We start from the raw sequence: 144,179 nt of genomic DNA, 5'->3' as shown, positions 1-144,179 counted from the left end.
CAGGGTAATGGATGAGCAAAGAACAGTCGAAGTTAAATGTCCTTCTTTCACACCGGATCTGCGTAGATTTGCGTAGCGTTGCGTACCGACTACGCCGAAGTTAGGCTGCGTATTCATGAAAAAAATTATGCTTTGGCGTAGTCACTGCGTAGGTAATACGTAGGCTGGCGTACGGTGGCGTATAGTTACGTACCCTGTGTATAGGCACCGCGTACCTACGGCGTATGCAATTGGCGTAGGGTTACCTACACTGATGTAGGCCTGGCGTAGGGTTGCTTACCGTTGCGTAGGCCTGGTGAGGATTGCTTACCACTGCGTACGGTTGCTTACTTTGTGAGAAAGCGCCGTGTAAAAATGCGATAGACGCTCGTAGGAGCCGCTAGTGTCGCCATTGGCGCTTTATAAACTTGTGTTCTGCCCCTCAATCCACTGCTGTCCAGAATACATCACTGCTGTTGAAATTACAGTTGGTTGGGCCCTCGGCCCTCATTTCAATCAAACAAAATTATTACAAACATAAAATCAGGACCACAAACGTACACACAAGCAAATAAACCCACACAAATACACACAGATTTTCACAAAACATAATAACATTTCGCATGAGGCATCAGTTTGAGAACTTTATCTCTTTTATTTCAATAGGCTGAGATGTCAAAATCACAAATTGAATAAACCATAACAAAACAAAACATGTCAGTCAGAAATACCTTGTAATATTAAGAATACAACATAAAGTCAAAGAAACACCTTTTCTTCATGAAAAGAATAAATGTGAGAACGCACACATGTAAACTAAAATATAATTTTCCTTCAAAATAATTATAAATACCTGCCAAGTTTACATCCAAGGATATAAAAGAATATACTGTAATGCCCTCTACATTTCTATCAATTTTTTCAGAGTTAAACATTCAAGTATTACAAAACATTGATGATTTCAAAACCAAAATACTAAAAGAGCGAAATTATTTGTAAAAAAAGAAGAAATGTCGATCAAAGAAAATTTCACCTAGATGTGGAATAAATTAACATGACTGGTATTCTTGTTAATACTACAACTTTAATGCACTAATGTATAGTTTTGTATAACAAGAAATGTATCTAGCACACTTCTGCTGACACTCTGGATTTACAAATACTTTTGCATATTGTTACACATCTATAATTTTATCTTGAGGTAATGAATACTTTAATAAAATCAGTTTGAAAATTGTGAAATTTAAAAGATGTTTACATGTTATTAGACATAAACATAACTACCGTATAACTTTATCATGAAGTTATAATTTCAGTAATAATGACTGTCAAAAAAAAACTAGACATTTAAACTCCTGCTAACACTGAAATTTAAGCCGTGAAGTTCGAATGAAAATAACTAGCACAAATTACATTACAATAAACTCCTGCTGACACTCTGAAAATGAAAGTGTGTAATTTAACAAGACTTTGACATGTTATTACACATGGACATAATCACAAGATACATGTTATCATGAATTAAAAATCACCGCAACAATAACAGCCTTTCATCACCCTGAAACACTGATTAAAAAGTTCTTATGATTCACAGTTCATATAAATATTCACCATCAGCAGCGTCTTATGTGCTGTGGTCGGACTGGCGTAGGGCAGCGTACTAGTGCGTAGGCATGGCGTACAGTAGCGTAGTGTTGCGTAGACTTGCGTACTTTCTGCGTATAGTGTCTAGGCTGAAGGTACGCGACAAAATTTAACATGTTTATTTTTTTGCGTCCATCTCGCGTACCCATTTGCGTCCCTCAGCGTACAGTTACGTAGGCCGGCATAGGGTTGCGTACGCAACACTACGCAACTCTACACAAGGCCCTATGTGAAAGCCCCTGAAGCATCATTTTTTTCATGAATACGCAATCTAACTTAGGCCTAGTCGGTACGCAACACTACGCAACTCTACGTAGATCCGGTGTGAAAGGGGCTTTAAGTTTCAATTCATTTTGTCATCATTTTCGTATAGTAATCTCTGGATATTTAATGCATTTGAAATCTACACCTGAAGTTCAAGGATAGTTGAGATTATTCTGAAGTAAATAGCAAAGATTTCGAAAAAATATCTATTGTCCTTTAGGTGCCAAAACATGGGTTGGTCGGTCGGAAATCTTTTTATTTTTAAGTCTTTTTTTTTTTTAAATCTTCCTCTTTGGGCTGATATTTTTCAGTTTTGAATGTTTTGAATACATTTTTTTAAGCCGACCGTAGATTTCAAGATTTTGGGGTCGGTCGCAAAGGGCATTACAACATTTTTTTTGTAGGCCTAATCCCAGTTTGAATACAATAAGCTAGGCTAAAGAGTATCGAAATTGGCATTGAGGAGATTTCTTGAAAATATGTGCGATCTTGTTCAAATGTTATATGAAATTAAATATATGAAAATCATTAATATAGATGTGTCACAAATCAAGAGAGGTGAAGAAATACGAGCAGGAAGTAATATTAGATGATAATTTTTGTGGAACAAACCCTTCTAAATAATTCGATTACAATTACTCGAGTCCATCAAAATGTATTTAGATTTTCACCATACCTTTATTACATACGAGTAAAAATTGCAGACAGACACTCCAATGACGTTTCAACATTTGAACAACGTTGTACCTAAAAAGAGAGGATGCTGTTCCCCCTCCCTCTTCCCCTTCCCCCCCTATATATATATATATATATATATATATATATATATATATCCTCTCTCTCTCTCTCTCTCTCTCTATATATATATATATATATATATATATATATGATCGGTGATTCTTTTAACTGACTGGTATGAAAGCATATAACTGTAAGAAATATATATATATTTATCTCTTTTTTTTTCTCTCTCTCTCTCTAGCTATTTATCTACCACTCTATATTCTCTCTCTCTCTCTCTCTCTCTCTCGTTTTCTCTCTCTCTCTCTCTCTCTCTCTCTCTCTCTGTTTCTCTATCTCTCACACTCTATTTGTGCATTTGAAATGTAATTTTACTGATGCATGAGGATTGGTCATTGCCGCGTAAGTAAAATGGAGCAAGCACGATATGCCGCCCGCCCCTGCCGAGAGAAAAAATAAAAAGGACGAATTATGGGCACTATTTAGATTGATCATTTTGTTTTCAACGCATCAGGGATGAATTAGATTCTTTTAGAGCACTCTTCAAAGGAAACCGAATTTCGTCTAGAAATCGAAATCTGGGTGAGAGAAAGAAGGCAAACACGCGCCGCCGTTCCAGTTTCATGCTTATCGGCCATAGCGCCTTTAAACATACGTCATGTGAATACAAATGCTCATGGTGGAAGAAAACTAGGCTATGTATGGCGATCAAATATTCTGACAACAATTTTGATTCATAATGATGTGTAGGAATGAATTTCTGGAGATGATAATATAGAAATTCTGTGCATGTTTTCAAATGATCTCGGAGGAAGTATATCCAGTAAAAATCCATTATTCACGGTAAACGTATTGCTAAAATTTAACGTTCATTGAACAGGAACATTCCTTTTTCTCAATGATAGAGACTTTAAATTCTTTATGCGCAATAAGCCAGTTCGTAAATAGCTTCGGAAATCATGACCCAAAAATATCCACAGATCTTTTACACGATGGATACGTCCCACTTGGCAATTAAGAATAATCAATGTCGAAGTAATGGAGGTTCTTCGAAAATACCTTTTGTTTGCCTCTTGAGAAGAATACTTCCACCTGTGTATCAGATAAATGAACTGTAAGTGCATAAATGAATACTGATTACATTATTTTCATGAGCACGATACCAGTATTCGTCTCGATGGTTTTTACAATTTAGGAACAAATGACCTTTATCTGCCCATGCGCAGATAGTATTTACGAACTGGCTTAAATCGCATGCCTCTGCATTATGTATACATATCAAATTCTACAAAACTACGTTTTTTGTCAATTTTCAGTGAAGTATGTTCGACGAGGAATTCATTGTACAGCTGCGTCAGATCATGAATAGACAGTTTCATGTTACATTTTTTAGTTCGAGACCGTCGTTGAAATTATTTCAAATTGAGAGGAACGGAATTCTCCGAGGGCAAAACACTTTCAAGTGTATTCTTGGTAAACATCCTTTGTGCACTCAAAATATAGGGTGCAGGGTGAATTACTGACTGCATTTAATGTCATTCTAAAGAAGCTTTCGCACCGAGCCTTGCGTAGAGTTGCGTAGTGTTGCGTACCGACTACGCCAAGCGTACGCTACCCTTCCGCCGGCCTACGTAACTGTACGCTGAGGGACGCGAATAGGTACGCGAGATGGACGCAAAATTTTTTAAATGTTTAATTTTTTCGCGTACCTTAGGCGTAGACACTATATGCCGTAGCAACATTTTGTTCATGAATACGCATCCCAAATTCGGCATAGTCTGTACGCCACACTACGCAACTCTACGCAGATCCGGTGTGAAAGGGGCTTTAGAAAGTGTTTATTTTTTATCTCACAAAAACGTAGACGGAGAACTAACTAATAATAGTGCAGGGAGTCCAGATTCATAGAAAGTCGGAGTTCTGTGGGTATACAGAAATTGTGTATGATTTGAGGAAATAGCCTTCGAGGTATACCTTTGCTTTTGTAACTCGTCATGTGTACATTCAAATATTTACACGAGGTTTATGGAATACCCTATTGAAAAACAAATCTTGAAAGAGGTGAAAATATTTTCTACTACTGTTATTTTCTGGTGTATAGATCATGATACAATAAAAGGAGAGAAAAAAAAAGACACGTTATCAAGAAATAGAGCAGTCATGTAACGTTCAAGGACTTCAACCCTCAATTCTGAAAAGTGCGTCACAAAACTTTTTTCTGTTCAACGTCAGTTTTATTCTTTTTGCATGAACGTTAAAAGTGCACACAAAACGTATTTTACTTGATTCTATTTCTACGCTTATTAAAAACGCATATTTTTAGAAAGAAATTATTCTTACATTGTTTGGTCGTCTCCGTTGACCTTGCTTCCTATAACAGTTTGGACTCATTTCTGTCAAAGCCCTTTGAAGCGTTTACAAACCCTCCCCAATATCAAGTGACCCCAGCCCTCTTGATGTCGAGGGCTAACCTCTAATTATCTACCTTCGACAAAATGATAACAAAAGCATGTTCATGACGCATATTTAATTAATTCATTGCTATAGATACTATGAGAATATGTAAAGATTAAAGTATAATAAATAATAAATAAATCATAATCCAATAAAGTAAACCCGTTTAGTGTACAGATAGGCAGGAATTAACTTTAATACTACATTTCTATATTACTTTTCTCTCATTCTATCAGAAATGTAATACAGAAAATGTTGTTAGGAATAGTAACGTCTAGATGGTTTACATCAGAGTAGATTACAAGTACGTGTGCTCGATCTAACGACCCGACGTAAGAAGTCGTCATACATCGACCTCATCTGTAGAGCACTGAAACTCTTATCTTCATGGGCGGTAATTGACCGAATAGATCATGGATATTCAGGAATAGACCCGTCCTTTTTGGGGCTTTGTTAGAAGATTCATTTATGAAAGGACGTTAACCACCACCTCCATGCCGTCTCGTGGAGAAGTTCAGTCGTCTACCGTTACCTTGTTACCTCTCCTATTTGAGTTTCTTCACTTAATCGATGAGATGTTCAAAGCGTCGCTTCTCAGGCTGAAATTGAGACTTTCTCCGGAATTATGCTCAAGAAGCTGTAATGTATATTTCCATCGAACCTGCATGACTTTGCCGTAGTCTTCTCCATAGGCGAATGGACACATTTTACACAAGGGGGTGACCCCTCTTTGTTGTATATCCACTTACCGGTTTCTAAAGGTAAAACAAAAAACCTATTTCATCATCAAAATAAACAAGATATACAATATATATATATACGGAAATGCGAATTCGAGAATATTGCCAGAATATGAGGATATTTGTACTTGACACTGACTGAATATGAGGGGGCTGCTTCAGAATTATCATCTTTAGAATTCTAACAGGAGCTGAAGGTCTCTTTTTCTCGATCTCCAGTAACCTTTATCAACGTCTGAGAGGGACACTTTTCCCTCTAAATACTTGTTCATAACCCTCCTTGTGTGAATACTGCCCTAACCGGGGAGGGGGTAGCTACTTTTCTAGGGGGAGTGGGGTCTCAAAGGTTTAAAAAATTAATGATTGTAGATTTGCCACTTATTCTCTCTCTCTCTCTCTCTCTCTCACTATATATGCTCTAGCATTTTCATGGCACTTTTTTCTTCTTCATTTGTGAACTGTGAGTGAAAAACATCGTCTAATCCATGATGGCTCCGCCGAATGAATTATATTTTTTTCTTCCTTACAACGCACTTGACAGACCGTATATCTATTTTTCTGCTTATTTTGCTCAAACAGAGATTAGATTATAATCTTATAAATGTCACATTTACATGCTTTAAGTCTTCTTTCCGGAATATATCCTACTTTAGACAACACAGCCTGTGATTATTTTTCATGAATACTTAAAGCCTCGGTCATAAATACCGTTACGGGCTGCTACGAACGTCATACGAACGATTTTCAGACCGTTTCGTAAGATCTTCTTAAGAAGGCCGTACGAAACCAGCGTTCTTAGACCGTTTGTAGACCATTCGTTAGTTCGAAGATTGGTTGATGGTCTTGTCCAAGATTTTTTTTCAACCTCGTACGAAACCCTCTCTTCGTATGGCGGCCGTACGAACGTTCGTAAGGTCTACGTACACATGTTATGCAATTTATGCTGCGCTTTTTTGTAACCAAACAAAATATTTATAAAATCGTAAAATCTTCTTACGAATGACTTGAGAATGCCGTCAGTTACACGTACGGCCATCTTGCAAGAACAGAAACTCGTAAGATGGCCGCAAGTCTGACGTAAGAAGAACTCAAGGCATTCTTACGAGAAAAAACGAAAAATTAAACGGCGTTCGTACGAAGTCCGTTAGAAGGACGTAAGAAACTATGCCCCATCTACGAATCTCTACGAACTCTGGAATTCCTACGAACAGGGAGATCCGTACGAACGCATCGTTTGTACGAACCTTTGTGACCGTAGTTAGCTTCGTCGAAATATGCAACGAACATCGATTGTAGGAAAATCTAATAAAGAGATAAATATCATCATCTAGCGAATACAGACCTTGGTTAATTATGACCAGGAATATCTCTGTTAAGTCCTTTATATGGAGCAGCATGTCTCTGTATGGAGTATGAGGATTAAACCAAGATATCTCGGGATGGGATTTAACTATATAACTGCCGATATGATGTATCAGGCGATGGGGTCTGCTAGACATCACTCGTAAAAGAAATAACCGAATATGTCGTGGCGTCGTTATTCATTTACAATTCAAATAACGAATCCCTTCCTAAGATCTCTATAACCTGAATACGAAGATCATAAAAACAATACTGTCAAAAGATTTTTTTCTTCAGTTCTGTGTTCTTAACTCGCTATCTCTGTCATCTCGCTAAGTCTTATTTGTTCATTTTCCGGTGAAAATGTCAATTTGATCCAGCAAATGCTGTATTGGGTTCAGTGGGCCATGTGACTTAGATTTGACCAGGAATGCCTGAAGCGTTGCGGACGGTACATTAGACATAGAAGGGCATTCACTTTGAGCCTGATAATAACTCTTTAACTCGTAAGCGATGAGTTAGGTGCCATCAACAACGGCCAATGGCGGTGATCAATTCGCAGAAGGTTACGTATTTACAGAACGGATGGGCAAAATGGAACTCGTGACATTTCCATCGCAAGTTTGAAACCTTTTCCCCTTAGTTTGAAACCCTATCTTAAAGAGAAAGTTGAGTTCTGGGGAGAGGTGAACAATAAGTTGTGAGCGTTTTCATTTTCATTATGTAAGTTTAGAGAATAATCAATATTAGTTTTTAGGCGCAAATATTCCAATTTGAATGATAAGCGCCTTTAAACCTAAACGAACAACAACATCAACAATTAGCAATAGCATATTTTTGCTTGTGCCATAACTTTCCATTTCATCTTCATTTTCTTCCTTCTTATCCTTCATTCTATTATCTTTTCCTTCGTCGTCCACCTCTCCCCCCTTGCCCTCTCTCTCTCTCTCTCTCTCTCTCTCACACACACACACACACACACACACACACATACTCTCTTTTTCCCTCTCTCCATTTCACCATCTGTAAATCTATCTCTCTCTCGTGATTTTTTCGTTTTAGTGTAACAAGGTTTCTGGCCAATAACAAGGAAAATTCATTGCTTCCATTTTAAAATTTTGAGAAAAAAGCAAAACATATTGTTCATTTGTTAAGTGATCATGCCTCAACGATCAATCTACCCGAACGATAATGTTAAGGTGAAGGGCGCTTCAATTCGACCATGTAAATCAAAAAAAGGTCGAACCGCGAGGAAAATTATGATTTTTTTCTTTTTTTGTGGCAAAATATCGACATATTGATTTTTAACATTCTTGCTTTCAGAGAATTTGATTTGATTGACAGTTAGAACGTGAAAGCTGGCAATTTTCTCAGGTTATTTTTAGTATAAAAGGATTTCCTGAAAATGTCACGTTCCCCAATTCTGTCACATGGTCCAGAACGCAAACAGTTTCTGTCTTCTTCTCGTTCTTGATGTTGTTGTTGTTCTTCTTCTTGTCATTTCTTCTCATTTCGTCACCCCGTATGATTCATATAAGGTTAATCAAAGCAACTTATTATGTTTATCTGCTAGTACTTCCTAACATTTTCTTTTTGTGTGTCGAGGGGTTAATTACTTCTGTACCACAACACCACGTTTGCAACTAAATCTAAAAATAATCTGCAGATAAGACGAGTTATATCTCATCAAAAGAAATTTAAAGATAGTTCAGGTCTCCTGGGGAAATAGGCTACTGGGACGCAAAGATTGAGCAAAGATGTCGTTACTCCGGCAACGGTCTGATGGGTGAGTTACCCTCTTTATAAAGTAAGAGAATAGCTTAAGGTATTACATTCATCTATACTTGCAGACAATTTGATAGATGCTTAAAGAAAATTTAGAATGTGGATAGTTGTGCACAGTGGCGTACGCAGGATTTTTTCAAGGGGGGGGGGGGTTTAAAATCGGGCCCAAAATTTTGCAACGACTCAGCTTTATTATTTTGCTCCCGAAATGTTGAAAATCGCGCCGGCCGAAAAGTCGCTCATTGGGGGGGGGGGGGTTTCACAAAAAAACATACACAAAACATACACAACAAAAAACTCAAGGGGGTGGTTAACCCCCCCCCCCCCCCCCCCCCGCGTATGCACCTGGTTATGCACCCTCAAATGCAAATTTAGAATGATATATTTGAAGGTAGCTGGTATATCTTATAAGGAATAAAAAAAAAAAAAAAACACTGTGACGGTGACGTTTTAATTACGACAGTTTTGCTTGTTTCTGAGCTTTTTGTCCTTGTTTATTTTTCTCTACATCCATCTGGTAAGAAACTGGAAACACTTTTGGCCAATCAACATGGTCAAGTTTAAACGAAATAATGGTAAATTGTTAAGGTAAAAATTAATACCGAGATGTCGCCGATCGTTTATCAAATCTCCACAGAGTCCATTATAGCTCATTGTTTAAACTGCAACTCCACTCTTTAGCTTTCCATCCGTTGAATGTACAATCGTATGCAAAATATTGGGTTAATAGATATCTAACTTAGATATTTCTTCATTAACTTTGTGCTATATAGTTACGGTATGTCAGGGCAAGTCCATGACTACTCTTTTCACGTCTATTACGCCACCTTTCCTCACACGCGGCTCCAGATCTTAAAGGTTAACACAAACAATGCATACACTTGAGAATTCCGCTATCTCCTTAACTCGCTTGAGTTTTCATTACTCGGATTACTTCTTCTACACTTCTTTTCTGTTGGGTATTGAAAGAGTCACGTTTTCTCAGATTCCGTGATTTATAGCTGAGAATTCGGATGAAGTATTCATGCAAGTTCCGCAAAGTCCTTGCGCTCTTGTTTTCAGGATTTTCATTTGAAATCTACACCTGAAGTTCAAGGATAGTTGAGATTATTCTGAAGTAAACGCACTAGGGATCGTCTCCAAGCTCGCGACAAATCAATAATCCAAAGATCGATTCATATTATTTTCGTTGGTCAAAATATTCAAACCTGACAAAATAAAAAGCGGCTTGTAGTGCTCTTGCATTATTCATAGGAAGAATAGTGATTATTCTAAAGCTTAGTGGAAAAGGGAATTTTCTGAATGAGAAACGGCAGAAGAACCCATAAAATTCGATCAATACAAATATAATTGCAAACGTATATGATCTTTTTTGATAACATAAATAATATTTTGTATTTAGATAAAGTGATATTGCTTAGAATTTATTTAATTTTCCTACTATTTCTATTTTCTAATACATGTTAAACTTTAACAAGCACTGAATCCAATAACCGGGATAATAGTATATTTGAAAAGCGCTTAGAGACATTTGTATTAAGCGCTATATAAAAATGTAATATTATTATTATTATTATTAAAAAATTGTTTGACAAATAAGCCTGATTGACGAAAGTGCAGCTTCATCATGTCCATCGTAAATTTGATTTGCATTTGTGCAGTTTATTTTTTCCAGAAATCAAGATTGTCCTTATCCAAACGTCTCTTTTCATAGCCAAATTAGTCCAACAGAGATAACGAAACATTTAAAAGTAAACATTTCTTTTATTTCTAATGCATTAATAAATTAGCGCAGCTTGTGAATGCATATAATGACGTAAAAATATGGACTAATTCCGCAAAGTTAATCGAATTGCCAAACATAAAAAACTAAAGCAATATCATAAATTTTAAAATTGACCCCTCGGGCGGATCCAGGATCGTAAGAAAATTCCTGACAATCTGAAGAAGTTTGTTATCTCAGTAGTGAAAGCGTTATCTGGAGATTGTTTGTCATGCTAGAAACAATGGAAAATGTCCTGGAATCGTCTACAATAAAAAGTTTCTAATTCAGAATTGCTAACAAGAATATTTTCGCTTCAGATACGTTTTTTAAATCTCAGAATGAAATTGAATTTAGACCATTGAAATTTGATCTATATATTTCCCAAAGTAGAGAAAAAAAATCATAACTTTTAGTAAATGAGACAAAATGCTATTTCTGAAAGCACACACATCCAGGGTTTCACTATAGGTCGACATTAAATAAGATATTGCTCCCGGTAGTGCATTATGGGTAAACAAAAATGAAAAACCGGGATTTCACTAAAACATTCATTTTCCTTCTAGTCACAGCCTTGAATTATGTGAACTTTCGTCAAGGAAACAGGCATTTCTTATATAATTCGTGTTATATCAAGTATCTATGAGGATCTTCAAGTTACTTTTGCCTCCTAGCCCCTCGTTTTCACTTCAACGTTGAAGGGCACTTATTATGAACATGCCTTCGGGCACCCGTATGACTTGTCTTCGATTTCGTCTATGGGTTCGTCTGGAGCACTTATCACTTCAGACCAGATAGAATTCTAGCCCGCTACTCTATCCCTAGCTAAATTGGAAGTACATTTTGGGTAATATCATGTATGATGTCACCACAATACAGGACTCAAGAAAACCGAGACTGTAAGTTTAGTCCAATTATATAAGTCTCCAGTAGCAATCGTATTTTCAATTCAATAAAACCAAACTCTTGTAGTGGTACTTGAGGTCGGGAATGTTGGTCATGTGTTTGAAACTATTACATTTGGAAATTAGAAAATGAGAACTGACGTGCACGGAGCAGTTGTAAGACTCAATATTCGTTAAGTTTGTTGTAGACTATTGATGTGGACAAAATCAGGGCATCATGGCAATAACATTTTTAAAAGCCATTAATATATACCGAGATGCTGAATTTCCCTCCTGAATTCTTTAAAGTTGAAGAGTACAACAGGTAACTATCTAGGGACGTAAAACGTGACATTATAAAAGGACATAGAGGGAAAACCCCAATAACCAGGGTTCATTATAATGAAGTAGGCTTATGTCTTACTCCCGACTTCTTTACCCGAAAGCTGTTTGAATTCAGACCAAGAGAAATATGCTTTAAAATGCAGATCATATCTTCGCAGCTGATATAACCCGTTCATTGCCCGACTGTCGTTCTTGCTGTCATCCGTAGAGATTACAGGAACGCCCGGATAAAAAGGGGGAAAAGATGAGCAGATAAAAAGATAATCAAAGAAATATTTGGAGAAGAATCCTCTTTTTATCTCAATTCGTACAGATTCTATTTCAGATTTTCATATGAATTGACAGGCGGATTCCCTGCGGAGCGTCTTGGAGTGACCACTTAACTCAGCGGCGGTGAAAGGCAAATTTTTAGAACACATACTCATCTGAATAAAATTCTTCAGGAAAGATAATGGAATTAGGAATATGCTCTCAGTCCAGCGCATGATAACAGCAAGAAGAATAATGACTGAACATCTGACCATTCGTTTGTTGTTGGTGGTGGTGGTTTTTATGGCGTTTTCCATCGTCGTTGGATGATTATTCGCCATTAAAAATATGGTTATAATCTATAGTGGTCAGAGAAAATGTGTGTAGTTTCAATTATCTTCTGCAGATCTCCGAATTCTGATCAGAACCACCCCGATAAACTCTTGAAATTATGCAAACGAACTCATTCATCCTAAACTATTATGCACGTGTATTAGACAAACGTGTGTAAAAAAAACGGGCTGACATTTTGTTTAATTGACTAACTTACAGAATCATAATGCTGATAATATAACATCGGCTAATCTTCACTATTTTGAACGACCAAATTCTTATTCTCGCCCTCTCGATATGGTTCCTAGAGGGCGGTGTCTCTGGAGTGGTCCTAATCCATTCATGAATACATTCACGAATGGATCCATGAACGTATCATGCAGAATACGCATCCATGAACTTATCCAAGATCGCATCCATGAACTTATCCATGAATAAATCTATGGACACATTCAGGAATAAACCCGAGAATGCTTTCATTAATGCACTCATGAACGCATTCACGAACGCATCCTTGAAAACAGACTTATAATCCCATGCTTTGCTTGATAGATAATCAAAAGTTTACATCTTTTCTTCTTCTACTTCTTCTTCATTTCATTTCGTTTTAACACGGATCACTTGCTTCAGGCAATGGCTGTTCTTTTCCAAGTCCGTGCTTCTTCTCCTTCTTCTTCTTATTTATCAACCTTTTGTAATCCATCTATGAAGTAGGATAGGTAACTGCCATTTTGTACAATAATGTAGAATCAAAGGATTCGAATTGACTGCGCATCGTCAGTTTAAAAAGAAGTGGCGTGTCCCCTTCCGGATCTTTGGATGGGCATTTCCATTCTAGCGTCTTGTTGAGTGTTCGTATGAGGGTGGCAATTGATATCTGATGTTGCTAGCAAAGGTCATATAACACTACCGATCGATTCAGGTCGATTTTCGTACTCTATTAACCGATATCTTGGCGCACCCACTCGTAATCAGAGGGTTTCATTTCCCAAATGACACAATTTTGCTTTCAGTTGGCGATTGCTGAGGCACTGCAATTCTTTTCTTAATACATGTTTTGGACATGTACACTAGATTACGATGGTTATTCTCATTTGTTTGGCGTCAGCCCCTTGCCCCCCCCCTCTCTCTCTCTCCCTCTCTCTCTATTTCTCGCACCAGAGTCACTATACTGTATAATTTGCTACAAAAGAGATAACGCCGTTTAGTAAGATAGCGTCCCCTTTTTTTTATATCTAGAAAGGGGGCTTTAAGGCAGGGAAATTTATGAAGATGAATTGTTCAAAATATGAATTCATGTAGCATTTTTTGTTGTTATAGTAAAATAAAAATGAAGGGAGTCATGATTTAAAAAATGAACTGGGTCGGCCATTATAAGATATATTAAGCCGGGTTTATAAATCATTCATGCTAGGCAGGCGTCTGCATGCATGGAAAGTGCTTCGGCCTAATGCAGTATCGAGTGGTTTAACACCGCGAGCAAGCATTACTAACTTACCTTCTCAAAAGCGAACATTAATAATAAAAAAATGTAATACCCCAGGGACTATAAACAACAAAGTAACGCGTGACTGTAATCTTTTTGCGACCTGGAATTATACACAAAAAAGTCTTAGGGTAAACCTGTGAGATATTGATATCTAATAGGATCCGACTCGTTTTAACCTCAAACTTTGTGGCGTGTCCAGAATTGTTTGTATAGAGGGTGGCAGCCTATCCATAGAATGTGTTGTAGTACCACTGCGAGTGTTATCGATGTGGGGCCTTCAAATGGGGGCGGGCGGAGGACCGGGGTTAAGGGTTGGGCCATCAATATGCTCGAAACGCCGCTAAACCCACACACGCCGACTTCTTTCTCTCTCTCTCTTTTTTCTCTTTCTCTCTCTCTCTCTCTTTGTCTCGCATGGCAGCGGCACCCGATCAATCTTGCGGTAGAAGAGTTCAGCTTGCGAAATTTGGAAGTCCACACAGTCACCCAGTCTGGTAAATGCAATAATTAGCCTGCTTCCATGTTTTTGCTAAAAATCAAAAATCGATAGATATACTATATTTGTATACAGCTTATTAATATCCATGAGCATGTAACAAACTTGTTACCATAATGATCATTATTGAGTACTCCGGCTCGCATAATCCCGATATCTAAATCATATTCACCACTCACGTTATTTGTTTCACAAGTTCACCCGTCCTTAAATTCTCCCTTTTTGGATTTTTTTCTTCTGCGGAGATATGTTTCCATATAGGCGCATTTGAGAATAATATAATTAGACCAGCGTTTTACAGCCACGATGCCGCAGCAACCTTGGGTGCCGCAGGACATCTCTAGGGGTGCCGCGAGAAAAATAAATTACAGATTTTTCTTTAACTCCATTATAAAATTAACGTCAATTTCGTGAAAACAAAATATTATAAACCACCATGTATTTTCATGAAGAAATAACATATTACAAACTATTCAGTTTGTTTTTTTCGTCGCTAAGAAACAGTATGATTACAGGCAGTGAAGTACCTGTACCTGAATAACATGGTATTCCAAAAAAAAAAACGCTTTGACATAAAGCGCAATATAGAAGGCTCTGTAGAGTGTCGTAATAATTTTCACTGCAGGTAGATCCTATTCAAGGTTGTTCAGGTATGATTACTTTTTAACTGATTTTTCTCCGTCTGTTTTTGTCCTCATGTGATCCTTATTTGCTTGAAACGTGAGTATTTTTACACTATCGGGACTACAATGGGCGCGTTTATTGGGTCTTGCCACTAGATATGTACATATCGTACCCCACTATCATACCCCACTATCGAACCCCACTATACGAAAGTGATTTACGGGATGTCGCGTTTATCGTCCCTTCACGATTCAAAATAAAGGCCTTGTGTCTGCGCAGCTGTTTTGACCCGGGAAGCAGACAGTTTCAGACAGTCAACTACACACACATGCTTGTACACAACACCTGGGTGGTCCGATTTGTATGTGGGGTTCAAAACAGCTTTGCGTTTATCATCCCTCAGAAACGTGATTCTGGCTGTATGTCACATACAAAACACACCTTTTTGCGTCTTTAGATATGCCAATATAATTATAAAGACCTTTAAAAAAGGCTTGCGTTTATCACCTTCTAAATTTGCCTGAAAGACGTTTGAGAAACCTGATTCTCAGTAGCAAAAAATTTGGTCAATAAACGCAACCAGAGATTACAATTCATACGTACTGCCAAAATGATTGGCGGATCCAGGAAGAGAAGGGGCACGCCCCCCCCCCCCCTCCCTCCTCAGCGTCCAATTTGGCATACCGTAAATAAACGCTGAGTATGGAATATTGTAGAAGAATATGGCCCCTAGCATTGTGCCCCCCTCCCCCTTTCCAAAATGGCATCTGAAAATTGTGAAACTGTAAAGACTTGGAGTAACTTATAGTTATAAACAGTTAATTCCTCATGCTCTCTAATATTATTTCCTCATTACAAGAACTGAATACAATTCATTCTTCTCATTTTTATTGTCGAACAAGTGTTGTTGATTCCATCTTTTTATCACCTGTACATACGAGTGAATTAATTAATGTCAGTAAATACCTTAAAAGTAATGCAAGTTGTGGAATCGATAATGTAAGCTGTAAAGTTGTTAAGCGGGTTATCCATGCCATTGTATTACCGTTAGTTCATGTATTTAATCTTTACATTGTATCTGGTAAAGTACCATTAAAACTCAAAGAATCTAAAGTAATCCCTGTTTTTAAGAAAGACGATCCCGGCAAATTTGTAAACTATAGACCCATATCCCTCTTACCATGTTTTTCTAAATTACTTGAACGACTAATCTATAATCGGTTATATAAATTTTTAAATATCAACGATATTTTAAGTGACACTCAATATGGATTTAGACCCAGCTATTCCTGTGAACATGTTCTTTTAAAAGTCCAACAAAAAATATTAGATTCATTTCAAGCTAACGAACATATAATAGGGATTTTCTTAGACTTATCTAAGGCTTTTGATTCTATGGATCACTCGATACTTTTATTTAAACTACAACAATGTGGAATACGAGGGATTGCATTAGACTGGTTTAGGGACTATCTTTCAAACAGAGTTCAACATACTTTTGTCCACGGTGTTTTGTCTTCTTCGTTAAATGTCTTTATTGGGGTACCTCAGGGATCAATACTGGGTCCCCTGCTATTTCTTTTATACATAAATGATCTTTGTAAATCATCTAACTTATTAACCTTCTATCAATTTGCTGATGACACTAGTATATTTTTTTCATCTAAAGATTTGAATAATACTGTCCGCGTTCTAAATAATGAGCTTAAGAATATATCTGACTGGTTAAAAGCAAATAAATTGTCCCTGAATGTTGTCAAAACTAAATGTGTTTATTTTCGAAAAACTAAATATAATATAGGATCTAAAATTTCCAAAATTTCCGATATAGCTAGCAATAACGGTCCTTTAATTAATAACGATAATATTCCCATTTATATTAATAATAAACTTATTCAATTAAGTAATTCCGTTAACTTCTTGGGTGTCGTATTAGATAATTGCTTGGGATTTAAGGACCATAACACAAATGTTTTACATAAGATCAGCAGAAATGCTGGCTTGATAAATAAGCTAAAATATAGTTTGTTACCCGAAAATTTGATAACTTTATATCATTCCATTATTTTTCCTTATTTGAAATATTGTAATATTGTATGGGCCACTAATGCAACACAAACTGAATTAGACTCACTATTTAAAGTTCAAAAGAAATGTTTAAGAATAGCTACCAATTCTCATTATCTAGCACCTTCCGCATCTTTGTTTAAGAAGCTATCATTATTAAATATATATGATATAAATAAGCAAGAAATCGCAACATTCATGTACAAATATAAAAACAAGTTGTTACCTGCCCCCTTCTCAGACCTCTTTCAATATAATAGTCAAATTCATAATTATAATACACGGCTTTCCAACAAATTTCATTTATGGTCTGTTAAGTCTAGTTATGAAGCTAAATCAATGAGTTATCTAGGTCCTAAACAGTGGAATATGATTCCCCAAGTAATAACGAAATCACAATTCATATCTTCCTTTAGAAAACAATATAAAATCTTACTACTAAATAATTATTAATCAGCACAGTTGTTGATTTTTTTTTTCTTTTCTTTTTTTCTAATTTTATATCTGAACCCTCTTTCATTGTTATCTTGTTTTCCTTCTCTCTATTTTACTTTCTCTTGTCTTATAAGTAGTTGAAGTGTTTGTACTTTGTTTATTTTACTTAATTTATTGTTGTGTGCTTATAATATGTTATATTTCTTTTTGTATTGTTTTTCATTCCTTAATGGGCGATCCAACTTCACAGGTTTTTGCAACCTTCATGGAAAGCCCCGCATATAACCTTTGTAAACATAGTTAAAATTTACTGTTACTTTGTATATTTTGATTTTTATATTGCGAAATAAAATTGAATTGAATTGAATTGAATTGAATTGAATACCACTAGTACACACTAGATTGCGAGTATCAAAAAGGAAATTTTACAAAGAAACCTCTTATATGGAATGGAAGGTTTAAATCCGATATGTACTCCATAGTAACATGACACTGAAGTTGGAAAGGGATGTAGAGTGAAATTCCATATATCGGTCGATAGCTTCAGCTTAAGAACTCAAAAGATGGGTCGAGGTACATCGTTGTCTAACTTATGTCGACATATATCATCTTTCTCAACCTTCTCGGTTCGAGGGAGTCCCTGTCTGTCTCTCCGGAGGAATTTTTACATCTTGAGGGGGAATACAGGCTCGGATTAGCCTTCTCGATCGATTGTCCATCAAGGGATTACATCAGGTATTGATTTAAGGATGAAAATACGACAAATTATGTTTACTAGACATATCAGAGTCGCACCAGGTAAGCTTATAATAGTAAGTTCATTCTAGGTTAAAGCCCCTTTTGATAGCTGATCATAAATATTCAATTTTTTAGTAGACATTCAGCAGTGCTTATGTAAGGATTGGTTTTGGTGAGTGAAACTTTGCATCAGTCATCCTCCTGAATCAGTCATAATAATGAAAATAATAGAAGCCCAAGCCCGATCAAGCTATTTTGGCCTGGTTGGGCTCGGTCGGCAAGGGCGATCGGGGTCGGTCTACCTTGATCGGTATCGATCTGGCTTCCTACACGACAATTTTTGACATGTTAAAAAATATCGTGTAGGGGTCGAGAAGGCAGGCGATCGTACAGCGATCGTGTATTGGTCGAGTAGAGGTCGAGCTGATCGGGAATCGATCGTATAGAGGTCTAGTTTGGTCGGGTGGATTTTTTTCCGCCGATCACTACCCGATCATCTCGATTTATACACAACTTCTACACGATTGGTTCCCGATCAACTCGATCAACAACTCAACCGCTTCACAATCGGAAGATGTCTGCCCTAAACAGTTACTCGACCGAACTCGCTCACTTCTCGACTGCTTCTTGTTCACATCCCGAGCATTTCTCGACCGCACTCGATCTTTCCGATCGCAATTCAACCAAGGACACAATTACGTGCCGATCTAATCACAATTTCTTCGTACCGGTATATTGATACTAAAAGTTAATCGCTTCTAGAATTGGTAATAACATGTAACAGCGACACGCACGCGCGGATCCAGGATTTCTTAGAGGGAAGGGGCCCAAATTTGAAGTTATGCGAGCCAAATATTAGTACGTAATTGTGACACCGACAGTGGCAAAAACTTTTTTTTTTTTGGGGGGGGGGGGGGGTGGGGTAGACAAAAAAAAAATCCCCATCACCCTACTCTTACATGCAGGCCCCGCTGAACGTTTCTCGGCGGGGTTCAAGGGGTGGAGCCACCAGAAGCTCAGGGGGAATAGGCATTTAATTACTGTCAGATGAGCATAGTTTGATACCTTATTTGTAACACTGGCAGGACACAACTTGGTGTGGGGTCCAGGGGCGGAGCCCCCAGAAGCTCAGGGGTTTTATAGATTAATTTATCGTCAGATGAGCATATTTTTATACCATATTTTGTGACACCGGAAGTCACGAATTGGGGTGGGGTCCAGGGGTGGAGCCCCCGGAAGTTCAGGGGTTTTGGGGCCATAAATTACGGTCAGATGAGCTTATTTTGATACATATTTGTGACACTTGCAGGACATAAATTGGTGTTTGGTCCAGGGGCGAAGCCCCCACAAGCTCATAGGTTTTATACATTAAATTATCGTCAGATGAGCATATTTTCATACCTTATTTGTGATACTGGCAGGTCACGAATTGGCGTGGATTCCAGGGGGCGGAGCCCCCAGAAACTCAGGGGTTTTAGCCATTTAATTACGGTCAGATGAACATATTTTGATACCTTATTATTTTGTGACACTGACAGGCCACTAATTGGCGTCAGGGGTTTTAAGCATTAAATTACCGTCAGATGAGCATCCAGGTGCCTGACTTTAGGCCCTAGGTGAAATCCAGGGGCAGAGTCCCCGGAAGCTTAGGGGTTTTAAGGCATTTAATCACGGTCAGATGAGCCTTTTTTTTTGGGGGGGGGACGGAAATTGGAACATTACGTCGTCAGATATTTCATTCAGTGGCTTGGGGAGGGGGGAAGACTTTTGTTGTTGCTTTCTTTAGCACACATTCTTTGTTTTTGTTGCCAGGGGGGCCGGTTCCCCGGGCCCACCCCCCCCCCCCTGGATCCGCCAATGCCCACAACTGTAACTGTTCAATTTACATCTCTTGAGTGTCTGAGATGAACTGAACGCTGATCAAAAATGAGTACTGTACCATCAGCTGACGATAATATTTTGTGCAACCACTCAATTCACGAGTCATCTTGGATCCCTGTTCGAACAGGTCGATCGGTTCGGGTCGAGGTTGGGTAGAGATCGTGTGTACGTCTAGTTGGTCTAGTAGGGATCGCGTTGGGGTTGTATTTAGATCGGAATGATCGAGAAGAGATCGAAGTTGTGGTCGACTATACGTCGCGCAGGAGTCGTGAATGGTCGAATGTGGGTCATCAATGGTCGAATAGCGGTCGGGAAGAGCTTGTGTTTAGGCATGGGGTCGGGATTGGTCGGGGAAAAATCGGTGATCGGGCTTGATTTGGCTTGGTCGGGTTGGTTTGATCGGCGGTGGGAACCTACCATATTAAAGCTCTCTGCCATTCAAGGAACTTCTTCCTTATTGACTAATGTCTTGTCAAAGGACTATAGTGCCGCGTTTGGACTCGAACCACAGAACAAAAAGATCCACAGTCCAACGACATATGCACATGACCACGAGCATTTAAGTAGAACTTGAGAAGAAATAACATTATCACAGTTCAAATTCTTATTTTGTCTTAGAAAGGTTAGGCTAGTGACAGTGTTTCAAATTGAAGTCAGGAGGTTCAACTTCTTAATGTTCTTTCTATAGTTGTTGTTTTTTTCTCTCAGGATATGGATAACTATAACGCTGAAAGGTAAATTGAAGTGAATTGGAAAAGTCTTTATTCCCCCAAAAAACAAAAAAACAAAAAAATATCGCAGCTCAATTGCTGAATTACATACAGTTTAACTTCAAAGAAACTAGACTCCTACTTTCTTCTAAGTAAAATGTGATTTAAATTCGGTGCCTTAAAGGCACCATCTACAATAGGTTTTTTGTACTTCATATGCTCACCTTTTCTATTTCTCTCCATTACTATCTATTTGGTCTATCACAAATACACCTACATACCCAAACCATCCCACTCATACACGTGCACACGCACACACACATAAACACATACGCGCACACCGTTACACATACACATACTAGAGTCCCTCTCTCTCGGTCTCTCTCTCTCTCTCTCTCTCTCTCTCTTTATCTCTCTCTCTCGCTTTCTTTCTCTCTCTCATATCTCTCTCATCTCTTTTTCCCCTCTCCTCCTGTCTCCCTCCTGAAGAATTTTCACATCTTTAGGGGAAATCAAGGCTCGAATGATCAATAAATTGTCCAACAAGGGATTACATCCAGCATTACATCCAGAATATTATTAAGGATAACAGATTATTTCTAGACATATCAGAGTCGAACCAGGTAAGTCTTAGGCACCAGATTAAATTGATAATTTTAAACTGAACGAAAGTAATTTCAGCGTTATAGTGTTGCATATTCGGTATCACAGAAGGGGGAAAATAATCAGAGAAAAAACATTAAGAAATTGAATCACTAAAGATATTAATTTTGAACTATCGTGACTATTTATGGCAAGACAAACCAACCAGGGAAAGACTTTGAATTGCGATGAATGTAATTTGTCCTTACTTTGTACTCGCATGACCATGCGGATAACCCATTCAGGAGGATGGCCGATGCAAGACTCCGCTCTTAGTCCAGGAATCCAGGAGAAATATATACCACCAAAACAAAACCTTAAATAGGCACTGTTCAACATCTACGAAAGATATGAATATCGTTGAGCAGCTATTTAAAAGAGCTTTGACCTGGCATACAGACACCATTGTAATTTACATTCGTTCTTTTTAAATAAATTTTCTCGCCCTCTCTCTCTTTCTCCCCATGACTCTCCATTTGATATATCACAAACCCACCCGACACATCCACACACACACATACATGTAAACGCCTTCAATCGGGGAGGTAGGCAAAACACCATGAAACTGTGGAGGTAATAAATATAGGCTTTATAAGCAATATTTTATCAAATTTGAGGAAAGAAAATCACAATAAGCCCATTCCAATGTCAAAAGATACTAAACAACGTTTACTTCTTCTTACACATGATTCGTCTGAATTTGAGCTATGAAAGTGCGGTGTCTGCATCTAGTCATTGTCAATCGGGGAAGTAGGCATAAGACCTAGCAAACGTGGAGTTTGTCGATTTTTATCTTTTCCTTGTAAACTTCGAACTAACTCATGCAAAAAAGGATATTATTATGTTTGCTTGTATTTAAAACAATGAAGGCAATGCTGTCTTTCAAATCTTAATTTCCACAATATAATATCAATCTTAGAAACAAGAGTTATGGTCAACAGTTGACCGTTGTGTATCATGTAAAAAGTCTTGATAAATATGATCTTGATTTACTGTATGGAAGCCAGTGGCGGATCCAGCCGGCGGGAAGAGGGGGGGGGGGCCCAATCCGTGAGAAAATATTAGTTGCGACTCAGCCGTCGGTGAATAAGCGGGGGGGGGGGGGGGGTAGGAAGCATTTTTTTAGGTCGCAATTTTTCAGGAAATATTTTGCGCCGACTTAGTCAGCCGGTGAATAAGCGGGGGGGGGGGGGGATGAGACCACTATTTTTTTTGTGTGACCTAATTCGTGAGATTTTGTTGTTGTTGACCCGTCACCCCCCCCCCCGTGGATCCACGCCTGCAGAGGATCCAGCCGGCGTCAATGGGGGGGGGGGGGGGTAGCCAAATCTTAATACAAAATTTAGTGCCGTCTCAGCCGGCCGGCGAATAAGCGGGGGGGGGGGGGATGGGCGCTTTTGTTTTTTGTTTTATAAAGGTTAACTTTACGTTATTATCCTATTTTTTTTTTATCGTTTTGGGGGGCTGGGGGGGGGGGGGGCCGGGCCGGAAAAATCGCTACGTGGATCCGCCCCTGATGAAAGCCATTACAAATGTAATCCTAGGAATCCCAACATCAGTTCCACTTACTCAGGTTCAATAAAAATGTTGGCTTAGCTTTTATCAGTGTCAAGAGATCAAGGTAATTTAAAGGGATTGCCCATGAACTGTCACACTATATTGTGTGGCTCAGAAAGAAAGAAAACCGGATATTTCCAATTACAATGACATAATGACTCAAAGTTGATGATCTTGACATCATTTTTTATCATTTCGAAAAAGAATGATCTTCTTAATGAAGTAAGAATTAGGTCAATGATGAAGTTGTAATTGTAGATCCCAGGTGTTCCGTTCTTTCTAGCCCCCCCCCCCCCCCATGTATATAAAAACCATTATTCTATCATAGGGATATTTATATTTCTTTATTTTTGTTTTCGGGGGGAGGGGGAAGATTTCGGCAATTCAAGGAAAGAATACAATTCATATTTGTAAATGTTTTTAATTTAATCGTTATCACTAGTGGTATAGAGTTTGGATTAATATCATTGCTTCTTTGTATGAGATTCCTTTTGTTCTCTTACTATCATCAAAATATGTTTGTAACATTTATTCTTTTCTTATACATGTTTGCATTTTGACGTATCGACTTGTGAAAATGTTATGTTTTGTGAATAACGTTTATGTCTTTTGAAGAAAGAAGACACATATACAAAATAAAGATTGAGCTTGTTTGTACTATATTGCGTACTGATATGTCTTCATTATTTTAACTGTAAGGAATCACTATATCGCAAATGATGTTACAGTGCTTGCACACGTTGAAATTATTAATAGATAAGCTGGGAAAGATATAATGAAGGAAATTAACTTTAATAATTCCACTGTACGTACCAACGGAACTTAATGACACCACCACACAAAAAGTTTGCAAAACTTTCTCCTGTGCTCCTCTCTTTCTCTCTCTCTAACTATATCTTCATCCAATTTAAGGACGAAACTGTCATCTTTTTCAACATGTTTTAACAATTCCTCGATCAATGTGGTATCAAACCACTTTCCCTGAATATTTTCTTTCCTTTCATCCTCGAATTCTATTAAATTCTTTAACACACCTCCTGCAAACATATACATACTTGCCACTATAAAATTGGATATAATTACAGTTTTAAAACTATGCAGTATTATCTGGCAAATCATTTTCTTTCTTAATTTTAAAATATGACTTATGTTAAAGAGGGAAAACAAAAATCACAGAATTATCATGTTATTTCTATAAATATCTCATACACCAGCAGGTGTATTGTACTACAGAGGAAAAAGACGAGATAGAATCAAATAAATGCCAATTGTAATAAACAATAGTTTATCTTCTTTGAATTTCTGTAAAATATACTTTATTTCGATACAATTATTTGACAGTCTTCAAAGGCACATGCAAATCATGAAATTTACAAGAGACAAGTTAAACACGTCCAGCGATGATATGCAATTAGGAGTTAAGTCCGAACGTGTACATAAAAAGGGCATTAGTACCAATCAATACAATTGAACCACAGGCATTGCACCACATTTGCAAAAATCTACAGATTAAACATGCATGTAGTAGAAAAATGTCTTATAATTGTGATTACGAATAAAGAATTATTTCTAACATCACCTGGGTAAAAGAATGGTGCAATATTGTGAAGTTGACATTGCCACAGAAAATGAGGTAAGAATACAAACGAAGGCAAAATAGATTATATTGATATCATTTACTTGGAGAATTGATCAACTCAGCCTACGCATATTTCATGATTTCTTTGAGGTCTTGTTAAAATAACAGATCATATTACTGTTCATTCTTGGCCGGCCATCCTTAATTTATAAACATGTATAGTATATTTGTGTGTTTGGAATGATATGAAAGGTTGAGGCATAAAATGAATTCTGCCACTTAAATAAATGGGGTTTACTACCGCAAAATCCCCAGGGATTCTAAAAAAAAATCTAGAATCCTAAAACCTAAAAACAAAACCCACCTCAAACCATAACAAGAAATTAAGCAACCAATTAATGAAAACAAAAGATAACATCTGTAACAACTTTGAACAACATAACTCATAACTAGAAATGAAGAAAAAAGAGCCCACTGCTGTAAACACACAGCAAGAAAGCCAAAATCCCTCTCTTGGATCCAGGCAAACAAAGTCTCCTTGAATATTAAACAAAAAAAATAATTAAATGTTATTTAGCAATACTCCCATCAGCCATAATTGAACGCTTTACAAAAAATGATGCTTTACACACATACCAAACACGACATGCAACACGTACAAACTATCATCCTCCCTAACCAGGGCAGTTTTCGCCATAAAAACTATTTCATACACAGGACCAAACTACTGAAGCACCATTGATCCGAATCTCAAATAGCTTAAGAACTGTTGCAGCTTTAAAAAACATATCAAATTGTTAGTATTAAATTTGTACATGTAATGCACAGGTATACTATTTTTTTCTGGACTGTGACTCCCGACCTTGAATATTCTATTCTAAAAACTTCCTTTTCTCTCTCCTCATTCTTCTCCTGACCCCCATGCTTTACCTTCCCTTCCTAGTTCTCTTCTTTCTTACATCCATCATCCATATCATTTCATTGTTTTATCTGTATACTCTGATTTTGTATCATCATACTTCTACCTTATAATGAATGACACTGTGTCAACATTATTTTGAGGAACTTAAATTCTACAAGCTATATGCTTTTGATTAAGTTCCTTTTTTCACATGTAATTTCGAAATTATTTAGTGTGAAATAAATGAAACTAAACTGAAACTGAAGGTCAAGAGTCACTACTGCTCTCTAAGAAAATAGCAGCCCCTAGGTAGAGTACTAGCACACCACACAGTTTGCTAGAAAGTCCTGATTTATATACCATTTTATTTTCTTTTGTTGTAAAATCATGTGATACATATAAATATGAATGCGTTAGTATTTGAGGGATAATTCCCTTTTCAGTCTGACAAAATTAATAATATCCATTTTTCCAAGTTTCTCAAATATTATATATGAATATTTGTCAGTGGTAACAATATTACATTCCAAAGATACCATTAAACATGATGGAGTTTGATTTGGGGGCAAAATGGATGTAAAAGATTCCAGATATTAGTTTGATGAACATAATTACGTAGAGTTTAACAGTACCTAAGGTTAAAAAAGCTACACAGCATATCTGTTTTTTACATTCCTATCATAGCATCATCATTAGTTGTGTGCTATACATTTAACACAAATCTGACGCATACAAATTTGTTGGAGAAGCCAACTTTTGAACAATGATGAAGAATGAAGGAGAACTCACTGACATCACAAATCCCCCCCCCAAAAAAAGGGACCAGGGATGAAATTGAATCAGCAAGAAGTAAGGTGAATCATATTAATATTGTAGGTTTATATGATTATACTGGAACCAACCCTTTATTATAGCCCTTTTTATTTGTTTTGTTGCAAAGGTATTACAAAAAAAAAAGGTTTTGGGTCCCCGACCCCCATCACAACTAATTATTCACATTACAACCATCATCTATAGTCTAGTGCTTAAACACTAAATTGACATATTTTATGTATGTGGGAAATATGAGAATAATATTCAGATCTGTTCTTATTAATTCACAACAAACATACATTCGGTTTACTTTTTAAAGGGGGCACTGATCATTGACTCCCCCTCTATTTTTTGCCACAATTATACTAAATCTGCAGAAACTACTGCATTGCTAATTAAACAAAAGTGTACAAATTCTATCTCTACACTATCCCATATTAATGGCTTGTACTAAACACTCAGGTCGCGGCTCGTTTGGCCATTTAAACAAAATGGTGTCTTCAAATCGGTTTTTAAGGGGGAAAATATTATTTCAAATTAGTGACTGTTTTTACACTCAGGTCGCGGCTCGCTGGGCCATTTATTCAATGATGTCTTCAAAGGGGATGCGTGGGGAAATTTTCTTTAAAAAGAAGTTGGAAGTTGTGATTATTATTTTTTTAATGATAGACAAATAAGAAGATTAGAATTAAGGCTGGCATTGGGAAAGACAAAATACTAGGTGATTAAAGTGGATTTTAGAGAAAGTGTAATACTACAAGGGAAATGAACTGTATATTTGATAGAAACAAGGAATAATGGATAGAGTGAGAAGATGAATTGTGGGAAATTAAGAACTAACAAGAGAGGATTACATAAACAAAGAATGAAAGAAAACAAATATTTAATAAAAAGGGAATTGAAAGAATTCATTGGCCAGATTTAACAGTGATAAAGATATAAAGAAAAGAGTGGAGGAAATAAAGATTTACATGATAGAAAAAAGATGAGAAATAAAGGGGTAGAATAAAATTTAGAAAGAATATTTTTTAAAGACTGACAAATATGAAAATAAAGCGAGGAATAAAACTTGATAGGATATTACAAGGAATGATGGAAATATTCATTTCATTCTTTCATTCTTTGTTTTTGTATTCCTCTCTTGGTAGTTCTTAATTTCCCACAATTCATCTTCTCACTGTATCCATTCTTCCTTGTTTCTATCATATTAATAGATCATATACCTATGTACTATTACACTTTATCTAAAATCCACTTTACCCACCTAGTATATTTGTCTTTCCCGATGTCAGCCTTAATTATAATCTTCTTATTTGTCTATCATTGAACAAAAAACAATCACAACTTACAACTTCGTTTTTAAAGTAAATTTCCCCACGCATCCCCTTTGAAGACATCATTGAAAAAATGGCCCAGCGAGCCGCGACCCGAGTGTAAAAACAGTCGCTAATTTGAAATAAGATTTCCCCCTTATATTAAAAAGCCGATTTGAAGACACTTAAAAAAAGATGGCCAAACGAGCCGTGACCCGAGTGTTTTTCAGCGCGCCGCGACCCGAGTGTTTAGTACAACCCCATAATAATATCAGAAACAACACAAGTTCTGTCCAAAATGAAAAGGGGCACCCTTTACACATAATAAGGGCACTCTCCCTTGATGATGATATTAATACACTATACTGAACGTGTTCTCATAATAAATGTTGTTTAAGTTTTAATTGTGTCACAAATGTACAAGCATTACACTAGTCAATTCCCCTACTGCCTTCTTATGCTGCCATTATGGTATGTAAATACAAATACTTGACTGTTTGATTACAACTTCCACTGATTTATTTCGTTAAAAAATCTATGGGTTTTTTTCTTGTTGAAATAGGATATTTCCAACTCATGCTGCAAAATTCTCATTGTAATCAGTACATGTTGCCTAAACGATATGCTCCCTGTCATTGATATCTGGGAGTGGCCAAGCATAGGTCCACTAAGACCCTAACACAATTACAAATTGCCGGATGCCTACAAAAATGATAATAAAACCTCAAAATAACAAATCCTTTGCCAGTAGAGTGGGTAAACATTTTATGAATACATGGAGAAACCAAATATAAAAGAATACACATTTTAGACTGTAATAACAAGAACATGCCTTGTAATTTATGAGCATTTTCAGCAGTTTGGTGACTCAAAACAAAAGCATGTGTGTATTCAATATAAAAATGGTGATTTGATATTAAAGGGAATGTTTTTACCAAGGCTGTGTTTTTCTGCTTTTGGTAACCTTCGAGTTTCTTACGTAGTCTTTGATGTTGACCCACGTTCTGTGTTTCAGCACAGCTTCAGCTTTCAAGCATTCGTCTATCGCTCTCTTGCCAGGTAGCTTAGAATGAACAGTCATAAAGGCTCCTAAACGTCTCTGGACAGCCGACTTTTCCGCATCGCTCCATGCTGTCTTTCGTTTCTTCCTTATTGGCTGTTCATCAACCTCTTCCAGTACATGTTGCGTTTTCCTTTGCCTTTTGGTACCTAATGAAAGACAATAACAAAAGAATGTTGCAATTATACTATGCAGAATAATAAATGCAGTATCACATACTGTTTCTCTGAGTCTCTGACCCATGAACTTGAAGAGTGCATTACTGTTATGAGGATGGAAGGAGAGGAAGAATATTTAAATCCTCTTTTGCAGTGATGCAGAATAGAGTGTGATCCTGGGAGGAATACACTTAAACGATTTTTTTTTGCGGGAAGAAAGCCATCATATAATTTTGTAAAGCTCATATTTCGTGAAATTATGGGCATCTACCGTTTAGGGGAGTCGGGCACAAACAAGTCTTTAAATTATCTGACAGTGTCATGACAGATGGGGTTATGTTTCACATATTCTACCCGGTTTCTATTGGTCATTTATTTTGCTAATCTAGCTCAGTTTTGGGTTTATTTGGGAGGGGCTCCTGGCTGCCTCCATTTTCATCCATTTCCTAGTATATTGTAGTGATTGCTGTGTGCATGAAAAAAAGTACATTTTGTATTACCTTGACAACCCCTGACTCCCAGTCTAGAACAAAAGGGCCACGATCACATAATACTTTCTGAGTCTATATTATTGTATGTACACAATTTTTTTTTTAGTTTAGAGAAGTTTAGATATAGAGACCAATTAAATTCACTAATAGATTTTCTCCGTCATTGGCAACAGCCTTTTTGTGAGGCTACATTACAATTATAATTGTGCTATAATTTTTAACAATTCAAAATGCACAAATATTGGTACGTGGTGATTTCAACAGGAAAAAGTTTGGTTTCACTTTGGCTTTTGAGGATGATTGAGAGTGCGGTACAATAGGCAAAATTAACATTTAGGTTTGCAAAAAGAAATTTGTTAGATGCTCTCATTGGACTTAAAGTCATACCTTTTTGGGAGCATCCAGGTAGCTGACGTTCGACATCATGATCACCAGAATCAACATCGCTGTCACAATTGTCATCACATGATTCAGGTCCCTGTTCTCCAGTGTCGATCTCTGTACATAAAATAATAATCAATAATATTCACCAAAAAGAAAATCTGGGTCAACTGCAAAGAAAACATACTTGTAATTTAAAACAAAAGAATATAATCAATTATTTCTAAATACAACATGGTAGAATTGGCACCAGGTATATGCCACATGTGTGGATCGAGTCAAACAAATGCCTTAATTACCCCTAATCTAAATAAATTGAAACAAACAAGTGAACAATATAGTGAGGAATATTTAACTGCATGGTTCATTTGAAAACAACACTTTTCATTAATTCAATAATGTTGCAGCATGTTTATCAATTTACATATTTTGTATTTGATAATTGTCAAGTTGAGTGGAAATCAGAAATACTTGATTCTTAAAATGAGTACATGCTACATGGTTTGTTATTCATCCCACTCATCCCTCGCCATGATGTTTCTCATCTCATTAGGGTTTGGATTGAGATCCCCACTGTATAATTCTACCCTCATCACAAATTTACCTTCATCTAACTTGATTTGAAGCTCATCCAGACTTTTTGCAGTGCCAATCAGCTGGACCGGGTTCCCAGCTTTTCCCTCCATGGCGAACAGGATCTTTGATATTTTGGCCACCTGCATAGCAGCATCTGGCAGTCTATAATACTCCCTATGTATCCTAATATCGTGGCCCATGAAGTTTGCTAAGGCGTCCATCTCATGGTCCCTCAAGCTCATTAGTTGTGACATGGTAGCTACATGCTTCCGTAATTTTGTGGATCGAAGTGTTGAAGGATTTTGTGCTCCACATGCTTCTGACAGCTCACGGAGAGCATCTGACCCTCGAACATGAGATGTAGTGTCACTATTGGCTACAGCGAACAGGTATTTGTTGCTTGGGTTTACACCTGCTTCCTCCCTGTGGGATACAAGGGTGTCTACACATGATTTCATGGAGTCTGTCACAAGGATCGGCACTGTCCTGCCACGTTTTCCTACTACCTCAACTCTCCAGAGAAACTTTACAAGATTTTTTTCCCAGTCTTTCAGCATCTCTAGTTGTCCTTCCACCATATGAGATTCACCTTTCTTGATTTTATTGTAGTCATCAAGAGTCATCTTGCTGATTTCTCCTTGTCTCCTCCTATTAAACACAATGAGATGAGCCAGCATGGTCTTGTTGAGTTCTCTCCATGTGCTATGGTTTTCGATTGCGGTCCCAGATGACAGTTTGTCTACACAAAGTTCAGCCTGTACCTCTAGGTGTCTTGACAAAGCCACAACATCACTCGTTAGGGGTAGGAGTTTGGGCTGGTTTCGTTTCCTCTGGTACAAAGTTCGTAGAGCATGAGTAGAGATTTCAGATCCCCAACAAGTGTCCAGCAGCTTGATGAACTTTTCTACAAGTTTCTGCATGTCATCCCCATCTCTGTCCATCAAAGCCTTACTCAGGAGCACAAAGGCAGCCTTTCTTAAGGTATGTCCCAGCTTAAGTGCTAGACTTGGTGTATTGAACAAGTGGTTCTCCTCATCAAAGCCTGCCACTTTCTTGACAGCACTCAAGACAGTCATAAAACCATTTGGTGATATCAGGGAAGTCAGACTTGCCTTGCCATTGCAGCTGCAACGTCTAAACTGAAGTACAAGTCTTCCTAGTTCTCGTAACTTGCATCTGATGTGGTTGTGCTGTTCTTCGTCATGGCCCAATTTCTTAGAGTACACCTTGGCCAATTCTAGAATCAACTGATCATTTAGAATGCAGGCCTTGATTTCATCATCGCTGAGACCACTCAGTACTTTGTGTGTTATAGAATCTCTTGATGTGCAGGGCACTGGTGGAAGCAAGAGTCGACCTTGTGCTAATAGTCTTCTTCGTTTTTTCTTTTGCTCCTTAGCCGGCTCTTCTTGCTTCAAAATGCAGCGGTGTTTCCACAATTCGGCTTTCGCAAACCATCCCAAACAATCTTTGCAAGGCTGATAATCACGGGGCTTTGCTTCACAAGAAGGTCTATATACGACCACAAGCTCTCCATGACCCTTTTCGAAGACCCTGTAGTTGTGCATGTGATTTCCTTTATTTCTTATCAATGTCAATAGCTTATCCTTTTCTTTTCGATTCGTTGCTGCCATGTATTGAGCCACCTTTATTTCATTGGAATGTTGTGACCGCAGGTGATCAGGAAGTTTTTTGTGGGGCTTCTCACACATCATGCAATAAGCTACCTTGTCATATTTTCGCCCTCCTTGATTGTTGGTCTTCATCACAGTTATCCCCTCATGGTCAGCATCAATGCCTCCATATCTTGATGATGCCTCCAATGACTGATCTGATGACAGAGATTTCAGTGATCGAGTGATGCCATTTATTGATGTACATTTAGCCTTAGGCAATGATGCTTGAGAATTATTTAATGAAGTCTTCCCTGAAGAGTCAGAATCTCCTTGAGAATCACAGACATAGTCTGGATCATCATCACTATCATCATTATGGTCAGATAATGTGTCCTCATTATCACTTGAAAAAATATTTTGTGAAAGGGTTCCATCTGGTACCATCAATGCTTGTGTGGCAGGCTCAGGGAATGGTTCCCAGTGCTCTCGGTTATTAGGGGGGTTTCTGCATAGATCATCAGATGTGTCATCATTATCAGCAAGAAAATTGGACAGTGAAAGGTTTCTATCTGGTTCCATTAAAGGTTGTGTGGCAAGCTCAGTAAATGGTTCCCAATGCACTTGGTTATTAGGGGGGTTTATGCATGGATCATCACATGTGTCATCATTATCAGCTGAAACATTAAACTGTGAAATCTTTCCATCTGATTCCATTAAAGCTTGTGTGGCAGGCTCAGGGGATGGTTCCCAATTTGTTTCGTTATTAGGGGGGTTTCTGCATAGATCATCAGATGTTTCAGCATCATCAGTTAGAACATTGGAGAGTGGAAGGTTTCCATCTGGTTCTATTAAAGGTTGTGTGGCAAGCTCAGTAAATGATTCCCAATGCACTTGGTTATTATGGGGGTTTATGCATGGATCATCACATGTGTCATCATTATCAACTGGAACATCAAACTGGGAGAGCTTTCCATCTGATTCCATTAACGCTTGTGTGGCAGGCTCAGGGGATGGTTCCCAATGTTCTTGGTTATTAGAGGGGTTCCGGCATGGATCATCACATGTGTCATCATTATCAGCTGAAACACTGAACTGTGAAATCTTACCATCTGATTCCATTAAAGCTTGTGTGGCAGGCTTAGGGGATGGTTCCCAATTTGTTTCGTTATTAGGGGGGTTTCTGCATCGATCTTCAGATGTTTCATCATCATCAGCTCGAACATTGGACTGTGAAAAGTTTCCATCTGGTTCCACTAGTTCTTGTGTGGCAGGCTCGGAGAATGGTGAACAAACTTTTTCTGGGTCTGGTGGGAGGTTTGCAGAATTTTGCAGAATTTCAGGTTTTTCATCTTGGACTCCACTGTGTAATTGAGTAGGACTTGGGAATACAAAATTATCTCCCACCCCATAATCATATAACACTTCTTCACCTTCTTTGATTTTCTTCAATGAGAAGAGAACCAGTTCTGGTTCATTGTGAGGGTTCTCTCTAATCTTCATTCTGCTGTTGACTTCACCCCTCCAACCATGGTTGACGAGTCGTCCCTGTTGTTGTTTAGTTGGTTCGACTGATGCATCCCTACTGGAAATGAAATTGAAAAAAATGAAAACATTAGATTCATCAATGTTTAAAATTACAATGAATCACTGAAACATACAAGTATATGTGGGTTACAATTTGTGATTTCACTTTAGGTTTTCTCTGTTGTCAGATATTATTTGATTAACTGCTACTTTTCAAGTAGGGTATCACTCAAAGAAGAATCGTTACAGTCATGATTTTTGTTAACGCATGGTTAATTTTAGGAGGAAATTTGAAATACAAGTAACATAGGAAACAAATAGGTAACATTACATGTAGGCATTGGAAATCATAACCAATATCATGAACATTAAACATGCATATGTTTACTTTTCATAAAACAAGATTTGCCTTAAAATTGTAATGCTACAAAATGTCACCGTGCATCAGACAAGAGTACCGAGGCGAAAAAAGACGACGAACTAACCGTGGAAGATTTTTTCAATATAAATACAAATAACAAAAAAAAAAAAAAAAAACACAAAGGTCGAATAACGACACGCCCTACAAGCCACGGGCAACAGCATTGCGAACAAAATATATCCTCTCAAGACCCTCTGAAATACGAGAGCCAAAGACATTACATGGTATAACAAAAATAACAAAAAAGAGAGAGAAGCGACCAAATTGGGGAAAGGGCAAGGAGAGGCAACAGACTAAAGGGAAAATGTACAATTTCGGACATATCTATCCACAAGATGTTTACGCCGGGTGGGAGAGATGGAAGAAGGCTTCGGCAGGGGAGAAGGAACATGCGGAGAAGAAAGATGAGTCCAAGGAGAAGAAGGGAGGGAGAGATGAGGAAAGATTAAAAAATAGCATGGGAAAAAGGAAAAAAAGCATTATGATAAACAAGAACAGACGTGTAGAATGAGGGGGGAAAGAAGAAAATAATCTATCTAATCTTTAAAAGTGGAACGTAGCTCCAAAAAGCAAATAAAGAATACAATATAAAAAGTGGCTACTAGCACAAACCTGAATTCATATCAAACGGACCAAACATGTATGCAGTGTTATATTATTCTAAAATGAGCAAAGAAAGTAGGAAATCCAATGCAGGGTTTGAATTGTGCATTGAAAACTACATCCTCAATGAAGATTATGTTTACCAACTGTATGATTTTTGTTCTCAAGTTTTCAAATGATTTTTCAATAAATCTTACCATTTGACATATGTTGGCCCATATCTCAGATCATCTTCCCAGATTATAAAGAAGAGGAAATTTGGGAAATTATAAAATGAATGATGAACATTTAACAAAGAAGGATAACAGAAATTAAAAGCAGAAGATGTATAAAGACAACAAGCAGGAGTAGCGAAATGAGAAATCCAGCTACAATGCGAGGATGACGCTGGACAACAGACATTGAAAGAAATGAATTAGGAGGATGGGAAGGGAGAGGAGGAGACAAAGCAGATGAAGAAGTTGAATGAGGAGTTGATGAGCGAGGGGTTAGGAGAGGGGTTGAGGGAGGGGTTGGGAGAGGGGTTGGGAGAGGGGTTAGGAGAGGGGTTGAGGGAGGGGTTGTGTGAGGGGTTGATTGGGGGGTGCGGGGAGGTGTTAGGGGAAGTAATGAATGAACAGATGAAGTAATATCAGACTGAAGTGAAGATGAGGTGTAGAAGAAAGGGGGAGTAGAAAAAGAGTCTTCCGATGACATATTGCAGGGAACTGATGAACCAGCATCATTTAAAACTTCACTGGAGGGAGAGGGAGGTGGTGCAAGCTGCGTAGAAATTTCCGAATCTGTTTCATCATTTAAAACTTCACTGGAGGGAGAGGGAGGTGGTGCAAGTTGCATAGACATTTCCGAATCTGTTTCATCTGTAAGATGAAATGTGGAGTGTACAAAAAAAAAACATGGACTTTTCAGTGTAATGCACCTTTCTTTTATATCCAATATTTGTACCAAATATTGTTTTATATTCTCATTTTATGCTCTCCAAAATGGAATATGATCTGTTGGACTGACAAGGTTGAATAATTGTCATTGGTAAGATTGTTTTTTTTTTGTATGATAGCTAAAACAGGTTTGAATAGATAGAGAAGAATATAAGTTGCATATTTGTTCTATGCTGTCCTTGCCGTATTGATACTTTCTGCATAAAAATGTATGTGTACTGTATGTGGTCAGTCCACGGGTTTATTCAAAAGCACGGAATAGAATTTGACAGATATGACTAGCTTTCGATCTTTCTCTAGGGAAAAAACAAAAACCACTGGTAGAAAATATGTTGCCCTGCCAACCCACATGTTTACGACTACGTCATAAGCATATACCCTTAGGTTTGTTTTCAACACCTATCATTACAAAATATACTTTTCAATAAATCAAGTCGTCATAGTATGTAGACTTACCACCATTTCGTCCCTTTCCATGTGAAAAAGTATCTGAAGCAAGTTTCACAGTCTGCATCTCTTTGTTCCCCCACATCTCTGGTTACCAGATCTCCTCTGTACCACAAAAGGAATTCTCCCTCTTCAAACGTTTTGGTGGTAAAGACTGCTCTACCTGTGATTGAAGAAATACATAATCTTCATGAGATCAATCATGCGAGTTTGAACATTGAGAATATGATGTTACAAGTATATTTGTCTGTCATTTAAGATAATGCTCAGGTGTGATAAGTAACTCGGACTCGTACTTGTAAGAAGGCACTTATTTTCAAAATTGGTTGAGTTTTAAATAACATTTGTGTGTCTTTTTGGTCACATTGCCGTCAAGCAGACTTGTAAGCAACACATTGTATTTAATATTAGTATGCTGCAGATATTAAATTACAATGTCATGCATGTCATGATGAACATGACGTTTTCTCTAGATTTTCTAAAAACTTTTTGACATTCAACCCCATGAGGATGATAAGTAACTCGGACTCGTACTTGTAAGAAGGCACTTATTTTCAAAATTGGTTGAGTTTTAAATAACATTTGTGTGTCTTTTTGGTCACATTGCCGTCAAGCAGACTTGTAAGCAACACATTGTATTTAATATTAGTATGCTGCAGATATTAAATTACAATGTCATGCATGTCATGATGAACATGACGTTTTCTCTAGATTTTCTAAAAACTTTTTGACATTCAACCCCATGAGGAGGCATTAAAATTCATTTCAAGGTCTAACCTTTAAACACTTAACCAAATCAAGTTTAATACCTCCTGCTTTACAAAAGAGCCCTGTACATACAAGTATTTACAAAAAAATAGAATACATTGTAGAAAACATTTTAAAAAAAGCTTTAAAAAAATAAAAACTAGATCAAAATGAACAGAAGGCCTTAAATATTAAACATTTAAGATATTATTGATACAAAGAAAAATGACCAAAAAAATATTTTAAAAAATACACATGCCGTAAAAATAGACTACACAACTGCAAACAGACAAACAAACAAAACTAACTTATGGTAAAAGTCATGATATAACATTAGGTACCAGTGCATGCATTAAAGTGATAGAGGGAGTGACTTAATTTGGTTTTTTAACATTTGGAGTGAAGTTGCCGTGCGAATATGAGTCGGTAGATTGTTATAGATGCTTGGAGCAGTGAAAGAAAAAGAACGTTTTTTAAATTCAGTCTTTGGTTTCAGGATAAATAAGGGATTTAAGGTAGAATGACAAGTAACAAAGTAAACTGGACGATTATGACCAAAAGATTCTAAATAAGGGGCTAGATTATTGAGTATTTTGTAGACGAAAATGCAATAGTGGTAATTGATTCTATTTTCAACACTTTGCCATTGAAGACTGCTTCACGCAATTAAGTGTTGAATTAAGATTATAAAAACAGAAAAATATGAGGGAAAGCATATCAAATATTCTACTGCATGAAATTAATAAAATATACAGAAAGGGTATAGATTTTACTAAAGAAGTTGACCTGTTTAACTGCGAAGGGTATCAAAGTTACTCTGAAAAGAGCTGGTGATTTTCAGACAATAGGCGATGAGGTGTGATCAAAGAACCATACCAGGCGTTCCTTGCATAGTCTAGCTCTGAATCAATATTTTATTGAGCATATTAATGTTAGATATCTATGCTACAGTGAATTTTCACTATTAATACAATCTACATGTACATGTATGTAACCTCACTCACCTTTGTCAGGCAGCTGTTTCACTGTAAATCCTTCAGGATCAACTTCACTAAAAATATCTGGAACTGTCTGTCTGGTTTGACTTCTGAGAATCCGATTCTGAAACAGGTCAAGTAAATATTAGTAATATTATGCAGAAACACATTTGACTCATTTGCAATAGATATAGATTGCTCCACATTTCCTATGCACACATTTATACATATCTAGCCCATATGCAATAATAAATGTGGCTTCACATTTCCCATGCACACATTTATACATATCTGGCTGATGTGTAATATATATAGATATGGCTCCACATTTCCCATGCACACATTTATACATCTTCAATCCACCTTAAAAAGTTGAGATAAACATGGCTCCACATTTCCCATGCACCCATTTATACACATCTGGCCTATATGTAATATATAAATGGCTCCACATTTCCCATGCACAAATGTATAGACATCTGGCCCATGTGTAATATATATATATATATATATATGGCTCCACATTTCCCATGCATAAATTTATACATATCTGGGTCATGTGTAATATATATATAGATATGGCTCCACATTTCCCATGCACACATTTATACACATCTGGCCCATATGTAATATATATATATGGCTCCACATTTTCCATGCACACATTTATACACATCTGGCCCATGTATAATATATATAGATATGGCTCCACATTTCCCATGCACACATTTATACAAATCTGGCCCATGTATAATATATATATATATACATATATGGCTCCACATTTCCCATGCACACATTTATACACATCTGGTCTATGTGTAATATATATATATATATGGCTCCACATTTCCCATGCACACATTTATACACATCTGGCCCATGTGTAATATATATATGGCTCCACATTTCCCATGCACACATTTATACACATCTGGCCCATGTGTAATATATATATGTCTCCACATTTCCCATGCACACATTTATACACATCTGGCCCATGTGTAATATATATATGGCTCCACATTTCCCATGCACACATTTATACACATCTGGCCCATGTGTAATATATATATGGCTCCACATTTCCCATGCACACATTTATACAAATCTGGCCCATGTATAATATATATATATATACATATATGGCTCCACATTTCCCATGCACACATTTATACACATCTGGTCTATGTGTAATATATATATATATATGGCTCCATATTTCCCATGCACACATTTATACACATCTGGCCCATGTGTAATATATATATGGCTCCACATTTCCCATGCACACATTTATACACATCTGGCCCATGTGTAATATATATATGGCTCCACATTTCCCATGCACACATTTATACATCTGGTCCATGTGTAATATATATATGGCTCCACATTTCCCATGCACACATTTATACACATCTGGCCCATGTGTAATATATATATGGCTCCACATTTCCCATGCACACATTTATACACATCTGGCCCATTTGTAATATATATATATATGGCTCCACATTTTCCATGCACACATTTATACACATCTGGCCCATGTATAATATATATAGATATGGCTCCACATTTCCCATGCACACATTTATACAAATCTGGCCCATGTATAATATATATACATATGGCTCCACATTTCCCATGCACACATTTATACACATCTGGCCCATGTGTAATATATATATAGATATGGCTCCACATTTCCCATGCACACATTTATACACATCTGGCCCATTTGTAATATATATATATGGCTCCACATTTTCCATGCACACATTTATACACATCTGGCCCATGTATAATATATATAGATATGGCTCCACATTTCCCATGCACACATTTATACAAATCTGGCCCATGTATAATATATATATATATATATATGGCTCCACATTTCCCATGCACACATTTATACACATCTGGTCTATGTGTAATATATATATATATATGGCTCCACATTTCCCATGCACACATTTATACACATCTGGCCCATGTGTAATATATATATGGCTCCACATTTCCCATGCACACATTTATACACATCTGGCCCATGTGTAATATATATATGGCTCCACATTTCCCATGCACACATTTATACATCTGGTCCATGTGTAATATATATATGGCTCCACATTTCCCATGCACACATTTATACACATCTGGCCCATGTGTAATATATATATGGCTCCACATTTCCCATGCACACATTTATACACATCTGGCCCATTTGTAATATATATATATATGGCTCCACATTTTCCATGCACACATTTATACACATCTGGCCCATGTATAATATATATAGATATGGCTCCACATTTCCCATGCACACATTTATACAAATCTGGCCCATGTATAATATATATACATATGGCTCCACATTTCCCATGCACACATTTATACACATCTGGCCCATGTGTAATATATATATATATATGGCTCCACATTTCCCATGCACACATTTATACACATCTGGCCCATGTGTAATATATATATGGCTCCACATTTCCCATGCACACATTTATACACATCTGGCCCATGTGTAATATATATATGTGGCTCCACATTTCCCATGCACACATTTATACATCTGGCCCATGTGTAATATATATATGGCTCCACATTTCCCATGCACACATTTATACACATCTGGCCCATGTGTAATATATATATATATGGCTCCACATTTCCCATGCACACATTTATACATCTTCAATCCACCTTAAATAGTTCAGATAAACATGGTTCCACATTTTCCATGCACACATTTATACATATCTGGGTCATGTGTAATATATATATAGATATGGCTCCACATTTCCCATGCACACATTTATACACGTCTGGCCCATTATATATATATATATATATGGCTCCACATTTCCCATGCACACAGTTATACAAATCTGGCCCATGTATAATGGCTCCACAGTTCCCATGCACACATTTATAAGTCTTCAATCCACCTTAAACAGTTCAGTTAAACATGGCTCCACATTTTCCATGCACACATTTATACATATCTGGGTCATATGTAATATATATATATATATATATATAGATATGGCTCCACATTTCCCATGCACACATTTATACACGTCTGTCCCATTATATATATATATATATATATATATATGGCTCCACATTTCCCATGCACACATTTATACACATCTGGCCCATGTGTAATACATATATATATATGGCTCCACATTTCCCATGCACACATTTATACACATCTGGCCCATGTGTAATATATATATATATGGCTCCACATTTCCCATGCACACATTTAAACACATATTGCCCATGTAGATCTATATATATATGGCTCCACATTTCCCATGCACACATTTATACACATCTGGCCTATGTATAAAATATATAGATATGGCTCCACATTTCCAATGCACACATTTATACAAATCTGGCCCATGTATAATGGCTCCACAGTTCCCATGCACACATTTATAAATCTTCAATCCACCTTAAATAGTTCAGTTAAACATGGCTCCACATTTTCCATGCACACATTTATACATATCTGGGTCATGTGTAATATATATATATGTATATAGAGATATGGCTCCACATTTCCCATGCACACATTTATACACGTCTGGCCCATTATATATATATATATATATATATGGCTCCACATTTCCCATGCACACATTTATACACATCTGGCCTATGTATAAAATATATAGATATGGCTCCACATTTCCAATGCACACATTTATACAAATCTGGCCCATGTATAATAGCTCCACAGTTCCCATGCACACATTTATAAATCTTCAATCCACCTTAAATAGTTGAGATAAACATGGGACCACATTTCCCATGCACACAATTATACACATCTGGCCCATGTGTAATATATATATATATATATATGGCTCCACATTTCCCATGCACACATTTATACACATCTGGCCCATGTGTAATATATATATATATATATATCAATTATATGGCTCCACATTTCCCATGCACACATTTAAACACATATTGCCCATGTAGATCTATATCTAGTTATGGCTCCACATTTCCCGTGCACACATTTATACACATCTGACCCAGATTATTATGGCTCCACATTTCCCATGCACACATTTATACACATCTGGCCCATGTGAGTTATATACAGATAGGCCTAGACCTATGGCTCCACATTTCCCATGCACACACTTAGGCTAAATCTGGCTGATGTGAAATAGACCTTCGAATCTAACGTTACTAGATATTCCTTTAGTTTAACTCTAAAGTTAGGCCTAAGAAGAACTTATACTAGACCTAGATCTACTACTACTAGTAGCCTAGACTAGTAGTACTAGTCTAGGTTCTAGGCCTAACGTTAGGCCTAGATCTACATCTTACTTAGATCTAGATTAGATCTAGGCCTATGTATGAGTTTTTTGTACCCAATATCATGAATAGAACTAGATCTATAGGCCTAAGGAATTCTTTAAAAAGTTGATAGAATATTAATGGGCCTAGACTGGATTAAAAATGAAAGTAAACTTTCTAGATCTAGACTAGTTCTACTTACTTTTGCCAGTTGTGGCTGTACTAATCCCGCCATGACATGTCCATATACGTTAACAGGCACGTCGCAAGGTGCACTGCACCAGCACTGCGCATGCGCTGCATCTAATAAGATACAGACTGTGCAGTGTGTATCCTCATGCTGGCGCTCTTCACTTGATATTATTCTTGAGATCGGAAAATAATACACATATTCAGGCTGCAAGCTATGACTCCAAAGTGGGAAACCGGGGATGGAGTTAAATCGCAGCCGAACGTTGATGGGGTACTACTGAGATGTCCCAAAGCTGATTTAAATCTCGTTTTAATGATTCTGCAACTGTGGAGCTCCACGGTTTGCTGTGTCTCCACAGTTGGAAGTTGTGTATTCATATGAACCTCCCCGATTGACGGTCATTACAAGTGCACACACACACGCACACACACACACACACAGTTCGCGCGCCCTCTTGTATCTTCATTTAAATTCACCCCCATTCTCTCTTTCTTTCTCTCTCTCTCTCTCTCTCTCTCTCTATTTCACCACCCTCTCTTTCTCACCCTTTCGAATATTTATTAAGTTAGCACTTGACTCGTATTCCTTGTAAACACCCATGAGAAATCATGAATATGGAGATCAAAACAAAAAGAATAAAGACCTACAAAATACGACTGTTTTTCTAACAGCAGGTGTAAATGGCGGTGTCTTGTTGGGCGCTCATATTCTTCATCTCAATGTACGTGGAGGTCAGTGGCAAGGAATTGAGCCGAGAAGGAGAAGAGATCGAGAGAGAATAGGGGGAGGAAAATAGCAAAGCGATACTGGTAAAGAGACGGAGAGAAAGGGACGAAAAGGCACGTGCATAAACTATGAGGTGGAGAAATGATATACTTGTGTATGGAAAAAATCAAGGGAAATATGGCACAGCGGCGCCAAAACAAATTAGAAGATAAAAATTAAAAGGTGATATATTGAGAGAGAGAGAGAGAGAGAGAGAGAGAGAGAGAGAGAGAGAGAGAGAGAGAGACGGATTAAAATGTGCCAGAGCAACACAACAAACAGGTAGATAGCAAAAAGGAAGAGAAATTTGTTATGATAACGACAAGTACAAAAACAGGAAGGAAATATGACGGAAGCCGGAGGGAAAGAAAAAGATAATAATTTGATATACGGAGAAGTGATATATACAGAGAGAGAGAAAAAGAATAGGAAGAGGAGAGAAATAGATGGACACCAAAATGATATGAAGAATACGCGATACATTGAGAAAAAGAGAAAATGGGGAGAACATTATTTTGACAGAGCAACACAAACAAACTTTTGAAGAGAGAGAGGGGGAAGAACATTTTATTTGAGAAGTAAAGAGAGACGAAAGAGAGGAAAGATGGGCAAATGGCAACGTTAAAGAAACAGGGAAAGATAAAGAGAGATGATAGATAGAAAGAGAGAGCACGAAAAAGAGAGACAGATATATATATATATATAGAGAGAGAGAGAGAGAGAGAGAGGGAGAGAAAGAGGTGCGTGGAGTTGAGGATGGTGGATTCCCATCAGGAATAATTCTGCGAACTATTAGGCCGATATCCGTAGGGTTTGATGCAACAACACAGAGCTCCGATTTCGGTTGACAAATCAGAGCAGAATTAGCATTAACACCAGTCATTCTTTCTCTGTTCGTTTAATCCTTTGGCAATTCGCTCCTCAAAAAAAACAAACCCAGCGAGTTTGATAGTTTAAAATTTTAGTTCCCATTTCCCCGTCTCTAATATGTTCTCTTCTTTAGGCCAAAATGAAAACTATTGTGTTTATTTCATTTGTATAGATTTGAGGTTTGAATATGCAGTCTCCATTTGGGTAGGACTAAGCATGCAGGATTTACTTATCTCACCCTCTCTTTCTCTTTCTCTCTCTCTCTCTCTCTCTCTCTCTCTCTTTCTCTTTCTCTTTCTCTTTCTCATTCTCTCCCTTCTCTACTCCCCTTCTCTCCCCACTCCCTTTCCCTCAACATTCCTTTCACTTTCTCCTTATTTTCCTGCTCGACTTTCTTCCTCTACTTCTCTCTTCCTTTTCTGAGTTTAACTATGATTTTTTCGTCGAATTATTGTTAAATAACGAATTGTAAATACGATTTTTATTAAATTTTGTATCAAATATCTGTAAATCATGCATGCAATTCAGTCATTGGCTGCGATATGTTGATGAATAAATACCTTACCTTACATATTCCTGACCATCACATATGGATATGGTTACCAGTCCTTTCACTTAATAAAGGTATCCATCAAGTGTATACTAAGACTTGTAATGAAGTGTATACCTAAAATGGGCTTCTTTTGATTCGCGATTTCACAATATAGAATACGGATAAAACTCGTTAATAAGTTTGGGTTAAATGCTGATGCCGAAATTAATAGTGGAATTTACATGGATTCTTATCCGTTTACTTACTTTGTATCTTCGGTATAACTTAAGTGGATAACATAATCATGTAGACTCTATAGATTGTTCCCTAAATGCATAGCTAGAAATACGTTATTATAATTATATTTCGTGTGTGATACATACTTATATTCCTATCAACTTCTTTACAAAAAAAAATGCATCAATCATCCTATTGACGGCATCAAACTTTGCAATCGCACTATGTAATAGATCCTTACCTGAAAGTAAAATGCGAAGTAACATTAATTTGTCAAAGTTAAGATCGACGCTTAACGTGATTTGGGCTTTGGGGTAACACTAAGAAGGGTCGACATATTTTGTTATCCGCTCGAGTACTGTACTACCAAACACAGATTCTTTCCGAGTGAATTCTATCCACCCTGTTGTTGACAGACCTAGCAATTAATCATACATAAGCTTTGCCTACATGCATGTCATGGATACTTCTAAGATATATTCTGTTTAGTAGCAACCCACATTGGTTGAGACCTTTCGCGACATTCTCTCTCTCTCTCTCTCTCTCTCTCTGTCTCCCTCTCTCTCAAGAATGGCCTGCTCAAGCAAATTCCCACAGATTACTTTTCCAGTATTATTCATTAGGACTAAAAAAAAAACTAATTCAGCGTTCGATTGTAAATATTGGCTTGAAGTCTAGCTTCTAAACAAATCCATGCGCGTGTACTTACTCCCCCAGTCGCAAGCTAGGCCGGTGGAGAGCGGGAAATAGACAGTCCCTTTGGTGCACGCATCTTATTTGGTTACATCCCCAAAAGCCCGGATGAAATATGGAGAGCGTGTCACCTGCCTGCTAATCTACCACCAATTGGAACTCTGCGGCAAGACGGGTGAAATCACGGCGTGTTCGCACGGCCACGTTTGTAACTTAATCAGTTCCCACCGTATTACATTCATCACTTAACATTTCTCTTTGTAGAATGATTCTCAGTCAGTTTGCATGAGCCTGGTTTTGGGTGAGTCGCGAAATGGCGCGGTTAAGTCTGAAGAGGGTTGATTTTTTTGTTTGATATTGGCGCACGATTGCTAGATATAAGCCCATGACCAGAAGTAATATTTGTAAGTTTTTAGTGAATGATATGTAAATCCATGGGATATCAATCTCTCCCTTCAACCGGTTTTGCAAATCACTTTGAATACCACCACATGATTTATTTGTTATTTGCAGAATACGAGAGCGAAAAGGGCGAAACAAGAATAAAAAACAAAACAAGTAAGACGTAGGCCTGCTCTGATGTCGAGAGAGCTAAGTACCGGACAAAATATTATACATATATTTTTTTTTAAGCGAATAAGTATTAAATCATTGATGGCCATTGTTGTTGCCAGCAGATTATTTAATCATCAATGGGGACTTTTAGTCACGTGGGAGTTGCCTGGATGCCTTGAGTTCATCAGTAATCGGCCAATTCATAGGACCAAAGGTGGTAGCAGACGATTTCTATCTATCCCTTCGCGTCGAGGATGTATTGATTAAAAGAAGTTTGGAATACAGGAAGGTGGATAGATGAAGAAAAATCGATGGTGAAATAAAATTGACACGGGACCTTAATCGAAGTCATTACAGTTAGCTTGTACATTTATCTTCAATTAACAAGTCCATTACTATCAGAAAGGCTTTTAAGACTTATATCCTCATGTTATTTACATACGAACTGTATTTGCTTTCAAAGAGGTCATCAAATTTTAAAAAAGACAAGCAGTCATCCACATCGTGAAATATGCGATTGTCACAGAAGTTATGAATCATTTAGTTACCTCTTTTTCCTCTTCTTCTTCTCGCCCTTCCTCCCCTTCTATCTCTCTTTTCCTTTCTCCTCATTATTATCCACTATTCTCTTATCTTCGTTTATCTCTTCTCTTTTTTCCCCTCCCCCTTCCCTTTCCCTTTCTACTTTCCTTCATCTTCTCGTAATTGTATTGCACAATAACCGAGGAAAAGTTTCCACCGAATCTCTTGGGAAATTACAATATTGTCCAGAGTGCAAAACAGAATATATTAAATGGAGTGCCACGAAGGATATCCTGACCCTAGGGGAAGCAAAACTTGACCATTAGAAAAGAGAACAAATTCATGTGCATTGTTTTTTGTTACTTCACATTTGTAAATCTTGTATTTTTTTTTGTTAATTAATTTCTCCTGGGGATGGGGGGGGGGGGGGGGGGGGAGGTTGATGTTTGAACTGTGTATTAAAGTCACTCTGAAAGAAGAGTTATCTATACGGGTGTCTATATTTGATTGTTGAACTAGAAAAGGTGGATTGTTTCAGCAGTCCAAATATTTATTTAAAACAAAAAAAATAATAATAAATCTAAAATGTATTTCCTGTGCCTTTTTGGAAACCCCAATAATGATTTTATATCTCACCTAGATCATAACTGACTAATTTATGTTTATTTTGTCACTTAGAAGAAGAAAAATGTTTTTATTGCAAGCTCATTTTTTTCGTTCCGTTTTGTACATATGAGGTTTCAGATTACAATTCTATTCATTTTATTTTGAAAGTTAGACATTATTGTTAATCAGTTTATGTTATTACACAAATTTGTCAAAATGTTTCTAATTTAGGCACCATTTTATTGATTTGAAAGTTTTTAGTTTTAGTTTGATGTGATGAATGTAAAGCCATTGTAATTACAAAATAATGTAATGAAAGTAATGATGAATATAATGGTAATAGTTCAAATTATTATAATCTTATCCTGATATATGTTTATTATCTCATATTATGAATTTTTATTCTGTTCTTTACTCTTTATTTTGTAGGATGCAGCCTGTTGGGGGTGACATGCTTTCGAGTAATAAATAGCAATTTCAATTGCTTTTGTCACTCCTGACCAGCAGATTGTATCATTCTCTCTCTTCTCTCCACTTTCCTAAAACTGTTTGCATGTACTATGCAATCTCTATATATTTTCTGATCGTTATACTCGCTGTATGTTTTCTGATTGGTCAAATAAATAATAAAAAATTTAAAAAAAAATAATAATATTATGGTACATACCTGTACATCATATGTGTAAGTTTTGACGAAACACAAGAACCCTCTCTCAAATGCAACAAATGAGATAGTCAAACGAGGATACAGGGATAAGGGTGAAACACTTATTTATTATTCAACAATTCAACACAGCAGGTTGGACGGATAGTTAGATCGAAGAATAAAATGAATAAATACATAGAAGCACTCTATCAATCATTTGACAATCACCTTATCTTATTACAATCTTTAAAAATACATACATATTCATAAACATTTTATAAATATATTATGCATAATGTCATTCTATGTGAATAGCCAATAAAAATCATCATTATATATTTACAAAATCAGATTTTTAACAGATTACTACATTTTGTGTGATAAAGTCGTATAGGGCAATTATTGTTGACAGGTTTGTTTGTTTATCTAACACTAAATATGTACATGTTGAGGAAGAGTGATAGGATAAATGAAAAACCTAGTACCATAAAGAAAGTGTCAGTTGTCCCATATAGTATAAGCAGAATTGATTAACATGTTCTTACTCTTTGAAAACCCATTACTGCTAGAAGCCTGCATCCCGACAATGTGATGTTTCGGATCATTTCCATAATTACAAATGAAAAAATACGCTTTTTCATGCTTCCCTCCTGACATAGACCTCATCTGAAAGGCATATCAATCACAAACAGGCACTGGAATATGAGATTCAAGAGGGAAGGGAAAAAATCTACAAATTTACCCTACTCAAGCCAGAACACATTACTCATCTTTTGTTTTATAATTGATTACTCTCTTCTGTTTGCTGCTACAAGAAAGATAATGTTTTCTGGAGGCTATGTTGGATGTAATGCATCTCCCTGCCATGTCGAATTAGCGTTCATTCACGTAGCTCCCGAATCGAGGGATTTACCCATTAATCTTGCGTGGAAGACAGGCAGTGAGGCAGGGAGAGGTAAGATAGAATGATAGAGTAGGGGGAAGAAGGGCATGGAAGGAGAGATGCAGGGGAATGATGAGGTGGGAGACAGCTATTCCTGTTGCAAGAGCGATGTGGAGAATTCAAGAGAGGGGGGGGGGGGGGGGGAGATAAGAGTGAGAAAGAGAGAGAGGGGGTCTAGGAGAAAAACAGAAACACAAAGATAGTTAGATTCAGAGGTGAGAAAATATACAAGAGATTTCAAACCCTTATTACGAAAATTTGAGACATTGCTGAAACAAATGGAAAGAACAGACACACAAAGTAAAATGGAGAGAGGGAAGAGAAAGTGAGAAAAGGGGGAAAATAGAGACTGCATGAAGACAGAACTAGAGGGGCAAAGAGAGAGAGAGAGAGAGAGAGAGAGAGAGAGAGAGAGAGAGAGAGAGAAAGACAGGCAGAGCGGAGGGGGGAGAGGGAGAGAGAGACATAGGATCAATCTAGAATGAGGATAAGAAAGTGGGATACATCCCGTGGGTGCCATTTACAAGAGGTTCAATCACTGTGGACCAAAACAAAATGCTAAAGGCGTTTGATGTGTTAATAAATGACCTCCTCAGTATATAGAGACTCACTGAAGTAGTTTAATGGGATATAGGAGTGCAGGGTTGTCTCTTTCGCTACTGTCTAAATACAAATGGATTTGCACAGAGCCTTGAGGGAAGGGGAAATTGGTAATCGAAACAGGTGGACGACTATGGGATGTAAGAATGCCTCTTCTCTCTCTCCCAGTAACATCGCAGTAATAAAATGCTAGATTCGGAGCTGGAGTCATCCTTAATTCCTCTTCAATCAAGGGGAAAATGCAAATTTAGCTAGCCTAAGGAGGCAATCTTCATCTGATTTAAATCTCATACACACACAAAATACAAATTGCCTTACTTGACTAGATATAAAGTATCTGCAATATAATTTGATGATGGTATATTTGATTATTCATAGGAAGGAGAGGTTGGGTAGTGGTTTTTGCACTAGGATTTGCGTCGTTTATTAATTAGATCTTCGTAATTTGGTACTGAAATTTATATTTTTAAACTATAACCTTTCAAATTGAATGGAGTTAATGAAGAAAGAAATCCGATCATGCATTTATTTTCCCTTGAGAAATGCATTTTTACATTTTTACAATAAATGTATCTCATTCAGGTAATCATTTATGGAAGTTCATTTTTGAGCATCAAATCAATTTTTCCCTCTCAGTTCATGACATAGACCAAGTTGAAGGCAATGTAGTTTTGTATATATTTATAGCACATGAATTCATACTTGCAATCATCAATTTGTCATCTGATATATTAGCTTGCAAACTGCACATTCTGTAATTGATCCACCCCTTTGTTCCCCCATAAGAGTGCCTCAGGAATATGTACTTTTGATAAAAGCTTGGTATTACAAAGCTCCCGGAATCATCCTCATAAAAAAATAGGAAATAAATTAGAGCCAAACCAGTTTTGTTTTTCAGCGTTCTATCGAATTGTGCGAGACATGCCAATAAATTCTACACTTGATGTCACATTCAATCCATCAGTCTTTTCAACTAAGAACAACAATTGGACTGCCCCATTGGTCAAAGATTAATTGCATGGCACACCAGCATGCTCTCGAGGGTTGGCAATTTGGGAGGATTTCAGGCTCTCTTCTTTTCTGTCCTCAAAATTGTAGGAATTATGTGTAGGATACACTGATCAATCACAATGTGATTGCAATTGAAACATGCATCCTCAGGTCATTGAATGTACTCCGCGTATCTATGATATGTATGACTCAAGACAAAGTAATACTGTAACTGAAATAATTGTATATTTATCAGTAACTACACATCACAGTGAAAGTACATGGGGTTGTATTGTGAGAAGACTTTTGTGAATAATAGCTTAAAGGTACGACATGTTTTCTTGAAATTAATGCTCTGCACAGTAAAAAATCTCTTAGGATAATCTCTTTTTGTTTGCTTGCTTTGGTGACAATAAATATGGTCTGCTCATCATACCTTTACACTGCACAAATCATTAGCAGCCATTAAGAGGGCCTTAACAATTATGTATTGTCATTGGCAGTAATAGCCTCCTTGTGGGCAGCCGACAACTATTATCAATGTTTTAAAATAATACTATAATTCTCTAATTATGGACAACAGGTAGCCCAATTGTGAACAATTTGAAGAATGACTCAAAGCCAATGAAATTATGTAGATTCACAAATAATAATAATTTTGTTTTAACCCATAGAAAGAGGACTTAATTAGCTTGAGTACAGTATGTTTTAGGGCTAATATAACATCCAATAAAACCTTGCCGTTAAAATAACACCCCAATTGTATAGATCAATCAATTATATGTCTTGCACTTTTAATAGGGTTTGCCAAGACAAATATCCCTTTTATTTTGTATAATAATTGTGTGGTCACATATTTGGAATGATATCATGCAATATCAAGTACAGTCAAACCTATCTATAGCGACCGCCAAAGGGAAACAAAAAAAAGTGGCCTTTGTAGACAGGTGGTCTTTGTAGACAGGTTCCTTTAGTACATAATTCAATGAGAAACCATCTTCAAGGGAAACAACGAATGTGGCCTTCGTAGACAGTCACTAAAGCAGGTTTGACTGAATAGGCTTTACTGTCAAAGGAGTGTATAAGCATTAATCTTCCTCTTGATTAGTTGGAGCTGGCTGTAGGAATGAGAGCATCCAGGTTAGAATCTTAGTATCACTCATACAGTCACCGTAGCTAGGATCAAACAGCTGCTCAAGACAGTGAATGCTGGCTAGTTTCACATCAAATGGGATCTAAAGGGGTTTAAAAAAGGAAAAAAAGGAAAGAAAGAAAAGAAAAAAGAAATGTCAATCATAATCCAACGATTCGTAAGACATACCAATAATCAATAGAGATCGTTACAGCAAGTAGAAATACAACTAAATAACCCATTAAACAGATTGTTAATATAAGTAGAAAGTCTGAAGGTGTAAATCAGTTATCACATAAACTCATACATCATGAGTATGCAAAAATTCCAATCAAATAAAACAAATAGCAACTACTTAGCAAATCTATGTCAAAATCTCAATTTAAGCAGTACTAAACCACGATTACCCAAATCATGTCAGATACATGGACCTTCTTTTTTAATGCAGTTGTGAGAAATAATACCTAACCTAGACCAGTGAAAGATTTGTTCAGTTCATTGTTACTTTTTTCCGTATTTTTCTCCCCCAGTAAAGGTGATGCCAACCTCACATTTGAACAAACAGCAAAAAAAATCAAAATCAAAATCAAAACCTGCTTATCTCATGTTACTTATTTTCTAGGACAACATGTACTTACATTATATCCAGGCTTTGGTTCAAAATCTTCTTTTCCTTCCAGTAGCTGCTCTACAATCAGGGCACATTGCTTCAACAAAGCCTAAACATGAGGAACAAAAAAGAGCCAGATTCAGAAAACAAATTGATCTCTTAGAGAATGAAATTAATGAGATGGAGCTAATGTTTTGTGAAGAAATGAAGCACATTATAATCTCATCAACCCCATACATGTAAGTGGTTTAAACTGATGAAACTGACAATTTATAATTGGTATATATATATTACATCTGCAAAAGATAAGTGTGTCTTTCTCCTTTAACTTCAAAGCTGATTCATGCATTATTAAGTATGAATTGAAGGTAAACATTTTGTATAAAGATCAATAGTTAAAAACAGACTTTAGCTTAAAACTTGTCAAATAACATTCTTTTTTGGATACATGTTTGAAATTTGGTGACACCTTAAGGATAAGCTTACCTCTAGGTCTTCATCTTTCTTAACCTTGGCTGAGAGTTGGGCGATGCGATGGGTGCGCTTAGACTTCCTGCTGGTGGGTTTGCTACCGGAGGAGCTACCAGCCGATGTGGGTGTGTTGGTGCCCCCATGAGAGCTTGCAGCTGGGGTGCTAGGGGGCTTGGGCTGCTCGGAGAGGGATATCTCGGCTCGTTGACGAACTACGGCTAGCTTGTCATGGAGGTCAGTCAGCTGAGAGAGGGATAGGGTTATCTTACCCAAGGTTGGTGGAGGGGAAGGACCTGTAATAGATGAACAAGAAAGTTGTAGGGAAGCATTAACTTGAAGTCAAAACTAATGGGCAAACAGGTATCTTACAAGATGGATATTGGTGGAAAAGCAGTAAGAGAAGCATAGCTCGTACAAAGAAATTTGAATTTTGATTTATATTTCAACATCTAATTCATTATTGCTCTTTCTTGAATACTTTTTAATTATGTGACGTGGTCACCTGTTTGACCTCTTAAAGTGTTTTTTAAAGGGGGGAGGGGCAACTAGACAGGATAAATTTTCATTTAAGATTACATAAATTTACACCAAAGAAAGGTTGAATGATATATTATTCAATTCAAGCTCTTTTCAATGACTTACTTTTCTTAGTCTTAGCGGATCCTTTTACAGGCAGCTGACACAGTGCATAAAGCAGATAGACTCCACGTCCCTTCTCGCCACTACCACCTCCTTCTCCCACAGTGATGTCATCATAGCTTGGCTGATACCATTGGAAACAGAGCTCCGTCTCATCACCCCCCGTCACCAGCTTCTCCAGGCTACGCCCCTGAGCTGCCTGCCCAGTGGGCTCGCAGATGAGAGGTACTGTGTAGCTGTTGGCTGGGTAGGTGACCGTGGGTATGACTAAGGGGGCATCCTCAGAGATTGGATCAGATGATGAGGGAGAGGGGAGATGGAGGATGCTGGGAGGGGTGATGGCCAGACATGAAGAGGCAAAGATGGGGAGATTGTTGGTGAGGAAGCTGACCATGGTCTGTAGGCGCAGTGAGGCGTGGCTGTTCAGGAGTGGGGTACGTATTATCTCATGGTTAACGCCTGTGTCCTGTCCGCTGTGGTCCACAAAACCAAGGTCAAAGTTGCCTCCAAGGTTGCCTCCATTAATCTGAAGAAGATAAAAACAGGCATATTCCATTATTACAGGAAACTTGACAAGCAATAACTACATGCAAGATTTTCTTCAGGACTCTATGTTTCGTTTAGTGATAGATGTGTGGTGAAGCAGTTTCCACACTTGTGTCAATGTCCTATTTGCCATCTTGACAATGCTCTTTGTTAGTTCCTTCCACATCTCCTTTGTAGAAGCCCTAAGCACTCTAAGTCAACTATGTTGTTCATGCACTGGCCTATAGTCTTCAGGTTCTCATCAAGAACTGTTGGTAGGGAGATGTGAGGGCATTTTAACCATCATTCCCATTGGAAATGAAATACTTCAAACTTGTAGATAAAATATATTTGCTCTGTACATCATGAAATGAAGCATTGTACATGGAGTTTTTAATCAATTCTCTCAAACAAAATATAATAAATATATAAACAATTACGAATTGAGATTTCTTTTTACTACCAAGTGTGAAAATCAGTCAGGTATATCAGATCTCTTTGACTTGATGTGATAACCAACGGAAATCTAGATGATGATATTAAATGTGGTAAAACATGAACAAGGGTTATATAACAAGCACCATTTAGAAATAGTGTACAACAGTAAATCACTCACTGGTGATGAAGTGCCATTGTCTCCTAGTGCCAGGGTATCCAGGTTACACATCCTCTGCAGGATGGAGGTATACGCCAGGAGATGGATCCATGTCAGGGAGACCCGCACCTCCTTGCCCATGCCCCCGGTGTTAGTGAGGACAGTGACGCTGCGTCTGTCCCTGCTTAGAGTCTCCTCCACCGGCTCCAGTGGCTGGTTGCTGGTCAGAGCTGTGGGAGGGGGAGTCAGCACTACTGTGTCACCTGGTTGAAAAATAAAAGGTGCATGGAAATTAACAATTGAAAAAAATATATAAATGATATGTTCTCCTTTTATTTGTTTTTTTACACGAATAGGAAAGATCAAGGAGTTCAGATGTCCCTTTACCAATAGCAGTAGGATCAATATCTAAGCTAAAGGAACTATTAGAAGCATTTGATATCATTTCATTAATCATTTTAGTCATAGTCGAACAACTATACTATTTCAATAGATTGGATTTTCATAGTTTTCACAATCAAAAAAGTTTTTTTTACCTGGGAGATTTTCGCCTACTCGTTGCTGCAGGCATCATTAGACTGACGTTTTATCGCCGCTAGATGGGGGTAGTATGACAGTCCAAGCGGCGATAAAACGTCAGTCTGATGATGCCTGCAGCAATGTGTACGCAAAAGTCTCACAACCTTTTTTTATTGTTAAACTATGAAAATTCAATCTATGGAATACATGTACTACCGATCAGATGGACCTCTTCAAGAACTACACTATTTATATGATATCAAGCTAAATGTAATTGTACAGTCATTTATCCAAAGTACTCTTCATGCAGAGAGCCTTCAATGTGAAATATGATATAGAACTTAGTCAAATACAGTCAGATAAAACTAATTAAGGACATAGTGTGAAAAAATCTACATCATTATTCTAAGAAAAATATATAGAATAAGTAAGTATAATAAAGAGTTGATCAATAGGAAAAATCTATAGAAAAGTTTACAGCATACCATTCATATCACCGAACAGATCCTGTTGAATAGGAGCCGATAGTTGATCTTTGACCTTCTCTGTCAGGGTGAGAGAGGTCACACTGGGGTCACCAATCAGCAGCGTCTGGGTCCGCTGAGCAAGAGCGATAGCTGTGGCACAACGCAGGGCAGTCCAGGCAGCTTGTCTCTCGTTCTGTCTATCCTTGATGAAGTTCTGTCTTTCCTCGTCTTTCTTCGTTGAAGCCTTGTTGGAGGCTGAGGTGATGTGGGCGGACTTCTTTGCTGATGGAGTCTGAAAAAGATGAGAGGAGTCATAAGTATACACATTCAGTGTTGTTGTTTTTGCTTTTTGAATCTCAGTCATTTCCTCCGTGACTCATGAATTGCAAAGCAGAAGATTATTGGTAACAATCATTATATTAATGTAAACGTAAACCTTATTCCAATACCCTAAATTTCAATGGATGTCCTTACTTTCACCCATTTACTAATGATTAAATATTCATTGTTCCAATCTCCAGAACAGTTTGAATACTCCAACAATAAACCATAGCAAATTTTGCAATTGGTCCAGTTTCAATCCACATAATGAGTGCAATTCCAATTTATGCAATTCGCGAAAGTTTCTTGCTGCAGATATGACCATCGTCAGCTACTTTGAAGTTCCCCATTTGATAGTAAACAGATTTCACACTTCTTATCAAGGCCTTTTTTTTCCTCAAAACAAGATGTCCATATTATAACCTTTTTGTATGTAATGAGATCAAATTGGTGTTCTTACTCTGACTTTCTTCTTGGTGCTGGAAGGTTTAGAGGGGATAACATTCTTCTCTGTAGCAGTGTCTGGTGGGGGCATTGGTGGCTCTGGCTGTTGACTACTGCTGAAATATACCACTGCCATCTCAAGGTATGCTTGTCGGATCAACCTATACAAGGAAGGAGTGATTGAGGAAGCATGAAAGAGATAAATGCACAATCATTGAAATTGGTGATGTACTGATCTCTGCTTCTACAATCTCTTATCTGAGTTCAAGCTCATCCAAGGCTTTCTGATATTTATGGAAAGCAAGTTTAGTTGGTTCATTACAAAATCTTAAACTATTTAAAATGATAGCACTAAATATTATGCTAAATGATTGGTCCAATCATATAACAATGTCTGATTTCAAAACATTATCACTAATCCTGAACTTCAAATCATCTGTGGCTGATATTCAGCTATGTAAATCTGCATCAATACGAAATGTACATATCATCACAGCAATACACATGGGTTACAGCGATAGAGCTAGGAGTGAACATATCTAAAAGTACATTGTCTGATAAGAAAACATCTTTACATTTTGCATAACTATTTTTGCAGTCTAATTGTTGAGTGATAAAGGATATTCATTTGATATTTGCTTCTATTAGGTTATAAAAACCTGAGGTTAGATGGCTGATTGTTCTTGTGAACTTACCCTAGGTCTTGATTGGCCCCCATGCTGGTCACGATAGCCTCCATAAGTGTGTTCCCAACCACCCTAGCCTCACAGGCCCGTGGACCACCTCTCTGGTGTAGCTGACTCTGAACCTTGCCTAGCTGTAGGTAGACTTCAGCCAGGACTGCAGCATCCTTGATCACACATACTCTGCAGAGCTCTAAGGCAGTACCCAGGACACCCGCACTGATGGCCCAGGCCTTCAGAGGATCAACCTTCTCTGCATTCCTGTCATTAACAAATAAAATGTAATATAGTTTTCTGTATGAATCAAACCTCTTTTTAAGAACTTGATTCAATCCCCTTTGCAGAATATCTGTGAAATCATACACCTGTGGACATATACATGTACAGAGACGTGTCCTACAACAAAAAACAGACTGGCCTAAAATTGAGGTAGCCTTTGCACATACATGATTGTATGAATTGGAATCAGTTTATTGATAAATACACACTGAACTTGAAGGATGCTTTGACAACTATGAAGAGGAGTTAATTTCTTTTTTCCCATGTGTCTATGGAATGGAATAAAGATCATAACATTTCTGCAGGTAAGACTAAGAGCCATGAAGATTTTTACAGGGTGTTATCTGAGACCAAATGGTTCAGAGAAGTCTCCACCGATGCATGAACTGTGGCATAAAGACATTTTATATTTTGACAATACCCTTCAAGTACCCCCCCCCCCCCCCCACCTCATACATAAATAGTTCATATGGAGCCGGCTTTGTCTCGAGCAACAAGCATACTGATTAACAAACAAGCAAGATACCTGTACCTAAATACTTTAAGAAATCAGCACAAAAAAGTCAATAAAAAAGTATCATGACTCACTTCTTTGACTTGACCTCCTGAGCTGTGGTAACTTGTCTAGCCAAGGCGTGTCCTAATCGTAGCTTGATCTTGGCCAAGTACAGCAGGTGTGGAAGGTATAAGTTCTGAAGTGGGCTGGTAGGGGCAGACAGTTCAGGGTGGATGGTGTGCCGGGATGTGGAGTCACCAAGCAACTTGATCTGTTTCATAGAAGACAGCAAATGAGAGGTACAGTTTATCCACTAAGCCATTGCTCTATAGTTTCTTAAAGCTCGTCTGTACTAGTTTGGCTATGAGGGATTAGACCACCCAGGGTGGTCACTGACAGGCGATTATCTCATGAACTCAGCTCTCAATTAACATAAGAAAAAGAGGATTGTGGAGGACCAATGGTCACTGATTACCGGTAGGCATTGTTTTCTATATAGAGGGAGCTAGTAGCTACAAGTAGTACAGAGGGGCTTTACGCCATTGCTCTAGTTTCTTCATTAAGAGAAAGGCATTTGTTTTTAGTACACGTGGACAGTAGCTTACGGGGAGGACATGTGGAACCCTATGAATACCACCATTTGTGCTGATCAGGGGTGTTCCACCTTACTTCTGCTATCACATTTTTTTCAAATATGTGCTTACCTGCTGCAGCAACATATCCTGTGTCTCTTGGTAAGCCTTGAGCAGATGCTTTGTGATGGGGCAGCCATGCTTCTGCTGGTAGGCCGTAGTGGTCAAGGCCTCTAGGTCAGCCAGCTGGACCTTAGCTAAGATGACCAACAGACTGGCAGGAGGGGACAGGGTCTGCTGACTACTCAGCAGGATGATTACTTCCTGTGGATCAAGATATTGTAGAGGAAGGAAATTGAGGATTAAACTTACAATTTTATGGTACTTGATTACAAAACACATTCATAAAAACATACCGTACCTGCTGTAATTTGAATAAAATCATCTTATAAAAGCCAGAAGGGGCATTCACTCATATCATTATTAAGAGTTAGTACCCTTCCAGCTCTTAGCCAATTATATAAACAAGCTTTACCTATGATCACATCGACTGTATGTTGACTGAAATAACTAGCAAAAAAAATTGTCTGCTGAGAGCCAGACAGACATTAGCTCACCCTTCTGATCATAACAAAATCATTGATTTAATTCCCTTCTAGCTTGGCTTTTAGAAGACAAAATATAGGATTTTCAAGGAGGTTAGGACACCTCATTGAGCAGATGACTATTCTACAGTATAAGCTAAGAGGTGAAGAAAGTATAAGGATAAGGAAGTTACATGAACTACATCACTTGAAATCACTTGATAAAATCTTGGAACAGACAAGGGGGAGCAAAACCATGTTAAATAAGACAGAAGCTTCAATAAGATATTTTTATTGATACCTTGAGGGTGTGTTGCACATCATCCAATGCTCTACCATCATGCATATCCAGCAAGGCACCCTGCATGAGGAACTCAGCTTGCATCTCCACATCCCCACAGGCTTCTGCTTCGGTCAGACCCTGCATGCAGTACTGACGACACTCACCAACTTCACCAGCACCACCAGCACCTAAACAGTCAGAAACGTAGTCAATGACATTTAAAGGTAAAGACCAGTTCTGGTCATGCAATTGCATTGTGAAAGAAATGTTGTGGAATTGATCAAAAAAGGTTGATCATCTAGCATATAAGCATTGGTGTGTACTGCAATGTTCTGGAATCATCAAAATGATAAGAAATTTGGCCCAGTCTTGGTAAAGTTACAAGCACTGTACACAGAGAGATGTATATGGGACTACCCTATATCTATCCAGTCCAGATAGATATAATAATTTACCAAATATATCAATTAGTAGGCAGTTTCCAGGCAAAATTTGTATCATCACGTATTAGATGAAACATATTCTTTCACATGATTGGAAATAAGAGCTTCCATTTCATTTTTTGAAATGGTGGTGTTTCCAAAACTGGTCTTCACCTTTAACATAGATTTAGAAGCTATCAATTGGGTCCATGAACAAATACACAAGATGCAACAGAACTGTGTTGAGTTCAAATATGCCTTCCACCATTCCCTGACCCAGGATAGAAAACAAGGGAAAATTTTCTGTCCCTAGGATGGAGAAAGGGCATTTAATGATGGTTGTCTTACAATATGCAAAAAAAATGATGCTCTATGCACAGTTAAAACCCACAGCACTTTCCATACAGATGAGGGTTTAGTTTATCGGTACAACTTCTTTGCCTCACCATTTATCTCTTCTTAGATAATAGCCATCATTCAAATCCTAGTAAATGTATAGATTTGAACTATACAACAGTGCACCAAAACACAAACAAACAAAATATTGCAGGAATGAGTGATGAATGAATATAGAAAGATCTATCTCACCTGGTAAGACACCCATGCCTCTGATCTGCATCATAAGACACTTGACCAGAGAGAGACGACAGTCAAGCCAGAGACGAGCATCCAGTCTGGAGCGACTCTGGAAGTTCTGATACTGATACTGAGGCTGATCAATGACTTCCTCACTGCTCTCTATGTTGGTATTGAACATGTTGGATGAGAGCTTTGTGCGGCTGCCTTTCATTGATGAGGGTCTGCAGTGTGGAATGAAAACAATTAAAAACCTCTCCACCCTATCATTTCTATTTGTACTTTGATCAAACAATGTACAATACATGAAAGAGACTGACGTATGCTTTCTGGGACGCTTCAAGGTAAATCCTTCAGAGATGAGATCGTGTTGAGCTATGGCAGTTTCTCACAACTTATCAAGACATTTACTCATAGAGCATCAAGAAGCAGCTTTTTGACTTAAGTGTTGTTTTCCTTTTCTTTTTTTACATATGAATACATAGAACAGAAATACTGCTTATGCAAGTACACTCAAGTACATGCAAGTATATCTCAACCTTAATTGTTTCAATCAGATATAATAATGAAAGAATAGCATAAAGAGGACTTTCTGTCTCTAACTGACACAACTCTGCATCATTTTAACTACTACACTGATGAAACAACTCTCTCTTGGCCCAATCTTTAGATTTGATTTGATTTGATTTGATTTTAGTACAGCACAAATTTCCAAAGACTCCGCCCCAAGTTATCTTGGCGATGGAGCCATTAGGTGAAATCAAAGTAGAGAGCAATCACTGACCTGCGACGAGAGATGGACTTCCTTGTTTCCCTGAAGAGATCACTGGCTTGGATGTCATGAAGAGCAGAGATAACCACTGCAGCTCCAGACTGGGATAGATGATACTCTCTCAAGATGGCTGCTTGCTCAAGTTTGGTGAGGACTACCAACTCTAGCTCAGACGCTGAGAGATTCTTCGGAGCTACATAGGATGTGAGATAAAAGTAGATTTAAGTCAGTGATGTAGTCATTACGTGCACACCAAGCAACGTCCTTACCAACACAAATTGCTTTCAATAAGTGAAATTCAAAGCTTCCCTTTTTAATTTTAATGTCCTTATAAATAGACAAAGGTATGGGTCAATGTATGCTAATGAACATTGTTATATGTACTTGACCAACTTTCTTTGTACCTCATATGTATGGTCTTACTGGTGTATAAGATGACAGCTAGGGAAGCACAGAATGAGGTTACAGAATTACTTACAGTGTTCTTGAAGTACCTCCACCATCAGTTTCAACACCTGATCAGCAGTGCTCAGAAGAGTACCCTAGAAAACAAGATACAGGATTGGTAAACAAAACATTCAATATATTGTTAACATATAACAAAACTTCCTGTTATGGAATATAGAAGACCCTGCCTCTTGGAGCTTGTAAAATTCATTAATAAATCAGCACCAGCCAGATTCATGAAATATATTGCTTGATGAAATTGGAAAACAATATTCCATGAATGATGAGATATGTGTGAAAAGTCCATTAAATAACTTAAAACCCCTCTGCACTTTGGCATGGAGGGATAAAACCTCCCTACTAGGTCACTGGCAGGTGGTTATCTCATCAAATCAGCTCTCAATTAACATAAGAGAAAGGGCATCATGGGGGATCAACAGGTACAACTTAGGCATTGTTGGCTGTATAGAGGGCGCAAGTAGCTATAAGTAGTGCAGTGGGGCTTTAAACATTGTTAAATAAGTAATTTATGCACATTTGAAGGTCCTTGTTTCATTTAAAGATAACCAAATTGATACTCGTGATGATATACTTACTTTGATCTTCTCAAGAGTGAGCAGATTGGATCCACTAGAAAACTTCTTCACTGTCACCTCACTCAGAGGAACACTGTGTAGGGAGTTATCATCTACAAACCACAAAGTAAACAATTTGAATTTATCCAGTGCATATACATATTCTTTAAATTATCTCACTGAAATACAGGTACATGTGCATTATTACAGGCACATCATAATTTGTTCCCATGTAGCAGAGAGGAGACCCCATTGCACGATTTGGCAATCATTTTTAAGAATTTTGCAGCAGATTGAATCCATGAGCAATATTAACTGAAGAAAAACATATGTTAATACAAATTCTTTTCCATACTGATTCACATTGTTATTTGAAAGAAGAAAAAAATATGATCCTTGGTATAAACCACATATAAAGCAGTAATATGGCTTCATTATCTTCTTTAACACATATTTAATTACATAAGCCAAATGATGAATAGTACAGTGTTTCATGATTATATTTAACAAATAATGCATACATACACTTCTACATCATACATAGATAGTATTAAAGAGGTTATTACCATCATCCTTGATCAATTTCTGGCCATTCTTAGAGTCTTTCTTGGAGGTCTTGCTAGGTCTATTGACTGAGCTCACTGTGACAGGAGATGCACGCTGTGGAGGACTTTGGCTTTTAAGACAAAAGAAAGATCATATAATTTTTTGAGTTTTAACACATTTCTTCCAAACAGGATTTGATCAGTAAAAGAAGCATGATTTTTCATCATTGAACTTGATAAATCATTAAATGGAGCCAAAGGCCTTCACTGACTAAACTACTGCTTATCATTTGTACAACTACTATTTACTTGCAGGTTTATTTGATATCTTACTCCTATAGTATGATGTTATATCAAATAGCAATTTTCAAAGACAACAAAATCATACTGAGCACCTGTTATTACATTCAAAGAGCAGGAAATGTGTAAGTTGTTACAATATAACTTTATTAAGAGTTCAAAAGGCTTGCACACATCCAACATAAGAGAAATGAAAACATTGTGATTGTAATTTCAATCAAAGAAAATGTGTATATTGTAACAGAAGAATATGTCACACTTACAACATGTATGATTAATCAATACCAAGATCATTTTCTTCCTTGTCACATCAACAGGAAATGGAATTCACTGTATAAATAATTTTCATCAAATACCTGACTGTTTCCTTCTCTGGAATGACGTGTATAGTCGATGCTAGCGCCACCATGAGGTGAGTCTGAGCCAGGGACAGGTGGCAAGTCATGTGTGGGCCATAGAGAATCGCCAGAGATGGAGACACACGCTTCTCCATCAAGTACTCAAGCATCTATACGATGTAAAGATAAAAGAACATTTTGTTTTAAGAATGTTACTTCACCTTTATCACCTACATGATAATCAACCTAATTTGAAGTTGAATTTGAATTTTGTTATATCAAAGCTCAAAATTCTTTTCATAAAGGAAAATAATATGATATTACTAATACATGAATAATTAAAATTTTTAAGCAAAAATGGAAGATATATATATACTCTTTATTACAATAAGAACAGACCAGATATAACAGATACATTTGGGTGTAACCCTATAACTCAGCTGTATGATCTGCATATGAATGAAGAACTCCCATGAAGCTTTGTAAGGTTTATACAGGTTTATGTTGTGCCATTGATCAATTAGCAATATAGCCACTAGTGTCAGACTTACCTTCAGATTTGCTGGCTCTGTCAGTGGTTTTCCAGTGTCAAACTTCTGTATCAGCTGTTTTCAACAAACATAGAAATAGCATATCATAATCACTGTCTGTATGATATCAAAAGGACATAGCTTACAGAAATGTACATGTAATAAACACTTATGTATATACGAGTGTTCAGTTCATAATCAGAAATATACTATTGTTTGAACAAAATAACTGTCACAGTTATTTTCAATCTTAAAGATCTGACTTTTAATTTGTGCAAATAAATTCAGTCAGGTTTCCAATGTGTTGCAATATACATGTACCATACACCTTATACAAAAACATAAACTAATAGAAAAATCGATCATGATGAAAATAATTATTGTTCTCTTGTGTTTTTATCCACCGATAGTATTTACATGATCCCAACAGTTTGTAATAACTGATTTAATATAAAAAGCAGTATGGTACATTCAAAGGGTCAAATATTGTAATAGCAGCATAAAGCTATAGTATTTTTAGACAACTAATGACATACCATCTTAGATTCCACTTGTCTGAAGTTCTTGTCAGCCGTCTGTGGGAGTCTCTCTCCATGCAGTAACCGTCCCAGGACGATGTAGGCTTCTTTGTACAGACCTAGATCTGTCAGGATCCTCGACTAAAGATACAATGGGTCAAAAAAGTATTACTGATTTCTCTGGGGTAACAAGCCTAAAGGATTTAGACTTGATGATCGTCAACTGATGGAGATGGATTGAATTAATGTCCAGACTAGACACTGTTGGGTTTGTTTGCTTGTCATCTTTTGCCAAAATCAATAAATCATATCTTCTTTTTTTTCTTAAAATCGTAAACATAGCTGTCTCCAAAATCCCTGAAATGCTCTCTTGACTACTTAAAACCACATATTTTATTACTTGCAAACAAAATATACCCTAGTAGCGTTCATGTTATATGCTGCACTGTCTGATGTGGATTGAAAGCTAGAGTGTATTGTTCCTATTTTTATGTCACATAAAGCATGTGAACTAGACATGTTCAATTTGAAATGTTTAATGAGTTTATTACTGAAAATCACCTTCAGGATTCTGCCATCCACAGCTCTCTGAAGGTCACGACATAAGAAGGTCACAATGTACTGGTAGAGGGTCAGTAGTGGAAGTACCTATTGAGAGAAAGAAAAAAAAGGGGAACAAATTTAGGATTTACAGACGTATGAACAGTCTAACTCTTGCCTTGATCTGATTATGATAATATAAACTTGCACTATCAACCAGTTATGTAAAAACTGAGGTTTTGGTTATCATTAGGATGCATGTGCATCATAGAGGTTCAATTCATGAGATATGACACAATGCACAATAATCTAGATAGTACACACCACTGAAATTTAACATCCAAGAAATGATGAATACTGTCATCATTTGCTTTTTGTCACATTCTAGAGAGTTACTCAAACAGTCATAATGGCATGATAGAAACTCTCATACTAGTACAAAGACAGTAGGAGTACATCTGATTTTACATACCATGAGATTATGTTTGGCTCTTGACAATTCTTCCGCGACCCATCGCAATGTTGCTATCAAGCTCCTGCCCTCACATCGGAACCGGTCCGAGAGGAGATCCACCCCTGGGACCAGGTACTGCACCTCACACCCTTCACCAATCTCATACAGGGCGTAGTCCCTGTCTGCGGTGGGGTGGGGCAGGGTCGTACGGAACAGAGCCTTGAAGAGGAACGCCGACAAGAAACAGGCTTCCAGTTTCATGCCAAGGTCAGAGGTTAAAACATACCTACAAGAAACAAATGCCAATGGATAAATTTGATGGTGACATGAACTTATTCTGTTAAGAAAGTTTTTGTGACATCTTTAAATATATATGTGTTGAAATAGTCCTCCTATCAATTTTTATCAGATATAAATATCAATATTTTCTTTGATTTAATATTCTGAATTAATAAAAGGGCACATAATTGCAATGGATCTTACAAAAACCTTAAACCTAGTGCCACCCATAATCCAACAAACATCTTCAATACAGTGCCAATGCCCAGATGCAAAGCATTTTACAGTTTTAAGATTTCTCACGAAAGCTTTTAATAAATATCGACTAAAAAGCTGTAGCCAACAAATGTAGAGTTTTTGACCAATAAGCTACTTACTGAGCAATCTTAGCGGCCAGCATAGCCCCTAGAAGACATCCCCACATGCCGCATCGGTCAAGCAGTTGACTGCTAACATTCTCTGCTTGTTGGTCACTCAGTAGTCTTCTCCATGTGGTCAAGGTGTCGTTGGTTCCTAAGATCAGATCTAAGGCTTCACTCCACCATTTGTATGCAGCCCTGTACACAAAAAACATGAACAATATTGATGATGATGGTGCTTTAAAAAAAATTGTACATGAGCTCTGAAAAAAATCTTTGAATTGATAATCAATTAATGAATTTTTCCAAATCCAATTCACTGCACCTGAGAAATGGAGAACTAAAACAGTAGGGATTCGATAGAAATATCTAATATCTTTTCCCATTCCCACTGGCTGTGTGTGCAATGCAACTGTGACACACACCACAAATATGGCTTGCTAAATCAATACTGTATGATCAATGGATATTTGTTTATACTATCCATCTATAATCAGTTGCTTGTACAGGGTATTCTCTTCATGATATTTTACACTTTTCAATATGAAGTTTTAAAAAATCTACTTGCAATTTCTAGGCACTACATGTCAATCACTAGTTAAAAATTAACCTAGAAATATACACTGGACAGTAGCTCTAAAATTGTTGTCTGCATTTAAAAAAAGGAAGAAAGAATACCAAATAATCAGTCATTACTCACTTGATATTGGAAGCATGGTAGTGGATGTTACCCAGTTCATGCATGGCTTGAGCTGCTAAGCCTGACTGCTTACGGGCCATCAACATTTCTGTACAGGAATATAGAAATGTACTAAGAAATGAGCACAACCATTACAGTAATCAAACTGATCAAAGTCATCACACTATTAACAAGTCTTGTTTCCAGATCAACATACATTTGACAAAATAGTACACTCTGTCAAGGAATCATGATAACATAGAGATAGACATCTTGTTTGTTCAATTAGCTATTTTCTATACCACTTTTCAAATAAATTTTAGACAAAGTAATTGGCAGCCGTACATCAAGAAATTAACAACTGCCAGATAGGCAATAGACCTGGGCCCCATATCACAAAACTAGTCATCATCGACAAATATGACTTGGACAGTTTTTGTTATAAGCTAGTGAAATACTTACTTCTGATTGATTATCAGCAGATTTGTCACTGATTTTTGTCATTTGTCATTTAAAAAAGGCTTTGTGAAACGGGTCCCAGGGGCAGACACAAGGATGGGTTTGTAACGCCCTGAGAGGATAAAAGGCAACTCCGCTCAGCTAATCAGTTCGCCTGTGCATTCTTCTTATTCATTAATGTACCAATAATACATGTATAAGAAAATATGTTACATCATCTTTGCTTATAAGAACCTTAAAAATCAATTCTATTTACCTATTGTCTTGTCATAGGAGGACACAACCACAGCAAGTTGGGAGGTAGGGAGGGCAGCAGTCTCGACCTCTGACATTGACTTGAACTCTGACCTCATGAGGTCAGGGGGCACTGGTATCTGAGGCTTGTCATCAGTCTCCGAGAAGCCCACTCTGCTTTGCTCTGCTGTTGGGCTCATGCTTGGCTGAGCTACAAATCAACACACAAAAAATGAACAATATATTAAGTCTTATTATGTCCTTTGAGATGAGAAAGTTGATGTTAAATGGTCCAAAATATTACATGGGATTGGGTACTTTTGAGAAGGAACCAAGTTAACTAAGAATACAAAGATTGCATGCCTATAATATCTTGAATAAATCTTTTCTGTTTGAAATGAAGACATTAGCTTATGATTGTGATATCTCTTGATACTCAACATCTCTTAAAACAGTCAGAATTCCAGGATTGTTATTTGTTAATTGCATGCTTTATATACAAAGTAAAACTATTTTGAAAGCCAGAATTAATATTAATCATTTAATAAAGTTTTCATATTGTCTGCTGAGAGGCAGAAGGGCATCAATCAACTCATAAAATACTATCACACAGAGTTAACATCCTTCTGGCTCTCAACATTCAATCGATATCTTTACCATTCTGTTGAGTAGCCAGGTAGAGGACCATGAGACGTCTGCTGTGCTGCAGGGCTCTGGCAGTGTAGTTAGACTTCTCCAAAGCATGGCGGAATCCTTCCAGACTGTCATCTATGTCCAAAGGAACACTGGACACCTTGAATGCATCTGATGCTCCTGTGACAGATTAATTTGAGCACATACAAGTGATGAATTTCTCAGGGATGATCAATATAATTAATACTTTAATTCATTCTTTCGATAAAAAAGGATTTATCACCTAAGAAAAGACTCACCCTTTTCCATATCTAATATGCTGATATCAATTTAGAAGTGAGAAAATAACTTTTAAAAGTTCAAATTGTTGACCATTTAAGGTCATGACTAACTATGTCCATGTTGATAGTTTTTCAGGTAATTCTACCTTGAGATGGACAGTGAACTCTTTGAGTTCATTGAGTTCATATTTGCTTTGAAAAAAATAATGCTTCATATATATATATTATTATGTCTTTAAAGTATCATGTTTTCCCCTAAAACAAACTATCATTTGTATTGTAGGAACCAATGTCCATTTACCTAGTCAAAGACTTTGCTCGTTCACATGTGAAAATACAGAGATCTAGCTGCATGCAATTGCAGTTCCACAAACCAGACCTTATCACATATAGTCAATGACTATGTGCTGACAAAGTTTCCAGGGAACATAAGGAACTCCATCTTGTATCAGGTAATGCCCTAGGTTGCCTGCCTTTCTAACCTTCACTCGTCCCTACAGCTGCAAAATTCTATATGAAAGAAAAATATTTGAAGTACCTCCATAGACATGGTGTCCCTCAGGGTCGATCCTACCACCCATGTCCAGAGGCTTCATCATGGTCTCATCAAAGGCTACCCTCAGCTGTATATCCATGTAGTTATCAGCAGTCACCTTGTCCACACCATGCTTCTCAGCAGCAGCCTTGAAGTGGGCCTGGACCGGAGACTCTCCTCCGTAGGCCAGGACCCTGGAGACTAGCTTGCGCTGGGCCTGGACTAAGAGAGGGCTGACTACCTCCGAGTAACGCTCCCTAGAAGAATATTATAAGAACATTATAAGTGATAGATGTACTGTACATAAACCTACATTGTTACTATTATTCCTCCATTTTTCTGTTTCATTTTCCAATGATAAATGTTCAATATAAAGTTTGCCAATGATCTATAAGTGTATATTCACTGTGCATACTTGATTTTAACTGTATAGAGCATGTCAAGTTCTTCAAGACATGCCAGTTTTCTGTACAATGCCAAAGGACAATTTCTTTGATCTACCAGTAATCTAATTTTAATCCTGCTATGCTTGCTCCAGGCTTTATTTCATCAAAGATGCAGTTGGGTTTGTGATTATTTTAGTTTAGGGTTATGGTCAAAAAGATATTAGGTATCCGGTGTAGTCTTTTGAGTCAGGGTTTAAATTTAAGAATTCACTGAGTGTAAGAATTCACCATGGAGCAATTGTCATTAGGGCGTGTGTCATACGCTTGTTTTACTGTCGAATACTTAAACGTTCATTTCATGTTCATATGAATTGAAAAGTGTTTGAGAGGGAAACAGTAGCTTACTGAGTCAGGACATTGAATCTCATAGCCACATCGGCCAGCCTCTCCCACTTCTGTTCATAGTAGAGCATCTCCATGACCCGTAGCACCATACGTCTGATCCAGCGGGAATCTACACTGCTCACATCATCCAGAGGGGATTCAAACTTGAGGCTGGCACCACCTTTCTCATCAGATACAGAACCAACCCAGGTGTTGAGTAGGACATCAGGCTGAGACTCCTTCTTCTGATGACATAAGGAAAGAGATAAGACTTATTTTCTCATGTTAAACAAGATTATACTGTCAAACCTGTCTGAGAGGTCACTTTTCTACAAAGGCCTCCTGTCTATAGTGGTCATACATTGTGTTTCCCTGGAGGAAGAAACATGGAATTAAAATAACTAAAGGCCGCATGTGATTATTTCCTTGACAAAACATTTTGATAAATAAAGCTTTCTTCCTGAACAGCATGTAGAAATTGGTATCTAACAACATTTATTCCATTGAATGTACGGTGTTGCTGATAAAGGCTATCCGGGCTAAACCAAGGGTAATAACTCAAAATTTGCCATTGAAAAAAGGCAAATTGAAGACAGACAGAGAAATTGCATTATGTGAGCTACCATGGGCTCTTTGCAAAAGTGATTTTGTAGTTGTTTAGGTAAGTCCAAGATGTTTGGTCATTTAGTATTCCATGTGTTAACCAAGTATTGTAGAACTCTGAATATAAGATGAAATCAAATGCGTTACTAAACTTAATTAACTTATTCGGTCTGATCTGAGATCTAGAAGGGTTTATGAACTTACTCCAATAATTGGATATACTAAAATCATCAGTGTATGGGACGCACTGACTGGATTACCTTATTCTGCTTATCCGTCTCATTCTGCAGATGGACCAGCATATCAAGCAGACAGTCTACAGCCAAGAAGAAAGGGAACCACACCACTCCTCTCAAGGCATCTACAGTCAGGAGTCCTGCAGAATGACCACCTGAGAAGCAGTAGAGGATGGCTGTGTGGGCACAGTTCCACATGCTACGGCAGGCATTCTGGAGCAAGGACCAGTGGTGACCACGATGGGCTAGTATCTGAAATGCAAAGTTATCACATAGATATGCTTTGAGGTAATATGAACATGAGGGGGAAATTACATTTTTTTCACTTTGGGTTGCAATCGGTTCAAAATCAGGCATTTAAAGGAGTTTATCTATGTATGAGAATTGCTAGTGTGCAATAGGTAAACATTGTGAGAATGTTCTAAACTTATGACCTGCATATTTAACAAGAATTTAAACCCAACACAGCTAAGCTTTTGTCCAAAACCAGCTTTAACAAATTCAACTGAATTGGAAGAATACAGACCATCGAGGGTAACATCACAACAACATTATTCCAGTCAATGCTAAAATATTTACCTAACATAGCCTATAAAACTAATTGAGAATGTAAATGAGAGAATTAGATTTTAAAAAACAGAAGTCAAAACTGAAATCTCAAGGTAATTGCAGGTTTTTTATAACACAATATGCAAATTATGTATGCGATAAACTGATGTTTTCATATACCGGTACTACCAAAATTGCATTAAAAAAGAGAAAAATCAACTTCTTGCTGACATTTCAAACTTTCTACAGATTTGCACAAACTACCAACACATTAAAATGGACAAATCATAAAGAATATTCTGATAAAGATTTCCCACTTACCACAGCTTTCCTCAGATGTTCAAATGTTTTGGTGAGACTATCGATCGTAGCCTCAAGAGTGAAACCACTAATGTCTACCGATGGCTGAATGGCATTGGGACCACTCTTGCCAGTCTCTGTAGATCGGTATGTCTTCATAGTGTCTGATTCCTTGTCATCTGGAGGGCCTGGAAGGACTGGCACAGGCTCTCCTGTAAGCAAGATTAAGCATGCATGTACATGTATGATGTTACATTTAATGATACTTGGTAAGTGATCCTCAAATATACTACTCATGGTGTTTTAACTGGAGATGGTAGTAGAGGGTGGATTTAAAGGGATCGTTTAACAATGTTAAATCTGAGATACATGGCCCTACTTGTTATCAGTGTCTGTGATATGGTGTAATATTGAAGCCCTAAAAAAAAAAATCGCTTCAAAATGATCAAGAAATGCCTCGAAAAAAGGAAAAATCTTTGAGTGATCGGTTTTACCATACTCGTTTTTCCCAATAGACTGTAGTGTTATGAAAACCGTTTGGCAAACGGTTTTCATAATTTGTAATTCCAATCATAAATATCTTGATAATTTTCCAGGGGGGTAATTATCCTAGAACCGACTCAGAGGCCTAAAGCCATACATCCTGTTAACCCTTAAGGCCTATATGAACTTGTCATTTTATTTCTATTCAAGTACTGCAGACATTTAGAATGGATATAACTACAACAAAAAAGCATGTGGAAGATGTATGTTGTACTGTGCATATTGCATGTAGTGTATACATTATAATAGGGGTTATTGTGAATATCTGTAAGTATGGATACTTTCAATCCTTATTGCTCCTAAACAAAAAATATTATATCTCTGAAACTTTTATATGTTTAAGTGAACATGTCAGAGATGACATTTCATGAAAAATGTTGTCAAGGTCACGTGATCCACAAGGTCAATTTTAAGGTCAAATCTTAGGTCAAGAGGTCAAAATACCCCAACATGTACGAATTTTCAAAATGGTGGCAGATTTGGAATCCTCATTGAATACCCTTTCCAACAATACAAATTTTGTGAAGATTGACTCATTAGGTTCCGAATTACAAGGGTTCAAAAGTAGGCCCGCCACCCCCATTTTTGAAAAAAATCTCGAAATTTGGTGGGCCGTATCTCCTAAACCCCTCACCCGATTGACCTAAAATTTGAGATTTGGTGCTGTGAGATCACACTCAACAAGTACACTAAGTTTCATCAAAATCAAAAATGGTCGGGTTAAAACCATTGGGTGAATTGACATGGAATGACCCATAGATATGATCATAATGAATAAAATTATGAAGAAGAAACATTTTCTTACCAACTGAAGCGAGAGCAGCAGCCTCAATACCCGATGGTTGGTTGGTGAGGTATGGATTCATGTCGTATGCATCTATCTGCCTTAGCTGCTGGACGATGGGGTCACTCTGAGAGACGGCATCTCCCTCGCGCGTCGCCGTCCTCGAGGCACCCCCTTCCCATCCTACCACAAGAGTGCTGGCAGTCTCAAAGGTGAACCACTCATTGTCCAGGTAGGAGGACCTACAGGGAAAGTGATATTTATTATTGTATGAATACAGAGAGCCCTAAGGGGGGACAAGACGAGTGGTCTCTATAGACAGGTGGCCTTTGCATAAAGGTTCCTACCACAAGGGTGCTGGCACTCTCAAACGTGAACCACTCATTGTCCAGGTAGGAGGACCTAAGGGGCAAATTGGTATTTTATTATTGTATGAATACACTGTGAAGCCTGTATACCGAGAGCCCTAAAGGGAGACAAGAGTGGTCTCTATAGGCAGGTGGTCTTTACATACAGGTCCCTACCACAAAGGTGCTGGCAGTCTCAGAGGTCAACTATTTATTATTCATTCTCCAATATTTCTTACGTCATAACAAGTAGTTTGAGAAGTCTGATAACTCAAAACATATTGGCTTGTCCCCCTAACAAAAATCATATTTGTCCATTCATTGTGTTTTTGTTTTACCTAATTTCAAAAGAATTCTTTGCCTTACGATTGCTGATTAATAGAGCGAAGAATATGAAAACAAACCTGTAGATATCTCCAGCTGTCGGCCCAAGAAGTTTGTTTCTCTTCTCAACCTTGCCCAGAAACTGTCCAAAATGACACAAACCTTGCAGGATATTCATCTATGGAAAGATAGAAAATAATGGAAATTACATCAACCATTAACAAAACAATAGTCACAGTGACAACAGGGATTGTTTTTACACCATTTGATGGATGTTAATGGAACCTCAGTTATTTTCTATATATGTTTACAGATGTAATTTTTTACAACATCATGGTATGTCACTTCATATGAGATGTCTACCTAACCTGACACCGTCCTATCAATTATGGTCACAGCATACTAAATATGAGACAGAATAGATTCAACGCAACTATCTTGTTCGATGTGGGTTAATAGAAAATGTATATCAAAATTATACTTTCAATCAACCAAATTTAATGGAAATATGGGAGAGTTGAATCCTACCTGTGATCTCCAAGGCATCTCATCATTAGAAATGCGCCTCAGCCTCATCTTCTTACGAGCAGTGCGGTAGAACTCTGGGTAGGTGCTTTCCAGTGTGTCAAAAGCCTTTTGAATAACAAAAATTAAATACAAACATGAATAAATAAACGTTAAGTAGATATAACTCTAGAAATGCATTGCACTGCATGATATGATATGAAAACCAGAACTAGATCCATTCATTTTCTTGAGACTGCTCAAATCACATAATATTTGCTTCTCTTAAGAACTTTAATACCACTGGCATTTTGCTTTTAATGAATACACTTTAAATCATAAGTTTTATTACTGATTGGAACTTACAATACATACAAATCTTCTAACAAAAACATGTTATTAGAACAACAAAAACGCAGGTTTAACTGCACTTTTGATCTGAAATAATTATAAACATGATTCACTTGCCTATATATTTTAGATGGTTGTATTCATGGTGAATATAAAAGGCAATGCTTTATTTAAATCTTATCAAATAAATACAAAGGACGTCGGTAGAAAGTAAGAAGGGTGAGACAGAAAGAGAGAGAGAGGGGGGAGAGAGACAGAAAAAAAGAGTCAAAGAGAGAGAGAGAGAGAGAGAGAGAGAGAGAGGGGGAGAGAGAGAGAGAGAGGGGGAGAAAAAGAGAGAGAGAGACACACACACAAACAGAAAGAAAGAGACAGCTCAGAGTCAGGCAGACAGAGACAGACAGACAGATGGGCAAAAAAAAGGAAGGAGGGAAGGAACATCAATAGCATGAGAGATAGACTATGAGGGACAGATGTGTATAACATGAATCCACAATACCATGAGTTCTTTATCTTCTTGCTGCTGCTTGGCAGAGTCAGACATACGAATGTTGGATCTCATGTGAACCAAGAGCTGGAAACCTTTCTTCCTTCGTCTTCGAGCTGGCTTCGTATCAGGCTGCTTGGCTTGAGCTTGCTTGGTACTGGCAGTCTGTAATAGTAATACATGTATATCTACATTTTAGTAAACATTATTATAAATGAAATATTTTTTCAAGGTTATCATGTTTAGTGAGGATAAAGCAACTAATATTATAAAGTAGCTGTATTGCAGAAGACTAAATAAACTTATTTGTGTTACTTAATTCAAAGTTTTTTCACCGCTTAAGTGTGATACTACTTTAACCACATTTTATGCAGGATGTGCCCCCATGTTCCATCTTCTTCAGATGTTACGTTCAAAGAAACTTTGAAATTATAAATTGAAACTGAAAAAATGTCTTACAATCTGCAATTCCATATTAAAGATTGCGTGATTGGTGCAAATGATGAGCTTTTTAATGAATATGAATACGGATGTACATTAGTTATATAATGAGGCAAAAGAAGAAAACTCTCTGTTTGATTTGAAGCCACGAACTAGTTAATGCTACAGAACATTTTAACCATGACATGTCAAAAGAAATTTATTTCTTAACCTGTTGAAAAAGTTTCATTTCAGTATCACGCACATCTCCCATAGACCCCAGCCCAGATTATCTCAGAACTCGTTATTCAATGGGTAAAACATAAAATAAAGGCAAGTCAGGCAGTACTTACCTTGGAGTATTCCAGGACAGCAGCAGCATACTTCTTAGGATCATCTCCTGATACAATAGCTCCACCTGGTCCTTTGTTGAGGGTAGCCTTCACTGCTGATAGCTGGTCATTTCGTCTAAAATATTCATATACGATGGAATGAGTTTTACAGAATACATTGTCTGCGTGATGGAAGGGTGAACCAATTTCTCCTCGCCACTGTCACTTTAGAACAATGACAATTTTACCAACTCATTTCTTATCTGCATAAAAAACTTTGGTACATGAAGCTCCTGCTTGCTAGACATGTCTCCCTTTAATAATGTACATATTAACTATCATTGAAGGTGACAATCGGCTATGAAACTTTGAAAAGGATTTTCAGAATTATCAACAAGGACAGTTGTGTCTTGATTCTAACAGAATTAACAATGGTGCATGTTAACTTGCTTATAGTCTGGTTAGATCAGACTGAACCACGATATCATAACCTAATGCAGAAGGAACCATGCTATTTATCATTGGTATCACTCAGATAAATTGCTTTTTACTATTGGCTTTATATAAAATAGGCCTTATATAAAATAGGCCCATAACTAGGATTTTAGTGGGGGGATGGAGGCGCAGACATTATATGTGATGGACCCAAGCCTGGGAGGGTCTCGAAGGAAGGGTGTATCCCTCTCCTAGGATAGGGATAATTTTGGCATTTTTCTGGCAATTTTGAACTCCAAAACGGTTTTTCTAACAACTGTGTCCTAACTGTGTTGTTTGCATTGTTGCATTGTTTTTTTATATTTTTTAGCAGGCCTCTTTGTCCCTAGAGGAGGGGGGATGCGTTCCCCCGCACCCCCTTAGTTACGGGCCTGTTAATGAAAATGAGACAGTAGACTAGACTTACCTAACAAGCCATGTGATGGTCTCTTCACACCATTCAATGGCCATATCCACCAATCCTTCACTCAGTGCCTTCTGTACAACCTGAACAAAGAACTCCAGGTAACGAGCCCGACGACGAAACTTTACCACTAGTGAGAGAAAACATAGTCAAATACAATGTTTCATAGGTCTAGGACAGAGAACATTGCATTATATTACATTGAGAAAATCCAATGCGATAATAATAAGAAGAAGAAGAAATACTTAACTTACTCAAGGCGCTATATAAAACAAAATACACAAATCTCTCTTCATAATTTAACAACATAATATCATTAGTAACCTTGAGTTTCACATGTTTCTGAAATACTCAAGTTAATTCGAAATGCACATGATTTACCCCATCTTCTCAAGCATTTAAAGTCCATTAAAACAAAAGCAATTAAGGATATGCAACAAAAAATATATATTCAAAAGAATAGAGGTCTATGTACAGGAGATATTCAGTTTGCGGTTATCAAAAAGTTGAATCATAACAAACAATTCTTACCTTCTCTGTATGCAAGTCTACTTGGTAGTATGGCTATGAAGGCATGGAGGATGTTTGGATCTTCAGAGCCTGTCAACTCATCAGCATTGTGAGCTAATGAATAAAAGAGAGAGAGAGAGAGGGGGGGGGGGCAAATAAAGAGTGATATTTGATGCAATCATGAAACAACAAATAAGTTTCAAAGATAAGACAATAATCAACCTCAAGTTCCATCTATTCATTTGTTATACAAAATAGTACAAACAGTCCATGTTCAACATAAAACGAGATTGGAAAAAAAAGGTAGCGACTCATAAATCACAGTTGTGATAGAATTGCTTTACAGAATGACGGCTTTATTCGTCATTTATGGTGGATACAGAGTTTGATTATGACAGCCTGAAAACATGCATGTAATGTACGTGGCATTGTTTAATGATACCTTGGCCCCGTCTTACAAAGAGTTGATATCAATCACAACTTTATTAGCGATTGATATCAATCGCCACTATGTACATAAGAGAAAGAGACTGCATGCATTCTGATGTAGTTTTGTCTCACCTATACGTGAGAGTCTCAGCATGTGAGCTTCCAGGGCTCTCAGCTCATCATTCTGCACACCCTCCAGAGCTACTGCTGGCTGTCCTGACCGCTTGGCCCTACGTTTCTTCTGGGGCACATTGACTCCTCCTCCTCCACCCTCACCATCCTCTATGAAGTCCATGGCACCTCCTTCAGACTTCCCACCCTTACCCTCATCCTGTGTACAAGGCAAGAACATGAGTAGACATTGTTCAATATCAATAGTGTGAAAGCTTGAATCTATGGTTATATCTAAAAGAGGCAAACAATCATTAAAGCTAGAATGATTCAAGGAAAGCATTAACAATTCCTGCACACTAATACTCAGTTTACTTCTATTAATACTTATTTTGTCCCCCTCTGATTAAGTCTCTTCAAATACAATGGTCTTGCTGAAGATCTTACACCACGTAAATATTAAGCTTTTTGTTTTGAACGATGACAACTATTGATTTTCAAACACCAAAAATATCTTTCAGTTTTATTAAATCAACTTGAGAAAGATTTTGATGTTGCTTAATCACATCAACCTTTAAAAAAGCACCAAACGACAATCTTATAGATCTTCTGCTGAGAACTAGAAAGGCAGTAATTATAACTCTAAAATTGAGTGCATGAACACAGTTATGGGCCCTTTTTCATAAAACTTGTTTTCAATAACAAGTTACAATCACTGTTATAAGCTACTGAAATCATGGCATTTGGTTGGCTGAGAGCAATTTGTCATAGAATCTTATCATTTGCTATTGATAACATGTTTTATGAAACAGGGCCCTGGTGCTCTCACCACACAACATTGTGAGAGCCGGCCATGATGATACTGTTCATACCATCTTTTGTTTGACCTTACCTTCTCCACAACCAGCATCTTCTTGCCGCTCTCAATGATATGATTGGCTAGAGATCTCTGCTTCCATGTCCTCAGCACCTTGGCCATGTAGAAGGTGATCGTAGCAACCATGTGATGCAGGCTGTCTGACACAGACTGCTGCCGACGCTGTCTCATGCTGTTGGGGATATCCTGCAGCACCGCACAGCACTGAGTCAACACCTAGAAATATGGTCACCATTCATAGGAAAAACATGGTTTGTTACTTTCAAGGCACACAAACAGCACTATACACTTCATATAACTATGGGTAAGTCATTTATACCGATGTGCTCATATAACCTACAAGGACAATGGGCATGGAATGGAGCAGTAAATTAGTCTACAAGAGACAACAGCTGCTTTTTACTGTTGCCAAGGAAACCTATTGCAAGTTCCAATTCATTAAGTTCATAAATCCAATATGAGATGCTTTATACATTAAAAAATAGTTTACATATGCCATGTTGAGTATACAATGTTGAGGAATTAACTAGTAATGCACAGCATTGGTATAGAAGTCTCTACATTTCTTTTGCAGATTCTAACAAAGGTAATGTAGACATCATCAGAGAGTAGTATATAATCAAGGAGAATTAGCAGGTAGATTAACTAACACTATATAAAATTATGTTCTAAAATGTCATATAAAGCAAAAGTTGGAGAAGCAATCACTGCAAAGTCTGGCTAAGTCACTCACCTGTACAACAGGAATAGATGGAATCTTGTAGTGAATGACAGGGGCTAGTAGTCCATAGCACTGTACAACGGCTTGGAGAGCCATGTTAGTCTCGTTCAACCAGCCAGCTAACTCAATGGCTACAAGCATCCGCTCACAGTTCTCAAGTCTCTGGGTCTGAAACAATTCAGAATAATACTTGGTTTAAAAAAAATCACTCTTTCCTGGGTTTTTTCCCCTCCTTTTACTAGGAAGGCCAGCTGTACTGAGAGTAATTTATTTTACAATTATAGTAACTATGTGCAAGCATGTATATTACTGTTTCATTTTAATGTGGATTTACACAAGTGGTCAGCTGCTAGAGAAGTTATTTAATTAGTTATAATGGATACAGATAACAAAAACTAGATTAAGGCACTCAGCACATCATATGTGTATTCTCAAGGACACTTTCTAAATCCTATAGGAAAAGTGATTTAACAATGAGCTTCCTGCCCTTAGATTCATAGAAATTTTCGACATATCAAGTTACGAGGCATTTGTAATATGGTTCATTTTTCAGTTTCAGTATGAGACAGTAAGGGATTCATCTACATCAATATATCTTTTGCATAGAGTAACAAAACATGGATTAAGGCAACTGCCCATCTACATAGAAATGTTTGAGGTATCAAGTTACAAGACATTTGTAATATGGTCCACTTCAGTTTGTAACAGTAAAGGATTATCTACATCGATATTTCTTTTGCAAGGAGTAACAAAACCTGGATTAAGGCAACTGCACATCTTTTGTGAATTCTCAAAGACACTGTCCTTACTTAAATCCTATGTCCTTTTTAAATTGTATGGGAAAAGTGATATGGCAATGTGTAATTTCCTGTCATTTATAGAGATGCTTTCGAGAGATCAAGAAAGATATTTAGGGTGTTGGCTTGCTTACCTGGCCTTTGTAGTAGGGTCCGGTGTCGCAGAGCTTGTTACAGTAGATGTTTCCATCTCTCATAGAGATGTCCACATTGATGAAGATGCTACTCAGAAACATTCTCAGCAGCAGGGGAGAGGCCACACTTGCTATCTCTGGATTCAACCTACACAGGGGTGTAAATTAATTCAAATTCATCCAATAAGCATCAAGGAAATAAGTGGTATTCCCATGCGACATATAGATCCCGTAATATGAACTCTGTATTTTGTACTGTTCACTTAAAGGTAAAAGAAAGTTTTGGTATGGGCCGGGGGTCATGAATTTTGGTTCAAATAAACATATTGGAAGCATATGCGATCCTACAATATTCAGTGATCGTTGTCACGGTTGAAATCGAGTCTAAAGCTATGAAATTGTAAATAATAAACTATTTATGTTGTATAGCTCCCTCTCAAGGTCAAGATATTAATGAAGCTATAAAACAATGTTTCTTGACTAAAATCAACCAATTAGCTATTCCCATTTGGAAATTATATATCACAACTACATATTCTGAGAATTCATGGTCGCAGCTACCATTGTAGGGTCGTAGGAGCTATTTGAAATTTATCAAAATTTACCGGGAGCACCGGTAAATTTTATATTAAATTTTTCTTGAAAGCAGAAGTGTTTCAGGTGCTAAATTTTTTAGTACTTATAATACATCCAAAGGGGCATCCAAATTTATCAAAATTGTAAAGAATCACTATCCACCCAATTTTTATAATTTCCCAAAACTTTGTATTACCTTTACTAAATTACCACTGGACGAAACTGATATCACCATAGTTATTTAAGAAGTCCATTTTTTTCAGACTTGTGACATCTGAATAATAATAATTTTTTTTTTTTTTTTTTTTTTTTGTCTTCAAAATAGGGGTGCGCCTTATACACAGAGATTTACAGTATTTATTTATTTATTTATTATTATTATTATTTTTTTTTTTTTTTGGGGGGGGGGGGTCCAAATAGATACCAGGCTTCAAACCAATGTCATGAACTATTATTTTTCTCTTTTTTTGGGGGGGGGGGGGGAGGAGGCGACTCTACTGTTGTACTGAACAGAACATTTGACTGGACTTACTTTCTGAGTGTAAGCTTGTAGTCTTCTCTTGCTGTCTCAGTTTGAATCTCAGCAGAGGGAGGAGGGATTGGAGCCACAAAGTGATCCCACAGAACTCTACTGGCTCTCAGTCCAATCTCATAACATCCAACCTGGTATGCAGCCTGATTAATGTATAACAAATATATAAATTCACTGTAACTGAGATTAAGCAAATCTACATCTGGTATTGGTATGATAAAGGTAAGCTGCTGCAACTCATGATCAACATGGATCTTTTCATAACTAAAAAGGCCTTGTGGAAATGAAGAAAAGTGAATAGAAAGCCAAAACAACGCAACATATATGTATGTCTGACACATACCATAACTGAAGTTTTATATATGACAAGTCTGGTGATCAAACAGTTTCAGAGGTGAACTACTATTTTGCAGCATGTTTTCATATTTGCTTTCCTTGTTGAATAACATGAACAATACAATTTTCTTTAACTGAAGGATTGGGTATACTACCACTATCACCAATAAGTCCTCTATAACTAAATGATATGAAAAATCCCTTTGGAAAATTCAACAATTTAATGGTTGGAAGTCTTAATCACATCCTAAGTAGCAAGTTGAGTTCTTTCTCCTTTCTCCAAAAAAAACATAGAACAAATACAACATAAGAATATCAGAGCAGCATGCTGACCTGTCCAAGGAATGCCCATGTCATGAGAACAGGGAGAGGATGCGATGCTAGGATAGGCCTACTGGTATCTCCTATAGCATTCCCTATCAGCTGACCATCATCAGTGTATGCTGCCACAGCAAACACATAACGCTCATTGACCTTTAACCCTGTCACACGCAGCTCACAGTCATAGGCAGGAACCTGTCAAAAGAGGGTGATAATTAAAAATGCTAACATTACATGGTTTATTTAAAGCAGGATTGCACTACTTGTAGCTACTTGTGTCCTCTATATAGCAAACAATGCCTAAGCGGTACCAGTTGGTCCCCCATGGTCCCCTTTTTCTTATGTAAATTGAGAGCTGATTTGATGAGATAATTCCCTCTGTCAGTGACCACACAGGGAGGTCTAATCCTCCTGGCTAAACTAGTGCAGATAGGATTTAAGAAGGAGATGACAATGGAAATGATAATGCCAAATGACAGTGCAACTTTTTTTTTACAGATAACATCTATTTACATGAACTAACAAAAGTTTAAGATGAAATATATTTTCATATTCAATACCTACAGTACAATGTGAAAAAATAGCACAAAGTGGGTAAAAAGATGAGATAGAGAAAGAAAGGGGAAGGCAACTAGAGGGAGTGAGAGGAAGGAATACAAGAGTGAAGTTAAAAATATACTTGTAGAAAGAAGAATATGATGAAAAAAATGCACAAGAGGTGATGGGGATCATTCAGAGAAAATGAAAAAATACAAGAAAAGGGCAAGAGGGAAGATGAGATATAGAAAAAAGTGCAAATTATAAATTTATGAATAAATTTAGTATGGCTTACCTCTTCACCAGTACCAGGAAGAATGTAGTCATTCAACCTGACTTTAACATTGCTACCACTTGACTTTCGAGCAAATAGACGGTACCATGCAACCTGGAAGGGAACAAAAATAGAATTTTGAGCAAGAAATATATATCAAATGTTAGCTAAATTCCTTTAAATGTTCAAGGAAATATACTGTACAACACTGGAATAATCATGTAAGATTAGCGTATATTTTTCGGCTTCGTAGAGGGGGCCGCGGCGGTTTCGCCCGGTGAAGTTTCGGCTTTAGCCGTGCTCAGCATTCCGCTGGTTTTTTGCAGCTTGGTGCTGCCGTTGCTGCTTGACGGAGACGCCATCGTGTACGTGGAATTCGGAGCAAAACTTTGATTGTTGATATAAAAACAGCACAGATTCTCAAAAGTCTTCCAAAAACATGAAAAAGGAGAGTTTCTCTCCCTATTGTAGTATTTTTTCTCATGTAATGACGAACAGAGAAATACGATATAAAATCACTTTTGCTATTCGTAATTGTTTCCTTCCATAGAAATGGCTGTTTGTTTGAAATTCTGGAAAGTTTCTTGTTTAGCAATGTCTTGAAAATCCTTTAAAAAAACTCACCTTCTGAGGAGGGTTGAATGGAGCAGGTTTAAACACCATGCTGTTATCAGTTCGACATACAAGCAATGGTGCTGGTGGAACGCCACAATCCCGTACACTGCCTTCTTCTTTCTCCTTCGCATTGTTGTTGAAGAGTTTCAGCTCCTGGTCTTGGGCTTTGGTGATGTAGTTCATGGCATCCTGAGAAATATTTCATAAATCTTTAATTATCTACTTCTTTGTAATACATTCTAAAAGTTGTTAATTTATTCTTCAATGAGATGATTACTTCCAGGTACTAAAGAGATGTTTTGTGCTGGTCTCACCAGTTATATTCAAAATAATATTTTGCGTACCGTAGTAGGTATCTTTATGAAAATGTTATTCAATAAAAAAAATACAAGATTTAGGATCAAGCAGAATCAGCGGGTACATCTGCTGTGATCTGATTTTCACATAAATTTACTACATTCATGTTTTTACTGCAGATTTTATCACAATACACTATAACATTTCCCTTTGGGGTTTAGAATTCAAACTAATAAGGCAGACTTAATTAATCTTGGTAGTAGTGCTGTCATAGACGTTTAAAAAAATGGGGACTGTGAAAAGTCATGCTAGTGGTGAGATGCACATATTCTTATAGTCTGTGTTTTCTTCTTATATCGTCGATCTAAATATATCCTCAAACCCATTAAGTATAATTACAAGGCTATCAGCTAAAGTTGTGTAATAGACCTATCATAACTTTAAAATTTTTAACTCTTGCTTGAGATCTAACCTGTAGAAGCTGCTTCTGCTGTTGACTTGGTCCAGCACCCTTATCAGCTTGAAGCGCCTGCTGCATGGCAAAGAGTGCCTTAGAAATAAGGTTCTTATCACAGAAATCCAGCAGCTCCTCTACGGTATCTATAGCCATGCTGTCCAGTTCATTCTGTAGGCGTAAATAAAGCATAAATCCATTACGACTAAAGTGAAAGGAACATATTTATAAATCACTTTAATACACTGTTCAACTGTATTAGCTGATATTCATCTTTTAAATTGTACTAACACTGTATATTCATGTAGGCATTCTCGCAGCATACGTTTAATAATGCATGATGCCTTAAAAACTCAACGGAGACAGGATAAGTGGTCTTTAAAGGCAGGTGTGCTTTAAGGACAGGTTCCTTTAGTACAGGTTTCAATGAGAAACAATTATTCAAGAGAAATTAAAAATATGGTCATTATAGACAGGTGTTCTTTCTATACAGGTGATCACTACAGCAGGTTTGACTGTCAACAAAGCCAAAAATTTTCCTCTATTTCTTACCCCTCTGGTAATTCTGGTGCTACCAATCCTGCTGGGCACTGCAGTACTCTTGGCCGAGCCTTTGGTTGACCCTTTGACAGATGCTTTGGCCGACCCCTTAGATGCTTTCTTCCATGACCCCTGGATCTGGGCCAGCTTCAGACAGACTCTGTGGTACATGTAGAGCAGCTCCAGGTGGAGATCCATGATGGTGTTGAAGACTCCATCAGCGCCCTCCTCATCCTCCTGGGTGTTTGGAGCTGGAGCTGGAGCGGTCGGGGGTGGCCGGGTCTCATCAGTGTGAGAAGCAGGTTGTTCATCAGGGGGTGGAGCAGTCGTGTTCAAGTCCTGTTTTATTGTCAAGTAAAGAAATGAAATATTGGGTTTCTTACAAAGCACTTCACACTTCAAATAATAAAGAGCTTTAAAAATTAATATCAGGCAAGTTACAAGTAAGACTACAACAAAAAACTGAATGGCTTTATTGTGCTCTTTACTATAAACTGGAGTATCTCCTGTAAAAGTTCCGCGAGTAATACCACCAAATAATATTGTAAAAAATCATAAACTATGTGCAAAAGAAATTGTAATCAAGAACATAAATACAGAATGTAATTTGGTAATACTAAGCTTATTGTTGATATATTATCTTCAGGTACAAATTATCTTCATCAATTTAATGAAAAGGCCACTAAATGAGAACTACACTCAAGCAAGGAGTGTCATGTTTGACAGACATGAGCGCTATACAAGAACCCATTATTATTATTATTAAATATACCTTGCTAGATTTTTTTCTTCACATCTACAGGAAAATAGTATATATAACCTTTGAATCCTTTATTCCAATAATTCTAATGCTCCCTCCAAACCCCTAGAACACATCTTCAGTTTTGTTGACGTACCTTGACCCAGGTCACATCAGCAATGGACTTGCCATCAGTCAGAGCCACAGCTGACCTGACAAAGGACACACCCTGTAAGGCCCTCTCCAGGATCTCTCTAGAGTCTGAACCTCCCTCCAAACCCCTTGAACACATCGTCCGTTTTGGTAATTAACCTACCTTGACCCAGGTCACATCAGCAATGGACTTGCCATCAGTCAGAGCCACAGCTGACCTGACAAAGGACACACCCTGTAAGGCCCTCTCCAGGATCTCTCTAGAGTCTGAACCTCCCTCCAAACCCCTTGAACACATCGTCCGTTTTGGTAATTAACCTACCTTGACCCAGGTCACATCAGCAATGGACTTGCCATCAGTCAGAGCCACAGCTGACCTGACAAAGGACACACCCAGCAAGGCTCTCTCCAGAATCCCTCTAGAGTCTGATCCTCCCTCCAAACCCCTTGAACACATCTTCCGTTTTGTTGACCTACCTTGACCCAGGTCACATCAGCAATGAACTTGCCATCAGTCAGAGCCACAGCTGACCTGACAAAGGACACACCCTACAAGGCCCTCTCCAGAATCTCTCTAGAGTCTGATCCTCCCTCCAAACCCCTTGAACACATCTTCCGTTTTGTTGACCTACCTTGACCCAGGTCACATCAGCAATGGACTTGCCATCAGTCAGAGCCACAGCTGACCTGACAAAGGACACACCCTGCAAGGCCCTCTCCAGAATCTCTCTAGAGTCTGATCCTCCCTCCAAACCCCTTGAACACATCTTCCGTTTTGTTGACCTACCTTGACCCAGGTCACATCAGCAATGGACTTGCCATCGGTCAGAACCACAGCTGACCTGGCAAAGGACACACCCTGCAAGGCCCTCTCCAGAATCTCTCTAGAGTCTGATCCTCCCTCCAAACCCCTTGAACACATCTTCCGTTTTGTTGACCTACCTTGACCCAGGGCACATCAGCAATGGACTTGCCATCAGTCAGAGCCACAGCTGACCTGACAAAGGACACACCCTGCAAGGCCCTCTCCAGAATCTCTCTAGAGTCTGATCCTCCCTCCAAACCCCTTGAACACATCTTCCGTTTTGTTGACCTACCTTGACCCAGGTCACATCAGCAATGGACTTGCCATCGGTCAGAACCACAGCTGACCTGGCAAAGGACACACCCTGCAAGGCCCTCTCCAGAATCTCTCTAGAGTCTGATCCTCCCTCCAAACCCCTTGAACACATCTTCCGTTTTGTTGACCTACCTTGACCCAGGTCACATCAGCAATGGACTTGCCATCAGTCAGAGCCACAGCTGACCTGGCAAAGGACACACCCTGTAAGGCCCTCTCCAGGATCTCTCTAGCCAGGAGGAGCTGCTCCTGTGGACCTTGCTGAAGGATAGAGGCAGCATACATGGTGATACCGCTGGCTCTTCCTAACCCCGTGGTACGACCTTCACTCCTGAATGGCGATTCTGAACATGAAGGCAGATGTTTGATCTCTTGTTAGAATTGTACAACTGTGATAGTGCAGTGTTTTTAAAAGTAAAAGAATGCAGAAATTAGATTTTGAATTTTTTGACATCATTTGTGATATATATCTAGGTTTTAGTCCTGATACTATTGAAGATGTACTGTATGTTCTTCCAAAAAAATTATGAATTCTAGGTATCACTAGTAACAGCAATGGAACAGCTGGAGCAATACAAACATATAGTTTCTTTTGGCAAAAGTTTGTTTAAACTTCATCACTTCTTCTCAAAAGAGGCAAACCATTATGGTTTTACATTTCAAATTACTCTGGCAGAGTAATGATCTGAAACATACCTTTGTAAAATGGAGATGGAGATGGCTCTTCTTCTACACTCTGGTGATCATCCATAGATCGAGCTTTGGCTGAACAAAATAAAGGCAAATAAAAGATAATGAATGCACCTTCACTTTCATAAATATGCTGTCCCATATATGTATTTTGTTTCTATCTTGCATAAATAGTTCTCAATAGAACTCAATAGAAGTGGTAGTATATGTACATCCAGCATGGTGATGTAGCTACATAATCTAATCGAATCGAATCTAATCCACTCTTCAGAGTACTTAATATAGTGCCTTTTCCTTGCAGTTACAAAGCGCTTCAATTTGCACCAAAACTTATTACATTCAAACCTGTCTATAGCGACCGCCCATGGGAAACACAAACAGTGGCCTTCGTAGGCAGGTGGTCTTTGTAGACAGGTTCCTTTAGTACATGTTTCAATGAGAAACTGTTTCAAGGAAAACAAAAACTGTGGTCTTTATAGACAGGTGGTCACTAAAGCAGGTTTGACTGTATAAAGATCGTTTAAACAACGATTGCAACATTTGAAAATTAACTTGAACTAATACAAACATACAACACTCAATGTTCTCTCACACAATAAGTAGTCCTTCAAAGGCTTTTGCAATGGCCCATATAAGTATTCTTCAGGTTGATGGTTAGCTTGTTTTAAATAATAAAGTATTTCTTGCTCACTTTACTTTTACTTCTTCTAATGCACAAATTCATTCTTATTTTATCTTCCAAGCAAGATGCAACATAAGAAAAGACCTACCGGTTTCTTTCATCTCTGTAGTAGCCTGGCTCTCAAGGACTAGAGCTAGTCTGATGCCAACTTCAGCTGTTAGTCCTGGATCCACATTAGCAATACCACACCAATACACCACCTCATGGAGCACACTCAAAATATGCACCCACTGAAATTATAAATTATAAATAAAAGATGTCAACATTTTTTTTCTTTAGTAAAATATGGTTTGAACAATTAAATATTAAGTACAAAGAGTACAAAGAAAACTCACAGGTTTTTAATTCAATTCTAAAACTAAACTAAGTCATATTCCTGCTACCCTCTACAAAATGTTCCATACAAAGGAACAGTATTTATGAATTCTGAAATTCTTGACTAACGAATTGAGTCCTGAAATTGAGACATTACAAATTGGCAAGATATAACCAGGCTAGCCAGTTTTTCTATCAAGGCAGTTTTTAAAAATCCCCAAATAAATATTTTAGGGTGAAACCTCATGATTAAGGTCTGGAGGAAGAAAAAAAAGCAATCTAAGGGAAATGTTCACTTTTCATATGGAAGATTCTCTTCAAATTCCGCCTTTCAGACTCATACCGAATGTGATTTGTGAGATCCAATACTTCAGTCTTTCTCTCTTACCTTATTAGGATTGTCCATTCTCTGCAGGTACTTGCCACTGTCGGACGCTCCAGTCTGCACTCGCTGGAAGACAGTCTTCACTCTACCCCACAGGAAAAGGGTAGCATCGACAACCATATCCAAGTCAACGGAATCCTAGGTAAGACATAACAGAGATACAAGGTGCATTCTAGAAGTTTTGAGACTTTTTAGGGTACAGCTGTTTGGTCTCCTGAGAGGTTGATCTTCCTTAAAATCATTATCTTCTGCAAAAAAACTATAATTTCCATGCAAATAGATACAAATATCAATCACAGAACACTTGCAAAATACAAATAAAAGTTCATAGGTATCAGTAAATTTAGTTAGCTTATTGTAGCAGCTATCATGGAAAACTCAAGCAACTTGATGACAAAGACTTACAGCTGAGAGGTCCTTGGCACAAGCCTGAAGGACTTCTGCTAGATACACCCAGTGATCCTGAGAGGATATGGAACCTGCAACAATAGAAATGGAATAGGGATTACAAACCATGATATCTGTTAGCTCTTATCTATTAATGTAGAAACTAAACCAAAACATTACTACAGATTAACTACAGCTATTTAGAGGGCAAACCACAAGTGGTTATTTTTATAATATATTTGAATTAAAAAAAATTATTTTGCTGAATTAAAATGCTTTTATATACCTGTAATTAAATATCAAATATAGTGGGAAAAGAGATAAAGGTATCTTTTCCTATACAAATATAATTGGTATTCAAGTACCAAAGTATTGGCATAATATCTTGGAAGTTTCATAACAATCACATAACCAGTGTAATGTTTGTCTGTTATAATGAAAATCAATTTAGCCAAGCCATCATGAAAATCAAATGAAATAGATTGATATAAAATACAAAGTTTGAATATAAAATTATTAATATATTTCATTCTGACATCATACCTGGTGGCGCCAAAGGTAGAGGTAGAGAAGCAGTTTCAATGTTAATCTCCTCAACCTGGGTATGAGACTTCTTAGATTTTCTGTTTGGATTGAGAGGTTCCATTGCTTGCATGATCTCCACAGAGAGAAGTTCATGGGTATACCGATTGTCTGGTTGATTCTGAAATAAAAAGCACACAAAATTGTACACAAACATGGAATTCATGAATATAAATAGATACAAACATGATATTCATAATTAATTCACTTTTCAAAAAGAACAGAAAAAGTTCACTATACAAAAATCTTATTTGATTATCTTCTTTCCTATTCATTTAGGTATCACCTTTCCATCTTACATATTTTTGTTACATCATTTTTACTTCCTTCTTTATGAAAAGGCATTCACTATATATTTCAATCGAAATTTTCAGGCTTGCACTTACAATCAACTTTCAATATGGATCTTAAAGAAATTAAAGAAAATGAACACCACCAATTACCTTGAGAAACTCAATGGTAGGATGGACCAGATTCTCATACACCTCCCATTGTTCATAGTTGTAGGCTGACTTAATGAATTTGACAACAGCCGAGATAGGGATACCATCTTCCGCTGCCGAGGACATTTCTATGAGGGATTTGTCCAGGACTACACCACACAGGTTGATGTCATTGACTGTCTGAGGATTGCGAGGCTGGTTCCCTCCTCCGCCTGAAATTGTAAAGAACAAAATCCTCACTAAAATGTGCTTTCCTATTTTATCAAACACTTTTGTATTCATATTGCTTTACATTCTCTAAAAAATGAGATTGAAAACCTTGAAAACAATCATTGTACAACATACAATCACTGCAATATGTACGATAAGTTTAGTTGTCCTAAATAAGAATGAATAGAAAATCGATATCCTTAATGAGACTATATCAATATTAGAATATATAGAATATGATACACTTTTAGAAATGACTATAAATCACTACATCTTGGAAAAGAAGAAATTAATAGAAAGATTGAAAGGATAACAAACGAAACAACTACCGGTATTTAAAAAAAGTCAAAGAAACAATGATGTGACAGTGATGGTGTCATGAATACTATACAGTGTTGATCCTATCAACTTTGTATATCTTCTTCTAGGAGCCAGAAGGGCATTGCACATAACTTATATACTCTTAAATACATTTAAACACCCTTCTGGCTCTAAATATGATATTACACAAATTATTAAAAAAACATAACCTCACCTGAGATGATCTCCATGCCAGCAAAGAACAGCTCTGAGAAAGTATCCAAGATATAATCCTCAGTATCCGGTGCAGCTGGACTGGTCAGCAGTGTCCTGCGAGTACTATCGGTCAGCGTCTCTAGGATGGCCAGGAACTGAGCAGCACTACCTTCAAACATGTCTGATAGTAACTTCTCTACAGGAGTACGAGGCCACGTGATCTAACAAAGATAGCAAAAAAGACGTCTTAAATGTGTGTAAACTATCTTTATATATATTTATTTGAGTATATATATATCTTTAATTTCTTTTTAATGAATCGTCCTCACGAAAGTATGTAAAATAAGCAAAAATATTGCTAAAGGAAAAACAATGTAGGAAATTCTTTCTTTATCTCAACACATCTGTTTTAAATGTCTGAAAATATGATTAAAAACCATTATCAACAAATATATGAGTAAGTAAAGAGTATTAATGATGAAATGAAAAGTATGGACAGCTATTATCCTGCACACAACAGCTGATGAAGAGAAAAAAGATAGAAAATAAAGAAACAGAAACATGTAGATCCTGTTTCTTTAACAAACAGATAACTTGTCTGTTTTGAGCCAAATAGATGTTAACTTATATCACTTTACTCAGAGTTGTTGCTCTTCTGGCTTCAATCAAACAGATGAATTACCACATTATCATAAACTGCTTATACATGTAGTGAATGTTTGTCAGTTGCTGTTAAAAAAAGATGCTTTGTTTCAGAGATATAAAATCAAAATCATATTACACAAGCTGCTTGAGATTGAGATTGGAATAATGATAAAACTATTACAAATATATATGTAACAGGATGTATGTCCTTGACTTTTTAAATGCTATCAATCATATCATAAAACATGTAGTTTTGCTTGATTGTCTTTTAATGAATAAGTGTAACAGATTTTCAAAATGATAGACATCAAATGAAGACATTATACACTATACAACTTATACAAGAAAATACAGATGAATCATTTTAGCAAAGTTTTTATCTTTTACCACTCATCAAATATCTATAAAATGACAGACATAAAACAAAAACACCATATGGAATTAAAATTGCATGCTGACAAATATTCAATTGAAAAAGATGATTGGTTACTGAGTAGAGTTTTGCATGTCACTAGATCAATGTATACTTATTACAATGCTATCAAACTGGTTTTAGAATAAAGGTAAATTTTCAAGACCTCAGTGAAATAAATTATAGGCTCAGCTTTAACCATGACCTAAAAACATATTTTTTTCCAAACTACTTGATTCTGAACTTTACTTCCATTTCAGCATTCGGTCATTCACAGCATATTAGATTCTCAGTCTCAGGTTAGTTACATGTTAAGGCATTACATTTTTATCAAGATTGTTACACACACTTGAATACATAATATGAGTTACAGTGCATTGCTGGTAGTACCCTAAATCTCTACATACATGTATATACAACTTGAAAATAAGATATGGAGGGTGAATTATCTTCTAATATACATTTTCATTTGTTTTCTTCTTTATCTTTTGTTAGTGCTTGATTTATGGTAAATGGGGTGAGGTGGAGCAAAGTAGAATTTACTCCTTTCAAAAATATTTCTAAGATCATAATTCTCATTCATGTATTTTAGCCTTACACTTCATATTCAACCACTGCATTATGATCAATTGAACCATGCTACATGAGACAAATATGTACATGTACACTGAAATGAAATGGAATAACTGAAATTTAAGAAATTATTAGTCTGTTGATGTTTCACTACCTTAGCTCATATTTTCTTTAATAAACATCTTAATTACCACTGCATCATGGAACAAATGGAATGCAATAAACAAATCAACAACAACAAATGTTTTGAATGAAATTCACTAGAACAACACATAATATAAAATCAACCTTCTATATGTTTATAAAGTTAATTGTCAACAGCATTTCAAAATGCACAACTATTTAAAAACATCGCTTGCAATGACAATTGCTCTGCAGTCATTTTCAATAATGCTAACTTCATACCTATAACCATCACAATCTTAACTTAAAACCTAATTGCAACCCTAACTCTCTATCTATGAAAAAATGAAGCCGGCAGCAAATGATGCCAGAACATGGTCCTACCACTATGACATGTATGCCGATAAAGAAAGCTTTCAGTGTTAATTGCATACATTAATTTCCTTCTGCTACACATGCCTTAAAAGTAATTGTTTGCATTTAGAATAACCCAGCTTTGCAAAATGCAAAATGCTTTCAATATAGGGAAAAAATGACATACTTTCTTGTTCATGTCTACAAAATACTGAAGAAAAAGCAAAGAAAAAAATTAATGATTGTAAGTCATATCAGAAAGTTAATGCCAATAATCATCATTTGTTAGTTCTTCGCATCACAAACCATATGGTTATTCTGTTTGATATGGATGAAATTAGTGCACAGCAAACTGGATAATGTCTTCAGGTTTGGTTCTTGTTAGATGTATACAGACACACTGGATGGATGAGAAACCTAGAAGATGAACGACACACTCGTACTCACATTTCCTTGTTTCTTAACAAGGTCGTCAAGTCGTTGTTTGGTGGTTTTATGCCAGATGAGGCGTCCGTCACTGGCTACTAGAGTGACTGTGCGTACTTCAGTAGGCTAGGGTATGGCATTATTTTTAAATCAAATCAAGTAAATTTATTGCTTTCAAGCTCACTTAAGAAAATAAAATTACATCAAGGGGAGTATGTGCCTTGACTCAAATACTGGTAAGTACATAAAGATTGATTCCATTGGTGGGTTACATTATGTAAGAAACTAGTTTTAAATTACTTTGTAGTTTCAAATCAAATTTGAGTTTAAAATGTAAACCTATACCGAATGGTACTCGCTTTTCATTGGATTTCTTGTGTTTAATTGTTGTTTTTTATATTAGCTAATTGTCTTTAATTACAAAATATCTTTACTCTGTTCTGAAGACCTTGCCCTACTTGCAGATTATGTAGCCTGTTATTTGGGTCCTCAAAAAAATGTTCCAAACAATTTGGTCCATATGCCATTACTGACCAGTGTTAGACCTACCATACTTTTTAAAACATTCCTTTAATCTGTAATGGCATAAAATTAGTCCATCTAAGGATAAAAACATCCCTTAATTCACTGTCTAATGAACACTTAATTCCTATTTTGGCTATTGAGAATACACTTAATCTGTAATGATAATACTCACCGACTGCGAGTCCTTTACATTGCTTCTCGTCTTTGGACGCAGTAGTCCTTTAGGTCGCTTGCGGTCAAACACTGAACGTCTGTACACCATGATGCCAAGCTACAGTTTCAAATACACATGCCAGTGTTAAAATTCACAATGTTTGGTAACATGTAACTGTCATAAATAATTTTTCAAAATATCAAGCAATTTCACTAAATCAATTTAGTTTGCTTGATAAGAACGGCTCGGATAGATTAGCTTAAAATATGATTAAAGCACTGTAATTATGCAAGGACATCTCACTACTATTACAAAATTCTATGACAGAATTTGTTACCTTGACTGTTGCCTGTCTGAATACTGCCTCAATCTCAACGCTAGGTGGAGCAGAGCTGATACGTTCTAGCTGACTCAATTCATTCACCTTTCCTAGGGCCCGTCTTGCAAAAGTCTGAAGAAAAAAAAAATTCTTACATTAGCACATTCACAATGACTTTTTACAAAAGATATCTTTATCTATTGTAGTTTATCATCAAATTTGCAATCAATGATCCACATGCACCATTTTGATTTTATTTAAATGTATAATTATCATAAGAACATTTATCTTGCTGCAACTTCATTGCTAGAAGCTATTTGTTGGTGTGTGAATTGCCTCAACTCGTTCAGGGTAAGAGTTGTGTCAAATTTGTAGAAAACAAAATACTAATCAAACATCAAATATGTACTTAAAAATGGCATATATTTTCACAAGTCTGAAGTTACTCTAATAAATATACATCATTACAAATACATTCGTCTTTTGAGTTTGAATTGATCTTTTTACTTCAAGCCATACCTCTGATTGTTGATGAGCCTTGCAGTCAAAGTAGCTTTGACACACAGCAGTATACAGAGTGGTTCTCCATTGTAGATAACGCACAGACATGAGGGGTACAGAGTTTTCCATGCACATACAGGCCCACAGTAGAAACTCCAATACCTATAACAGCAAAAAATTATTTCATTTCATGTATGTAATAATAATAATACAGCATTTGCAATGCGAAATGAACTTTTCTGAAGCACAGAGATTATTACACTGGCTTTAGCACGGCTGCCATTACGGCGCTCAAGCATTTCAAGGAATTAATTCCTGTCAGGTATCCATTGACATCACCTGGGTTGAGTGTGTCAAATGTAGATCAATGTCTTGCCAAAGGACATTAATGCCGTGACGGGACCCGAACCGCGGACCTTGCGATTGACAGTCCGGCGACGTATCCACTCGACCACGACCTCTATGTAGCTAGGGCATAGGCTTACTGTTACATTTATTTTTAGGTGTTTACGTTGTACTTACTTTTGTTACACAATGTCATATCACAATTTTGGCCATAAAACATAAAATGCAAAAAAACTATCATCTCTATTTGTATTGTTTTTATTTGTCTACATAAAAAGAAGAGAGAATTTGTTTCTTCAAAGTTGAGGTTAAGTGCTATAGGAAAAGGATTCAACAGAGTGTGACCTGTATCCAAAATTTGTCATTTTTCAGCAGCACTACATATTTGTAGATATCCACTGAATATCATCAGCTCATTTCTGGCATGTTAGACCTCCTTAGCAATATATACATTCCTGTATTCATAATAAACCAGCTGCAGAGATGCCAACCTCTTGACACACAAAAAAACAGACTGAGTATCCTAAAAAATCAGATTTTGGGGAGAAAATTTCAGAAAAATGTTTTACTTTATGTTTGTGTTTATGTTTATGTTTGCTCTTTCATTAAAATTTAAAGAGAAAATTGTAAAGCAAAGTTTTTGTTGGGGTTGCGGGGGTTTACTTGTACTTGTTTACTTATTTATTTTTAAAAAATAATAAAAATAATTATCGTACTAAATACAATTTAATTTGGTTGGCATCTCTGCAGCTGGTTGATTAATTAGGGGGGAGGTGGTCCCAAGGCCCCCATCCCCCATCCCCACCCTCTTCTTATAATGCTGGATCCACCTCTGTAAACCCATACATACTGTAAGTTATGAATCTCACCTCTGCAGAGTGACCCAGAGTCATCATATGTCTTGATACACTATAGATATGAATTGTTCCTGAAAGATAAAGAAAAAGATATGTTAGTATTCCAAAATATTTACATAATATCACTAATTTGGTTCTTCACCCTATGCTACATTTTCACTACATTGTTTGAAAACCACAAAACAACAACACCAAACGAAAAACATCAAAAGATTTTTGAAATGTAATGCTTCCTGGGAGAAATTTCAATTATTTAAACATATTTGTGGCTTACACCCAGTAAATAAGATCGATTGATCGATCTGTATTGAAAAACAAGTCAGAAAAAATCTTGGAACCAGCGGGACTTGTACCTGCATGCATCTACTGCTTCCCGGGCAGCAACTCTACCACCAGGCCATCACTGGTCCATGGCACAGTCACGATGAACTAGAAAAAAATACCCAAGCTCTCCTGATTCATTCTGACTTTTTAATATTCATTCATGGGTATTAAGATGAAGATTATATAAGCTAGAGTAATTTTTACTTCAATACCGCCTTTAGTGATGAGGTCATGAAAAATGCTTAATTTTGACAAAGGTACAATTTAAGAGAGAAGTGAATTTCTAGTTTTCAGCTAAATGACAAGAACTCTTGACCAACATCTTACCATTGTAGACCAACCAGCAAAGTGATTCTCTTGGCAGGATCACTTGTGTAATGAGCCTGAGGAAGGCCAGGATCTTGAGGCATTGGGCAACAGACTGGGTATTCTGAAGCTTGGGATCGGTCATCAATACCAGCTGGTAGTTACAGATGCTCTTTCCATACAATGCTCGGAACTAATCAATCAAACGGAAAGATCAGAGATGCATCTCTTTATTTCATACAATGTACAAGATATGTCACTTTGGGTGTTCAATCATTACTTTATGATTTGTCAGAGAAAGTTGAAAGTGATGCAGGATGTGCACATACTTAAAATCAAGCATTTAGATAACATTAATTTGAAAGATAGTCCACTACCAACTCAAATTAATAATTACAGGTTCAATATCAAAACATCTTATGGTGGATTTATTTTTTGTTTTGTCTTTATATTCCTGATATCATAACCAGCATTTACTCTGAGTCAATAGACATTGAACATATAATTAACTACTGAATTCTCTAACTCCCAAAAGCTCAAAACTGGGACAACCCAATGACAATGACAAATTTAGATAGGCAATTGTGAAGGCTAAAATTCTCTCCAATCTCCAACAATTATTATCATAACCCAGTAATGTGGAGAAAGATTTCTTACCGTCAAACTTGCATTGTCTGTCTCGAGACCATCTGGGAAGAAAATCGCCTTCACTGTCTTGATGTCCACAATGTCTTCAATGTGCAGATCACCAAACTGATCAAGGTAGCGTCCATAACACTGCCATACAGCCAAGTTGTATTCCTGTAGTATCAATACATTGCAAGCCTATTTAGTTGCTGGATTCTTACTAAGGTTATACTTTGATTAACAATACAAAATCCTCATAGAGCTATGAAAGTTTTGTTATAAAGTCAAGATTATAAAGATTGCTATAATTTGCCATGCATCTTTGCTTACTGAGCCTACAGATGATATCAAGATAAGCATGCTTAATACTCATTGTACAGAAATGAAAGACATGTACTCGTATAGTGTTGATCTTAACCTTCATAGAAACCAGAAAGTCTCCCATCTCGATGACTTTCTTCTGGTAGTAGGTAGAAGGTAGTCTGGCTTCATAGTTGTTCCACAAGTTGAACAACGTGTTGGATCTGTAAAGGAATTATTAACAAAAATTTTGTTTAATGAAAGATAGAAAAAAAGCTCTAGATCCTAATAACTTAAACTGTGTCTTTGACATGGACGATGCGTCAAACTCGAAATTCTGTCTTTACTGTTTACCATATTGACCGAGTAACAAGAATATTATTGAGGTTTGCCCCCCCCCCCCCATGAAATTTTCATACATTTCTTGTCATACATGTAGACTCGTATCATTAGTTTTACGTTGAGGTGAAATTAACAGTAATTGACAATCCACCAATCAAGATATGCATAGTAATTAGCATATGGACCCTTCCATTTTATAGAGTTATTTGTCTAACTCAGCCTCAGGCACCATCTAATTAATTTATCTATAAATTTCTGTTATATTTGACTGAAAATGTTGAGCCTCTAAAATAGTTCTTAATAATATTGATTATTGGCATTTTTGGGGTCATTATTATATTATACAGCTGGTCCGAGAAAAAGATTCATCCTTATAAACGACGATTGTCTTCGTAAACCCGGACAGATGCGTCCGCAAAAACCTGGATCGTCTGCATTTTCGCAGACGTTTCATATTCCGATCCATGTGTTGGCGATGCGAAAAAACAGATTTTGCGATGATTTTCTTCATGCATTTTAGATTAACTTTGTACAGAGACTTTCAAATTAGAGCGATAAATCCTCGAGAAGACGGATAACCCATAAAAGTAGACAGTAAACCGGGGTTATTTTCTTACACGGAACCTGTTTTTCACATCGCCAAACACTCGAAACCCGCAGAGCTAGCACCGATGAAAAAAAACGTCAGCGAAAATGCAGACGTTCCCTTTTTCTAAGGATGCAATTTTCCGCGTTAACGAAGATATCCTCGTTTATGCAGACGATTCATTCCCGAACCAGTGCCCCTACTGGTCAAGTGAGCGTAAAGTCGACTAAAAAAAAAATGGCAAAAGTCCAGGGACAACCGGCAAGATTAGAATCTAACATTTGTAACAAAATTAATTGTTCTAAACCAATGAATTAGGGAATTTTAAGGTTTTTCAAAGAAAATCTGTATGTGGACAGGTTGTTTAAAAAGAAGTCCATGCTAGTAATTAGGTCTAGATCTAGATCTAGATCTAAAAGTTTTCTGGTTTGCATGCGCACGCATGCCACCATCAATGTCATCAACATCATGTTTTTCAATGCATCGGACTGAAAGGGAAAATAGAAAAAGTAAATTACCCTCTGGCAAATGGCTCTTCATCCTTTTTCTTATGGCCAGGTGTACCTCTCTTCTTCATAAATTGTATAAACAGTTTGTACTCTTCTTCAAAAGCATTTAGAACTGGATTTTTGTCCCCTGTGTAGTATTTAGATGACGGTTGTGCGACTGATTTTGCAGCTTTATGCTGCAGCATCATCGCCATTTTGATACAATGTTGTTGCTAGGTTGCGTTCATTATAAGATTGGAATTTTCTTAGAACGTAAAGAAAATTACAAGCTTTTGATATAAAGACTATTCTTAGTAAATCATAATAATAATTGATTACTTACTTTCTAATATTGCTCTATTAAAATATTACTTAGATCTAGAACAATTCTTTTTTTTATCATTCTTTATTCAAAAATATATTTCCCTGTAATTAATAATGGACTCACCTAACAAGCATAAGATATGCCGCGCCCACTTTCCGTAGTTGGGTATCTAAAATCTGTAGTCTCCGGAAGAGCGTATCTCACATACCTGCGCAGTAGCATACATGAGCTGCCACGGAGACCCAGTGGGCTGAATATCTTGTCAGTTCCTGGATCATAGCTGTAGTGTAGTCGGTGAGCCAGTAAACCTCGAACGTGACAAATCTAACACAGTAGGTACCCCAAAAAAAGATTAATGTTTTGTTGTGGCGTCTATTGATTTGCATGATGTATTTAACAGTATTTTTGATGGTGATCGAGTGACGTGAAAGAGGGTCAGTCAGATCGACAATGACAATTACATGCAGCTGCAGTACAGTATGTTGCAACATGTTGTGTTGCTTGTGGGGGGGGGGGGGGGGGGGGGGCCTTGGCCCTGCCGGTGTCGGACTACCTGCGTCCAGCTACACGAGCCACCAGACGTACCTCAGGAAACTCCTTCATCCAATACTCCACCCGCACCAATTGTTTTAAACACTCCTACATTCCACGTACCATCAAGGACTGGAACTCACTACCCTCCGACATCCAAAGGACCACGAACATTGACACCTTCAAACTCCAAGCAACCAACTTTTTCCGCAACCAAGACTCAAGCAATAAGAACTAAACAAGCACAGTGCGCACCCCCTCATTCCTCCTCGCTTGGTTCCTTACGGCAGGCGCGGATCCAGGATTTTTTAGGGGAGGGGGCCCAACTTTTTTTTTTTTTGCTCCCGAAAATTTGAAAATCGCGCCGGCCGAAAATTCGCTCAGTGGGGGGTGGGGGGGATACAGAGCACCCCCTTACGGAACTGCCTTACGGAACGTTGAGGAGTACTCCCGAAGAAGAAGAAGAAGAAGCTTGTGTGGACATGATCAGCTGGCCATGAGTTCATTATTTATTAATGGCAATATTAATGCATGGACATGGTTAATGTTAGACTGAAAATTTGGCGCCTGTTCAGAAACGCATTCAAAATTTGACCCGTAACTCTGGCGTGGAGAACATACCCAAAATGAAGTAAATATTCATTAAATGTCCAAATAAAGATCATGAGTTAAAGTTGTTATGTTTTTTACCTGTTTCGTCATTTTTTGTGTCAGTTTTCTTGTTATTTTGGGAGCATTTTTCGGATAAATGTTGATATTAGTATACACTTTTTCACAGGTTTCACGGCATAGACGACAAACCGCGCCGCTGCACAATACATACCGAAGGTGGGTTGCGGGCGGGCGCGTGCCTGTGTGAAGTTATCTACCGTAATGTCTCAGATCCTCATTACGGTAGATAACTTCACACAGGTACTTCAAATACCGGTACACTGTAATGGACAAAGTCAATTTACTGGATTTCTCTCTCTATCTCTCTGTCTCTCTCTCCCTCTCCCTCTCTTTCGTTTCAGACCATTGGACCTGGAAATGGTGGTATATTCATAGGTAACTTGCCGAAGATAATCAGTGAAAGATGTTTGGGATTGAATGCTATGTGTCCCAACATGAGGGCTTCAAGGGGAACGTCAAGACCAGTCCCAAAGATTTCCAAGTGACTGAAATTTCACCAGACGGGAGGCTGGCATCATTAATAGATATCAAAATCGATCTCAGTTCAAAGCTTGGCATCAAATTTAGAGATGGATCAGAACACTCCAATACATCTGCTATAGACTCTACACCTACACCCCTACACTCTAAAGCTGCATCTGATACTAGCACGAGTACCTCTGTCATAGACTCCCACATCCAAAGTGAATTGTCTTCCATCCAGGTTAACAAGGTAAAAGTAAGTCAGGAGGGCTTCATTCCAAAAGACTCTAGGAAATGTCTGGAAAATGTACTGGATAAGGACATTTTTATTGAACTGGAAAAATTTGCCACAATTGAGCTTAAATCGCTCGGTAGGTCTAATCCTGAGTCATGTACAGAGACAAATACAGCTAGCTCAACCATCCTGGAACCTCACCAAGCCCATCTCAATCTAGGCCTCATCTCAAGCAAGGAGTCTCGTACTATCATTCACAAATGTGTGAGGCACTTGTACCCACATCTTAGAACAAAGGTTCACAAGGTACCTGATCAGGGGGGACTAGAGATTCACATTTCAAGGGAACCTGGGATAGCCGAATTCCAAGACCTACAAATTCCTTTATCAAAAGTACTAGAATTTTTCAAATTTGTGGAGCTTAGAGATCGTGAGCAGACCTTTTGCTTTGAGGGGCTGGAGTCCAAAGACCAGAGGACCAAGTTACATCGTTTGGTTGCTAAGCACTATGGATCTTTCCTGGAAACTAAGACCTTTGGAGATGGAGCATCCACTAGAGAACATCAGAAGATTGTGGTACGCTTCAGACAAATCAAGGACCATAAGAAGAGGAAAGGGGGAGACGGTCACTCTGCTCGAGATTCAGTATTAACCGGTAATAGTATGCCACTTACATGTATGTGTAGTCTCAAATTGGAAATGCTTAGTTGGTCAACATTTGTAATTTGGTGCTTGTTGGGCTTCTATTTTATGTATCTATTTTGTAACTGGAGAACTGTAAAATATTACCTAATTTAGAACATATACTTTATAAACCCATTGGCTACTGAGTGTTCTCATTCCCATAAACTTAACACAGGGACCACCCGGTTCCCATAGACAATTGATTAAGAGGTACTAATATGAAGATCCTACCTGGATATCAATTACTAGGTTGATGGCATCAAGGTCTCATCTAATATCTGATATTGCAGCCCAAGAATGGCTTAAACAATAGAAATCTTATTTGTAAGAAAATGTGTAAACTACTGTTCTTTCTCTTATAAAAATGCAGATATGTAATCTAATCATGATACTTACATTGCTTGTAAGTCTGACAGAAGTTGTGTCCTTTAGAGTGAGCATTCAAAGCTGTAGAACTCTTGAGTTTAACAGTCAACTTCATGTTATGTACAGGGTTCACTCTGCAGAAGACCAACACAGAAACACTGTCTGCCATACAGCAACTAGCCAGACTGATGGGAGTCCAAATCTCTGACTTCACCTATGCTGGCATCAAGGATAAGAAGGCTGTCACTACTCAGGAAATGGCTGTGAAAGGGATCACAATCACAAGGTTATAAACCAGACTAACACTCATCTCAATAATATTCAAATATTCAGGTGAATGGTATACCATCATTGACATTGTTAAAGGTAATACAAAGTTTTGGGAAATTTTGAAAATTGGATGGATAGTGATTCTTTACAATTTTGATATATTTTGATGCCTATGTGGATGTATTATAAGCTCTAGAAAATGGAGCCCCTTAAACACTTCTGCTTTTGAGAAAAATTGAATATCAAAATTTACTGGTGCTCCCGGTAAATGTTGATAAATTTCAAATAGCGCTTACGGCCATACAATGGTAGCTGCGACTATGAAAATCTCAGAATATGTAGTTGTGATATATAATTTCCAAAAGGGAATAGCCATTTGGTCGATTATAATCAAGAAACATTGTTTATAGTTAGATTAATATTTTGACCTTTAGAGGGAGCTATACAACATAAAGTGTTAATTATTCACAATTTCATCACTTTAGACTCGATTTCAACCGAGACAACAATCACTGAATATTGTAGGATCGCATATGCTTCCAATATGTTAATTTGAACCAAATTCATGATTCCATACCAAAACTTTGTATTACCTTTAATGATTGAAATTCCTTTTAAAAACAAATGTATTACTTTGAATGCAGTTTTGGAGATTTTTGACTGACAATGGGAGTCCTGTGGGTCTGCTTAAAATTTATCGGAGAGTTCATGAGACTGCATGCTTCATGAGACCGACATGTTGGTCTTGGAGGCCTTCTGACACCTTTCTGAGAGTTCACAATACTGGCATCATTGGTTTTGTGGACAATCAGTCTTTTGGAATGTCCGGAATGCTTAGTTGTATTTGACTTAGTTCATTGTATTTTCTTTTTCTTTTTATGCGTCCTCTAGCCTACCTTTTGTTTTGCTCTTTCTTTTGTAATTTTCTTTTATACCCATTTTCTCAATGCAGACTACAAGATGTTTCCAAGGAGCTCCCTGGGTGGCTGAAAGTAGGTTCCATTCACTCCAGGAACAAATCTATGGTTACTGGTGAGCTTTGGGGAAACCACTTTGATATCACTCTTCAGAACATAGAAATGAAGAATGGATCAAATGAGGTGAGAGCTGGAACCGTAGAAGATAAAGGAAGAGAGCTTCAAAACTGCATTGAGCAATGCATCAGATGTGTTGAGGTGAGTCAAAACATTCACACAAACTGTGACAGGCATTAGCTAGTGAGCTTTCAGGTGTATGAAGCATTTGGACACACTTGGACCAACTTATAACCATTTTATATGTACATATTAGGTGCAACAAATGTGGTCCTAACTTTAAAAAATGACAACATTTAGACCAGTATTCAATCTTGTGAAAAGCAACACACTGTCAAAGTAATATAGTGACATTTAATTTCATATTTGTTATAGACAGTAGTTCAACGTGTTTTATATATGTTGAATAATGCTGTATCAGATATTACAGCTTCAAAAACTTAGTATCAGTTACATATACATGCCTCAAAATCAAACATTTTGTTTCACTGTTCACATATCTTGTTGTTTTGCTTGTTACACCAGGACAGAGGATTTATCAACTACTATGGAGAACAGCGCTTTGGAGCCTCATCGGTTGACCCAAGCAAGGCACTAACAACTATATCCCCAGCAGATGTAGGATGTGCCATGCTTCAGGGAAAATATGTAAGCTTCAAATTAGTTTACAAGAAATTACATGTTGGATCAAATAATCTATAACATTTCATTTTTTTAAACTTTATTTAACTTTAGATCATAGCATGGAAAGTTTCGATATCTGAAATTCAGGTTTATGGAAGCGTAGGTACAGGGCTCTACTTTTTAAGTATGATTGTGCATTTTTTACTTTTTAAACATATTGTAGAATGAGAGACATTCTAAGTTTTAAGATTATATTTTACTTCTAAAAGGCAGAGAGAGAGTAGTTGTTGTTCTTAAGACATATGTGCTGCTTTGTACACATGTTTCCAACTGTTTCAATGCCTAAGCTCAATTTATCCTTATCTATACATCTTTTTTGTTTGTGTTCTTTTTGCCTTCTTGCGCTGTCTTCCTCATTCCTAATATTTTCTTTGTACATCAATTTCATACTTGTAGAAAGAAGCAATTGATCTGATTCTATCTCCAGATGATGGACCTTGTGCAGACCCATCCAATGCTACCAATGTAGCTAAACACTGCTTTCAACAAACAGGCTCCCCAAGAGAAGCCCTCAAACAGATGCCAACTATGAAAACCAGAGAGTGCCTTCTACTCAAGGGTCTTAATAGGTAATAGTGGGATAGGTGGGATTATTAAACCCTATAAAGTAAATGAAGTGCTAGTCAAAATAGGCAAATGCGAAGTGAAATATTCCTACAATGGAATTAAAATTAAAGATGATTTATGTTATAACTTGTTTCATAACAATTTTGAATTTGATTTCTTTTTATATTCTAAATTTCTTAGTATGTGTCAATAATGTTAGTTTCTACAGCAAATAATTGTGGTCCTTATGTATTTACTTTCTAAGTACTCTGTAATTTAGAGTCCTACTATTTGGAGGAAGTTTCAATTTCGCTATAAAGATCTCTTTCTTTAAATTTAGATGAGAATAAGAGTATTATGAATGAAAAATACAAATGTCTCCATAAATTTTGTTGATAAAATCATTTCTTCTTTTCTTGACCACTTTCAGACATGGAACTGATGATGATGGTTGTATCAAAGCTCTGATGAACATCCCTCACAATATGAGGCAGATGTATGTCCATGCTTTCTGCAGCCTGGTTTGGAACCAAATGGCATCATGGAGGATGTGTCGTTATGGTTGCCAAGTTGTGGAGGGTGATCTTGTGTGTATTGAAGACTTGGGAACAAAGGTGAATTGTCGTTCCATTAGACATGTGTTCATTTTAGTCTTGTTTAATTACAAATTGCTCTCATCTCAGAATAATACTTGACCCTTTTGTCTAATCCTGTAAGTTGGGGCTTTGATCAGATTGGAGGTTTGGAACAACACCCTCGCACCTTTGATCGGTATCGGCAAAACAAATCAGTCAATTTTTTTTTTTTTTTTTTTTTTTTTTTTTTTTAATGCCAAAAATTTTGGGTCATCAAATGCTTCAAAAATATGCATAGCTGGAATTATTTTGTCATTTGGAGTTGTTGTAAACCATGTTTGTTGATATTAAGTGTCTTTTCATGACTTTGAAATTTATAATATTAGTCTAAGAGAAGGGGCGAAACATGCGAGCCGCCATCTTGGATTTTAATGACAATGGAAAAAATGCGTGCCTACATTATAATCCAAGATGGCGGCTCGCATGTTTTGTCTCTTCACTTAGACTAATATTATCCGTCATTATGCCTGTCCATTAGTATGTAAGACCCATGTGCACCATGTATTTGCCCCTAAATATGATTTACTCAAGTGCTATTCAAAAAGGGACTTAAAGATAAAGTTGAGTTCTGGTCATGCGATTGCATTGTGAAAGAAATGTTGTTGAATCAATCATCTAGCATATAAGTATTGGTGTGTACTGGAAGGTTCTGGAACCATCAAAATGATAAGAAATTTGGCCCAGTCTTGGTAAAGTTACACGCACTGTACACAGAAAGATGTATATGGGACTACACAAACATGTGGCATAAACATCTCACAATTTATTTTTCACCTCTTCTCAGAACTCGACCTTCTCTTTAAATGTATTTGTAATGTCAAAATAAAAAAATGAATATGTACAAAGTATCACTCTCTATCTATATTGTGTAAATTGTAAATAAAATTATTTAGATTGAATTCATCATGCATCATGCAATTTGATTTCTTCATGGCACTACATGATTTGAAATATTTGTTTAGTGTGTGAATAAGTTTTAAAAATAGAGATGTGTGTGACATGATTAGTTTCCCATTTCTAATTACTCTCAGATATCTTTTATATCATTAATGCAGGTACATGCTGTAACTGAAGATGATATCACCCAAGGCAAATACTCCCTCACGGAGGTCATGCTGCCGTTGCCAGGCAACAACATCCAGTATCCATCTCACACAGCAGGAGCCGAGTATCAGAGAAGACTTGATGAGGCTGGACTTGGAGAATGCAACTTCAGAATACCTGCCCTCAAGCTCAACGTCCCAGGGGGCTACCGAAAGGTCATTGCTCAACCAAGGAACCTAGAATGGGGATGGGGTGTCTCTAGGGATAAGCATGTAGACAATGAAGATGATAGAGAAGATTATACCAGAGATACAAAGGATGCTCCATTGCCTAGCAACCATGCTGCAAGCCCTTTTGGGAATACCAGTGATGCCCTGAGCAGCAGTAGCATTGTAACGGTAGGGTGCCCCAATCTAATGGAAGCATCTGGGCGCCACATGGAATTGAGCTGTAATGAATCTGATAGCGACCCTGCTGTGTGTTACTCTGAGAAAACTAATGAAATCAGTGCAGGCCGGCCCCTGGGGAGTCCTGCCTGTGTATCTGAATGCCACATGGTTTCTTACTCTGCTGATATCAAAGATGACTTCACTGCCAGTATCTATGACAATACCCTTTCGACAGATACCACCAAAGCCATAGGGGGTCCCAATTCTGCAGATTCGCCAACCCTTTATCATAATGATATTAGTCAGTCTTTGTGTCATAGTAGAGATAAATCATCTTATACAAATACGCAATGTGATGTAAGCCAATCGTCAAGCCTGTCATGTCAAAGAAAGACTCTTAATTTATCATTTGACTTGCCAGCTTCCTGTTATGCCACTGTATTCCTCAGGGAACTAAAGAAATCATAGCATTATTTTCAAATCCATTGACGTACATTCTAATGCAACAATCTTATAGCTGGTCACTGTGAGTAGAACTTTTACTTAAAATTGTGAACTTGATTCCTTCAATTGTAATTTATGCAAATGTATGCCCAAATTTGCATTAAATGCTTGTTTTCCTGCAGTTTTTATTCAAAATACATTCCGGATTGTTTTGTAAAACTCTCCAAAATGCATTCGGATTTCAAACTGCACTTTTTAAATTTAGTCCCTGGCCATATTACCCATTGATATTTTATTTCATTCACTTTTTGTTTGTTGTGCATGGAGAGTTTCAAATCTAAATTGAAATTTTCCAATCATGTGTTGACGCTCTATTCTATAAGTATATTGAATGCAGAGAATCATCTTCATGGTTATAACGAAAATATCAATGTATTCAGTTTTGAAATAGCAATAAGATAAATTTGCAAAGAATTTTGTGACATTCCAGAAGGGATTTCAACTCATTTTAAGTGCATTTTAGTAATTCAAACTGTTCATTCATCGTCGCAAAATCTATTATAATAATAATAATAATAATAGTGGCTACTTGTATAGCGCGCAAACTTTGTATCGGTCAGAGGAAAAATTTACCAGCTTTATACATTTGTCAGATACAAACATAGTAATGAAAACATATTTTCAAGAAGTTGACTTTACAATGAATAGCTGCATTTCAGTTGATCTTTTTTCAGCATAATGGAGGTATGAATAAAAATATGATACATTTTACATTTTGTTAATGTTGATATATGGGACTGTGCATTTCATAAGGATTTTAACAGGCAAAACTATTTAACTTGATAACCTGAAATCATAGACTAGGTTGGTTGATTACTTGACTGCTTGCTTGCTGACTGGGGGGTTAGTAGAATAATCACTTGGTTTGTGTGTTTGTTGATTGGTTTGTTATTTGATTGATTTATTGGCTTGTTCGATGATTGACTGGCTGTTGGTTGATTTATTGATGGTAATGTTAGCTTTTAAATAGACCACTTTACTAACATTCAAATGCTATGCATACTTTTTAAACAAATAGTGTTCTTAACCAGAAAGCATGTCCAAGGCTTGCCTGACATAGCAACAAGTAATGTATGCAGACTGGATTCAAATTATTGTAGTTAATTCATTAAAGCAGCTTTTATGGAATAACTTGTCACTAGGTCCCCAGGAAAGAAACATACATAAATTTAAATATGTTAGTAAACTGGTCTATTGATAGCTTTGATGGTGGATTGGCTCTTTGATTGATTGATAAGTTGACTGATTAGCTGGTAGGTTGATTGATTTGTTTGTTACTTGATTGATTGATTGAAGTAATGATTGCTGAAATGAAAATTCTCATTAAGACGAGCATAATCCTGAATAAACAATCAGATACACAGCATTTATTATACAAAGTTATATAACATTTTTATTAACAAAAACTACCATATTCTACATACATATACAACACTAAAAGTGATGTGAAATTGTGGCTTAGATCTTTACTATACCGTATGCAAAGTGGGTGTAGATATAACATTATGCTCTTTATACGTTACGCAAATATTTTTTTTTTAAATTACAACTATTACATGAAATGTGTCCCATGCAACAATCTGATCGTTTGATTTTACATCTGGCGGCTCTTAAGAAAGCATATGTTTGCTTATAAGTAAGCAACCAGGGGACTGGTGGCTTTTATTCTAAAAAGGAACATGCGAGTGCATACATCACTGAAACCTTTTCCGGAAGTATATCTGGTAAATTTGTAATTCTTCTTTATGATATGTTACGTTTTAAAAATTCTTATCCATTTTGTACCTATATGTTATTTATCTTAATAATGTTTCACAAAGACACAAATGCATATTCATAGAAATATATCGTTATATACACATGTTTAAATGATGCACAATTTCACAACCAAATCTTTGAATTTCACATTTGCTCCTACATGTATTTGCAGTCTAAAGCCAAACAAAGTGTTATATCATCTCTGCCTATGTTCACTGTTTGAAAATCCTAGCTTCATTAAAAATAAAAGGTCAATGACAAATTTACAAATGGAATGACAAATAAATGTTAACCGAAGTCTCATCCGGAAGTCTGGAAAGACAATTAAAATTTGAGAATAAGAAACTTGTCTTTTCTAAAGAATAAATAATTTGTTTTCCCCTTCACATACATCATTACCATACTAGAACAGATATTTTGTTTTGTTACTGACTAACATTACATATATCATAAATTTCATTTACATCACTCTGTACATAAATACAACTTGAGGTCAGCTAAATATCTGTAGTGATATTTAGTAAGCAAACAAGTATGTAAAACTGAAAGTGAATAACTACATGTATAAATATGTATAATGAAAGTAAAATTTTGGCCAAGAAATAATAGTATCAATATCAATTGTATAAATAATTCCAAACAGCTCCTGGGCAGCCTAGATTACATGGCAGCAAGAGTCTTCTTAACTTTTTTTTATTTCATGCAGTCGGCTAATTGACATCTTGGGATCAGCATGTGCATTCAATTTGAAATTACTATCTGGAAATGGCATGATGTGATCTATGTTGATTGACAATTTGTCAAAGTAATTTTAGTGTTCACAACTCTATTCCCCAAAATCCTTAAACAATGACCTATTTAATCGCCATAGTAATTTTGTGAAGAAAGGTAAAGATGATTACAAATACATGTACATGTATAGACCATTTCAGAGATAGCTCATGTACAAAGGACTAACAAGTATACACAGATCTTCTAAACTTGCAAAAGTCCCACTGAGCATTTTAGAATAAATCACTGCGAAAGTGAATACCTTTTATTTGCCCCCTTGAAAAGAACAATTTCACCTGTATATCATAGCATGTTCAATTGATGCATAAATTAATGATTCCACAACTTTCATGAACAAGTATAATCCAGCATTTGTCTTGAAAGTTTTAGTTTTGTACAAATGAAATTTATCTCCCCATCTGCAGATAGTATCTCCTAACTGACTTTTAAAAGACGTAATAAGTGGCTACATAAACACAACCAAATGTTTACTTTAACCAAATTTGCATCATATTTCTAAAATCTTAATTAATATATAACTTCTGGTGGTGGAAAAGTGAACTTAAGGTTGTTTTTTTTAAGAATGGTAATTGTGCTACATGCTGTTTGTAAGAAAATTAAAATGAATACCAACAATCACTGGTATGATTTGTCTGTACCAACCATTCTGTTGGACATATCAAAGTCGATTTATACTCCCAAGACATCCAGTGAACATGTAGTATGGACTCAGGAATTACCTTCCTTCATACTGCGCTGCCCGTAGACTTGCTCTCTGTTATTTCTTCTGCTATCTACATGATTTATACAACCCCAATCTTCCCATCAGTCTCAGACCAGTGTGTCCCCTCTTGTTACCTGTTGGAATTGGAAAATAAATGACAAAAAACAATTACAAAATATAAATAATGCTATGATATACTAATAATGTAAGGTAGTAGTTTTAATTTTCATATAAAAATAAGAAATTGGTCATGTAAAGTGCATATCAAATTCGTTATATTATTACCCTAGCTTTAGAATTATACATCATTTGGAGAATGGAAGATAGTCAAGAGTTCAGAAATTACTATTAATGTTTATCCTTCCAATGTAATTATGTTGAATGTACATGTACGGTAGTTGTTCAGCTTTTTCCCTAGGTATTGACAGATTTGATACATGTAAATCACCAACCATTACAGAAGATACATGATCTGCAAGTATTACAGACAACTTTTATAATGGGTAGAGTATGAAATGTGGGGCCCAGAATATTTATCAGTAAAACTAGCAAAACTAATATATGAAGACTTAAGCTTCGCATTGCTCTCATTAAAAGGTACATACATTAAAAATAGCTCATGAGAAAAGAAATTTCAATTTTAATTGAAAATCAGTAAAAAAAAAAAAATTTTAATCACACTGAATTCCTTGCACATTTGATTTTAAAGGGAAAGTCCACCCCCAAAATAAGTTTGTTTCGATAGAGGCAGAATAATAAGAAAATCAGGTGAGTGAAAGTTTGAGCAAATTCTGACTGAAAATAAGAAAGTTATGAATTATTGAAGTTGTGATCAATCAAATACAAATTGGCAACTCTGTGACTTATTATACGAGCTCTCCTTCATTTGCTTTGTGCATAATATTCCATAAAATCATGTTTTCTTCGTTATTGATGACGGAATATATATTTGTTCCTTGCAGGGGGAGTATAGAAACATATTTGCAATCATTATATGTAGGGTGCATGTATGGTTGAAATTTTTCTTGAGGGAAAATGAAAATTTTAGATTTTTTTAGTACTGAGCAAATGGAAGTTGAGCTCGCATGATACGTCATAGAGTTGCCAATTTGTGTTTGATTGATCACAACTTCAAAAAATCCTAACTTCCTTATTTTTAATCGGAATTTGCTCAAACTTTCACTGACTTGTTTCTCTCATTTTTCTACTCCTATTAAAACTAACTTAATTTCAGGGTGGACTTTCCCTTTAATATTGTATCACAACTTACTCTAGCTTCAAGGTACTCTATCCTTCTCTCAAGTCCTGTTAATTTTTCATTCAATATGGCAAGTCTTGATCTGCATGATGTATCTGAAATAGAAGAATCATTCTGAATATGAGCACCTTACACAACATTTTTTCAGACATAATGAAGAATGTTTGATAAACTGTTTGACTTTATGGTTGGTTTCAGGCTCAGAAATTATTTCACTGCATCAAAGTCGGTGTGAGAAATGTCAGACGTGTCCAAGACCAACTTGTTTATAGTACATAGATCTAGATTATTATCATTTTATATAACAAACGATAGTAGATTTTAATTTTTTTTTTCTAATCTTTTTAATGTCTGGCAGAGTGGCATGTATGGCAGTGCCTTAATTTATAAAATCACGCATTTTGTAATACTTTTGTTTAGACCAGGGTCTAGATTTTTTTATTTTTTAAATTATTTTTTCAGAAATTCAAGTTTAATTTTCAAGACACAGAGATTTTCACCTTACACCAGATCTCATGTTAGAAACACTTGGCAAGATATTGAAAGGTCTACCAAGTAAAAATACTTTCAAATACAATCATTGATAATTTACAAGTCAAGTCAACATGTTGTTATGTTAGTTTGTTCAGAAACCTATCCAAAATTTGACCCATATCTCCGGCGTAGACATACCCGAAACGTAAATAAATGTCCAAATACAGGTGAATACAAAAGTTGTTATGTTTATTACCTGTTTTGTGTCAATTTTCTTGTTATTTTTGGAGTATTTTTCGGAAAAACATTGATATTAGTATACACTTTTTCACAGGTTTCACAGCACCGCTGCACAAAACAATACCGATGGTGGGTTGCGGGCGGGCGCGCGCCTGTGTGAAGTTATCTACCGTAATGAGGATCTGAGACATTACAGTAGATAATTTAACACAGCTGCGCGCTGCGCGCCGCAACCCACCATCGGTGTGTACTTGTATTGTGCAGCGGTTTGCCGTGGAACCTGTGAAAAAGTGTATACTAATAATATTGATGTTTATCCGAAAAATACTCCAAAAATAACAAGAAAATTGGCACGAAACAGGTAGGTAGGGTCTAATAAACATAACGACTTTTAACTCATGATCTTTATTTGGACATTATATAAATATTTACTTCATTTCGGGTAAGTTTCTGGCCGGAGTTTCTGGTCAAATTTTGGATAGGTTTTTGAACAAGCGCCGTTAGTTCTTCCGCAATGTACATGTAGTACACACAGAATCCTATGAGTGGGGCAATACAAAGTCACACCCATTTTTAATTCATCTCACATTTACTGATCAAAGCTCAACTAAAAGCACTCCGACTCACCAAAAGAGTTGAGAAAATCCGCTATCTTTTTAATATTCGTTGTGATAATTTCTATGTACTCTCTGTTCGCCCAGTCTTCTTGAATTTGATTCCGAACGGAGGATTGTGGCATTGGTCGAGACATTTTGTTCGTGGAGTGCCAATTTTACTTTTGCTGTGCAGTCATTTTATCAATTAGATCATTGATTTAAACACATTAAAATAGTTTTGAAGACAGAATAAAATAATTTTTAATATTGTAATATTTTTGATTGGAAAATTAAATTGAAAAATATTTTTTTGTTTTAATTTTTTTTCTTCCAATCGTAAAATGTTATTGCATCAGTAAAATAGTTGCCTTGTTTTGATGAGCTAGAGAGCTCGATACTTCCGGGTTTTCCAACAACGATACTTGCGAGCTGCTCGGGCGGTGAGATAAAGAGATACACATACTGAGAAGAGCGCCAGCCAGTGCTCGCTAGCTTGAGAAATAGCAATCTTGTTCGAGTTGTAGAATTGACCAACTCATATTCCCTCCCTCTCTCTCTCCCTCTCCTCGCTTACGTAGGATTTGAGGAATGAATATGAATGTAAAGAGAGATACCTGATTGGCTAATATTGGGAGTGGACTGCATTAATAATATGTAGCTATTCTATTGAGCGGTGATGATTCAGCCAGTGATTTGTAAATTTCTTACTTGATCTCGAGGGAACTATCATTATTAACTACGGAGTGTACATCGGGGGACACCCTGCTTGGTCGGCAGCCGTAACTAGGAAACACCCGCTGGATCGTTATACAAGTCGCTGCGAAACTTTGGTGCTCAACATTTGCCTCTGCCTCTGGTCTTGCCAGCAGGCCGAGTTAGTTAATCTCAGATTTAAATTTTAGATTATCTTCATTGTTCTGGTTTTTACCTCCACAGTATCGATAACACCATTGAATTTTGTCAACTTGAATTCAGAGACAAAGATTCAGATAGAGACCTATGTCTGTGCTGTGTGTTCAGTCAAGCATTTAACCTTGCCATCCAAAGCTGAGTTGTGACTGTGATGTGAGTGACCTAATTGAACTGAAGCAACGAAGAGGATGGATCAATGAGTTACAGAAGAAGATTATAAATCTACCGAAATACGTTTTACCAGACTTTGTGTAAGTATAGTTTTAGATTGTATGGTACTTTTAAAATAGACAATGTTGATCTTTCTTTGTTTCTTTTTGCCTGCTTTTGTGTTCTTTGAAACATTTTGTTATGATAAATATTTTCTTTTTAAAAATTGTTTTGGATGTAATACATCTGCATCATTTTGTGAAGAATGAAGATCTACATAATTATAAATTTCAAAATACTAGATAGCTACAGTGTACATGTAGATCTGTCTAGTACTTGATCTGCAACTCTTTTTGTTTCTCAAGTTTTGAGATCACCCACATCATACATGTATGAAACATAATCAAATACATACATAACATGTGTTTTATTTTGTAATTTAGAAGTGACAAGCTATTATCTCAAAGTTATGCTAGTATTATTACCATTCATGTTTTGCCTCTTTTAAGCTTTTACCAATTTTCCTTTCATACTGGCAGAAAATTCAAGTTTTATTGAGCAGGTCAACTGAATGGAAATACCAGAATTAATACACATACTTTTGTTTCTACAATATTTTCTGCAATGTAAAATTAACATTAACACTAATTCAACAATGCCTGGGGCTTTACTGATTTAAAATTAAGTTTTCTGAAAATCTATTTCACATTTTCTGTTCAGTTTCAAAACAGTTATAGAAATGGCTTGAATACAATTTTACAATTAAAAAGATTATAGTGATTACTATTATTGCTGTTTTTTTTCCCTACCCATTTGGATTTGTTAATAAAAAATTATTATCATTATTATTATTATTATATTATTGTTATTGTTATTATTATTACAGGGCATCATCATTACTACTACTAGTCTAGAATTACAATGTAGTAGTAGTAGTAGTAGCCTGTTCTTATTATTATAATTGTCATTGTTACCAATATTGTTGATGTTGTTGTTGTGTTGTTACCCATTCAAAATGAGGACAGATTTTATATAAATTACCCAGAGCTATCCTCATGTTCATAGACACTTTCCATAAAAACAGATGCAATTTTTTTTAAAACCAGTGTTAGCAAATTTTCAGTATTTTGCACCTACTTTTAATAGCATTACAGGGGTATTCAGTATTCACACAACATCAAATACAAATTATTTGCAGACGTGTATCCAATTTAATGCATGTACTGTCACTGTAAGCAATTGGAATTCTCTGGAGAATATATTTTAGGTGATTGTGTTTTTTTAATTTTTTCCAAGAATTTTTTCTATTCAAAATTTAAAAAAAATGCATTCTCTTTTGATACTCTTATTGATAAACTGTTTGAATTTCTTTTCCACAGACTTGGTTATTGTGGATTTTTTTATTCTCAAAGATCTAACCCAAAACAAATTATCAACAGCATTCTAACTGCCTATTTTGCTTTCCCTGGCATAAAAAGGCCTCCATTGTCAGGGAGACTCTGATTTTCTGTTTTCTATGTGACTCTGTTTCCGGTGTTAGGTCAACTTGTCATCTCCAAGAAAGTAATTTTAATCAACTGAAAATGAAATAATTACCCTATAGTTAATTAAAATGTGATACTTTACTTACATGTACAAATTGTACTTCTGATAGTTTTACTACTTTATAAAATCATCAGTTCAGACTCTTCAAATTTCTTGAGCCATGATTGTGTATCCAATCCTATAGTTGATGATAGTGTGACAGGTCGAAATGTAAAATTAGGCTAATTAATCTTCTCTTTTAATTTATACGGTGCCCATTTATCATTCGACAAGACCTGTATTATGGGGTCCTTACAGTCCTTGCTGACACTTAAATCCATGTGTATAATGTACATGTACCGGTTGTTGGCAGACCTGTGTACATAATCCTTCTACCAATTGTCACTAGTCAAAATTTCAAAATATAACAGTGCAGTTGATCATGTCTATTTAATTGGCAGATTTGATAATGAAATTAATATTTCTTTCTATTATTTTGCAATGAAATTACACCAGAGAACATGTAGGCATACAATGTATTTGTTCACAGTACTTGTAACATACAGCATAATATACTGTAACTGAACCTTTGAAGGCAAACACTTCAAATAGTAACCACTGGTAACTGCTAGCAACTGAAATAGTGAACCATTATCTTATACCCTTCAGGCCAGTGAGGCCACTACTAATATAAACACCACAGATTAATGATAGACCTCGTTCCAACCTGTTACTCAATTTTGCCCCATTTGCTCCTTTAAAAGGCGAACTGTCGTCTCTGGTTTCATTCAAGTGCCACTTAGGGAAGGCTCCGTTCAGTGCCAAAGTCCTCAGAATGTAATTTAGGAGCATGGGGCGATGGCATCAATAATTTACCAGCAAGAAAATGTTCTATTCCCAGTGCTTCCGTCACATTTTAGAGTCAAATATTCTAGATCTTTGCCTTCTAAGGCTTCTATGCTCTGTAGGAAATCAAGTGTATTATATAACAGTTAAATTCTTATTCATAGTAAATCAAAATTTTGGCTAGAAAACTGAGAAAGTGTTTGTGAATGAAGTGAGTTCAACTCGCACTGTCATTGACTCAAGACTGAAATAGCTGAATTTAACCTGCTTGATTTATCTTTGAGGCCCTTTCTTGAGGCATTTTTATGTGTAGCCTACTCTTTGAATCAAACTCATTTTACATCATCTACATGTAATCAACATTTATTCATAACTAGGATAAACTATGGTGATTTTGTGTAGGTATGGAACTATTCAGCCAATTATCATCTTTTAGCAATAATGAATTTTGCCTTTTTGTATATGTAAGTGTGTTTCATCTAGGCACTTTGTTAAAAAAATACCAGTATGTCTTTTAAATCACCCTAAATGTCATTTTGAGAATTAAGATCACTACCAGTACATACTTGTTTTCAGCTCGATATTTACATGTACCCAACAATGTTGATGGGGTGTTTTGTCATACCATGGTAGTCAGACTTGAACGTGTAGTTACATGTACATGTAGAGCACGTACAGTCGTACATATATATCTTTAATACAAAATTATGGATTATTAAGCCCTATAGTTATCATTATTGTTTAATTGAGACTTTATCACAACATTAACTGTGAGTCAGACATCCTGCTATGTTTGCTTTTACTGTGCCCAACCTCTGAACTAGAGGGTTTCAATCTCCATTACATTGTTTTATGTGCTTTCTTTTGCAAGATTTAAACAGTACAAAGTCTACTTCTGTCAAGTCTGCAAACCAAGCCTAGCAAAGTATCCATGGTTTCAGCTTCTCCCTGTCTATTTGGACAAAGCCAATTTGTCAGGCATTTAGCTTAGTAGTCAAACTCCAGCTCTCAATTGATTGTGACATTTATTTATTTTCTCATTTGGCTAAAAGTAGCTGCACAGCCGACTGACGAAAAACTAGAGCTGGTAATGTACCGATAAGCAGCATTCACTGGTCAAGGATAGGGGAAGTCAGTAAGCTATGTACACATGGCTGTAGTGCCGCGTAACACAGCAATTTGATTGTATTCACTATATTGTTCAATTGATACATTATTCTTGCACAGTTGTTTGGTTTAAAATCTAGAGATATTCCCATGCCCTTGCAAAGTTGGAATTGATATACTTGTGTATCCTAATTCTCAACCATTGCACAACAATATTAAAGCACCCATTTTTAGACAAGGCTACTGAAACTGAAAGAAAACCACCTGATGCACTCCCCTTTTTTCATTAATTGATTTGGAAAACAAGCTTTTGCTGAAGAAATATTAATGTTACAGGTATGTGCAGATCCGTCACTGCAGTTTCTTTAGACCTGTCCCAGGTTTCATTAGACCTGTCCCAGGTTTCATTAAAAGTTTGTAAATCCATCAACCAAATTAAAAATCTATTCAAAATGTTAGCCTTGATTTACATGCATGATGTTAGGGTACCACATTGATTGATAGCATTTGGAGTATAGCCTTTTTATGATGATGGATTGGGTTTATTTTTTATTTATTTTTTTGGAGAATTGTCAATCAGCTTTATTCATGATACATTGCTGAAGTTGATTAAAATCTGCTTCCTATTCCATCATCTGTTTTGAGCCAAGAGGTCATACCGGTAATGATATACAGTTACTTTAACACAGGGTTTTATAACACACTCGTTGCTCCAAACAGATGATGTGCACTTCCAACATTAATATATCATTTGCATGTACATGTACCTAATGATTCAGATAAGTTTAAATATCAGTAATAAGCACTTATCTTTTTTAAGTAAGATGATGTACTATTTTAATTTTCTGATCTTTGGCTGATTGCCACCCAGCCTATTATGCATGCTGAAGGCATGAGAAAAGAAAAAAAACTAGCAAACAAAGAAAAAGCAGGTAAATGAGCTTGTGGTCTTTTCCGTGATAAGATTGGACATGATAATGGTCATATAAATCATAATTCCTCGGAAATAGAGATACTTAACTGTATACTGTAATCTTATAAAACAAATAAATAAATACAATTTAAAAAATCAAATTTTGTTTTTGGCACTATAATGAACTAAATGAAGTACCTACTTCTCACACTTGTCTCTGCAACTTACATGGGATATTGTTTCCTATTATTCAAAGGTGCTGTGTTTGTATGTAATTAGTCTGACATTCATTAGTGCAATAGGCCCATTTTCTCTACAAAAAGCCCAATTTAAAAAAAAAACACCATTTTTTTTCATCAGAACTCCAACAAAAGATATAAAATTGTCAGTGTGTGCTTGTCATTCCGTTTTTGTTTTGTCTTTTATTTTTTTGTAAGTAGTGCACATGCACTATTTGTTGCTACTCTGATCGTGATGGTGTGGAAGTGAGAAGAGTCACATGACCAAAAAGTGGAATAATTCATTGGTGTTTTGAGAGAGGGTGTTTTGAGAGAGGGCATTAACACTAGAAAGAACTGGCAGTTTCCAATGGAGTATCTTTAAACCATACTCCAGAGGTGGGTTTTTCAATTCAGAGGTCAGTATCAAAACTTGTAGGGTGAGAAAGACCCACGGTTTCTGCTTGTAGTGTAAATGCCCTTATTGTGATTAGTCTGCCTTCATTATTACAATGATGCCCCGCTGGAAGAATTATATATAACAAGCTGTTGACCAGACTAATGGGTTCTAATCACTTTTCAAATTAGCTTGGAGCTTAGAAAGAGGCCTCAATATTCATACAGTCATTTTACTTCTAAAGTCAACATAAATTTCTTCTTGATTGCATAGTGTTGGTCAACCTGAAATATTAAACTGTGTTTCAATTTTATTTTTTATTTTTTTATTTGCAGCCCAAGATCCTGCACTTTAAGCATTTTAGTTTTTAAACTAATTTTATATATTGAGAAATACGATGGATAGACAATTCTTGAAAGCATTGTAAAAAAATTCAACCCTTCCAGACTCTGAATTTGTAGATATTATCTTGCATTAAGAGAAGGGAGAGCAATCCCCATTTGGATTTTGGCAGACATTTCATGTATGGTGGACAAGTTTGTACTGATATCATCTTTTTTCTGCCACTTCATTCAATGGCCATTGAATAATCTCTCGTGAGAGAATACATGTACAATTTGATATTATTGAAAATGTTTTTGTACTTTCCATATAGTGCACCAAATATTAGCTGAAAAGTACACTTTGTATGATTACTCAATATTCTAATAAGGAATTTTTTTTGCAATTTTTTTCTCACAAATTTGTGTCGGGATGCCAATGATTCAACATGCAAAAATTAGCCGGCAAATGTGTAAAAGCAATAACTCACAAAATTTCTGTGTCTGTCTGCCAAAGTTATTGACTTACACAGTAATCCATGTTATCATATCAATATTTAAAGCAATTACTGGTTTACATTCTATGTCTATTTCAGAGTACATCTCTGGGTCTATGTTGACTATGTTCATATCCGATGTAGATTTGTAAATGTAATTGATGAATGATTGGAAACTCCCGGGTTTAATACATGATGTTTGCAAGACTGACCTTGGGTGTAGTCGCAGGTGTATCCAAGTATAGAAAACCAATTAACCATCGGTGTTGTCTGCAATAAAAAGCTTCATTCACTATGTACCTGAGTGCTAGGTTGTGTGAAATATTACTGATTCAAAACAAAAGGGGAGATAGAGACCTATACGAATGATATAGACTGCCTGACCAGAGACATATCTCTGGCCTTTCACTTTCCAGCACCCCTCCAGTACCCCTATTATTTTGTTGTTCTCTCTCTCTCTCTCTCTCTCTCTCTCTCTCTCTCTCTCTCTCTCTCTCTCTCTTTCTCTCTCTCTTTCTCTCTTTCTCTTTTTCCCTTTTTCCCTCTCTCCTTCTTTCTTTCCCTATCTCTCTCTCTCTCTCTCTCTCTCTCCTCCACATATGCAAACACACACACATGAATATATCCCTTTTTCTCTATAGATTCATCTTTTTTGTAAATATTTGTCTACTGGTATCTACCAATTCTTTTCAGCTTTAAATATAGCTTTATCTTTCTCCTTCTTTCTCTATTTTGTTATTACTTTCTACATCCATGATATATTGTCTGTTGAGAGCCAGAAGGGAGTATAATCACACTAGTCATATCCTTTATTTTATCGCCCTCCTGGCTTTCAGCAGACAATACCGGTAGTCTGTATATCCATAAGTTTGTACTGAATGTCAAACAGCGTAAGATGAATGATTAATGACTGCTATTTTGTTAAGTACCTACTCAAACGATTTATCCAAGTACGTGCATGAAACCCAATTTTTCTATCATCGTCATTTACTAACTCCATTCGACTCTACCTTTTCACAGGCATAACTTACACACATTCTGTTTCAGAGTGGGAGTATAAAGAAAAGCTTGCTGTTGTAAATTCTTGTATGTTACGTGGCCAATTATTGAGGTTAGAAGCTCATTTGTAAAGCCTATTACCGGTACATGCAAAATGTGGGAATCACAAAGGGCAGTTGGTGTTGAGATTGATAAAAATGGAATGGAAAAACATAGTCTGAAGCCACAATGACAAAGGGGAAAAGTGAAAATCTGAAGAAAAAATTGTGATGGCTCCAAAATTATCAATGACAGGTAGAAGTCTAGAATGTGAAATTAAATGTCAATATTTGGTGTAGATATACCCTCAATCAGAACTTGAAAAGGATTGTTTTTGTAGTAAATGGCCAAAAGAAATGTGAAGTGTATCAACCTTTATATACAGACATATTGAAATACAATTCTCTTTGGCTTGTCATGGTTGTCTGCCCAACACAAACATTGGACAGATCCTGCTTTTTCTGATTGAAATGAAATATTCATTAACCACGGGATACTCTTTGGCTGATAAATATTGATAAAGCATAGACCAATCCTTCATGATACATCCCCCACTCCAACCATACATGGTAGGTGAGATGCGTGTATACATGTATGCCAAACAGAGCAGGTAAGTACTACTGCATTAGCATGCAACAAAAAACTGCCTCATCAAAACAAACTCATCATCTGAATGATGCAATGTCATCTTTTCGAGGCGAATGATTAGTCTATGTACGTGGCTATACCTGAATGTCACAGTTTTAGCTGAATCCTGTTGCACTTCACATAATTGCTTAATCACTATACTGTTACCTTTGGTCTAATAATGTTTGTGGCCTGCCACAGGGTCAATGGAGCTTGTCAAATTAATTGATGTAAATATGTTCATCTTTACCATGATCCTGGATCTACCAAGCCATGTATACTGAAGAAGAAAAAAATATGCGTGAAGTTTTCCCAAAATGAGGATTATTACATGTCCACCCAGCCTTGATTTTTTTGTTTTTAATGAACTTCTGTAATGCAATGACCAGTAAGGGTCGAAAGAAACAATAATTAGTTTGAAATAGGGGGAAATATTACAAAAGCGGGGTAAATGATAATTACTCTTGTGGCATACTTTTAGCTAATGGATAATCACTCAGGAACAATTAATTAATGCTCGGATGATGTACATGTACATTAATTAATGTACATACAGAGTAGATAAATACATGTATACCATCCACAGTGTAGGAGTTAGATGAAATAACCTTTTATTCATGCTTTCACACATAATTGAATATGATATTATGTATATGGTTCATGATATAACTGGGCTTTCTTCTTAAACACCAAATGCAACCTGAAGGTCATTCATGTTAGACTTCAAACAAAACAGATTTTTAGAATGTGAACGTTGAAATGGCCTGCATATATCTCAAAATCCAACTTCATGTAAAAAGAAAAGTCCTGTAGCTTGTAATCATCACAACTCTATAATAGTATCTGTGCAAAACAGATACTGGTAGTTGTATCTCTTTTGTGTAATCTAGCTGTATGTGATATCATGGTATGATAGTGTGATCATGAAATAGAAGGAAGAAGTATGAACTTGGAAAGTGCATCTCCGAGCCACAAATCCAGTCTAGCTAGTAATGTAAAGAACACTGATTCGATTAGAGCTGGGAGCCTGCCCATCCAGGCATGCATGGTACCAAAATCTTTCGGGAAGAGACTGCACTATGACTAGCACATAGGAACTGATGAAGTTCGTGTCAAAAGTTGTTGTACTTGCTTTGGTGAAAGTCACTGATCTATGTATGTGTAAAGATTGATCTATCATGTATGAAAACCCTGCAATTATCAAACAATCTATAAAGCATTTTAATGAAAAGGCATACATTTTTCACAAGTTATTATGTCACATTTGAGACCTAAAAGGGCATTAACTCTGTTTAAAGGTACAAGAACTACTGTAACACCTTTTTGGTTTTCGGCGATCAGAGTAATGTAGGTTTTAAGAGAGTTTTGCTTAAAGTAGCTGTGCAAAGATTTGAAAAAATTAAATTTATTTTCATTATTGCAAAGGTGAAAGTGAAACTTAGATTGGACAACATCAAAATTCAATACTTGGAAACATTCAAAGTAATGATTATTATCAATTATAAAACGCTTAAATACATCCCCAGCATAGCACCTGAAGAGCTTTCCAACCCATTCTCACATACCGGTAGTTTCTTGTGTTTAGGTTTAAACAGTATATAACATGTGCTTTTAAAATTCAGGGATAATTTGTTGGCAGAGAACCAATTATGAACGTTGTTCAGCTCAGTGTTTATTGCGCAATTGATTTCATTGATATCATTACCAGAAATAAAAAGGTTTGTAGATCATCAGCAAAAATGATTGAAAAAAATCTTGAAATATCAATAGCATTATACAAAATGCCCAAACAATTGAAACTTTTAAAGTGATTTATAAGAAGTTTTATTTTTAATTTAATTTTTGTAAATATTTTTATCTTTATTGTACTTTGTTGTATATATATTTTTTAAATTATTTTATTAAAATGTATAATACAACAGTATGTTATTTTTAATGATACTTACATTTCTGAGTTATTACTATTTTGTTTTAATTTTATGTCAACATATGCAGTTAAATTATTTGAAACGTTGTTATATATTTCACATGTGATTTGCTTTTTAATGTTAACAGGACCATGTTGAAAAACAGTATACCTGAACATATTATCCTGTATAAAGATGTTTTAATAAATAATAAATAAATAAATAAATAATCACCTACAGTGTACCATGTACTGTACCTATACCGTGTGAGTCAAAAAAAAGTTTACACCTAGAAAATTGCTAATTATTTTTAAAATCATCTATGAACAGTAAATTATTATACATCTTATGAAAGAGTGTTTTATCCTAAATCATTTGGTACCATTTTTGTGTGGTATGTGTTCACGCATGGATGAACAGGTGGCATTGTTTGCGAGAGTGCAAAAATCGACTTGCGCCAAAGTGATGCCTTCAGTATGTATTATGTTGGGATTAGCGGAGTGAGACAATGGATTGAATGTTTCAAATGAAATGTATTGCATATGGTTTTGCAAAGGGCAAAGTCACACACACCCACACACGCGCATAAATGTTCGTTGATATTTGATATTCGATATTTGATGTGTGTGGCATGATTAATTTTGTTAGGGGTGTTATTTGGATCTGCAAAGACCGAATTAATACCCACATCCCAATTGTTTTATTCAAACATCACATAGGCAAATTTGGCGCAATTCAATTTTTGCAAACAATGTCTCCTGTTCATCCAAGAGTGAACACATACCACACGAAAATGGTACCAAATGATTTGGGATAAAACACTCTTTCATAAGACATATAACAGTTTAATGTTCATCGATTATTTTTTAAATAATTAGCAATTTTCTAGGTGTAAACTTTTTTTTGACTCACACTGTATATAGTGTAATAAGGGCACTGTAATAAGTAAAGGGAATGTTTTCATTTGCGATTTTTCACATGGCTTCATTGTCATTTCAAATAGTATGCTTCATTTGTTGTTTATGACTTGGTGTGTAATAATGGCCTTGGTTAATAGGTCAATTCACTACCGGTAATTGATTACTTCGGATGCTCATACTGTTTACAAGATAGATGATTGTTTGCCATTGATTGCATTTATTTTCAAAGGGTGCGTACAGGTAATTAGGTCCATGATCAATAGAATGAGGGTAATTTGAAACTGTGTGAGCCACATGTAGTTATTATTTCAATAAAACAGTCATTATAAGTATTTGACAGCAGGAGGTAAATGATATGCCTCAGTATTAATGAATAAAACAAATTAATCTGAAATCAATGTTAAGGGCAAGTAAATGTAAAAGGGTGTATTAATGAAAATTTGACTGATAAAAATATTACAGAACTGAAGGCCAAGAACATTACAATAACACTGACATTTGAGATTTTGATTTCAAATGCGATATTTTTTTACAAACTAACATCACAATGTCATTTTCTTTCCTCACATACATTTAGAACATCCCTTCACGCAGAGTTCTAACAAAACATTTTCATTTTCAAGACTTGGAAGGACGTTGCTTCTAAAGTGGGCATATTCATTACTTTAAAAGCATCATGCCATCATCCTGCTCAAATGCTACACCATAAACCTCAATTACCCTATAAAAGTTCTCCTTGAACTATAAGAAATCACAGAGTATTGTCTAGTCCATATAGGAAAATTCCAGTTGGAAGACGGTTTGTTGTATGCCTTTATGAGCTGCCCGATATTACCTGGCCTCTATGTTTTGCCAATCATATTGGGAATTGCTAAAGGGGATTAGACCTTGGGTATTTTCCAAAGTCTTTGAAAATAAAGTGTGTCTTTCCTTTTTGAAAGCTTTGTAGATATTGAATTTTTTGTAAAGACATCAATAGACAGTTTAGGTAAATCATGTTACAAGCAGAAGGGCACATACATATGTATGCTCAGACAGCAAATGTACAATTCAAGAAAAGCACATCAAATATTGATGTTTATTTGAATTCACTTTGACAAGTTAAAGTTAAATCAATATTTAAAAGGGCAGAGGAATGAGTATAACAATATTTTCAAAATGGTTCATTTGTAGATATAAACTTTTTAACAGTCCTTACTCCTCACCCCTTTTTTGACAAATTTTGATTTAACATTCAAGATTCTAGAGTGTACATCTAAAGCACACATAATAATAACTTCATAAATTTATAACAAACCGTGATTCATGTACCGGTAGATTATAATTTCTCCATCCTTATAATACAGAACCAGAAAATTGAAAATGTTGACCAAAACATGTTTATGTGCCCTTTTGCTGGGCACACAAGGAAATGCACAAATCCTTGATGAATTAATATGCATTATGTTTTCTTTTAAAAAAACGGTACCGAGGAAAGATGGATAATCCAGTTAAACTGAAAATGATTTAACAACAGGTGCAGGCTGTATTTATTTCTTGGTAATGCATGGAATCTATATTTGAAAATTGATTAAAACTCACTTGAAAGAGGTCATCTAATAGACAATTATGAGAACTGAAGAACACTAATAGATGTAAATTTATATATTAAAATGCTGTCACTAACACATCTATTGCTAATAATTTCTGCCTAAATAGCAGTGTTGTGTGGAGACTACCTATGTACCAAACACAGGCAGCTAGAAACACAGTCGGGTAATTTATTTGCAGATGGAGATTCTATTCATTTGTTTGGTGATGCATGGAATCTTATTTGTCAATTGATCACACTTCACCTGAAGGAGGCTAACTGTTTATATTCCTCCAGCTGCAGTGGTTTAATGAAAGTCCCAAATCAATGCTCCGCCGTCCGTGAAGAAGAGCTCTCACCGGCAATCCCTCTCGTTTAATAACTGAACACTAAGAGACTTTCCATGGTGGACACCCGCTAAAAAGGTTTCAGCCTTATTAAAATAAATTCATGCATAATGGATCAGTTAATTTTGGCTCTCTGGAGACTAAATAATCATCTGTTTGGAGCCAGAAGGGTATTAATTCAAATAATTTTTCACAAAGATAATGCCTTTCCGGCTCTGAACGGACAATATATAAGTAATAATTTGATTCTAGGTAAGAGGTATATTGTTATTCATTAAAATCCATTCCTTTATGTATTGTAAAATATTCTTTGATGCTATAATGACCAATTCTTTTGTAGTCTCACCTCATATTTCTAACCCATGTTTGCAATTTGATCAACAGTCGGGCAAGAAACAAAAAGATGGTAAAAATCTAAAGATGCATGTATAACCTATAATTATTGAGCACATAGCTTTCTTGAACATTATATGATATATATTATATGTTTGCAATACTGGGAGATATGAGTTGGTCAACTGGTCAGCTCTCTTTTTTTCTCTTATTTGTATTAACCAAAATTAAAGGATCCTTGCTAAAAACCGAGACACTACATGTATGTTTTGCAGATGATGATGTTAAGGTTGGTCAGTCTTAATTCAGACATAAATGATCATATCTGATTGATACATCTGTCAAATTCCAACCACACATGTCTTTTCTACGTATTTTAATGATAAACATGATATAGGCACTTATCTCTCTCTCTCTCTCTCTCTAAGTGCCATATCGATTGACTTTGGCGATCATGCTGTTCCACAACCCTCGGTTCCTAGCCTTCTGTATTAGTACCACTCCCAGTTCTTTCACTCCTCTCTCTTCCAACAATTTCTGCAGACTGTCCATCCAAAGTATCCTCCTTCTTCCCCTACTCCTTCTTCCCACAATTTTCCCTGTCAAAGCAAGATTCTCTAGGCCTTCTTTACGTGTAATGTGACCCATGAACTTCAACTGCCTAATCAACATCTCACGTATCATTTTCCTTTGCACTCCAGCTCGTGTAAGAACTTCCTCATTACTAACTCTGTCAGTCCAGGGGATTTTCATCATTCTTCTTAAGAACCACATTTCGCAACTTTCTAAACACTTTTTAGTATCAGAGGCTAAAGTCCATGTTTCATTACCATACATACATGTAAGTACTGGGTAGATGTAACAATTCAATTCTCTTATTCTGGTCCTCATACTCATTGTTCGATTTGTCAGAATTTTGCCTAGCTTTGAAAATGAAGATTTAGCGAGAGCTATTCTCTTGATCTCTGTCTCACATCTGGCATCCTCGGTGATCATGCTGCACTTATACACACACAAATTAAGAAATCTACTTAATGAATTAACACTTTTCAATGGGTCTCTCTTTATTACAAGTAGTACATGAGCTAGTACTTTCTTGGCACAACTGATATACATGTAATTATTTGTATAGACCATACTGTGTTCTTAGCTTTGCAGTAGGAATTATTGAAAAATTACCATCTGCCACCGATTTCTATTTGATGATCAAATAAATGCTGATTTTTGTCTGCTGAGAGCCAGGAGTGCATTAATTAACATCAATAATGATCAATTCTTAATGCCACCCTGTGTCTCAAAAGGTGATTTTATTTTATGACAAAGGAAAGACACTCCGATGTATTTTCAAAAATCAGATCAGCTGTGCTAAAATATATACATTTCCTTCAGACAGTTGCTTCAAAATATTACAGGTAGCATAATGTACTTGTTAGTTCATCAGAATTTTATGATTTTTTTTTGAAGCAATATTGCTGTTCATAAGCTATGAGATGACATTTCATGTCTATACCTATACCAGAAAAGATTTTGTTTTTCATACAGTGTGAGATGTCACACAGTTCTCCTTAAGGTTTGTAGTGCTTTGTACATAAAATTATATATGACACAGTAAACCAGAGTTTTTATTATGATGTACATGTAATGCACTGAACCTTTCTGTATCTTATGAGACAAAGATAATTGATTACCGGTATATACCTTTGTTGCATGCAGCTACCTCCCTTTATCCCCGCTTGCCATTCACTTGTAACTTCTTCTTTTTTTTAAAGAGAAAAAAAGTGATAAACCACCACAATTTTGTCATGTGTGAATAAACCTTTAGAAGGCTGGACATACATGTATATCACACCATTATTTTTTTAACAACAGATACTATACAAACCAAGCTTTTTGAGAGTCATGGAAACAAAATTAGATGTGAATGGGCTTACACAACCAATTATGGAAGATAGGAAGAAGAGCGTGTAATTCAATTTAAGTGGAGAAAAGCTTGCTATTCATCTGTTTGGTGACGCGTGGAATCTAGTTTGTCAATAATTGATCTCACTTCACGCGATGGAACACACCCTTTGACTGTGTGTTTCCTTTAGCTTCAGTGATGAGTGAAAAGCAAAGATCAATGAGCTGGTAGAGGCTCTCTTTTCCTTGGCAACCCTGAGAGATATCTTAATACCAGAACATGAAAAGACTTCACATATTAGACATGAGTTCACCTCATTAGTAAAGACTGTTATCAGTTCCTACAAGATTAGATGAAATATCATGGATGTATCTTCATATTCAACAGGCTTCTTTGTCAACCTATTATTTCATTAATTCAGAATTTGAATACAATTTGAGGCATCTTAAACTTTATTTCAGTGTGCATTTCTTATCGCTTAAGATTTTTTTTCTCAATTTGATATTTCATCAATACTTTCTCACTGAAAGTTACTAAATAATGATAATACCAAGTAAGATGTATGGATTTTAGAATAAATTGGAAAAAATGTAATTTGTATGTTTTATATACACTGGAGTTATTGCACTTAACTCTCTGTACTATAAATGAGTTAATATGATTTGTTCTTGTTTCTCCTAATCCGATGAAACTCTCCTATAAATAGGAATGGCTGCACCACTCCTTGCTCAAAGTTCAATCAATTTAGCTGTGTGGATCCTAGGCAATTTAGATTACCGTAGGTTGTGTGGGGTGAACGGCAATATTGCTTTCTCTCCAATTTGCAGACCAATTGAACAAATTCTGGACCATAGAGTCGTCTTCGTAATTTAGCCTCTCTGTCTTTCATTCTCTATCTCCAACCGTCTTCCCCTTGCTATTTTACATGTACCTATTCCTTCTGTCTGTGTTTATATTCAAGGAGCTTATTGTCTGCTGTCCCTCTTGCTCAACCCCCTTTCCTATCTCCACTCTCTTCCCCTCTATTTGTTTCTCCCTCCCTCCAACTCACCCCCCCCCCCCACTCTCTCTCTCTCTCTCGCTCTCTCTTTTTTTTTTCTCTCTCTCTCTATCTCTCTCTCTCTCTCCCTCTCTCCCTCTCTCCCTCTCTCCCTCTCTCCCTCTCTCCCTCTCTCCCTCTCTCCCTCTCCCTCTCCCTCTTCCCTCTTCCTCTCTCATTTCAGTACTCACCAATTCAGATTACATTGTTTTTCAATTAATGTTTAAACAATTTTCTTGTCTGATCTTTAGATCCATGATGTTGTAAAAGTTCCCTCATTCATGTGCTAAATAATCATACAGTGCCCACTGTGTGCACATCCAATTGAGAGAAACAATTTTTTTTCCAGATCATATTTCATTTTGTAATTTAATATCTAGATCAAGAGGTAAAATGAGTAGAGACACTTCTTTCATCATGTAAATGTAATGTACCGTAGCTATGCTATTATCCTTTGTACTACATTCCGTATCTAGACCATTTTCATAATGTAATCAAATTTAATGCATGAATCTTTGTTAGGCCTACATGTAAGTGCCATGTTACACATTATTTCATGCACCTGTTATGAATAATTGTATTTTATTAGTCAAAATGCAAATTGCATACATTAATTGTTGCTAGGTAGGACAAACATAATGGCTTGTCTTGCCTAACTAACAACATTGGCATTCTGACTATTGAAAACAATTATTTGTAACCTGTGAATAAAATAATGTGTAACATGGCATTTGTGACGAGGCACGTGACATGCATTTAATCTGACTATATTATGAAAATGGCCTAATGCCAATTACATAAATAAATTAGTGCCCTTCTAGGGTAAAGGTTTCGCATACTAAATGAAATAGATTTGTCAACCGCTATATTTTAGTCCATTTAAATGAATGAGTTACAATTGTTCTCGTGTTATATATTTTTCACCAAATATAATTTTCAACTTCTCAGCTTTGATTTTCCCTCTTATAAAAGAAGAGGTTTTGTTATTGAAGTTAATCTGATTTTTTTTTGGGGGGGTGTTATATTGTACAATATTGGACGATATCAAAATATAGATGATGTGAAATAGAATAACCCGCAAGTACGTGTATGAAAGCTCATACAAAGTATCTTGACCCCTGGCTTATACAAGATGACTAAATTGGAACAGCCCTTGTGACCTAGAAATGCACTTCTGGAAGAGTGAAAGTGTAACTTCGAGATACTGAGATAAGGATATGATCTTCTCATTGACTTGCCTACCTTGATCACTTCACGATTGGAGGGGTCTCGATCGTCAGGTGAGAAGGAGGTTGATTGACATCTCAAGAAAGTTAAGATACAGGGAGAGAAACCTGCACTCTCCCCTTGCGTGTTGTCAAGTCTTCTCTGGCAACCCCTGAAGACACCCTAGATCCATGGCTTTTGTGTTTCTCGTCCTTAAAAAGAGATGTCTCGTCTTTTTTTACAAAGTGATATATCGAGCCCAGAGGATTTGGCATGTAATCATTCATGAATGAATACTCTCAGGTGGAATGAGCAGGGTCATTTTGTAACCTTCTATCCCATTCATCATCTTTTTATCATGATTCATTACTTTTTGACACTCATTTTGCTATTAAGTTGTTTAAAAGGTCTGCATTAACTTAAAGTTGCTACAGAAACCAGCTCATCTTGAGATAGATTTTCCTAACTATATATTTCATAGGACCAATATTTGGAATTCATTAGGTAAAATTTTAAAAGAAGCCTATACTTTAAATAGATTTTAATGACTTGTTAAAATACTTTTTACTGAATTCTTACTTATTTAATTGACTCTCTACTTTGTCTGTTTTTCACCTCTTTGACTCTACATTTTTCATATTTTTCTTAAGCTGTAACTTTATCTGTATATTTCATCTATAGTGTACATGTATTTATATGTATTGTGGTGTTTTTTGTTTTATTTTCTATTATTTTATAAATTTGCCATTTCTTGTACAGGTCTTTTTATCTCCGGCTACAGAGAATGTGAATAACTTGTTCACATTATTCACTCTGTGATGAATGAAATACGTACATACTTTGTATGGCATCAACCCATGATGGGTTTGTTGACCCCTCATCAGAGACTGCAGCAAGAAATCCAGAGAGAAAACAAAAATAGTCAAATTAATGACTTGTCAGATCTAGCACCTGCTCTATTGTATGACTGCAGTCTAGTGAAAGGGAATGTGAAAAGGCAACTTTGTTATTAATAGCATCCTTGTAAAAATGGGCCAGGTAATTTCCCATCAGCACCTGCTCTATGCATGGGAAGTGAATTCATTAAGTAATATCTCAATTCCATTATTCCAGATACTCAGTACAAATGTAGGTCTTTTTTTAGAGCCAGAAGGGTATTACCTCTGTGTTAAACTATGAGAGATAATGTCCTTCTGGGTCCATACAGCCACAAATATGCTGAAATGTTGACTTAAGCTGTGATTCTTCTGTCCACCCCCCCCCCCCCCCATAACTGTTACAATTATGTTGACATTTATAATGGACAAAAATATGTGGCCTACATGATTGAACCAATGACACCCTTCATATAGAGGGTACATACACTGTACATGATGTTTGTGTATGAAAAAACTTATTTAGAAATGAAATACCAACCTTTTATCTTTTTTGAAAGCAGCTGAATACATTGCAAGAATTACAGGTTTTTTTTAATGCCTTCCCCAAAGCAAGACTTGATTTCTGCTGAAGAAAAATAGGTCAAAAAGTACTCTGATTTGTAATGACTTGTGGCTCTCAACAAAAATGTGTGAAAATTAACAGAAAAGGCATATGCCGGTGCTTTCTTGGCAAGAACAGTGTGAAAGAAAGAAAGAAGACAAAAATATTTGAAAAGGTGATAGAACGACACCTGCCCCACACTTTTATGTAGTGTTTGCTTCCGTTTTGTGATGAGGAAAAGAAAGGCTTTGTAATATTGTCTCAGAAATACAATTTAATGGTTAAAAATATTATCCCAAATGAAGATAAGTTTAAGAGCAGGTAGAACGTGAAGTGCAATCAAATGTAAAAGATGGACATATAACAAAATATTTTTGATTAGTGGAGGAACAATTTTATTTCTTCTTCCTCAATTTTACTGACCAGTATAATTCAATAATATAAATGAACATGTAGGGCACTCATTGTCACCTGTATGTTTTGTGTTTTTTTAATAGAAGTTGTGCTACAGCAAATTTTTACTCACCACTTTTTCCTTTGCCCTTCAGTTGACAATTGAATAAATGAGTTTCGGGTTGTGATTGAATAGCATTCATGAAAGAAAGTTGAACATGGTGTGTGAAATATTATCAAGAAAGAGGACTGCTAAAAAAATTGAATATGAAATAAAATATCCTTTGAAATAAAAAATAGTTCAACTAAAGTGCAATGATAAATTTCTTACGTTGGAGTGAATGCACACACATAAATACGTGTATTCTTATAAATCAGTGTATTTATAAAGTAAGATGTGTCATGTGTTTGTGTTTATTTTTACTTTTTTGATACAATATATTTTCTACAAACTACATTTTTATTTTCTTTCTTTCTTAATCCATACATTTAGTTACACAAAATCTATATTATGCAAGCGATGTTTTGTATTTGCTTTAAAATGCACCCTTGAAATTCACTTGACCTTATTTTTGTCATTTCTTTCCTCAGCAACTTGCAGCAGATCCTTCAGACAGGATGTACTTAACATGACCAAGATGTCGTTGACCGGTCTCTTCAGGCAAGATCCTCGGATCCCAGCCAAGACAGAGGGCGCCGTGGTACGAGAGTGCATCTTCAATGAACTTGAGAGTCAGATGAAAGAGGTACAGCACCAGCAGTGGCAGCATGATCAGGATGAGAAACAGCGTAAGCAGACGGTAGACTATAGCTGGCTCGTCAGCACCCAACCCAAGTATTATATCATCCCTCAGCTCCAGCAACTCGAGCTTGAGGACCTCTGTAGCAAGATGAAGGCGTGTGAAACGGGGAGGATCATTTCACGCTTCAGGGAGCTTCTCACGAGGCAGCCGGAAGTGAAGGAGGTGCCACAGATCCTGAAAGCCATCATCGAGCAGGTGCTGCAGGAACGACCGCCGGAGGAGACAATCACAGACTGGATGTGGAAAAAGACAAATAACCTCACCAAAGTCAAACAAAATATCCGCGTGCATCCGTTGGCGAGCGTGTCGGAGCAGGTAGACAGACAGTATGCTCACACCAGGAGTCGTAGAGCCATTAGTGTGCCAGAGTTTGGGAACAGTGCAACACTTAGGAGTAGATCGTTACCAGAATTTTGTGCCAACATGGATAGTTTACCAGTATAGTAATGAATGATGTACCTTTGCTATATATTCTATTGTATTTTTTCTGTTTGGTTTTGATAACTACGTGTTTGTGTGTGACATTTTCTTTTTTTCCCTCGAATATTGTGTTCATTTTTTATGTTACAGTATTTACTACCATGATTTGGATCTGTTTTAATTCATTAAGTTATTTTCAATAGGTATTTTCCACACCCTGTTCTTATTCTTTCAACTTCATCAACTACCAAAGTCACACCATTATCAAAATCAGTATTGATCAAAATGTTTGTGTAGTAGCGATGCCGGTATGATGACAAATCACATATAAAGCTGGCTTGATCAAATCAAATGGCAGGGAAAAGACGGGAAGTAGATCCTCATCAATATCCACCAATCAATCAAGGCTCATCAGCTTCATATTCCACCCCAGTGCGTTGAAGGGTTATTTCCATATAGAATGAGGATGATCACTGACCTAAAAACCACAAACTTGGGGATTGCATTATGGTTCATTCTATTAAATTGGCTGGACTGGGGGTATTTTTATAATGTCTCCATCAGCCCTGATCAATCCATTCAATCTACGGTATCTTTCATCCACTTGGCCTCCATAATAGATGGATATCATGAAACAAGCATCTAATGTTTGATAGTTTGTCAGGTCAAGCAAAGGGGCAATCTGTTCGGAATCGTATTCATGATTCAAGGCTCTTTTTATTTAAAACGATATCAGGCCATTTTACTAAATGAAACATTTATGTCTCAGTCAGGCTGATTAACACATACCGTATGCAGGTGCAAGAAGAGTTAATTAACCAGTTACAGAAAAACCCTTTTGGAGAAGGAGTAATTTTATATAAATTATTACATGTGTTATTTTTTGCTACTTTTTAGTATTGTTACCTTCGAATCTCTATGACGTATTATAAAATTAAAGAAGTAATTAAATGTACATTTACATGTATTACAAAAGAATTACTGAATCCTACATCATGTGCGTGTATTTCTATGTAAAGCAGTATACAACAACAAAATTGTGCTAGATATCAGACATGTAGGTGCATTTCTCTCCTTTGCAAGTCACAAAAATGGCATTTCATTATTAAAGCTTTACAATATTTCACTACAGAATATTTTTTGTTTTTAATGTCAAGTGACATAATACTGTAATCAAGATTTGGAAAGAGCATATTAATCAAATGAGGAAACTCTCTTATGACAGTAGTCTTCAACTGTCTCTATTATTTTCCATACATATAGGTATCATCTCAATTTAATAATTGTTAACTACTGCCTGTAGGGATAAGTTAGTGTGTCATATTTTTCATTTCCATTCTAGCTTGGCCAGTAGAAAAGACTTTAGGAAATGATGTCCTGAATAGAAATCACTCAAAATAACCAAGCTTAAATTTGTTCTGATGTTTGATCAAATGACTCTGAGATCACTAAAGCAATCAGCATGCATTCCACCAAATATTCTGAGGCACGACCGCATGCTCTTACTTACGAATCCCTGGTGTATCATTAACAGTTTCATCCCACGGTGTCATCCCACACTTCAGCTCCTTAACGATCAAGGGAGATAGTTGTCCATGATCTAAGTTAAGAAACAAGTCTGCATTTGGAGTTCTCCCACCACAGAGATTCAGAGATGTTATTATGGAAAGGAAACGCTGGGGAGAAATTTTCACAGCAGAATGGCTAATCCTTGCTATTTGCTAACTCAAACGAGCGAACAAAGCTTTCTCTTATTACTATTTGATGTAAGTCACACAGGACCGACATTCTACCCCTCACTTATCTCTATTTCCTCCAGAAATCCTCTGCTCTCTATCTAATAGGCTTCAACTAGCTTGTCAATTGCATCTCTCTTTCTCTCTCTCTTTCTCTCCGCTACTCACTCACTCTATCTCTCTCTCTCCCCATCTGTTTCTCTATCCCTCTCTTTCTATCACATCTCTCTCTTCCTGTCATTACCCTTTCTCTTTCTCTGTTCATCTCTCTCTCTCTCTCTCTCTCTCTCTCTCTTTCTCTACCTTCCTAGCACTCTGAGCATATGAAATCTTCTCGTGGCTTTTTCCTTGTACAATGTATGTTTAACGTACGTCAGAAGTGTTTTTTGTTCCAAATCCCCTGACCAGCTCTGACTAGTGGGGGTGATTGCCATTTTGTTGATCCCTGACGGTGCGCTCTCCATCAACGGGAATAGGAATCATTTTCTGTGTTTGGAGAAAGAATTTGACAACCCGCTTTTTGAGATTTTCACAGCCTAGTAAACACGTAGCTTCAAGACAATCCCCACCTCATATCCGTAGAGGGATGAGGTAAGGCCACACTGATTGATGGTACTATAATGAAAAGGGCATCGGCTTGGACGCCACCTCAAATGTCAATCCTTTAAAAGTTTCCATTTCATTTCATGCATCAATCGACAAATATTCAGACATGATTTTTTTAGGGAAATCATAACTTTTTTGTCTTGTGTACTTTCCAAAATTGGGTAAAGTGAGATGCAGAGTTACAGCTATCTGGAGCATGGCTTTGTTTTGTTTTTTGTTTATTTATGCATTCTAGTATCTGTGTCTGTTGAAAGATCCGCTTTCTCCAAAGAAGTCTCTTGTAAAGACTAAAACAGATTTTTGCTGTCTATAGCTCAGAGAGTAATCATTTCATACATTATGGATCAGAACCTTGTAATCAAGTTCTACATGCTTCAGGTAATTGCCTTTTAAACCAATTTCTCTAATTCTTGAAATTGCAGCATCAGTTTTGTATGTCTTATCAAGTCATGGCAACAAAAGTAGCCTTTATATTCCTTGTTTATATAACAAGTCTTCAATGTGAATACTGTCATAACAAAATCAACATCTTGCAATTCTCAATCCCATTAGGTAAATTTGTCTCTGCAGAAGGCAGTCCAGGGGGCCAAAGTACAATTTTGTTTTACAATCTACAAATTGTAACTTGTCATTTAATAGCCTGTCATGTAATTTTCTTTCATCTTCTATAAACTCTTCTCCCCTTTCTTCCTTCATTTTGCATATTATCGAACAATGCTGTTTTCCCCCCTTCCTGGCATTACACAAGTCAGACACAAAAAAGAAAAGGAAATTTCAAACTCCAATGTATGAACCTGCTCCAGGTCTATATTGCAATCATATTAATTAAATGCCTACTGGCTGTTTGCAATATTCCATCATCCTTGAACGGAGTCAGAATCTAGCCTTAGAAGATATTGCCAAACGCATCTTCAATATTGGTATTGATACTGTCCTACATGCATATATCGAAAGCTACATTATGCATTGCAGAATTTCTTATTCCAGATATATTTTGTGATCCTAATTTCAATTTCTTAGATTAGTTTTACCTTGACCACAAAACATATTGCTCGAGAATACTTACAACTTGGTATGAATCTCAATTGTGAATTGTAGGTTAAGTAATTCTTTCAAAGCAATAAGAGCTCTATCAAGGGTTGGTGAGCTCTACCATAGGCTCTTTGGTTAGTGAGAAGCTCAGCAGCCATTTTCTTATTCCTTTGATAGAATTACATTTTGTAACCCTGAACACGTAATATCTGCATTTCAATTTCTCAGCCATGCAGAGTATAATTGATACTTTACTCATATGAATCTCATTTCCTTTCCTTTTTGTGTCATGAAATGTTTTGGCATTAAAGGAAATTGGAATGTAGGGTACTTTTATGATATTTGGAGGATATTTACAAAATATGTAGAAATCAATGAATAGAGGAGTGATTGTTTTTTTTAATCCTTCTCATTTTTGTCCCTCTTTTCACCTTGCTTCCCATCACTCTTTGGAATAATATTTCTATCTGTCTTTTCAAATATTGAATGGTACCTTTAAAGCTATCTACACTCTGTGTAAGATTAAGGCATCTTCACTACAATTCCACTTTAAATTGACAGGTATACTGTACCTCAGAATTATATTACAGTACCTGCTGGTTGAATATATAAACCTTTGATGCTAAACATTGTTTGCTACTAATTCTTAGTAAGGGGGTGTAGTACGATCAATAATGCTTACTTGAAAAAACGTATAGACGTTGTTTGACACTGCTCGGGCTTGGACAATGAATGATGGCAACAACATCTCTATCGCCATGGTAACACATATCCTGCGTCCCAATGGAATACTACCTAGATGCTTTAACTCGCATTGATCGTTGTTGAGTGGGGGTCAAATGCAGAGTGTGCAAGATGTATTCTGGAATTACTGTGATCATGCTCGCTAATTTTTTTAATTCAGTATCCAGTGTCCTTGTGATAATGTTGGCAAAAGCATCTCTAATCCTCTCTTTCTCTCTCTCTCTCTCTCTCTCTCTCTCTCTCTCTCTCTGTTCATCCACCTCTCATTCCCTTTCACTGAGTTTCTGTCACTCTCTTCTGACCTTGTAAATGTAGGCCATAATATATGCTAAGGTCATAGTGACATTTGTTTACATTAAATGAAAGTAACCATTTAAAAAAAGATGTAGCAGAGTATAGTGTTACAGATTTACATTGAGGCAAAAAAAGCCTTGGAGTGTACAGTCGCCGGATGCCTTTGTGAATATTGAATACTAAGCAGATATTATGCATGTGCAGACTATCAGTGCTAATGGCTGAATTAATTGAGTTTGGAAGCTTATATGCAGTGTCAGGGCAGTGGCAGGATGTATTTCCATTAGACTCCAATGATGACTGAAATGTTCGCTCTGATTTGATTATGTTTGTCTTAGTGCGCCAAACTAAAGATCACCTTTCTCGCTCACACACTTTATCTCCCTCTTTTATCTGTCTTTCTATTTTGTATCATGCTTCTTTCCTTTCTCTATATATTTAATCTCTATCTTTCTCTCTCTCTCTCTCTCTCTCTCTCTCTCTCTCTCTCCCTTCTCTCTCTCTCTCTCTCTCTCTCTTTATCTCTCTCTCTTTCTTTCTCTCTCCCCCTGATGTATTGACTGATGGGAGAGTAGTCTTACCAGTAGTGTCTATAAACAGAGGGAATCGGTTTTATTTACATGGATCACAGATAGGTATATCGTGTGCTTCAGCTCTTGTGTGTTTTACTGCAAATTCAACAGAGGAAAATAATAATCAATGCGCCCACAGGTATGTTTGATATATATCAAGTGTCAAATATTTACATGTGTGGACAATATTCTTTTCATTAAATTATTCAACTCGGGAACCTACTTGGCACGAAACATGAAGAGTATTGACCAGTTGAGACCAGCTTCTTAGTCACATAAATGGAGGACAATTATGCTCATCAAATTTATTCAGTATTTTGATTGAATAGTTATTCACCATTTTGTGGTTGTATTGTGTGTTTTTTAACATTGAACAAATTTCAATCTTTTGGTTGTAGCAGTTAACAAGTTCTTCTGTTATGTCGACATGTTATTTCCCTCAATTTATATGTTATAGTGAATTGCCATTTAACCAATACTATATATTTATTAGTAACTGAAAAACTGATTACCTATCTTCTTGAATGGGGTATTTAAATCAATGTATCACTAAGTATGAAATGTATGGAAAACTAATGAAAACTAATTTTCTTCAAACTTGAATTTTCTCAGCTCTACTTCTCTTTCTAAGAAGATGAAAGAACACACTCCATTTTGATTGCTCCCGAATAAGCGATCATTAAGCAAACAAAATATGGTTGCAATTACCAAATTAAACATTTTCTGCCCCATCCTCCCCTCTCTAGCTGTGGAGAAAATCTAGATAACTCAATTTGACAATGTAAACTCCATTCTCCAAAGACAACATGCTTTTTTCTTTCATTTATTGAAGGATTAGATAGAAATGCACAAGTGTGTCACTGGTCTCAAGTTTACTCAAAGCCAAGTTGCGTCAGAGTGCATGTGATCATTAGAAAGGGGCGTGACTGACCGTATGGAACTCCTATATGGGGTTCTCCCAGGGATCTTGCAGTAGTTGGGGTTTGGTAATGAATCAAAGGACAACTTGGGCAGTGGAATACACTCAAGTACTCGACCCTCAATGTGTGATGTGTGCGGGGGATGGAACGGGGGGGGGCACTTACCCAGGGTGCCTTTATACAATCAAGCAACAGATAAAAGAGACGGCTTTCTCCCAGGAGATGCAGGGAAGAGTGGGAGAGATTGGATGAAGCTGCAGCTGAGACAATGACTGCTGATCGATCGGTGGTGGAAATGGGCACGGGGAGCCGCAATGAGGGGATACTGATCAAACAACACAGTGTTGACAGTAGAGGCAACCGTTTCTCCGCCAGTGAAAGACATAAACAGCAAAAGCTTCACCGGTGTGAAGGAAGGAGAGCAGCACAAGGACAGGGGTGGGGCTCCCCTTTTCTTCTTTGAGATGGAATAGGGTATAACGGTGGAGACAGTGCCTCCAAATCGATTGATAGGAGGCATGAACGGTGCTGAAAGAGATAGAAACAGAGACGGAATAGGAGACCTTTGATCAATGACCAATGTTGTCGGCAATGAAAGAGGGGGAAAAGGGAATATTGAACATCCCACAGTCTATTTCAGGTCCAATCGTAAAGGACCATGATAAAAGGTTAAGACTCATCATTCGGCCATAAATAATGGCATTGGATAGGAAAGAAAGGTATAGAGCTAGTGGTCGGTGACCTGTCGGTTAATGTGAGTTCTCCATAGAAACACAGAGTCGAGATAACCCCGGTGTCGCATCTGTCGCCAAAAGATGTTCTATGTTCTCTCACGCGTCTTTAAACATGATGGTTGTTTATCGATATTGCATCTGGGATCGGACATTCCCCTTTCCTGTAAATAGTAAGGTAAAACGGGGGAAGACAGCTGGAAAAATATAACCCTTTTCGAATTCTAGAAATTGTGCACATGAGCGGAATGATAACCGAAATTGACGAAAGTGTTAGGCGTGCACTGTCCATGTTTTATGTTTGATCAAATGTTTTGTTATCATGAGAGAAAATTCTGGTCGATTGCCGTTGATTCATAGAAAGTGACAATTTGATATTTTGCGGCTAGGCGCTTTTAGACATTTAAACTATACGGTGCAGTTCAAGCGTTAATACAAGAGCCTGGAGATGAATGATGACTTTGCTCGATCTTCTATCTCTCCACCCCCCCCCCCCCCCCCCCCCCATCCCCCGGCAATCTTGTTCTTCGCGTCTTGTAGGGCAGTGTTTTTAAGAATGGATGGTATTTTAGTATTCAGTAACTCTTTGTCTTTTACGTTGTCTATTATGTATGAAATGTCTGCGGTTGGTTAACATGATTCAGTGTCGACTACAATATAATTTCTCCTCGTCACTATTAGAAGATTAACTGTCGGATTTCCGGGAAAATAATTTGTAAAAGAAAGATCTGAAACGAACTGGAGCAATTTGTTCATGGAACATGTTTACATCAAAAAAATCTATATCATGTCTAAGGTAGATATGAACGTGTGCGGAGGGGCAATGATAGTCAACACAATTCCATGTCGGCTCAAATGGAAGTTTCTCAACATTTGTTTTGGATGTTTACCATTTGGACTTTTATTTTAAATAATGAGTTAAAAATGGGTTTGAGGTGTAGCGAAGTAATATTAGGCTACGCAGGCGCGGATCCAGGGGGGGGGCCGAGCGGGCCTTGGCCCCCCCCCCCCCCCCCCCCCGCAAAAAAAAAAAAAAAAAAAAAAAGAGAAGAAAGGAAAAGAAGGGAAAGGGAAAGAGGAGAGAAAGGGAAAGAAAGAAAGAAAGAAGAAGAAGAAGAAGAAGAAGAAGAAGAAGAAGAAGAAGAATAAGAAAAGAAAAGGGGGAAGAAGGAAATCGGGGGGGGGACCGAAAGGGCCCTGCCTCCCAGGCTGTTAACCCCCCCCCCCCCCCCAATGAAAAAATAAGAAAGAAGGAAGGAAAGGGAAAGAAAAAAGGAAAAGAGGAGATACTGGCGTACTAATGGGGGGGGGGGCTTTGGGGAATCAAATTCAAACGTGGTTTATTTCTAATTCCACAACGGTGGATTACAATTAATGCTGAAATGACATAATTTCCGAGATTTGTCCTCAATTTTTAGTAAATTATACGTTTGTATATGTGTTTGTTGGAAAATGACAAATTCCTAAATTTACAGCCAGGCACGAAATATGATTCTTGAGATTCCTACATGTCAGGGCCCGAGGTACGGCAGGGATCGGGAGCCTCGAGCTCCCTCCCCCCCCCCCCCCACTTTATTTGAAAAAGTATATTAAAGAGAAAAAAATAGAATGAGAGCAAGAAAGAAAGAATCGTTAAATGCCAGTGCAGTGTTAAAAAATGAGGCATCAAAATATGCTCATCTGACCGTGATTAAATGCCTAAAACCCCTAAGCTTCCGGGGGCTCTGCCCCCTGGATTCCACCTAGGGCGCTACGGCTGGCCCTTAGATGCTCATCTGACGGTAATTTATTGCCTAAAACCCCTCTTTTTTTTTGGGGGGGGGGGAGGATCCGCCCCCTGGACCCCACGCCAAATAGTGAACTACCAGTGTCACAAAATAATAGGTATTAAAAAAAATGATCATCTGACCTTAATTAAACGCCTAAAACCCTGAGCTTCCGGGGCCGGACAAGTTATCAAAATGTGTTTATCTAACCGCAGGCGCGTAGCCAGGGGGGGGGGGGGGGGGGGGGCGGTCCCCCCAAAACGGAAGAGGACGTAGGAAGTAAAAGGAGCAGACAAAGAACATCTTTGAAATTCAGACAAGGATTAAGAGTATAGAGAACGGTACAACGCATCGTCTTCTTTCTCTAATAATTTAATGAAACGTCAAAGCTTCGCGCGGGGAGGGAGGGGGGGGGGGGACTGAATTCAGACAAGGGTTAAGAATCGAGGACGGTACAGTGAATCGTCTTCTTTCTCTCATAATCTTATGATACATCAAAGCTTCCGCGCGGGGGGGGGACCTGAATTCAGACGAGGATTAAGAGTCGAGAACTGTACAGCCAATCGTCTTCTTTCTCTCATTATCTTATGAAACTTAAAAGCTTCCGCGCTTCGCGCAGGAGGGGGGGGGGGAAACTGAATTAAGACGAGGATAAAGAGTCGAGAACGGTACAACGAGTCGTCTTCTTTCTCTAATGATTTAATGAAACGTAAAAGCTTCCGCGCTTCGCTCGGGATGGGGGAACCTGAATTCAGACGAGGTTTAAGAGTCGAGAACTCTCCAACGAATCGTCTTCTTGCTCTAACAATTAAATAAAACGTAAAATTTTCCGCGCTTCGCGCGGGAGGGGAAAAACTAAATTCAGACGAGGATTAAGAGTCGAGAACGGTACAACGAATCGTCTTCTTTCTTTAATAGTTTAATGAAACGTCAAAGCTTCCGCGCTTCGCGCAGGAGGGGGCGGGCTGAATTTAGACAAGGATTAAGAGTCGAGAACTCTACAATGAATCGTCTTCTTTCTCTAATATTTTAATAAAACGTAAAATTTTCCGCGCTTCGCGCGGGAGGGGAAAAACTAAACTCAGACGAGGATTAAGAGTCGAGAACGGAACAACGAATCGTCTTCTTTCTTTAATAGTTTAATGAAACGTCAAAGCTTCCGCGCTTCGCGCAGGAGGGGAGCGGGCTGAATTTAGACAAGGATTAAGATTCGAGAACTCTACAATGAATCGTCTTCTTTCTCTAATAATTTAATAAAACGTGAAATTTTTCGCGCTTCGCGCGGGAGGGGAAAAACTAAATTCAGACGAGGATTAAGAGTCGTGAACGGTACAACAAATCGTCTTCTTTCTTTAATAGTTTAATGAAACGTCAAAGCTTCCGCGCTTCGCGCAGGAGGGTGGGGGGAACCTGAATTCAGACAAGGATTAAGAGTTGAGAACTCTAAAATGAATCGTCTTCTTTCTCTAATAATTTAATAAAACGTAAAATTTTCCGCGCTTCGCGCGGGAGGGGCAAAACTAAATTCAGACGAAGATTTTGAGTCGAGAACGGTACAACGAATCGTCTTCTTTCTTTAATAATTTAATGAAACGTCAAAGCTTCCGCGTTTCGTGGAGGAGGGGGGGGGGGGGACTCGCCCCTCCCTGCACCGACCCCCCCCCCCCCCGCCGCATTACATCACCGTTGGTCACCATTACGTACCAATATTTGGCTAGCATAATTTCAAATTTGGGCCCCCCCCCCTAAGAAATCCTGGATCCGCGCCTGAGGCTACGTGTTTACAACATTCATCATAATAATTAGTTAACCAGTTGGTATGAAACATCTACTGGTTAACTACATGTTTATGGTATATAGTTATTATTCCTATAATAATAAGACTTCTGTTGAACTATCTGAAATATTGTAAACCTTTTCGCGAGACTGGCACGCCTTTGCTCACTTATTGTCTTTACCGTGTCTAACAGTGACGAAGCCACAAGGGGGCTGCCCCCCCCCCCCCTTTCACGACGAAAATTAGATGTGAAAGGAGAAGAAAAGGAGAGACGCCATAGAGAGGTGGTGGGGGAGAACGAAAGAGGACCCCTCCTCTCCTAAAATATTTGCCCTGTTAATTTGAATTTCATTCCCTCTTCATCCTTCAATACGTGTCTCTATGGTACTCCAGTGCTGTCTAAGTTAGATATGAAACACTTGTTTTGCATCAAATCGGTGGGTAACACCATTTTGTGTCCCTGACCTAATGATCACTCGACTATTAGAAACTCAATGCCTTTGGTCGACCTGTTGATGATGATTACAGTACATGTGTTATCTTTCATTCCAAATTGCATCAACATTGTTTACCTTGAACATGAAGACGTCGATGATACAACAGGAAACGATTTTTAGTTCGATTATTATTCAGAATTGAGGTGAAATCTGAACATTTTGATTTCCAAATCGAAATCTAAAAAT

At 36.8% G+C, this 144,179-nt stretch overlaps 4 protein-coding genes across 5 annotated transcripts; 2 read left to right on the top strand and 2 right to left on the bottom strand.

Moving 5' to 3' along the window:
* Positions 1-27,090: 27,090 nt before the first annotated feature.
* Positions 27,091-42,688, bottom strand: LOC115919149. Its single transcript, XM_030972090.1, has 6 exons — positions 42,267-42,688; positions 37,733-37,829; positions 35,991-36,144; positions 30,461-33,630; positions 29,863-29,973; positions 27,091-28,975 (listed from the first exon to the last, which is right to left on the bottom strand). Exons 1-6 carry the CDS (start codon positions 42,297-42,299, stop codon positions 28,698-28,700), a joined length of 3,843 nt encoding a protein of 1,280 aa, XP_030827950.1. The 5' UTR covers positions 42,300-42,688; the 3' UTR covers positions 27,091-28,697.
* A 5,095-nt stretch (positions 42,689-47,783) lies between these two features.
* On the bottom strand, positions 47,784-98,470 carry LOC115918165 (cilia- and flagella-associated protein 54-like). Its single transcript, XM_031000163.1, has 63 exons — positions 98,281-98,470; positions 96,953-97,058; positions 96,565-96,708; positions 95,929-96,100; positions 95,290-95,348; positions 94,094-94,237; positions 93,593-93,706; positions 93,274-93,372; positions 92,598-92,702; positions 90,063-90,264; positions 89,318-89,529; positions 88,836-88,995; positions 88,311-88,384; positions 87,909-88,043; positions 87,294-87,435; positions 86,530-86,598; positions 85,966-86,177; positions 83,834-84,160; positions 83,300-83,452; positions 82,540-82,719; positions 81,937-82,029; positions 81,117-81,299; positions 80,448-80,590; positions 79,340-79,487; positions 78,421-78,576; positions 77,703-77,903; positions 76,832-77,030; positions 76,292-76,384; positions 75,764-75,890; positions 74,884-74,998; positions 74,123-74,275; positions 73,297-73,401; positions 72,849-72,946; positions 72,119-72,339; positions 70,792-70,982; positions 69,946-70,173; positions 69,104-69,327; positions 68,316-68,569; positions 67,521-67,676; positions 66,886-67,074; positions 66,192-66,279; positions 65,510-65,689; positions 64,872-65,139; positions 64,421-64,507; positions 63,878-64,000; positions 63,363-63,416; positions 62,830-62,981; positions 62,195-62,304; positions 61,650-61,741; positions 61,085-61,148; positions 60,619-60,799; positions 59,847-60,058; positions 58,855-59,024; positions 58,102-58,293; positions 57,490-57,668; positions 56,635-56,883; positions 55,956-56,100; positions 55,193-55,466; positions 54,210-54,451; positions 53,072-53,594; positions 52,445-52,722; positions 51,987-52,067; positions 47,784-51,451 (listed from the first exon to the last, which is right to left on the bottom strand). Exons 1-63 carry the CDS (start codon positions 98,463-98,465, stop codon positions 51,305-51,307), a joined length of 10,362 nt encoding a protein of 3,453 aa, XP_030856023.1. The 5' UTR covers positions 98,466-98,470; the 3' UTR covers positions 47,784-51,304.
* A 269-nt stretch (positions 98,471-98,739) lies between these two features.
* On the top strand, positions 98,740-107,342 carry LOC115919330 (pseudouridylate synthase 7 homolog-like protein). 2 transcript variants are annotated; one of them, XM_030972834.1, is made up of 8 exons: positions 98,740-98,869; positions 100,120-101,130; positions 101,652-101,811; positions 102,748-102,970; positions 103,355-103,477; positions 103,910-104,082; positions 104,490-104,673; positions 105,750-107,342. In XM_030972834.1, exons 2-8 carry the CDS (start codon positions 100,182-100,184, stop codon positions 106,593-106,595), a joined length of 2,658 nt encoding a protein of 885 aa, XP_030828694.1. In that variant the 5' UTR covers positions 98,740-98,869; positions 100,120-100,181; the 3' UTR covers positions 106,596-107,342. The 2 variants fall into 2 exon arrangements, with proteins under 2 accessions (XP_030828694.1, XP_030828693.1); XM_030972833.1 differs by having other exon boundaries at positions 98,741-98,907.
* A 5,492-nt stretch (positions 107,343-112,834) lies between these two features.
* On the top strand, positions 112,835-134,223 carry LOC115919219 (protein RD3-like). Its single transcript, XM_030972460.1, has 2 exons — positions 112,835-113,615; positions 132,687-134,223. The coding sequence occupies exon 2, from the start codon at positions 132,725-132,727 to the stop codon at positions 133,340-133,342; it is 618 nt and encodes a 205-aa protein (XP_030828320.1). The 5' UTR covers positions 112,835-113,615; positions 132,687-132,724; the 3' UTR covers positions 133,343-134,223.
* Positions 134,224-144,179: the final 9,956 nt, after the last annotated feature.

The sequence above is a fragment of the Strongylocentrotus purpuratus genome, unplaced genomic scaffold (assembly GCF_000002235.5).
Source record: "Strongylocentrotus purpuratus isolate Spur 01 unplaced genomic scaffold, Spur_5.0 spur5_scaffold_6, whole genome shotgun sequence".
Lineage (NCBI taxonomy): Eukaryota > Metazoa > Echinodermata > Echinoidea > Camarodonta > Strongylocentrotidae > Strongylocentrotus > Strongylocentrotus purpuratus.
The sequence above is the reverse complement of the archived record's forward strand: the minus strand, read 5'-3'. Positions and strand labels throughout refer to the sequence as shown.

Coding starts and splice junctions, on each gene's coding strand:
- LOC115918165 (XM_031000163.1), bottom strand. CDS start 98,465: ATGGCGATGATGCTGCAGCATAAAGCTGCAAAATCAGTCGCACAACCG. Junction 88,044..88,310: donor GTGCCAAGGACCTCTCAGCT/GTAAGTCTTTGT, acceptor TGTCTTACCTAG/GATTCCGTTGACTTGGATAT. Junction 62,982..63,362: donor CAGAGCCAGCAAATCTGAAG/GTAAGTCTGACA, acceptor TACATCGTATAG/ATGCTTGAGTACTTGATGGA.
- LOC115919330 (XM_030972834.1), top strand. CDS start 100,182: ATGTTTGGGATTGAATGCTATGTGTCCCAACATGAGGGCTTCAAGGGG. Junction 103,478..103,909: donor CCATGCTTCAGGGAAAATAT/GTAAGCTTCAAA, acceptor TCATACTTGTAG/AAAGAAGCAATTGATCTGAT. Junction 104,083..104,489: donor CTACTCAAGGGTCTTAATAG/GTAATAGTGGGA, acceptor GACCACTTTCAG/ACATGGAACTGATGATGATG.
- LOC115919219 (XM_030972460.1), top strand. CDS start 132,725: ATGACCAAGATGTCGTTGACCGGTCTCTTCAGGCAAGATCCTCGGATC.
- LOC115919149 (XM_030972090.1), bottom strand. CDS start 42,299: ATGGCGGGATTAGTACAGCCACAACTGGCAAAA. Junction 33,631..35,990: donor TGGAAAGGGACGAAATGGTG/GTAAGTCTACAT, acceptor TTTCATTTCCAG/TAGGGATGCATCAGTCGAAC. Junction 28,976..29,862: donor ACCTGGATGCTCCCAAAAAG/GTATGACTTTAA, acceptor GTCTTTCATTAG/GTACCAAAAGGCAAAGGAAA.